The sequence below is a fragment of the Podarcis cretensis genome (genome assembly GCF_951804945.1).
Source record: "Podarcis cretensis genome assembly, chromosome: Z".
Taxonomy (NCBI): domain Eukaryota; kingdom Metazoa; phylum Chordata; class Lepidosauria; order Squamata; family Lacertidae; genus Podarcis; species Podarcis cretensis.
The window spans coordinates 3480900-3599075 of NC_137184.1; the positions used below are offsets into that span (position 1 = coordinate 3480900).

Below are 118176 nucleotides of genomic sequence, written 5' to 3' on the forward strand. Positions count from 1 at the left end.
AAAAGCACATCTGAGTAGCATTGTAGTAGGACATGGCTCAAGCATATCTGAGTCATAGGCTAACCAAACAAACAAACAAACCCAGGGTGAGACTCTGTACGGAATGCAGCCTCCAGTGACCTCTGTTTAGTTGTAGTTTAACTAGTTTTGGGAACTGTTAGGCTGCCTGGCATGCGTTCTGCCACAGGGCAGAAGGAATGATCAGACCTTCCTTCTGGAGAGTCATAATGGAAAGAAGAAAGTTCAAAGAAACATACAAGGTAAATTTGCCTTCGTCCTACCTAGGTGGAGGTCTGAACAATGTGAAATCTATTTTTCAAAAAGCTTAACCAATGTGAAATCTGCCCCTAGAGATTTAAAAAAAAAAAGATTGTGGTCATAATAAATAGTCTTCCTAATGCTTAGTCAGTATCTCCTTTCTTGCAATTTCAATCAGTTGGTTCGGGTCCCGTACTCTGGAGCAGCAAGAACAAGCTTGTTGTCGTCCATGTGACAGCTCTTCAGATATCTGGAGATGTTAGATATACAGTACTGTATCAGTGTAAACTACAGAACCGGCTACCTCAGAATGTGGAGTGGGCATTTCTCCACCGGAGAGTGAGATTTTTTGGGGGTACAGTATTATTATTATTATTTCATTTTATAATGTATATAAAACAGAGAAAACAATTATAACAACAGGCAAATATTAAAAGATGAAAAACAATCAAATAGGCATGTAGAGTGAGTTATTGCACACGAGTTTAAAAAACAAAGCCCAAGAGAAGACTATCAACTTGTATCAGGTCATGAAGTCAAGTTTCAGATTTGCCAGGCTTTTGTGATGAAGCGTGTATTGAAAGTGGTGGTTCCAGTGTATATGTCATAAAAGAATGCCAAATCATCTAAAATGTGTCTGGAACTTCTAGTCCTTGTAAAAATTTCAAATTATGTCTGATTTTCTCCATTATAGCTATTTTCCAGAGTGAGCAGTACTAAGCATCCGGTGTAAGATTTTGGGCTGCTTTCCACTGAGTTGCAACCACTCATCATGCTGCCAAGATCATATATAAGACCAATTCTTTTGACAATATATCATCAAAAATATCTGGCAACATTAATTTTGGGCAGCGAACAATGCTTTAATTTCTGTCGAAATTAAATCCCAAAAATCTCACACCAACCGACATTCCTGTAAATGATAATATGCACCAATATTATCACCCTCCAAGAATTAGGTGATATAAAACATTTCTGGCATTTGCAAAGGGCTATAATACCATTTGTGCAGTAATTTTAATGAGTCTTCTCTAAGGATTTTAAGGGTTGCGATTCCCAAATTTTATTTCAGTCCCTGGGAATAATTTGTATGCCAATATCCAGCTCCCATATCTTTTTAAGGAGTTCCATAATTATACTGAGAAATGTGATGTACAATTTCAAAACCGATCTCTTCTTCCCCCAACCCCCATCATGCTTAAATAAATTTTCAAATTGTGTTACGGGTCTCAGTGGACCTTGTGTTTCTATATGTTCTTTTAGAACGAAACCGTGAATTTGATTGAAACAAATCCAGTTTGTGTTAAATGCTTAGCTGTCAACGTTTCCCTTTTTTTTAAGGGAAATTCCCTTATTCCGAATAGGATTCCTCGCAAGAAAAGGGAACAGTTGACAGTACCTTTCACGGAGAAACAGCCCTGCGCCCGTGCGCGCACCTCTCTGCAACTTCTTACCTCTACCTGTGGTTTGATCTAAAGTGAGGGACGAGGGAGGGGGCGGGGCAAGAAAGGGAATCGCCCTTCCCAAAGATGGCCGGGTTGGTTCTACTGGTTGCTTCTGCGCAAAACGTTCTCTTACTACCACCCGCAAAGATGGCCGCTCCGGCTTCAGGGCCGCTTCCGCGCCTGCGCGCAGCCGGGACGGTTTCGCGGCGTGGTGCGGCCGCGGCTTACGATCGGCTTGGGGAAGTTGTGCTTTGGGGGGGAGGCGCCTGCGATGGGCTCGCGCCGGGTCCGCGCTCTGCACCTGGCCTTCCTCCAGCAGCGGGTGCTGGCTCCCCGTCTGGGCGCCCGGAGGTGGCTCAGCGCCCGCCCGGCCCACGCGCCCAGGATGGAGTACCAGGTGAGGCAGCGCCGGGGCGCCGGAGACCCCCTCGCAAGCCCGGCGGGGGTTGCGTCAGCCGGAGGGCAGGCAGGGATCCTCTTCCCACTCTCGCACCTGCTGCAACTATTGGTCGGTGGGCTGGTTCCGTGAAGGGGGAGTGCAAGCGACTCCCCCCCCCCCCAAAGCAACGGAAGCCTCGGCAGTAAAACACACACATGCAATTCCCCCCGACCCCGCTTTTGAAAGTTAAAGATATTAAACAAGCAAACAAGGAAAAACCAGTTTTAAAATTCGCACCAGCATTTCTAAGCGTCCGGGCAGCCACGAGTAAGCAGGAATGCTTTTTGCGCGCGCCAAAAAAGATTGCGGCGTGGACGCCTGCTTGAGCTGCTTCCCTGTTTTGCTTTGTTTCATATTTCATTTCATTTCATTGGTGTGCGCGTGGTTAGTGATTTCTAACGTTGGCACCGAATTTTAATTCGGTTTCTTTCCGTTGCATTAGCTTTCTGGGCTGCAGTCCTGTTTTGTTTTGTTTTATTGGTGTGTTCATGTGTAGGGGGGATTCTAGTGCTGGATATTAATTGGATTTCTTTACGTTAGTTTTATAGGCTGTCTCCCTACCTTTTATTTTTCAAGTTCAGCCCTGGCGACTTGCAGACGCAAGGAATGAATTGCATTCGAAGCCGAATGTATTGCACATTGCGGAGGGGACGGGGACCCGACTTTATACTGTACTTTCTTGCGCAGTAGATTCCGAGCCAGAAAGGGAAGGAACAAAACTATAGTGGCGAATCTACTACTACTACTACTACTACTACTACTACTATTATAATTTTGAAATAGGTAGTTGTATTAGTTTTTCCACAGATAAACAGTAACCGCAAACAAAAGAAAGCAAAATTGGAGTACATGTTTGTCAGTTAGAAGCAAATCACTTTTAAAACAAGGGAGGGAGATATAGCTAGGTGATCGGAAGACCTGGCTCTCTTGAGGCATGTGCTTCCACATGTTTTTAGACTCCAAATCCCATCATCCTTTGCTGCTGGCTTTTCTGGCAAGGCATGAAGGGAGTCCAGCAGCGCCTGGAGGGTTGCACGTTCCCTGCTCTTAAGACCTCAGCAACAGATGTCTGTGGTCCGTTTTTTTTAGGTGGCAATTCGAGGGGCTGAACTTGGGGAGGGGGCTTTTGTATGCAAAGTGGTGTGCTCTTTTGTTGATCTGGCTGGCCCCACAACCCAGCCTTCACTGACTGGTGCCCTCCAGATGTTTTGAACTGTTTCCATCAGCCCCTAGCAAGCACATTTTGGACTCAGGTGGCAGTAGTAGTGCTCTGAGGAAGCATTCCCTGTTCTCAGTGGTCGATTTTGTTGTGATTTTATGCTTCCCACACCACAATTGGCCCCACAGGGTTTTTTTTTTTGTAGCCACTTAACTTGTTTCAGGTTAACATTCAATGCCTTTTTGTGTGTGTGTCCGTCCATCCATTTTAAACGCTGTATCCCAAAAGGCAGCCAGTCTGGTGTCCTCAATATGTTGTTAAACCACATCTTCCATTCCTGACCTTTTCCCAAGCTGACTGGGGCAGATGGGAGCCGGAGTCCATCAATATCTTGAGAGCCACTGATTAGCCACCCGTGTGTCAGTTGAATTTTTCAGGCATTGTCCACAGGGCTGGGCAATATTTGGCTTTCAACATCGCAATAAATCACTACCTAAACATTGCGATATTCCAATGTATCACAATGTCTGAAACAAGGATGGAAAGCAAACATGGTAATGTCTTGACAACTGCTACTACTGCTACTAAAGCAGATACATTTTTACTAACCTTTAATCATAGTGAATACAAATAATCTGGGAAAATATTCCCGGGGGGGGGGGGGGATTTAAATTTGATGTATAAATAAAAATAAACTCATGATTTCATGCTTCAGCTAAACCATTAAAGATCTCTGGAGAATATATTAATGTTCTATGTAGTTTTAAGGGCATTAGATTTAGTAAAATAATGTTAATTACTTGCATATGATAAAAAAATTATTTTCAACTAATTTAAGAGTTATTTAAGTACAGTGGTACCTCAGGTTACATACGCTTCAGGTTACATACGCTTCAGGTTACAGACTCCACTAACCCAGAAATAGTGCTTCAGGTTAAGAACTTTGCTTCAGGATGAGAACAGAAATCGTGCTCTGGCGGTGCGGCGGCAGCGGGAGGCCCCATTAGCTAAAGTGGTGCTTCAGGTTAAGAACAGACCTCCAGAACGAATTAAGTACTTATCCCAAGGTACCACTGTAATTTACAGTAATTTACACATGCAGTACAGTAATTCACGCATGTAATTTACACATGCCCCCCCATGACACACTCCACACCTCACATATCCCCTCCCCTCCCCATCCCACCCCTACTTTTTCTTCCAAAATCACCACCACCACCTCATGAGCTGCTTCCTAAGCTTGGGAGGGTAGTTTTGGTGGAAGCGATTCTGCATCTTACTTAGGCAAACATTCGCCATGCAACCTGGTTTGTGAAGCAGGAGCTGGCAGCAGATCTGTGGTTTTTTATTTGTTTTTAAGCCTATCCGGCTTCTCCACTCCCTTCACAAAGTTGTCGGAGGCAGGGTGGGAAGGTGGAATGAGGATGAAAGGGATTTCCTAATCGATTTCATCAGAGCAGCTCAATGCGGACAATTTTTTGCCAAGGAGAGAGGCGTGTTAATAGGGAGAGGAAGCCAGCTCTGACAAGGCTGCCGCAGACGGGTGCATGCATTCTCACACACAGAGAGAGGAGGGAGGGAAAGAGGCTTAAACAACATAACCTACCAGCCTCGTGCTCCTAGCCTAGTTCTAAAACAAAAAAATTATGGTGTCTGCTCTAAGGATACTGTAGTTCCCAGTCATTCTGCCTTCATTTGTGAGTGCCTGCTCTTGTGGTTTGCTGCCCCCTGCAGGAGAGAGCTAAGCCAGCAAAGCTATACAATTTGTGGGAATTATGAGCATAGTGACAATCAGCTTCACGGTTTTCCCCACATGATTAGCAATATATCTCCAGGTAGAATGTTATGCAAAAGCTATCATGATGTGGACTTTTTTTTCTTAATTGGGTTTTATAAACAAGAATAATGTTATGCAAACAAGTATACCAAGTTTTCTCATGTCATTTGTATACAGTCATACCTCATGTTACGTTTGCTTCGTGATATGTTTTTTCAGGTTGCGTCCTGCGGCGACCCAGAAGTACCGGAAAGGGTTACTTCCGGGTTTCGCTGCTTGCGCATGCACAGGCGTGCAAAATGACGTCATGTGCAGAAGTGGCAAATTGCAACCTGCATGTGCACAGACGCACCACTGTAGGTTGCGTTCTATTCATGTTTCGAACGGGCCTCTTGAACGGATCCCGTTTGAAACCAGAGGTACCACTGTATCACAAAAATAGCATGATAAATGTGGAAAAGTATCTACAACATATGTTTCATTATTAGTGGTCCGTGTGCAGGTTCTTGGTTCATGAATTGGCTTAAACCAGTGGAGGCCAACCTTGGCCCTCCAGCTGTTTTGGGACTACAATTCCCATCATCCCTGACCACTGGTCCTGTTAGCTAGAGACGATGGGAGTTGTAGTCCCAAAACAGCTGGAGGGGCAAATTTGGCCATCACTGGTTTAAACAATTAAGAAAGAAAGAAAGAAAGAAAGAAAGAAAGAAAGAAAGAAAGAGGGGAGGGGGGAATGGTGAGTGGGGTGGGGTCCGGTGGTTATGCTTCTATTCTTCTACTTAGTGGCAGGGTCAGCATTACTTATATGGGCTCTCTTACTGTTCACTTGTTGTATTTCCGTGGTGGTGAGAGAGGGTGGACTTTAAATAATATATAGAAAAATTGTCCAGGCCTAATTGTCTTATCTCCCCACAGATAGAAACTACACATATCAGTAAGAGAGCATTGAGTAAAAATCTATACAGTGGTACCTCGGGTTACATACGCTTCAGGTTACATATGCTTCAGGTTACAGACTCTTCTAATCCAGAAATAGTGCTTCAGGTTAACAACTTTGCTTCAGGATGAGAACAGAATTCATGCTCCGGCGGCGTGGCGGCAGCAGGAGGCCCCATTAGCTAAAGTGGTGCTTCAGGTTAAGAACAGTTTCAGGTTAAGAACGGACCTCCGGAATGAATTATCGTATTTTTTGCTCTATAAGACTCACTTTTTCCCTCCTAAAAAGTAAGGGGAAATGTGTGTACGTCTTATGGAGCGAATGCAGGCTGCACAGCTATCCCAGAAGCCAGAACAGCAAGAGGGATTGCTGCTTTCACTGCACAGCGATCCCTCTTGCTGTTCTGGCGTCTGAGATAAAGAATATTTTTTCTCTTGTTTTCCTCCTCCAAAAACTAGGTGCGTCTTGTGGTCTGGTGCGTCTTATAGATCGAAAAATACGGTAAGTACTTAACCCGAGGTACCACTGTACTGATTTTTATTTTAATTTACTACATTTATATCCTACCTTTCCTGTCTGCTTCCGGGGAACTATTTTCTGCTTCTTTTTAACATTGAGTATTTTTCCAAATGTGCAGCCTTAAGCAGTATAGTCAGTGCATTGTCTCATGGCCCTGCATGTGAGTTGGGTGAGGTGGAGGAGAAGCGAGAAAGTGATGAATGTGGCCAGAACTAGAAGCAAGAGTGCTTTTAGCACATTGCCTGCTCCTGGCCTATTGCCGCCTGAGGCATCTTTATCAACTTGCCTTTACAAGCATGTCACTCCCTGCTGGGATATTCATGGTAACTACTCAATAGAAGTTATATTGGCCCTACTCAATAGATATGTCGAACTAGGGTATAGGGATGTGGGTGGCGCTATGGTCTAAACCACTGAGCCTCTTGGGCTTGCTGATTAGAAGGTCGGCGGTTCGAATCCCCGCGACGGGGTGAGCTGCTGTTGCTCTGTTCCAGCTCCTGCCAACCTAGCAGTCTTGAAAGCACACCAAAAAGTGCAAGTAGGTACTGCTCCGGCGGGAAGGTAAACAGTGTTTCCATGCGCTGTTCTGGTTTCAGTGTTCCGTTGTGCCAGAAGTGGCTTAGTCATGCTGGCCACATGGCCCAGAAAAACTGTCTGCAGACCAACGCCGGCTCCCTTGGCCTGTAAAGTGAGATGAGTGTCATTCGTGACTGGACTTAACTGTCAGGGGTCCGTTACCTTTACCTTTTTAACTAGGGTATATCAATTTCAGTGTGTCTGCTGTCAAGAAAACTTAGTTGAGTGAAATCTAATGTTTTTAATTGTTTTTAGAAGTCTTAAAAAAGTCTTTAAAATTATTAATGCTCTGGTTGCCACCTGGGGCTCCTTCAGAAGGAGCAGGATATAAATTGAATAAATAATAATAAATACATAATGTGTGCTTGGGGCCTGAGATCTTTGTACCCATTTTACATAGCTGGCTGCGGTGCCTGATAAATTTCAAGTTTCACATAATTGGTTTTTGTTTTTGTTTTGTAAAGGACATGGGTGGTGGAGGAACAGACTCTAAAAGAGCCATTATCAATCTGATACGATCTTGTGTACATTAAACATCGTCATATAAGCTAAGTAAGAAAGAATAAGGTAGACAGGTTGTTTAGTTTGATGGTTCATTTTTTGTTTCATCCTCACCTCTGCATCAGTGCAAATGTAAATCAGTGTGTGTTATTCCGTGGGGCCTCTTAAACTTGACGCAGCCTGGCCCTCAGCATGCCCTCATCTGGCCAAAGGACTGCCTGCCTGAGGTGAAACTCAAAACCCAACGTCCACTGTACTAAATCTAGCTGTTTCTTTATTAGGCCACGCCAGCTGATCATAACCTATAATTTGGAGGTGGGAGGAGAGATAAGAAGGAAAACAGGAGAACACTACACTAGTGACATGTTGTGAAGGAGTGGTTGGCTGCTGCTTGGTTGCGTAGGAGTACATAGCTTCCCTCAGAATTCAGGAAGTTTCCTTATCCTGAGTCGGACCACTGACAGTCTAGCCTAGTGGCTGGCAATAGCTCTCTGGAGTTTCAGGCAGGGACCCGCCGGGGCCTTCCGCCTGGAAGCAGATGCTCCACCACTGAGCTATGGCCCTTCACTTAAAGAGAAAATAAAATTCCAGCCCTCTTGCTTCTGTATGGGTTGAAGCTGCCATATGCTGAGCCAGGGCATTTGTTCCATCTAGCTCAGCATAGTCTACACCAGCCTTTCTCAAGCTGTGGGTCTCCAGATGTTGTTGAACTACAACTCCCATCACCCCTAGCTTGCAAGGCCAGAGCTCAGGGATGATGGGAGTTGTAGTCCAACAACATCTGGGGACCCACAGCTTGAGAAACGCTGGTCTACACCATGGGTAGGCAAACTAGGGCCCAGAGGCAGGATCCGGCCCAATCGCCTTCTAAATCCAGCCCACGGACAGTCCGGGAACTAGCGTGTTTTTACATGAGTAAAATGTGTCCTTTTATTTAAAATAAATGGGTTATTTGTGGGGCATAGGAGTTCGTTCATTCCCGTCCCCCCCCAATATAGTCTGGCCCCCCATAAGGTCTGAGGAACAGTGGACGGGCCCCCTGCTGAAAACGTTTGCTGACTCCTGGTCTACACGGACGAGCAGCAGCTCTCCAGAGCTTAAGGCAAGGGATTTCCACAGCCCTCATTCGAGAGTCCTTTAAATTGGACATGGGACCTTTTGCTTGCAATGCCTTTCTACGAGCGCACAGTCCGACCACCTTTGCGCGGGAATAGCCTGATCTTCACCTCGCCTCGTGAGCTCAGCGTGCGTATTGTAATCCTGCATCCCTGTGCCAGCAAGTACAGTATCTCACATACAAGGCAAATGAGGAAGTTGCTTATTATAGCAGTGGATAGCCCTGTTACCCACCAGCTTGTAGCAGAGATATGCAGCCTATTTTTGAACATGCTTCTATCCCTGTCCACTTAAATTGCTTTTCTGCAGAAAGCAGGTAAGGAGCTTGTTTCCCTCCAAGGTAAAAGGTAAAGGTAAAGGATGGTTAAGTCCAGTCAAAGGCGACTATGGGGTTGCGGCGCTCATCTGGCTTTCAGGATGAGGGAGCCAGCGTTTGTCCACAGACAGCTTTCCGGGTCATGTGGCCAGCATGACTAAACCACTTCTGGCGCAACGGAACACCGAAACCTGAGCAGGGGCACGGTTACCCCATTCAGGACCAGGGAGTCTTCCACACCAGCCCACCCTCTGTCCCCCCAAAACAGTACTTATGTCTTGTCAGGATTCAACCTCAATCTGTTAGCTGCCATAAATCCACCAACTGCCTCCAAACACTCACACAGGACCTTCAGCACCCTCACTGGTTCTGATTTAAAGGAGAGGTAGAGCTGGGTATCATCCGCATACTGATGAACACTCAGCCCAAATCCCCTGATGATCTCTCCCAGCTCCTTCATGTAGATGTTAAAAAGCATGGGGGAGAGGACGAAACCTTAGGCACCCCACACAAGTGAGAGCCCAGGGGTCTGAACACTTATCCCCCAACACCATGTTCTGGACACAGCCCAGGAGGAAGGAGCGGAACCACTGCAAAACACTGCTCCCTGCCCCTGTAGATGGTCTAGAAGGATGTTATGGTTGATGGTATCAAAACCCGCTGAGAGATCCAGCGGAATGAGGAAACAGCTTTCACCCTTGTCCCTAGCCCGCCGGAGATCATCGACTAGCGTGACCAGTCTTATCTGGATCAAGCTTCAGTTTGTTGGCTCTCTTCCAGTCCATTACCATTTAACTTTTAAGATGGCAAATTTAGGATGATCTTGGCATTCATGTGAGAGGAAGCAGTTCTCTGGGGAAACTGACCTCCCAGCTGTTGTCAGACTACAACTCCCAGCATCTTAGGAATGCTGGCAGGGGCTGATGGGAGTTTGAGTTGGGGCTGATTTTCTACCCCTGGTGTACATCATTTTGACAGAAAAGGAAGCTGTACTATGAACATTTTAAGTCATTTTCAGGCTTATTAAAAGGACAGAATGAATAGCTTGCTGAGCTTTCCTTCTGGTCCACCTGGGGCCAATTATTCAACACCACCTTCTTCATGGAGTTTGTTCACCATAATTTCTCAGTCCCACTACAAATCTCAGTATCAGGCAAGATAAGAACAGACCTCCAGAACAAATTAAGTACTTAACCCGAGGTACCACTGTATTACAATAAAAAGCATACAAAAATCTGCAAATCGTGCCCTGTAAAACAGAAGAAAAACTTGGGTAGCAAAACAGCTTGGACCTGTTTACTCATGAGATTTCCTTGCCCCACGTGTGCCCACTCGCTTTGTACAGTGGGATTGGTGCTGCTACAGGTGCCAAACAACACCCGTCTTTCAATCGCTTAGTGTGGCAATGCCAACACTATGGAACTCCTGGCCTATTGAATTCAAGCAGGAGCCTTCACTCTACTCTTTTTCGTGCTTGCCAAGCCTACCCGGATGCTTAGAAAGTAGAAGTAATTTTAATCTGTTTTAGTATTTTCACTTCTGTATACTTTTTAAGGTTTGGTTGTGTTTTTTTCTTGATTTTACTTTTTTTTTTGTAAATGACTTTGAGGGTTTTTTTTTTTTTTTGTACAATCAAGTGGTGTATAAATCTTATGAAATAAATATGTAATAAATTAAACACATCCTGCAAAAATCTTCATAACTCTTCCAAAGTGCCTTAGAGGGAAGATAAAAGTTTTGTCTTCGGTCAGGGTCTCCTCTCTGATGCTTCTCTTGATCATAGCTGTCAACATTTCCCTTTTTAAAGTGAAATTCCCTTATTCCGAATAGGATTCCTCGCAAGAAAAGGGGAAAGTTGACAGCTATGCTCTTGATTTCCTCTTCCCTCCTCCCAGTCATAAGATTACTTATCTGCCTTTTAAAATGTGTGCTCATTTTGAGCACACCAGCAGCTTTGCTAATAGCCACTGGGTTCGTATCTTTTTGCTGAGTCCCCAGCTCCTTTCTCTTTGACTGCTCTGTGGCCTGAGTTCATTGATGGCCATGTTGGCAATGTGCCAGCTTCCCTCACTGCCCGTACAGTTTGCTTGGTGGAGGCAGGAAGAGCCTGTGCTTTTTCTGTTTCTTGGCTTGTTTTTTTTAATGTGCTTTGAGTTAACTGGTACTTTACGCCCCTAGACATGTGATTGAGCTGTTGAGGGAGAGGCACATGTGTCATAAGCTACAGGAAGGTCATTATCTTGTTTGTTGGGGGGGGGTGTAAACACTGACCACGTGCATGGAACTACTGGTGCGTTCAGAGGAGCAAGGAAGGCAGATTCCTCTCTCAAGAGGGATAGGGTGCGGATTCTCCAGCGGACCTGCCGCCTGTGGCAGAATTCAGACATGAAAAGGCAGAGGACCAGCTGGAAAGCAGGCGTTAAGAAAAGAGGTTCCTGTGCTCCTGTCCCCTGCTTTCTTGCCGCCACTGGAGTGCGCAGTGGGAATCTGGAACCATGGACAGGGGCATCACAATTCGAGGTTAATTTTTGGAATGAATGGGGCAGAGAGGAGATTGTTAGCATTGACCTGGAGTGGTTGATTTCTTGTTTTCCATAACAGAAGGATGAAAAACAGGTCTTGCGTTCAGGCACCAGCCTGGTTGCAATAGCCAACAATGAATTGTGTGCAGGCGAGTGAGTGGGTTGGTGGAGGAAATATGGGGTGCTCTGATTCCCTTCCACGCCCAGCATAGAAAGCTGATGGGCTATAGCTCAGTGGGTAGAGCATGTGCTTTGCTTGTAGTAGGTTCCCAAGTCCAGTCCTTGGGATCATTAAGTAGGTCTGGGAACAACCTAGGGAGCATCTGCCGGGCAGTGTAGACAGCTCTGAGGTAGATGAACCCTGTGGTCTCTGTACAAGTCAGTTCCCTCTGTTCCCATGGAATAAGGAGTAGTGCTTCCCCTTCCTCCTCAGCCAGCCAGTCAACTGTCTTTGCAGGCTAGTAACTGCTGTGTGGTTATTTACAAGGCTGACCAAAAGGGGGGAAGCAATTAACCACTGCCTCATATGCCTTCTAGGATGCCATTCGGACTCTGAATACGCTCCAGACGAACGCCAGCTACCTGGAACAAGTGAAACGGGAGCGAGGAGACCCCCAGGCGCAGCTGGAAGCCATGAAAGGTTTTTTGGAACGAAGTGGATTGAAGGTGAGGAGGTTGGGAAGCTTTTGGGAGGCCCCTGGTCATGATGTGATGCAGTCTTGATTTTTCTGGGGTTACTGATGGGATGGGGGAGAGGGAGGGCTGTCTATTAGCAGCCATTGCTGCCTGCACTGATGAGGTGGGGCGGCGGGCGAGTACCTGAACAGCTAAACTGAAAGGTTCATTCACTTTTTCTCCGGCAGGTCGAAGACCTGGATCAACTGAACATCATTCACGTCACTGGGACGAAGGGCAAGGTGAAAGGGGTTGCAGGGGGGAAGCAATACCTGGAATAGCTCCAAAGGCCTTGACAGATGGGGGAAATGTGGGGCAGTTTGCTGTGGGGAATTGAGAGTGCTCAGTTCCAGAGTGTTTGAATGACGTATGGCTTGGCGATGCATCAGTATTGTCCAAAACCAGTCTGAAGTCCACCTCGTGGTAATGGTTTCGTAGTATTTGATGTGGTGATATATCGTGACTCACAATGCGTGCATGTGCTATTCAAAAATCACGATGTGGGAAAAACCGTGAGTTTGGTCATTGCTCCTCTCCTGATTCCTGCTGCCCCTCAACTCTCCTCTGTCTCCTGCAGCGAATCACAAGAGCAGGTGCTGAAGAAAGCAGCCTACCTGGGAACTTTCCTCATGAGCTTCTTGTTTTAAGTGCAGGCGCCAGGCTGGTAGGCGGTTGAGGGAGACGCAGTCCGAGCTAGCTCCAAGCTTCTTGCTGGGAGTCCCTTTTCCCTTCCTTCCTCTTTCTTTGGGCTATCTCTGCTTGCCCACAAGACCCTGACACCCGAGCCATACCGGGGTCCTCACAAGAGCAGGAAGCCCTTTCGGCCTCGCCTCCCCAGACCCCCTTCCAGTTGTTGCCCAGCCCTGCCATTTGAACTGCTGCTGCCCTCAGCTGGGGCTCTCTTGAAAGCTGCTGCTAGTCCCGTGGAAAAATAAACTGGGCTATTTACTTCTGAGTTAAAGAAAATAAAAATAAACCTTGCCCTCTTTTTAAGCTTCTTTAACAACAACAACAACTGTTGTTATTATTATTATAATAATATTTGTACCCCACTCATCTGAATGAGTTGCCTCAGCCCCTCTGGGTGGCTTCCAAGAAATATAAATGCATAATCAAACATTATAAAGCTTCCCTATACAGGACTGCCTTCAAATGTCTTGACATATGACAGGAGGGCATTCCTAGGGAGGTCGCCATTACCGAGAACGCCCTCTGCCTAGTTCCCTGTAACCTCACTTCTCACAGAGAAGGTTCTCAGAGCTATATCCAGTGTCCAGGCTAAACAACAGGGGTGGAAATGCTCCTTCAAGTTTACTGGGTTGAGGCCATTTAGGGCTTTACAGGTCAACACCAACACTTGTTGTGCTGAGATACGTACTGGGAGCCAGTGCAGATCATCTGGAACCCGTGTTATATGGTCCCAGCGGCCGCTCCCAGTCACCAGTGTAGCTGCCACATTCTGGATTAGTTATAGTTTCCAAGTCATCTTCAAAGTTAGCTTCACATAGAGCATGTTGTGGTAGTCCAAGTGGGAGATAACCAGAACATGTACCACTCTGGCAAGACAGTGCACAGGAAGATAGGGTTGCAGCTGGTGTACCAAATGGAACTTGTAGACAACTGCCCTGGATACAAAATTGACCTGCATCTTCATGGACAGTTGTGCATCTAAAAAGACCCTCAGATTGTGTACCTGGACCTTCAGAGGCACAGTTACCCCATTCAAGACCAGGGCATTTCCCACACTGGCCCTCCTCCGTCCCCCAATACTTCTGTCTTGTCGGGATTCCACCTCATTATATTGACTGCCATCCATCGCCCAATTGTCTACAGATACCCACACAGGATGTTCACTGCCTTCACTGGTTCTGATTTATATGAGAGGTAATAATAATAATAATAATAATTTTTATTTATACCCCGCCCTCCCCAGCCAAGGCCGGGCTCAGGGCGGCTAACAAGCAATAATAAAAACAAGTTGAATGAATACAACTTAAAAACAAGATTAAAATACAACAATTAAAATATTGAAACATTAAAATATTAAAATATTAAAATGCAGCATCATCACAGGAGGAGAAAGGAAAAAGAAAAAAGAAAGAGGGGGAGGGAATCAAATTGGCTCCAAGCCAAAGGCCAGGCGGAACAACTCTGTCTTACAGGCCCTGCGGAAAGAAATCAGATCCTGCAGGGCTCTGGTCTCATGAGGCAGATCGTTCCACCGGGCTGGAGCCAGTCTTGAAAAGCCCTGGCTCTGGTTGAAGCTAATCTAACTTTCTTAGGGCCCTGGACCACTAGGGTGTTGCTATTTATGGACCTTGAGGCTCTCCGTGGGGCATACCGGGAGAGGTGGTCCTGTAGGTACGAGGGTCCTAGGCCGTGAAGGGCTTTAAAGGTCAAAACCGGCACCTTAAATCTGACCCTGTGCTTCACCGGGAGCCAGTGCAGCTGGAAAAGCACTAGGTGAATATGCTTCCATGGCAGAGACCCTGTGAGGAGCCTCGCTGCTGCATTCTGCACCCGCTGGAGTTTCTGGGACAGCTTCAAGGGCAGCCCCACGTAGAAAGAATTACAGTAGTCAAGTCTGGAGGTGACCGTCGCATGGATCACTGTGGCCAGGTCGGGGCGGGAAAGGTAAGGGACCAACTGCTTGATGCGGCGAAGGTGGAAAAATGTCGCCTTGGCTGTTGCTGTAACTTGCGCCTCCATGGAAAGGGAGGCATCAAGGATTACACCCAAACTCTTAACGGAAGACAATGGTACTAATTGGGGCCCCGCAAGAGAAGGGAGTTGGTCCCTCATCCCCATGCCATCCCGACCCAGCCATAGGACCTATGTCTTCGAAGGATTTAGTTTCAATTGGCTGCCATGAAACCATCCAGCCACAGCTACCAAGCATCTGGTCAGTGTGTCCGCGGCTGAGTCGGTGTGGCCATCCATCAGCAGATAGAGCTGAGTGTCCTCAGCATATTGGTGACAGCCCAGCCCCAACCCCCAGATAATCTCTGTCCATGGCTTCATATAAATACTAAGAAGCATGCAGGAGAGGACAGAGCCCTGTGGCACCCCACAAGTGAATGCTCAGGAGTCCAAACATTGACCCCCAACACCACTTTATGGACACAACCCAAGAGGAAGGAGTAGAACCACTGCATAACAGTGCCCTCAGCTCCCAACCTGCCTAGATGGTCCAGAAGGATGCCATGGTCATTGGTATCAAAGCCGCTGAGAGATCCAGCGGAACGAGGAAACAGCTTTCACCCTTGTCCGTAGCCCGCCGGAGATCATCGACCAGCATGACCAAGACGGTTTCCATCCTGTGATGGGGCCTGAATCCCAAATGGAAGGGATCCAAATAGTCCACATCCTCCAGACATACCTGGAGTTGTTCAGGGACCACACAATCATCTTGCCCAGGAATGAAAGATGGGATTGGGCAATAATTGGCTACAAACCACCTGAAAGAGTCTCCTAGTACTGTTTTCTGCAGATGCAGTAGAGGTGGTGAAGAAGGTCCACTTGGTAGGCTAGATATTGAGCTCTAACCTATGTTTGGTCCGATTTGGAATGTGTTTTTCTTCACTGGCCCTCTAGCCATCTCAATGATTGTTTCATTGCCTTCAGCTCCAGGGGAAACCACAGGGCCCTTCCAGGCTCCATGCAGTCAGAGGACACTTCAGAGCCAGACAGTTTGCATTCCAGTGTGCCACCAGGGAATCAACTAAAAGGCAATCAGCATGGGATAATACATCCCCTACCACTCTCTGGGAGCCATTTGGGTCCATTAAGTAGCAGGGATGGACCATTTGAATTGGTCTCACCTCTCTGTGTAGGGGAAGGGTCGCGGAGAAGTCCAGTTGCACCAGGAAGTTCTCTGACCATGGCACTTCTTTTGTTCCACTGGAACTTAGTGTCAGATCACCCACATCCATAGAGGTAAACACCAGGTCTATGGCATGTCCGTGGCTATGGGTTGGAGCAAACCTTTTCAGGGACAGCCCCATGGAGGCCATGCTTTACACAAAGTCCTGAGAGTCCCCTTGTAAGGTTATGTCGGCATGATTGTTAAAATCCCCCAGGACAGGGGTCTGCAACCCGCGGCTCCGGAGCCGCATGTGGCTCTTTTACCCCTTTGCCGCGGCTCCGGGGCGGATACTAGCGAGGGGAGTAGGCACATTGTGCGCGCCGACACTCCCCACTGTGGCAGGCGCTGTACTGGCTGTGACGTCGCATGGGGGCAGTGCGTGCGTTAGTCACGCACCGTCCCGACGTCACCTTCCCGCCCGCCCGCCCGCTACATTGTAAGGGGCATGCATGCTGGTCACTGTTTTGAAGGGGAGTGAAGAACACACACAAACAAAAGGTAACTTGTTAATTTAACGTTTATTTCTATGAGGAGGAGTAATTCTGAGGGGTCAAACAAAGAAATAATAATAAAAAGTGACAAAAAAGTTATTTTTATAATGACGAGTTTTGCAGCTCCCAGTTTTTTTTTCGTCGGAAACGGGTCCAAGTGGCTCTTTTTGTCTTAAAGGTTGCAGACCCCTGCCCCAGGACAACCAAACTAGGCGTCTCCAGGGGAACATGTCTCATGACCCGAATCAGCTCTGGCAGGGAATCCTTGGTGCAGCAAGGAGATAGGTCCACAATAGGAATGCTGTACTGCTCCTATTGCCTAAGTTCTAGAACATGGACTCAGAAAACTGGGTCTCTCTCCCTAATAGGATACCTGATGATAACTAATAACTTCCTAAAAATCACTGCCACCCCCCTTCCCACTCACATGCCCTGGGTTGCTGTGCATAAGAGAAACCTGGTAGACAAGCAGGAGCAAGAACATCTGCTATGTCTAACCAAGTTTCTGTTATACGTGCCAGGTCAACTCCTCCATCCATGTTCAAATTATGGATGGCAGTGGTCTTATGAATCTTTGACCTGGCATTGCACAGCAGCACCTTAAGGTCATGTGGGACACCCTGGTTGATACCTGTATCCTTCTAGTCAGGACCAGACCTGGAGGCAATGGCTAAACCTGCCTCCTTGGTAATGACATGGAGCAACTCCTCCTCCTGCCCCAATCACTGAGATTGGTTATCCCAATGCATTCCTCCCCCCCCCCCCCCCCCGTGGAACCTTCCCCAGACATGTTGGCTAGGACCCACTCCTGGGACAGCCCTGTCCCTCTCCCCTTAAATAACTTTTATAATTTAACTAACATAAATAACTAAGCTAAAAATACAAATGCAAACTAACATGAGCATTTCACAATTACCCCCACCCCAAGAAATACACCCCCAATTAAAACTCTACATTAAAACAATTGAAACAATTAAAAACAGCTTAAAATATTTCACAGCCAATGGCTCCTTCCTCCCTTCTCCCCTTCTGTGTTTGTGTCTCCCTCGTGTCTATTAGGGAACATTTTCTCATCTTGCCTTTGATATCTATGCTACTAATTACTCCTACAGCTTTAATTTTTTTGAAAATGTGCTAATTTAAAAATTACCTGTATTATACAATAACAGCCATAGCAATATGTTAAAGGGAAGTTAAATTTTGTAAGTTTTAGACCCCTAAGTAGTAGCAGTTGCCAGGGGATTACCCGGTTTGCCTCTACAGAGTTCCATCCTTATTTCAGACATCGTTCTGTATCGGTATATCGCAATGTTTAGCTGTTGATATATCACGATCCTGAAACCAGACATCGCCCAGCCCTCATGCAGCCCTTTTCATTTCTGGCCTCGGTGTATGTCAGATGCTCATTTCAGTCTGTCAATCTCCACGCCGTTTCAAGTAGCAGAACTTTCTCTGTTATCTAGGAGAGTGCATACAAGCCCTGCTTTTCCTGTAGGTACTTAATGCTGTTTCCAGTCCACCATTCTGTTCTCATTTTTACATAGTGCTATGCTGTTTCAGCCACCCAAAAATCCTAACTGCACCTCTAGTGGTGGAGCCCCAGAATTGTACAAAAAGGTACAATGGAACTACTGCGCTTTATTGTGGGTCTTCAAAAGATGATTTCTGAGAAACAAAGTTGTCCTTCAGCTGTGGGTTTTTAGGGGCTTCTGTTTTGTTACCTCAGGAGAGCCATCCCTTATCTCACTTTAACCAACACATGTCTCTCATGTGGAAGGGGTTTGTGAAGACGGAACAATCCTTACTCCCTGGACAGAAGCAGCGGGAGGGGAGGGGGCTGCATGCATTTCACTCTGCTATTTTGCTGCAAGTGTATTGCATCTCCTAAAGCCGGACGGAGGGCTCTGGGACCCTGCAGCTTCCTTCCCAAAGCCAGGCACCTTGCTTAGCCGCAGTGCGGGATTTGGAGTACTGGATGTTTCTCTGCACAGGGTGCTGACGTAATGTGGTATGAAATCAAGATGGTCCAGTTGGGGGCGCCAAATATTGGCCTCCACAGGCGCCATTTTATGAAGATTACAAAGGCCCTTCCATTTTGTTTGGCCTTTGGAGGACAGTGCAAGGGCTCTGGGATGCTGTCAGAGCCCTGACACCACCTTCCCAAAGCCGGAAGTGGTGTTGAGGTGCTGCAAAATTGAGAAGATCCACTTGGGGGCCCCAAATATTGGCCTCCACAGGCGCCATTTTATGGAAGATTACAAAGGCCCTTCCATTTTGTTTGGCCTTGGGAGGACCGCGCAAGGGCTCTGGGATGCTGTCAGAGCCCTGGCACCACCTTCCCAAAGCCGGGGAATCAAATATTGGCCTCCACAGGACGCCATTTTATGGAAGATTACAAAGGCCCTTCCATTTTGTTTGGCCTTGGGAGGACCGCGCAAGGGCTCTGGGATGCTGTCAGAGCCCTGGCACCACCTTCCCAAAGCCGGGGAATCAAATATTGGCCTCCACAGGACGCCATTTTATGGAAGATTACAAAGGCCCTTCCATTTTGTTTGGCCTTGGGAGGACAGTGCAAGGGCTCTGGGATGCTGTCAGAGCCCTGACACCACCTTCCCAAAGCGGGGTGCCAAAGATTGGCCTCCACAGGACGCCATTTTATGGAAGATTACAAAGGCCCTTCCATTTTGTTTGGCCTTGGGAGGACGGCTCTAGGGCTCTGGGATGTTACCAGAGCCCTGGCACCGCCTCCCTCAAGCTGAAGGTGGTGCTGAGATGCCGCAAAATTGAGAAGATGCATAGCTGTGAGGATCCACTTGGAGGCGCCAAATATTGGTCTCACAGGGTCAATTTTATGGAAAATTACAAAATCCCTTTTGTCTGGTTTTGGGAAGGCGTCACAAGGGCTCTGGGATGCTGCCAGAGCCCTAAAGCCGCCTTCACAGAGCCAGGCAGATTCGGCACTTTGGAACTTTTCCTATACAGGGGCTGTACAGGAAAGCTTTTATGAAAGACTATTTTGTCTGTGTCTCCCTCGTGTCTATGCCCCCCCTCGGTATGTTTCCCATTTTCTTCCCCTTACGCTGAACTCTCCTCAGTTCTCCCCTAGCCCTTCTGCTTTCTCACACATTTGTTCCCGAACCCTATGCTGCTTTATGTGCTTCCCCCACTTCCCTTCTCTTCCCTCCCAGCCACCCCCACTAGCGATTACACAGGGTTGGGGGGGAGTGTTTTTTGTTTTTATTTTTCTTGTGTTTAGGTTGTTGGTTTCCTCTGAATAGCTTCCCTTCGTATTACAAAGCAAGCCTTTATTAAAAAGCAGGTTACCTCCTTGTTATAGAATTCCATTCTTATTTCAGACATCGTGATATGTTAGTATATAACGATGTTTAGCTGGTTATATATCGCAATGTTGAAAACCAAACATCGCCCAGCCTTAGTCTGAAGAGCTGACTCAGTCTGGCTTTTCTGTGTGATTGGGTAGCTAATGTGACACCACCGGACACTGCTAAAATACAACTCACCTCAGTCCCAACCAGCATGTCTAACCATCAACATATGGAAGACACCATGTTGACTATCTCTGATATACATGGACACAAAACATGCTCTTTTAATCCAGACACTGTTTTTTTAAGAAATGCCATTCTTAAGCAAAACATTCTAGTTTTTCCAGTTGTGTTTATGGTTTATGGTTAGGGTGCCAAAAGGGCAGGACATAATATTGTTGCTATGTATTGTATTTCTTGCCAGCCCTTCACCAGAATCACATTATTATTATTTTTTTATTATTATTATTTCCTGGGCTACCCATTGTTTGGTCCTGGGCAAAATCTTTATCTCTCTCAGTTCTCCAACTGTAAAATGGGAATAATATCCTTTTTCTTGTGAAGGAAGAACAAAAGGAAGAGTTCATGAATGGAAAAGCACCAGATATGTCCTAGAAAGGTGGGGTGGTTAGAAAACATCTAGATGGTGGTTGATTTGCAGGCTTTAACCTGGCCAGATGGTTCATAGTATTCTCACTCCCCCACCCTCCCACCCACAGTGTAAGTTAATGAGCAATTCTAAATGAACCCCCATTTGAATGAGCAGCTATGTATATGTATTACTTGGGCTCCTGTATCAAATCACCTGAGTTGTCTTGGGTAGCAATTTTGTCCAGATTCCCCTTGCCAGACAGATGTGTCCCTGCGCAGATTTCTTTTTTAACCAGCAGCGTGTGGGTAGAACTTGAGCCTGCCCTCCTACTAGAAGAAGGGACTCCCTCCCTTCTTGCCTTTGTCCACTAAGTAATTTCTTTCCCGCTTTTCCCCCACCTCAGGGCTCAGCATGTGCCTTCACAGAACGTATTCTTCGCAACTATGGCTTAAAGACTGGTTTCTACAGGTAGGTGCTGCTGAGTTGAGGGCTGGGTTGGCTAGGCCTCTCTTGGTTCACATTCCCACCATACATTAAAAGCACTACGATACCAGTTTTAAACAGCCATTGCTTCCACCCCACAAAAAAGAATGCAGGGGACTGTAATTTGTCAAGGGTGATGTGAATTGTTAGGAGGTCTCTATTCCCCCTCAAAGCTGCAATTCCAAGGATTCCTGGGAAGAGGGGTTGACCATTAAACCACTCTGGGAATCATAGTTTTGTTAATTCTGTCAATTCTGTGACCCAGGTCAATTTTGTGTCCAGGGCAGCTGTTTATCAGCTCCATCTGGTACGCAGGCTGAGACCCTACCTGCCCATGGACTGTTTCACCAGAGTGGTGCATGCTCTGGTTATCTCTCGCTTGGACTACTGCAATGCGCTCTATGTGGGGCTACCTTTGAAGGTGACCCGGAAACTACAACTAATCCAGAATGCGGCAGCTAGACTGGTGAATGGGAGCGGCCGCTGAGACCACATAACACCGGTCTTGAAAGAACTACAGTGGCTCCCAGTACATTTCCCAGCACAATTCAAAGTGTTGGTGCTGACCTTTAAAGCCCTAAACGGCCTCGGTCCAGTATACCTGAAGGCACGTCTCCACCTCCATCTTTCTGCCTGGACGCTGAGGTCCAGCGCCGAGGTCCTTCTGGCGGTTCCCTCGCTGCGACAAGCAAAGCTACAGGGAACCAGGCAGAGGGCCTTCTTGGTAGTGGCGCCCGCCCTGTGGAATGCCCTCCCACCAGATCTCAAAGAGAAAAAAATTACCAAACTTTTAGAAGACATCTAAAGGCAGCCCTGTTTAGGGAAGCTTTTAATGTTTAATAGGTTATTGTATTTTAGTGTTTTGTTGGAAGCCGCCCAGAGTGGCTGGGGGGACCCAGCCAGATGGGTGGGGTATAAATAATAAATTATTATTATTATAAGGGAGCAGGTGGGACAACATGTGTAGTGGCCATGCTGAGACTGGGATGAGATAGGACAGCGCCAAGCGGGGCGGAGGGGAGCTTTGGGGGTGGCAGCAGATACAGATGTGCATCCTTTCACACCCGTTACCAACTTGTTGCTGCTTTGCATCCTGGCGTGAGACAGCACTGCTGCAGCGACGAGGGTGCCCAAGTGCGTGCCTCAGCTGCCCTTCACCAGTATTTGTAGGAGAAACAATGCAGCAGGGCATTCAGTGATATCTGGGCTCTGCTTGGTGGATTCGCACAGAGTCTAGGGCTTAATCCTCTCTGTGTGTTTTTCTCCAAAGTTCTCCACATCTGGTTCAAGTACGCGAGAGGATCCGGATTAATGGGCAGCCCATCAGCAAGGAGCTGTTCAGCAAGTACTTCTGGCAGGTGTATAATCGGTTGGAGGAGAGCAAGGTGAGTGCAGCAGAACCTGTTCGCCACCAGTGTTGCAGTGTGAGGGGCTCCTTTCACTCTCCCTGATGGCCAGCAATGGCCTTTTCCCAGAATCTCCCATTCCATTACCAGACTGCCAAGTCGGTTGTCATTCTCTGGCTGCTGATCATGCATAATCTTTGTGGGCCTGTTTTGGGTTGGTTTCAAGAGAGTGTTGGGGGTTTCCTGTGGTACTGCTGCAGGTCTGCTGATCCACTTTGTCTTGTGCATGGATGGTGGTGTTTAGGCTACACTCATCAATGGCATGAACGCTAGAAATAGAAGGAATGATAAGGCAAAATGATTGTTTTCCATTAGTAGATTTTTGCCTAGAGTTGTGATTTTGTGGGTTCAGAGCTGTCACTTTTGCCATTTTGTATATATTTTTAAAATTATCTTGGTTTATTTAAAACATTTCTCAGCCATTCCTCTTTTTAAAAAATCAAATAAAAGTATTCAAAAGTTAGCAAAATGTTGCTATAAAGTATTTCTGGAACTGTGTTGCATAAAGTTTGAGTGAGAAAATAGTTCACATAATTCTGATGAGTGATTGTTTTTGCTGTAAGAGCATTTAAATAAAAAAGAAACTTTTGATTGTTGTGTGCTTTGATAGATTTGTGGTTGGTGGTTTTATATTGACATAACTGTATGAAAACAAAAGACTACTGTCTGGGAAATTTTTTTTAATTCTAGCTTTGCTGTTGGACTAAGCACAACAGTTTGAAAGTCTCCTGCACTATGGAGTCCAGAGTGCACATCTCAAGGAAACCCAGTTTGGCTGATTAATGGTGAACAAAGAGAGGCTTTGTTTTGGGGTATAGATTGCTCATTGGTGAATTGCAGTCCTCCTAACCCGCAGCTTGCTTTCTCCGAAGGTTTCTGAACACCCAGCCATGCCTGCGTACTTCCGTTTCCTCACCATCATGGCTTTCCATGTCTTCTTGCAGGAAAAGGTAATCCTTGCAGACTCATTCATTAACGTTGACCAGAGTGAGGCTAGGCTTAGACTTTGGGTCTAAGCCACATTGACACCATACATTTAAAGTACTATGACTCTGCTTTGAACAGCCATGGCTTCCCCCAAGGAATTATGGGAGCTGTAGTCCATTTAAGGTGAGAATTGTTAGGAGGCCTCTATTCCTCTCACAGAGCTGCAGTTGCCTGAGTGGTTTAAAAAATCAGTCCTTCTTCACAGGGAACTCTAGGAATTGTAGCTCCCATAATTCTTTGGTGGAAGCCATGTTTAAAGTAGTATCATAGTGCTTTAAATGCATGGTGTATGGATACATTCCAGTTATGGCATATCGGCCTTTAAGGTGCTGGGCCGGACATGGAGGAAGTGGTCGTGCTTTTGGTAGGCATGCAGAAGACGGCGGGTTAGTTTTCAGGTTGGGCTGAGAGAGAATCCTGCCAGAAATCATGGAGAACTTTGCTGCCACTCAGTGTAGAAAATACTGAAATAGGTGGGACCAATAGTCTGACTTGGTATAAGGCAGCTTCCTATGTTCCTAGGGAGCTTGGTGGCATTGCTCGCATGGCCCTTTAAAGAAGAGGAGATCAGACAGATTAGTGCAGGCTTCTTCAACCTTGGCCCCTCCAGATGTTTTGGCCTACAACTCCCATGATCCCTAGCTAGTAGGACCAGTGGTCAGGGATGATGGGAATTGTAGTCTCAAAACATCTGGAGGGCTGAGGTTGAGAAAGCCTGGATTAGTGGAAGATAGAAGCCTGTCAATGGCTCCTGGTCATGGTAAATGGAATTTACAGCAAAATATTGCCATTCCTCCCTGTTCCTCTCAGAAGAGTACTTCTGCTTAGGGCTTGCACAGCCTGGAACAGGAGCCTTGTTTTTATGTTTTGTCACCACAAAAGAGGGCATAGATGCATACATATTAGTACATGCAAATATTATATGAGTCAGTGCAATTTTAGAGATAATGGCTGTAATTTCAATGGAAAACTCACCTTAGTGTGGAAGACTGTGAATGTGTGATTGGTTGCCTACTCTGCTGTCCAGGTGCTAACTATAGATGAACAACTTCAAGGCCCCATCCTGTTCTACCTTTGTTATCAGATTTGACTGGACAACCTTCCAACAGACGACAGTTTCAAATAGAGGACTGTCCTCTGTAGAGAAGGACCTGTGGCCACCCTCCTTATAGTGTTGTTCAGGTCTATCCAGTTTTCTTTTTTTTAAAAAAAAAATATTTATTAAAGTTTTGAAAGTTACAGAAAGGAAAAAGAAAAAGAATTAAACATAACAAAACCATACAATACAATACAAAAACAAAAATATTACATATACATAACAAAAATAAAACAAAAGAAATTAAAAAAAGAAAAAAGAAACACAACCTATACTTTCAATGTTATTATCTTTCTTTTACTTGTTTCAGCGACCTCCTCACACCTCCCTTTTTTTGTATTCCACTTCGATTGTTTCAGCAAATCCTTTCCATCTTCCTCAAACTTCTGTCCTATCATTTAACTTAACAAATTCTAACATTATTTTTTCCTTTAATCCAATTACAATCTATTATACTTAATTCTTTATAACATTTCTGCTAAAGCCATGTAACTTCATTCCAACATCTTTCTAACATTCCTTAATTTTACAATATTTCTGTAGATAATCTTTAAATTTCTTCCAGTCTTCTTCCACTGACTCTTCTCCCTAGTCTCGGATTCTGCCAGTCATTTCCGTCAGTTCCATGTAGTCCATCACCTTCATCTGCCATTCTTCCCGGGTGGGTACAGGTCTATCCAGTTTTCAGAGCGAGAGAGGGATAAAGGATGCATCGCCCCTTGAGATTCCATGCTGCACTTTATGGTGCAGGGGTAACCAATATGTCACCCTCCAGAAGTTGCTGGAGACCGACTCTCACTAGTCCCGGAATGTGTCTTTAAGGCCAACCTTCCCCCAGCTTGGAGGATTTCCATAACTCTTGAACCCCCATCAGCTCCAGCCAGCATGACCCAGTGGTCAGAGACAATGGAAGCTGTAGCCCAACTTCCCCTGGAGTGTGCCTGCTCTGTGTACGTACTTTGCTGATACGCACCTTTCTTCTTCTCAGGTAGACCTAGCAGTCATGGAAGTTGGCATTGGTGGTGCATATGACTGCACCAATATTATCAGGTAGGGCATGTGTGTGTGGTTTGAAATGGCCGTCATCTTCTTGTTGGGAAATGCTTGGAATGTCATCTCATAAAAAAATAACATTAAGCAGTTTCTTGCTTCCCTAATGAGTGGGCATAGTTCACCAAACAATTTCCCACTGGTGTGCACGCTCCATTTCTTAATTTATATTATTACTATTATTTATTTCCTTTCCCACCTTTTCTCCATGGGGCTAATGATGAATGCACATGGCCCTCCCACTCCACATTATGTCCTTATAACAACCCGGTGAGGTGGGTTAAGCAGAGAGGCATCCTGCCTCAGGTCCACCCAACTGAGGTTCATGACTGAGTGGAGATACGGCCCCAGGTCTCTCAGTTTTCCCCGCACTGCATCACACTGGCTTTCAGCATATCAGCAAGTAGTTGTTATATATAATTGCTTACAGTCTTAAGGGACAAGGTACAAAAGGCAAAACAAATGTGAAGGAAGAGAAAGACAGGCAAGTTCAGTCACCAGAGTGTGACAAGATTACGTAACTTAAGATGGAGAATGACTGCTGATGCTGGCAGTTTTGGGAAGGGAGGAACCAAATTGGACAGTCGGTCCCATGCTAGCTGGTACACCTTTCTTCTGGTGCAACTGAGAGAAATGCAGGCAGTTCTAGAGCCGGGTCACCTGCCCCACATAGCACAATAGCACCAACTTGCAGGAATTGTGGGCTAGCTTGCAGCAGTCCTATTCTCATTGTATGGGCCTATCATTGTGCAAGCTACCTCAGCAAGGCATGGCGAGTAAAGGGGAGGTGGAGCACTGACCTCTGCGTTTGCTCGAAAGAGGTGTGTGTGTGTGCGCGCACTTGGACCCCATTGCCATTCACTGAGACTTGTGGTTTGCATACAGAAGAGTCCCCAAGCCCAAGGAGAGGGGATGCCTTTCTCACACCTTCTCTTCCTTGTAGGAAACCGGTTGTGTGTGGGGTTTCCTCTCTGGGTATCGACCACACCAGCATCTTGGGTGACACCATTGAGAAGATTGCCTGGCAGAAGGGAGGCATCTTCAAGGTAAGGCCTTAATGTCCTTAGGTGAGACGTCTTTATTACGCCAGGTGAAACATGGGCAGGAAATGGGAGGGGGGGAGGGGTCTGCTGCTGTGGGGTTGCTTTTATTTAGTGGGCCTATTTTTCCGTACAAGATTATTGGTTAGCTATTCCTTGTTTCAATGTTGGAGTGTTCTATTGGAATGAGAATTGAGTGGATGGAGGGATGTAGTGATTGTAAGGAGAGTGGTTGTATATGTGGGGTTGCGTGTTTATATTCATTTTGTGTAGTGTGAAAGGTTTTTTGTAATTTGGATTCATGCATATTTTGTAATTTTTTAAAAATTATAAACTGTACTTACGCTGCATTGTTTGCACATATGTCCATTTCCCTTTTTCTTATCCTTTGAATCCTATGGAAATATTGTGTTTTTAATATTCGGTTGGGAGCCGTCCAGAGTGGCTGGGGAAACTCAGCCAGATGGGCGGGGTAATAATAATAATAATAATAATAATAATAATAATAATAATGGTGATTTATTTATCGTCTGAGGGGACGCGGGTGGCGCTGTGGGTAAAACCTCAGTGCCTAGGACTTGCTGATCGTAAGGTCGGCGGTTCGAATCCCCGTGGTGGGGTGAGCTCCCGCCGTTCGGTCCCAGCTCCTGCCCACCTAGCAGTTCGAAAGCACCCCTAAGTGCAAGTAGATAAATAGGGACCGCTTACCTAGCGGGAAGGTAAACGGCGTTTCCGTGTGCGGCGCTGGTGCTGGCTCGCCAGTGCAGCTTCGTCACGTTGGCCATGTGACCTGGAAGTGTCCTCGGACAGCACCGGCTCCCGGCCTCTCGAGCGAGATGAGCGTGCAAACCATAGAGTTGGTCACAACTGGCCTGTACGGGCAGGGGTACCTTTACCTTTATCTATCGTCTGTCTTTTGCCATTTCATCTTTCTTTCTTTCTTTTTCGTTCTTTCTTTCTTTCTTTCTATCTTTCTTTCTTTCTTTCTTTCTTTCTTTCTTTCTTTCCACACACACACACACACACACACACACACACAAACTGATGTTTCACATTTGAACTTCCTAATTGTTTGAGGCCACTTTCACACCATTCACACCTCTTGAGTCTGAACCTTTGAATGCTTCCCTGGCCACTCACCTCCACTGAACCTGCTTTGCCCGCGGAGTGTTTTCCCCTGGCTGGAATATATCCCTAAGCTCTCATAATTCATTTTGCTTATGTGGATAGATGGAGGCTAGAGAGGGCTCTGCAAGTGTGTGCAGAAGCTAGCCTGTTGTGCACCCCTGGCATGTGGCCCTCGGGAGGGTTGTCCAGAAGGAAAGGTGGCCCTTGAGCTGAAAAATGTTTCCTATCCCTGATGTAACAGAACCTGGCTTCCCACACACCCCAGCAGCCCACACAGAATGTATGTCGGCACCTCCTGCTCAGCTTTGGCGCACTGTGCAACTTGGTGGAATATGGTCAGGCTGCATTTGGGAGCAGAAACTGTGTGTGTCCCCTTTTCTAGTGCTCTGAGGCTGCTCCTTTATTCTTTCTCGGCTTGCTTTTCAGCCTGGAGTGCCAGCCTTCACTGTTCCTCAGCCAGAGCGGCCCTTAGATGTCCTGAGAGAGAGAGCTGAGAAGAGTTTGGTAAGAAGTCCCACAAAACACACCCTTATGTCCTTAGCCTCCTTCTCAGAACATGAGTCCCTCCTGGGGTGTGAAAAGGGGGTAGGATATGGAAACCTAGTTCCATGAAGAAATGCCCAAGGGAGTGGACACCTTTAGCTTGGAGAAGAGAAAACAGAGGTAAACATGGAGGTGAGCCCTCTTCCTGCGCAGCTGCCTTCACCAGCCCTGGTGTCCTCCAGATGTTTTGGACCACATCCTGCACCAGCCCTAGCCAGCTTTAGCCCAAAACAACAAGGGCACCAGGTTAGTGATGGCAGCTGTACATGAAGGTCTGCCATGTTTGGAATAGGGAAAAGTCTTGTCTCTGGTATCACCCAGGGAAGGATAGGTAGATTTCAGGTGAACATCTAGAAGCTTAATGACAACAACACCAGTTCAGCAATGGGACAGTGCATGTTTGCAGCAGGGGCAAAGCGATGTTAGGGTTAAAAACCACTGGTTCATGTTGGGTGTTATCCACGTGGGCAGTCCAGTTTCCTACGTGACTGGTTGGGACGGCTGGCATGGAGTGGATAACCGAAGGGTAGAAGCCTTTGTCTTCTGCAGCACTGTTTAGGGAAGCTTTTAATGTTGAATAGACTATTGTATTTTAATATTCTGTTGGAAGCCGCCCAGAGTGGCTGGGAAGGCCCAGCCAGATGGGTGGGGTGTAAATAATAAATCATTATTATTATGCAGTGCCAGCTGTACCTGTGCCCTGACCTGGATGCCTTCGAAGAGGATGGGAAGCCTCTTCCACTGGGATTGGCAGGTGACCACCAGCGCTCCAACGCTGCCTTGGCCCTCCAGCTCTCTCACATGTGGCTTGGACAGCAGGGGTATCTGGGTGAGTGGAAGGAGTCATTTTTCACTTTTTGGGGTGGGGCGGGGCTGTGCCCCTCAGAACAACTTCCAATACATAACTGGAACGCTCAGGTATAAGATGGAGTAGCTGTGAGAATATGTCATGCTACAATGTTGGAAAAGTATACAACTCCACTGTCATGTCTGAATTGGCTCTGTACATAGCAGCAAAGCAAGGGTGGGAATCCACAGGCCTGGGAGCAGAATGTGGCCCTCCAGGCCTTCTGTCTGGCCCTCAGCACTCTTTCTGGGACACATCCCATCCCCAGCTACATGTCTTGCAAGCCCTACCTTGCAGCCTCTTTGAAAGATTACTCTTGCCATGCTGGAATGTGTTCTTGGACTCTGATAATGTCTCTCGCTTGCCTGCATGGAAAATAGAGTATTATTATTATTGTTATTATTATTATTATTATTATTATTATTATTATTATTATTTATACCCCAGCCACTCTGTGCAGCTTCCAACAAAATATTAAAATACAATCACCTAATAAACATTAAAACTTCCCTAAAGAGGGCTGCCTTCAGATGTCTTCTAAAGGTCTGATAGTTGTTTTTCTCTTTGACATCTGGTGAGAGGGCGTTCCACAGGGAAGGTGCCACTACCGAGAAGGCCCTCTGCCTGGTTCCCTGTAGCTTGGCTTCTCGCAGCGAGGGAACCGCCAGAAGGCCCTCGGCGCTGGACCTCAGTGTCCGGGCAGAACGATGAGGGTGGAGACGCTCCTTCAGGTATACTGGACCGAGGCCTGTGCTAAGTCTTTGTAGAAACCATCATGTTGTGTTGTTCTTGCTTGTAAAAGCAGTTGGTGGCTCTTGTTGCATTAGTCAATGGGCCAGAGAGTCCTTTACTTTGACTTGCTCCTACAGTGGTGAGGGTAGCTGATGGGTCTCAAGCCGTCAGTGAGTTAGGGACTTTTCTATCACCTGCATGCGAAGACAGGCCCTAGCAGATTGAGTGGATGGGTAGGTCCAATGGTCAAGAAGGCGGTTTCTGTACATGCTGTAGAGAGAAGTGAGATGGGGCTCATCAGCCTGGGAAGGTAGCCCATATAGGAAGAGGAAATCTCTGACCCTTGCGGGACAACTTCAGGAGAAGAAAAGGCTAAGGAGTAAACCCTACACAAATTCAGAGTAGAGTCCATAAGATGGTTGGATGGCACCTTGTACACCTCCTTTTGGCAACACTCTGCAGCCAAGTGGGGGCCATATGCTTTCCTTTCCTTTGGACCATATCAGCAAGGCCGAGGGGGGTTCTTGTCGTCTGGGCATCCCAGGACCTCCATACACACTGCCCAGGCTTGCTCCTACAGTCCCTGGGGGCAATTGGAGCTGAGTGTTTTTTTCAGACAGGGAGGGGGCAAGTGAGCTTCTCCTTTTGGAGTGGTGGCCATTGGTTGGTCTTATTCTTCCTGGGAGCGAAGGGCACGTAGCCTCCCAGTGACCCCTGGTTACTAGAGATTGCAAGTGGAGAAAGCTTTCTTGTGTTCTGGCTCCGCTCGTAGACTTCGCATTGAAGCATCTGGTTGGCCACTGGGAGAACTGGGTGCTGGAGTAGATGGGTCTGTGGCCTGATCCAGCAACCAGGCTCCTCAGCTGTCCTTAGACACCAGAGTGTATGCTTCTCTTCTGGCCACTGGAGGCTGGGCAAGCAGGGCCACGCCCCACAATCTTAGTCTGCTCTCGGCCAGCACCTATCTGCTTGCCTTCCTACTCTCATTGAGGCCAGGGGTTGGTGCTGACGGCAAGCCTCTTCCCCTTTAGTCTCAGTGTTGCACCTTGTAGAACGGAGCAGGAGGAGAATGGGGACAAACTAAGACTAGTTGGCTGTGGCGCCACCTGCTGTTTGTCTCCCTGCCTTCCACCCTACCAGCTCTAACAGACACCACCCATCACTGCTTCTGTTCTTCAGTGTCTGGGCATGCGGAAGATCACAGGCTCGATCCCTGTCATCTCCAGGTAAGGCTGGGAAATAATTCTCTGCTTGAAACCCTTGAGAGCCACTGTCAGTAAATGCTGACTACATACAGTGGTGCCCCGCAAGACGAATGCCTCCCAAGACGCAAAACCCGCTAGATGAAAGGGTTTTCCGTTTTTCGAGGCGCTTCGCAAGACGAATTTCCCTATGGGCTTGCTTCACAAGACGAAAACGTCTTGCGAGTCTTGCAAGTTTTTTCGTTTTTTTCCCCTTTTTCTAAGCCGCTAAGCTGCTAATAGCCGCTAAGCCGCTAATAGCGCTAATCCGCTAAGCCGCTAATAGGGATGCTTCACAAGACGGAAAAACCGCAAGACGAAAAGACTCGTGGAACAAATTATTTTTGTCTTGCGAGGCACCACTGTACAGGGCAGGATGGGCAAGCAGTATCACCCGAATAAGGCAGCCCCTTCCTTATGGTCCTCACTCAGTTATGTGTAAGTTTGACGTATTATCTTGACATTGTTGAGTTTTAATTTTGAAATAAAAATAATTTCACTTACAGCACAAAAAATAGGCTGTATGAAATAATACTTTAGAATTCAGTCTTTTAAAAGCCATGTGGAGGGGGCTGGGTCAAGGTCTTAAGCCCAGTTTGGTCCAGCAAGTAGAGACATCTGGCAATACATTAGCCTGCCTCCCCAGAGCACATGGTCTCACATTGGTTGGTTACTGGGACTGGCACCATCCACATTTGAGGATAGCTGGATGTGTAGGAAACTAACTTTCCTTGGGGCTATAGTTGGGAAGAGGGCGAACTGATACCGGTCCACTTTGCAAGGTTCTTATAAAGGTAATGTCTTTAATTTTAAAGATTTAGGTGCTACCTTTTCTGTTTTAATCACAAACGCTTTAAAGTGGCTAAGTTTGATATGATGGTGATGATGATGATGGTGATGATACTAATAACAATTATTATTATTTATTATTTATACCCCACCTATCTGGCTGGGTTTCCCCAGCCACTCTGGGCGGCTCCCAACAGAATATTAAAAGCATAATAAAATGTCAGGCATTAAAAACTAGAGCATGCACCACTCTGGCGAGACAGTCCACAGGCAGGCGGGGTCTCAGCCTGCATACCAGATGGAGCTGGTAGACAGCTGCCCTGGACACAGAATTGACCTGTGCTTCCATGGGCAGCTGTGAGTCCAAAATGACTCCTAGGCTGCACACCTGGTCCTTCAGGGGCACAGTTACCCCATTCAAGACCAGGGAGTCCTCCACACCCTCCTGCCCCTTGTCGCCCCAAAACAGTACTTCTGTCTTGTCTGGATTCAACCTCAATCAGCTGCCATCCATCCGCCTCCGGACACTCACACAGGACCTTCACCGCCTTCCCTGGTTCTGATTTAAAAGAGAGGTAGAGTGCGAAAGTCTGGAGTTTTTGTAGAGTTTTGTGCCTCTCAAAGACCTCCTCCTCCTCCTTGCTGATTTTTAAAAATATCTTTTTAACAGTGGCTTAAATGGGGCTCAGGATATAAACTCTCCTTTATTAATTTAGTGGTAGCCTCATCTGCCACCTTTGATTGCTGTTTTTGTTTTTCTCATTAGCGTGTTTGTGCTGAAGGCTTTGGGATATAAATAAACGAATTTTAAAAAATTAGGATTGCAGCAAACACTTAAGTGTTCACTAACAGAGAAGGGGGTGGCTTCTTCTGTGTCTGGACAGATATTGGTGAGCTGAAGGCCCCCTGGTTGAGCTCAGAGCTGCCGGCAAAGAGATCTCCACCATTGGCCCCTGTCTTCAAGCCAGGAGAAGCCATGCTGCAAGGTGAGTTTTTCCTTCTCTCTTAGCTCCTCCAATGCTCTAAAAAAAGGGGGTCACGGGCCTTTCTCTTGGCTGTTTTCCCACACACTGCTGTTGCCTTTGACTTTTGGCAAGCGGTAGTTTGACCCAGTGTGAACATTTTGCTTTCGCATAAAGTAAACAACAGCATAGACACATTTAGCCTCCTTGGCTTTCCTGTCAATTACCTCAAAGGAGGCAGCTCCCACGCAAATGGATGCGGAAGGCAAGGCGTGATACGAAAAGAATGAATTCAAAAATATTTAATTGCTCAAGGCAAGGTCTCAGCAAGAATTATGGCTTACCTTCCCACAGAACTTGAGGAAACCAACAAGCATGCCTTTGAGGTGGCGATTCCTATCTTGGTGTGTTCTGCTGCTGTTCCGTCAGTTCCCACATTAGACAAAGGAGAAGGAGTGCAGAGTACGTGCTTTTCCCAGTCTCCAGCATCCGCAGTTAGAGCCACGGTGGCGAACTTGCAGCCCCTCCGGATGTTGTTGGATTCCCAAGTCTCACCCGGCCCAACCAGCATGGCCAATGCTCAGGGATGATGGCTGTTGTAGTTCAACAACATCTGGAAGACCACAGGTTATCTACACACAGACACAGACACAGACACACATGTTTTAAAGGATTTTGTATTTTGTGTGTGACTGGCTGGTTGACTTTTAAAGCTCATTTTCTGGTCCTAATGTTATGAAGGAAAATGTGTAAGAAACAACCTCTACACTGCTTGATCCAGACTTTTGAACTCAAGGAATGGTGGCTGTAATATGCTAAAGCAGGTCTGGCTTCAGGCATGAGGGTGTACAGGGCAAAATTCCCTCTAGTGAACCCTTTGCTACTTTAGTGGGTTTTGCCCGGCTGACCAAGGAGGCAGTGCCCAAACGACTGGGTCCAGGAACCACTCTTGTAACTTTCCACAACGATCCTCATGCAGCCTTGCTCCAAAGCTTTGTGGGAAATTAAGGCAACAGCTACTGGACCCATACACTGCCCCCTCCAAAGAAGATGGTCACTGGGCAGGGATGAGCATCGGGCTCACTTTCAGCACCTGGGGCCCTGTCAGCTGCCACAGAGCGCTGTGTGCTGATGCCAGACCCGTGCTGAAATCAAAATCTGTGGCAGTGATTAAATCCACCATTCCACTTGCTGTATTCTGGGAACATCAAAAGCCAGTGAAACATTGTGCCTGCTTCCAGAAGTTGTCCTGGTTGGGGCCTTGCTGTGTCTCCCAAGAAAAGGGCAGTTCTACCACTATGGACCAGTTTCTAAGAATACTTTCTGCATGCATTGGGTTGTCCTACTTAGAGTAGACCCATTGAAACAGATGAGCATGACTAACTTGGTAACGTTACAGTGTTACCTCGGGTCACATACCCTTCAGGTTACATACACTTCAGGTTACAGACTCCGCTAAGCCAGAAATAGTACCTCGGGTTAAGAACTTTGCTTCAGGATGAGAACAGAAATTGTGCTCCAGCGTGCGGTGGCAGCAGGAGACCCTGTTAGCTAAAGTGGTGCTTCAGGTTAAGAACAGTTGCAGGTTAAAAACGGACCTCCGGAACAAATTAAGTACTTAACCCAAGGTACCACTGTAATTTCAGTGGGTCTACTCTGAGAAGAACTTAGCTGGGTTACAGCCCAGTAGACTTTTCTTCTCTCTCCATGCCAAGAAGATGGGCTTGGAAGGGGGTCATTTGAAGCACAGATCTGCTTTTGAAGACTCACTAGCTCAGGCATAGGCAAACTCCGTCCCTCCCGATGTTTGGGACAATTCCCATCATTCTTGACCACTGGTCCTGTTAGTGAGGGATGATGGGAATTGTAGTCCCAAACATCTGCAGGGCCGGAGTTTGTCCATGCCTGCACTAGCTACTAACTGCGCCTTCTCTTGGTTTGTCAAAAGGCTGGATTGTCCTGAAATTAGTAGGGTGCAAGAAGAATGAATTGCTAATAGAAAAGGACCTGTTAGCTGCGTAGTCTGCAGAAATTCACCTTATGATGCTATGGAAAAGAGCCTACATTGTGGTGGGCCTTAGCCCAGGGAACTGGTAGCTGGATTGTTATGTCCTCCAGCCCTCATGGACCAAGTCTGGCAAGTGAGCAGAGCCCAAATCAGATGATCTCTTCCCCTGCCTCTGAAGGTCTTGCTGTTCCATTTTCAAAGCACTGTTCTTTAAGTAATATTGTTATATTTATAGTATTGAAATGTATTTTTGTATTTTGTATGTTGCTTTGTTGTTACGATTTTTTTTTTGTAGTGTTTGTTTCTTTGTTGTAGGCCGCTGAGCATGATTTTTGTGTGTGGAAAAGTGGTATAGAAATAAAAGGAATGGGACTTCCGGGTTAGCGCCAACGTCTAATGGCGGATTCCCTCCGAGCTCCGGAGGGAATCGGCTCAGTAGGGATCGGGTTCTGCCGCGCCGGCGACGCGGGGACCCTTAGAAACCACAGGCGCAGAAGCCTGTGGACTTGGTGACTCGGCGGGCACCATTTGCGCCCCCCTGACCTGCGAAGGAGCCTTTTTAAAGGCTTCGGAACGGGGGACGGGGAGCGGCGCGGTGCTGAGAGTCCTCCGCTTCCCCTGCTGAGTGAAGCCGCATGCCATGGACGGAGAGCGCTGACTTTTTCCTGAGAACATTCGGACTAAAAAGCAACAACCCGTGAGTAATACAGAAATTGGACTTAAAAAGGAAATTTTTTCTTTGAATTTGGTACGACCGGGGAAGATACAAAAAGGAAGTCCGTCTCCCTGCCTTGTAGACAACTTAAAGCAAGGACCAAATAACTAAGGTCAAGAGAATATCTTTTATTGTAACTGAACAAAGTTATTAATTTCACGATTGGACAGTATAAGTAATTTTGCTGGAGGATAAGAGTGGATTTTGAGAGCTGTACAACCCCCCGGGCCCCGGGAGTGATCAGCGAGAGAGCCTGTTGGAAAGATATAGAAGACTTTGACAGCTGTCAAAATTAGCTGTCAAAGTTGGGGAATACAAAGTAACATTGTTTTTGCTGTCTTTGCCAGTTGGATTTGCTACATTTTGGTTTTAAACTGTCGAAAAATAAGCTATTTTGTTTTTGGGACTGGAACTAGAAGGATAGTAAAAATCCACAATCCCTCTAGAGGGGGTTTTGGGACACTGCAAGAATGGCTGGAAGTGGAAAAATATTCACTGAGTTGAACAAGACTTTTTATCTCCTGGGAAAGCTTTAAGAACAAAGTAATATTTTGGCTACAGGGGTCATGGAACTGAATGAAACAGTAAACAACGTTACTGAAAATGGAAGGGACTTGACCCAAGTCTTTGTCTTTGAACCAAAAGCCCCTGTAGCGGAAACAAAAGACTTTGCAGCTGAGCAGGGAAAGAAATTTGATAAATTTGAGAAAGTGGAACAAGTGGAAGAGAAACATGAGGATCTGGAGGGAAAGGAAGGAGGAGTTATAATGTTGCAGAAGGCTAAGGAAGGCCAGAGGCCCGACAGGAAGGTCATAAAGGAAAATAAGAATTGGATGATCAAGATTTGGCTTGAATTGGAGAATGAAGAATGGAGAGACCTATCTAGATGGAGACCTGAAGACTTATGGATTACAAATTCGATTAAGATGGAAGTTCGAGCGTTTGGGACATTTAAATTCATGATTTCTTTTAAACATGGAGGTCTGGCTGGAAGAAATATCAACTTTTTTGGGACTGCGCTCCTCCGAGATTTGGGGTCTAATATAAAGGACTATCCAAAGAACCGGCAAAGAGGAACTGAGAGAGATTTAAAAGCCTCCGATGCGAAATCGCCATGCTGATAGCAGATGGACTGATGGACATTGGTTTAGGGATCGAAACCGGGAAAGGGAGGGTGGGGTTTGATGAATCCAAAGGTTGTATAAATATTTTCTTTTTGATATTTCTTATTTTGTATTCTTGGTTTGGTATTAGTATAAAATTGGGAAATTCGTGGAAGGGAATTTGGGTCGACCTTGGAAAAAGGGTTTAAGTAGAAGGATTGAGGTAAATAAGCTAAAATCTGTTACTAAAAGGATTTAAATATAACAATGAAATAAGGTAAAAATTAGGGATAAGAACTTGTTGAACTTACATTTGGAATTGGAATACAAGAAGGGGAGGCAAGGGGAAGTCGTGGGAAATAAGGTATAAGAAAATAAGGACTGAAAGTATACTTGTTTTGTGTGTTTTTTCTGTCTTTTAGTTTATTTGTCTTATTTGAAACCTCAATAAATATTATGTTTAAAAAAAATAGAAATAAAAGGAATGAACGAATGACTGTCTTGCAGAGCACTTTGACTGGGACTTTGTGGACACTGCAGATCATCTGCTTAGGGGTTCCTGCAAAACTCCTTTCAGCTGAACCAGGTTTTTTACGTGCCCCTTGACACTTGATGTCAACTAAGCTCTTGGGCTCCATGATCACTGCAGATGGTGACAGCAGTCATGAAATTAAAAGACGCCTGCTCCTTGGGAGAAAAGCAATGACAAACCTAGACAGCATCTTAAAAAGCAGAGACATCACCTTGCCAACAAAGGTCCGTATAGTTAAAGCCATGGTCTTCCCAGTAGTGATGTATGGAAGTGAGAACTGGACCATAAAGAAGGCTGGTCACTGAAAAATTGATGCTTTTGAGTTATGGTGCTGGAGGAGACTCTTGAGAGTCCCATGGACTGCAAGAGGATCAAACATATCCATTCTGAAGGAAATCAGCCCTGAGTGCTCACTGGAAGGACAGATCGTGAAGCTGAGGCTCCAGTACTTTGCCCACCTCATGAGAAAAGAAGACTCCCTGGAGAAGACCCTGATGTTGGGAAAGATGGAGGGCACAAGGAGAAGGGGACGACAGAGGACGAGATGGTGGGATAGTGTTCTCGAAGCTACAAACATGAGTCTGACCAAACTGCGGGAGGCAGTGGAAGACAGGAGTGCCTGGCGTGCTCTGGTCCATGGGGTCACGAAGAGTCGGACACGACTAAACGACTAAACAACAAAGCTGTTGGGTGTAGAGGAACGGGGCATGGCTCAGCTGAAATGGACCAAACTGCTGTTGCCTTTGACTTTTGGCAAGCGGTAGTTTGACCCAGTGTGAACATTTTGCTTTCACATAAAGGAAACAACAGCGTAGACGCGTTTTAGCCTCCTTGGCTTTCCTGTCAATTACCTCAAAGGAGGCAGCTCCCACGCAAATGGATGCGGAAGGCAAAGCGTGATACGAAAAGAATGAATTCAAAAATATTTAATTGCTCAAGGCAAGGATGCAGCAAGAATTATGGCTTACCTTCCCACAAACTTGAGGAAACCAACAATGCATGCTTTTGAGGTCGCGATTCCTATCTTGGTGTGTTCTGCTGCTGTTCAGTCAGTTCCCACATTAGACAAAGGACGAAGAGGGCAGAGTACATGCTTTTCCCAGTCTCCAGCATCTGCAGTTAGAGCCACGGTGGTGAACTTGCAGCCCCTCCAGATGTTGCTGGATTCCCACTCTCACCCGGCCCAACCAGCATGGCCAATGCTCAGGGATGATGGCTGTGTAGTTCAACAACATCTGAAGGACCACAGGTTATCCACACACAGACACAGATGTTTTAAATGATTTTATGTGCCCCACACTTGATGTCAACTATTCTGTTGGGTGTAGGGGAACTGAGCGTGGCTCAGCTGACATGGACCAAATCAGGCTGAGGTGGCAAAGACTCCGCACCTTTGCTATGAAACAGCTTCCTCTCAGGAGCGCTCATGCGCCACAAACTTCGGTGATTCCAGCCTCTGTTGGAAACATATCTATTCACTAGTACATTCCCAGACTATTAATGCTCTGATTTTTAGCACCCTGATTTCTGTGATTGTTAATATTTTACTAATGTTTTATGGATGTGTAATTTATACATTTTTTTATTACTTAGTGTTTTGTTATTGAACTGGTAGCAAATGGCTTTGGGTACTCTCTGGAGTGAAAGGCTGGGTTTTTTACCGTAATTTATTTTTCTGTCTCATCATGTACTCCTTTCCTCGGGGGAAATGGGGAAGATGTGAACGTAGCATCAGATAAAAACAAAGGCCTGTGTAGGTCTTGTTGTACAGGGCATTGTTCCTGCTTAGCCACCACCTCCGTCTGTTTTGCTCTCCAGGGCTACAGGAAGCCGTGTGGCTTGGTCGGAACCAGGTGCTGCACCACGGTCCTGTGACGTGGTATATCGATGGGGCCCACACCACCAGCAGTATACAGGCCTGCGTCCGCTGGTTTCGCAAAGCTGCCCTGAATGAGGAGAAGCCTGCAGAGTAAGCGAGGGTTTGGGTGGGGTCTCTTTCCATTCTGAGCCTCAACTGCTTGGTTATATAATAATAATAATAATTATTATTATTATTATTATTATTATTATTATTATTATTTATTATTTAAATCCTGCCCATCTGGCTGAGTTTCCCCAGCCACTCTGGGAGGCTCCCTATCAAATGTTAAAAACAGTACAGCATTAAATATTAAAAACTTCCCTGAACAGGGCTGCCTTTTAAAGATAGGATAGCTGCTTATTTCCTTCACATCTGAAGGGAGGGTGCCACTACCGAGAAGGCCCTCTGTCTGGTTCCCTGTAACCTCACTTCTCACAATGAGGGAACCGCCAGAAGGCCCTCGGTGCTGGATATCAGTGTCCGGGCTGAACGATGGGGGTGGAGACGCTCCTTCAGGTATACAGGACCGAGGCAGCTTAGAATAGCCTTATCCTGAATAAATTTGTCTGCTCCTCTTTTAAACAAGTTGGTGGCCGTCCCTATACCTTGTGAGATCTTCTGGTCTTCTGTGTGTGTATGCATGTCTGTCTTCCACTGAGCTGGGGTGGTGGTGAATAGATAATGAGACCTGACTCTTTCCTTGCATTTGCAGCGGTTCTGAAGTCCGGGTGCTCCTCTTCAACGTGACAGGCGATCGTGATACTGCCGCTCTGCTTAAGCTGCTGCTGGTGAGTTTTCTTGTTTGCTTCCCTCCCCCTTAAAAAAAGTGAGGGGGGAAGTACCTTGCTCTGCTTTAACATGGCTTTCAGGACAACTATCAAACCATTACAAAAATAATAATAGTAATATTAAATAATTTGGAATAGAGTTTAGAAGCAGAGATCAGCAGCAGCCATTAAAGCAGCAGGGGAAAATGAAATTCATAAACTTATGTGCAGAATAAATGTAAGACCTCTGCTGACACTTTGAATGGCCTGGGAAATAATACAGTACGGTATATGCTTCCCTGGGGGCAAAAGGACATAAAGTGTGTGCCCCCAGCCACAGCTCCTTGAGGAAAACATTCCACAAATGGGGTTTCCTCAACCCGACCTACCGCTTTAGAGGCTCTGCTTTCCGGCCAATCAGTTAGATTTGAAAATGCCAATGCAGCCTTTGCCAAGCTGGTGCCCTTGAGATGTTTTGGGGCTGATAGGAGTTGTAAATTAAGACTGGTGAAGGCTGCACCAGAGACAGGGCCTTATAAGAGGTGTCCCCCTCATGTGTGGAACTTCCTCCTGAGGGTCATAGGGCTGGCCTCCATCATAACTGGCTTCCAAGTGTTTCAGCTGAAATGCTTCTATCATTATTTAAAGGTTAAGGACCCCTGACAGCTAAGTCCAGTCGCAGACGACTCTAGGGTTGCACGCTCATCTTGCTCTATAGACCGAGGGAGCCAGCATTTGTCCGCAGACAGTTTTTCCAGGTCATGTGGCTAGCATGACTAATCTGCTTCTGGTGAAACCAGAGCAGCGCACAGAAACGCCATTTGCCTTCCCACCGGAGCGGTACATATTGATCTACTTCCACTTGGACGTGCTTTCGAACTGCTAGGTTGGCATGAGCAGGGACCGAACAACGGGAGCTTACCCTGTCGTGGGGATTTGAACCGCCAACCTTCCAATTGGCAAGCCCAAAGCTCAGTGGTATACACCACAGCGCCACCCGCACCCCCCAATCATTATTTACACCCTTACATTTACAACCTTTCCTTCAGCTGGTGCAGGATTCAGCAGCCAGGTTGCTCACTTGGACAAGACGGTCTGAGCACATAGATCCTGGACAAACTGCACTGGCTGTTGATTAGTTTCCAGGCCCAGTTCAAAACTGCTGGTTTTTATATATAAAGTTGTATGCGGCTCAGGACCCTGATGCCTCAAAGACCACCTCTGTAGGCACATATGGAGGTCTGCTTGTAGGTTGGCAACATGAAAACAAGCCTTTTCAGTGGTGGCTCCCCATTTATGGAATGTTCTCCAATGGAGGCCTGCCTAGTGCCATTAGTACATATATTTAAGTGCCAGACAAAAACATGCATCTTTCATCAGGTCTATGGCTTTTTTGCACAGGTGGGGTCTTTTAAGGATTTTTTTAAATGCTGGTCTTAATGCATTTGGGTTTGGGTTTTTGCTTAAAATATGGTAAGTCACTTTGAGTTGCTGTGGCAAACAAGAAGAAAAGAGTGACTAACAAATTTAATAAATAAGTAAGAAAACTTTATTCCTGACATGCTGTGTTTCCACATGTAAAGGTTTGTTCGGGGTGGGGAACCTGTAGCCCTCCAGGTGTTGTTGGAATGCAGCTTCACCATCTCTGACCATTGGCCATGGTAGCAGGAGCTGCTGGGGGTTGGCATTCAGCAACACCTGGAGGGCCCCAGTTTCCCTATCCCTGCTTTGTATATACTGGGGTTCACTGAGACATAAGACATGCTGTGGTACAGTCTAAGCCAGACTCAACTTTTGCTTTCTCCCTCACAGGTGTGAATCAGTGCAGTGGCTGCTTTTATAATCTTTATTCCTCTTACATTTTCAGCCTTGCCAGTTTGACTATGCCGTTTTCTGCCCCAATTTCACCGAAGTATCCACCGTGGGAAATGCAGGTCAGTCACAGGGCAGGGTTGGTAAATCGCTAATGAAATATGGCCACATGGAGTTGGGCTAGATCAGTTGTGGGGACCTTTGGTCCCTACATAGCTGGGGGCTGGACTAGATGACCCTTGGCTCCCTTCCAACTCTATGATTCTAGATGTTGAGGTGCAGCTCCTCTCACCCCTGGCCAGGAGCTGATGGGAGTTGTACTCCAGCGACATCTGGAGGGCCAAAGGTAGACCTTCCTTGCTCTGAATTCTGGCTATAATTATAATCTCTCTCCCACTCCTATTTAAATAACTGCAAATGCCCCTCATTGGTTTTCATTAGCTTAAGCGTGCAGGGTTTTAATGCTGTATTGATTTGGGAATCATACAATATGACTTTTGCTTTAATTTACTTATTTTTTAGTTGTTGCTTTGTTAACAGTGGATTGTAATTGTTTTGCCGATGGCTTGTTTATTATGGTATATTATTTACACTGTATTTGTGATGTTCTATTACATTCTAGCATCTTGTTATTATTTATTGTTTGTAAGCCACTTCGGGATTATAGAAATATAATCAGTCTGTCTAGGAAATCTAGGATGGGAAAAGTGACCTGTCTGAGAGAGAAATGGGTTACCCTGTTTTCTGCAGGGGTGTTGCTAAGCAGTGGGTCCTATCCTTACTGATCCGCAGGGCAGTCGTGAGCCTTCGGCCTGTAGGCCAAATACTGCCCCTCAGCCCTCTGCATTTCGCCAGCCAGGCCACACCCACCTGCCTTAGACAGGCAGTGACATCCAGGTGTGGGGCAGGTAAAAGATGGGGCTGCGCTGAAAGGTTTCAGGTGCCACAGAGCAACTTGTGGAGTGCTGTACCTTTGGCCGTGCAGAGTGTGCTGTAGTGGCTAGAAATGCCAAAGGCTTTGAGACCAGGGTTCGAAACCCTACTCAGCCACGAAGCTCTTTAGGCCAGTTGCTATCTTTGAGCCTAACTTGCTGGCTGCTGAGAAGATAAAATTTAGGTGGGGGACCATCTGTGCTGCCCTAAACACACACACACACACACACACACACACACACACGAGCCTTTAGAGCTGGTCATTTGTCTGTCTAGCCCATACTCTGTTTGGCAGCAGCTCTCCAGGGTCTTGGACAGAGACAGCTACTTGAACCTTCCATGCCAGGGTTGGCTGAACTTGAGACCTTGTGGCATGCAGTGCACATGCTGTGCCACTGAGCTATGGCCCTTCCCCATAAATAAGAGCTCACCTCAGTTTCTGTTGGGGGGTGGGATCTCCAGGGCCAATGAAGCCCACCATGCCTCCTTGCTTGGCCTTTCCAAGGCTATTTCACCCAAGCCGTGCCCACCTGTCAAAGACCCTCACATCATATGGTGTCCAGTTCAGGAACAGGTGGAGGTGTAGCTTCCTACTGGAAGCAGGCGCAGCTGACCACTGGTGCTTGAAGAGCCCTGTGCAGGTGAAAGGTCACCAGGCCCTATTGCTAAGTCAGGTGATTGACAGGCAAGTGGTTTCGCCCACCAGTCAGTGCTGGCCCAGGTAGGGAAGGTGACGTGAGAATTTATTTAGTTATTTATTGCACCCCACCTTTTTCTCCAAGCAGCCGCAGGTGGCCTGCATGGTTACCCCCTTTCAATCTGAACAACAGCCCTGTGAGGTAGGTGAGGCTGATATGCAGTGACTGCCCCACAAGGTTGCGCACAGGGAGCTTCACGGCCTAGTAGGGATGTGAACTCTAGTCTCTCCCAGGTCCTAATCCAGTACTCTAATCACTATACAGTGGTACCTCGGGTTAAGAACTTAATTCATTCCGGAGGTCTGTTCTTAACCTGAAACTGTTCTTAACCTGAAGCACCACTTTAGCTAGTGGGGCCTCCTGCTGCCACTGCGCCGCCAGAGCACGATTTCTGTTCTCATCCTGAAGCAAAGTTCTTAACCCGAGGTACTACTTCTGGGTTAGCGGAGTCTGTAACTTGAAGCGTATGTAACCTGAAGCATCTGTAAACCAAGGTACTACTCTACTACTTTGGCCAACCATCCAAGGGAGGCTGCCCCGAAGCTGCGTTAGTGTGGGGCTGGGCGGGTGAGTGGGCCTGGCATCCCTGTGACTCCACCTCCTCTTCTTTCTATTCTTTTCAAAATGGTTGTTGTGTTTGGCCTTACAGATCAGCAGAACTTCAATGTCACCCTGGAGAATGTCCTGACCCGTTGCCTGCAGAACCAGAGCCACTGGAACCGCCTGATGGAGGCGAAAGAGGGCACGGACCCCTGGCTGTCTGCCTCGCCAGAAGTGGAAGGGCTGGCTGGGTGGCTGAAGCAGGCCCCCCTGCACGGCCCCCAGCTCTTCTTCCCACCCTCAGCACGCCCACTCAACGCCAACTCCTTGGTCTTCCCTTGCATTTCCAAGGCCTTGCAGTGGATCACCCAAGGCAGGGACCCTCACTTCCAGCCTCCAGCATCCCGGGGGCTCCACCCTCACCCCGCAGCCAGCAGCGGGGCTGTCTTGCTCAAGGAAGCGGCCACCATCCAGGTCCTGGTGACAGGGAGCTTGCACCTGGTGGGCGGTGTCTTAAAGCTGCTCAACCCATCACTTTCGGAGTAGAGGGTGCTGTTGGACACCCCTCTCTTGAGGCCTGGGTTTGCTGCCTACTTGAAATGCCATTGGGAAGCTGGATCATGCCTTCACACTGATTTCACTGCAGCATGCAGATGGCGGGCTGCCTCCTGAGTCCATGGAACCTCTAATTCCTCCTTAAATTTTTTTCCCTGAGGAACATGGCTCGACACCTGAACAGTATGGAATCCTCCTGGTCAGACATGCTATGCAAAGAAGATGCCTCCTCCAGCAACATTCTAGATGCCAGAATTCTCACCCCACCCCAGCACTGAAGTTCTACAGGTGGGGGAAATGGCCACCAGCCCACCACCCAGAGAAGGAGATTCCCACCACCCAGAGAAGGAGATTCCTCTTCTTTCTCCCCAATTTGGAAATCTTCCCCTCTTCCCTCACCCCCTGCTTGCTTCTTTGTGTGTGGCTGCTGCAGCAGAAGCCCCCATCCACTACAAAGCAGAGCTCACCCGCCTGCCCCCCAGCCACCATCCTGGGCCAAGCACAGTGTGAGTTCTCACTGGTTTGCTGGCTCTTTGTTGTCATCTCTACTGGTCTGACCAAGTCAAATGCATGGCTGGTAGCCTTTGACTGATGACTCTTGCAATGTGCCTTTAGAGAAGAATCTTACTGCTAGCCTCTTTCCTTCACCACCTCATCATCTCTCCTTCTGGAGTACTGGGTATCAACTCAGCATTTTGGTACGGTTTTGAAACACTGTGTTGGTTTTTTCGGTTTTAAACAATTCCTCTTGAGCGAGGAACTCCTGACCTTGCCTCTGACTTCTGAGAAAGCCATTCAGTGTCCCCCGGAGAGCAGGCTGTGAGGCCCAAGTGGTTGACTTGTATAGAGTTAGGTGCATCTGCACATCACACCCCCAAATCCTGGTCCATATGGGAGGCTACCCTGACCCATGCAGTTGATGTTGGCAGTTAAAGGGCTGGGGATCATGAGATGGCCAGAGATGGCTTCCCAGAGGGTGTGCTGGAGATACAAGTGCCTGTCTCTTTGGGTTGGAGTGGGAGGAGAGCAACCACTATGCTCCTGTGTGTGTGCTGCCCAGTCACAAAGTGCAGAGCAATGACTGCCTGATGACTTGACGGAGCAACCTTTTTCTTCATCATCTTTTTAAAATAACGCCTCTTGGAGAGCAGGGCTAAGTGTTTTATGCTGTCAACGCTGCAAGCCATTTACTGAGGCACAGCTGCAGTCTTTGTACTTTCTCTGATTGCACTGGAAAGGGAGCAGGGTGGGGGCCTTTTTGCTCTCCTGGTGCTGGTTGGATTCACAGCCTCCATCCTCTCCATCCTGCATGCCCAGTGGGTCAGGGATCCTGGCATTTGTAGTCTAGCAACATATGGAGGACCACTTTCCACCTGCCATCAAATTGCACACAGCGAACAAAAAAGAAAGGGCCCAGAATTTTTTTCTGGGGGGTGGGGCACTGGAATCTATTGTGTGCAAAGCAGTTTCAGGGAGGGGGGGTCACTGCTTCATGCAGACTTTGACTTCAAAAATAATACTATTTGAAAATCTTCGGGTTGTACCACCCTTGAATATTCAGTGACCTGCTTGCTGCCAAGTATCTCTTTGTCAGAAAGAAGTTTGCCACCTTCTCCCTGGTGTCTTAGCTTCTCTTGCATGGGAATGCTTTCGATGGAGGCCTTTCATCAAGCCCCTCCTGCATTCCCGAGTCTTATGATCTGGCTGCAGGTCCCGTCCCTTGCTGGATGGATGGCTATGCACATCTGTTTGGAATCTGCTTGATTTTGACATCTGCCTGCAGGGTGAGAATAAATATGTCGCTGGGGAACTCTTGGGGTGGTAGCAGAAGCAGAAGGGGGGAAAACACAAAGCAGACTTCTCAGTGTGGCAGTGGGGGCTCTTCCAAAATGGTTACCCTCTGCTTGTGATACGAAACAAACAAGTTATATTCAATATTAGTCCTACTTAAAGTAGACTTGTTGAAATTAATGGGCATAATTATATGAGAAATTAGTAATTAGTAAACCCCACCCCCTGAGAACTAGCAATAATCCTCCAGATTTTTGCTAGCGGATCCTTCTGGATAACATCTCCACCTTTTGATGTTAACATTCATGCCTTGCCTCTGTTTCCACATCCCTGCTCTGGTGGAGCCAAATATGCAGCAGAAAGCATCACCTGCTAGAGTTGCAGGAGCTGGGCATGAAATTTATTTATGCCGCTTTTGTCCATGGTACTGCACTTCAGAGTTCTTAGAGCAATTTCCCCTGGTGGTTCTTGTTGTCCGGGATCCACTCAGCCAATACAACGGGTCCAGTGCCATGAGCAGCAGGTTTTGGGCATCTGTCCCGAGCAGCGTGATCTGCCCACTGCTCACATCCTTTGTTACTTTATGACCAAGCAAGTCTCTTCCCTCCTTTTAGCTGTGTGCGTTCTAGAAAGACTCAAACTAGTTCTAACCGAAATTCAACCTTGTTCTGAATTCTTGCTGAAGGTGGTGGTCCAGTAATCTCTCGACCTTCATAGAGCACATTACAGATAGTGATCACCTGCTTTTTTAGTTATTGTACTGCTTCCCAATACAAACACAGAGAGCTTTCCACCCCTCTTCCCCAACCCCACCTAAAGGGGGAGGAAACTTAAATGGATAGTTCTTAAGAAACACTTTTCTTTTAAAACTGGATTTTTTTTTCCTGATTTCATTTTAAATCTTGTAACTGTTTTTCAAGATTCTTGACTTGTTTGTTCCTTTATAAAAACAAAAAAAACCTGACTTTGTGTGTGTGTCTTGGAATAACAAAAAATGTTGTTTCTGCCAGACATATGTTGAGTCAGGAACAGGTGCTTTGAATAAAGAACTGACATACTAGAACTCTGCAGTTTGTTTCTGTTTCTCTGCCCTTGGGAGTACCTTGAGATCTGACAGGACAACGGAACTAAAGAGAGTTTCTCAACTCATCAGGTCACCAAAACCCAAGTCCAGAGCGTGCCCTGTACCATGAGCAGGGCCAGAAATTACTTGGGGAAAGTCCCATGATTGTCATGGCAGACATGAAGTCCTGAGCCACTCCTGACAGGGGAGCCTCATATTGAAGCCCACCCCCCAGTATAACAAGCCAGAGGGGCTCCAGCACTAATTCCCAGGCCACCCTACCTAGCTCAGGAAAGGAAACTGTTGAACAGTGGGGTGGGTGCTACACTCAACAGGATCCCTATTCTGTCCTGGCTGCCCATCTTCAGATACATTCTTGAACCCAGCAGGCTGTGGCAGAGGACACCTGGTCAGGGGGATGTAATCACGATAGACGATTGCATCTCCACCTCTTTCCCCCCTCCAGATCTTGTCTTCTGCTGTACAAAGAACCCTGGTGGGCAAGGCTAAGAGAGACATTGATGCCCCTGCTCTGCTTCACGCAGCCAGGTCTCTGTAATACAAGCCAGGTCAGCATGTTCCTCCAGGACCAAGTCCTGGGTAGCTGTTGTTCTGCCATTCGCTGACTTGGCCATGAACAGCAGCATTTTCAACCCAGGGAGACTCTTGCCAAGACTATCCAGGCTATTTGGATATAGGGACAGGCAGCCAGCACCCAGTTGTGGTGCCCCCATAGATGATCATTCTCTCCCCCACCCCCATATATATCTCTGCCTACTACAACTCTGGTGGCTCTGAAGGTTGTGTACATGTTAGGTATGTTAAGGTGAGCATGTTTGATTGGCCCCAAGCCATTCACCTGGATGTTCCAAGCTCAAGTCCAAACAGCCTTCCTAGGGCTGTGCACTAGGTCTGGCCAAAGCCTGAATCCTGAACTGAACTGCACTGATTCCAGGGGAGGGGGTGGGATCCTGCCTTCACCTGAGTCCGGTGGAGAGAGCCCCATGTTGACCTATGCAGAGCAATCCAGGGCTGTTGGGAGACAAGATGTTGGGTGAGAAGAGCAATGGGCTGTTTGTAAAAGGGCTTTTGAACAGCCCTGCACTGAACTTTGGCTGCATTTGACTGTTCCCTAAAGGGAGACATACACAGTCAAACTGAGCAGGATTGAACCCTCCTGTCACCAGCTGGTGAGCAGAAGATTCAGTCTCTGGCTACAGGTGTCAGCTTCACCAGTATGTTCTCCCTAGGATGCCCTGAGAAAGCAGCGCTTAGCCAGCCTGAACCTTCCCACTCTCTGCTGTGCAGTTGGGGAAGGAGATGCAAGGAGACTCCGTTGCAAAGAGGTTTTGTGTTTAGAGTTTCACCCACTTTGCATGAGAAAAAACATAACCCATGAACTTATAACCAACCCACAAGATATGCAGCCATTAACTGCTCTGCTTCAGTTTATTAAAACTCAGCTCTGTTTCCTTCCACCACTTCCTGGACTGGAACAGCCAGTGGTTTTAAATGTACTTCAACTTGCAATGCTTAGAATGGTCACTAGGTGTTGCTGTGATTCTTCTAGTATGTATGAAAGCATGAGCCTACACTTAAAACACCTGAAGCACTGTGCAAATACATGTTCTCAATGACCACATCTGCATAATAACATCACCCCATTGCTTCCAGAGAGGGGGCCTGTCTTACATCTGGAAGGTCCCAGGTTCAGTCTGGAATTCCTGGTTGCAGGTGATTCTCTGCCTGAGACCCTGGAGATTGACTGCCAGTCAGAGGTAAAGATGTCTGAGAATAATTGAATCATAGAATTAGAGAGTTGGAAGGGATCTTGAGGGTCATCTAGCCCAACCCCCTGCAATACAGGAATCTTTTTGCCCAATGTGGGGCTTGAGCCTGTAACCATGAGATTAAGACTCTCAGGCTCTACAAACTGAGCTACAGAAGTAGACGTTCCCAATGTTTATTTACTTGTCCCATGTTCAGGGTGGAAATCAAGCTTTTTTCTTTCATTTAAAATATTTTTTTATTAGTTTTTACAAGAACAAATTTAAAATAATAAGGAAAACACTTTTAACATATCCATATATGAGATTCTATGAATCTCGTGACTTCCCCCCCCCCGTTCCCTGCATGAGTCCTTAAAATAATTTCCCTAAGACTACATATCATTACGTTCTCCACAGTTTTCATCTCTCTAAATTATCCATATATTTCGTTTCTTTAAAAGTTATTTTTAAAGTCCAGCTACAATGGTTTTGTTTACAATGGTCTCCTAAGTTACAAATTTTCCGCATCCTCTTTTAAAGTCATTATCTTCTTGATTCCTGAGACATAAATGGAGACACGTCCCCCCCATTTGCATTATATTTCCTTTGCATTGAGACCAGTGGTGTGGAATAGTGGAATGAATTGTGTAAAATTCTGCCTCAGTGGACAGTTTTTGTTAGAAGTGTGGCAGAATGGAAACGGCGCTGCATGAATGGACATGGGCCAGAATGGAAGTCAGGGCCTTGTTGCATCCCTAGTCAGATAAATGTTATTTATATTACTTATGCATGTCCCACTTTTCCTCCAAGGAGTTCAGGGTATCACACAAGGTTCTCCTCCCCATTTGATCCTCGTGGCATAATAAAGTACATTATTATGATTAAGTGGAGAGATTGTTTGTGAATGGCGGGGATCAAGGCCATCTAGTGAGCAATGAGATAGGAAACCTGGCCCAGGGGTGAAACTAGGCTTATTGCACCCAGGTGAAATACCCAGTTTGGCACACACACAGAGGCTGGGAGTCTCAATGGCACCCCTCTGGAGGCTTCTCCCGTAGCTATGGCTTTGCCTGGCCAGAGAATCCAGCTGTTTGATTACAATTTCCAGAACAGAATCCAGGCTCCTGGATCACCCTGGCTTAAGGGACACCCACTATGGAAGGCAGAAATGTTCCTATTCTTTTTTTGAACTTTTAATTAAACATTAATTTGCTGAATATCCTCACTAGGAACCCAACTTCCGATCTGGTTGGCTAGACATTTTCAATCAATACATCCCCTCCACAGACACCTCTGCAGTGATGCTGGCATTAAAATATCCTGTTCCTCTTCAGTAAAAGAGAAAAAGGGAGGCCAGATCGCGTCAAAGGTATCTTTTTGGAGATGCTCTTGATTACTCATCTATGGTATGTGAGGCATTTTGATAGAGCAGCGCTCCAGATATTAATAACCAAAACTTCTATTGGTATATTGGAGGTTTCCTTCTGTCGTTGGGCAACAACTAGTCTAGTTGCTGTGAACAGAAAGGAAATTAATTATTTAGCTTTAAGAGTAGAATTGGGGGTCAAGTCTAGTGATGATAAGGCAAGTGCCAAATTAGGAGGGATACACTGTTTTGTGATTTTGGAGGTCAGATAAAAAACTTTTTTGCAAAATGCGTGGACCACGGTACACTCCACCAAACATGAAAATAGGAACCTCATTCTCCAGAGTCTTTCCAACATAATGGTGAGCTTAAAGAATTTATCTTTGCAAGGCATGTGGTGGTCCCATGTCACCAAAAGATAATTTTAATGGAAATTTCCTAGAGGCGAGCTGTCTCACATGGAACAAGAAAACGCAGGCAACCCATTTTTAAAAGTATCATTGGTGGCGTTGGTGCACTTGGAACTCAGTATTGGCTCCATCACCACTGCTGCCTCTGCTAGATCAGCCCCTATTTAAACACACAAATCTAACCAATTTGTAGATCTTGAAACAAATGTTTTCTATAGAATTAGAGGTCTGTTTGTAAAAGGTAAAGCAATTTTAATAGAGGACCTGGGACTCAGCTACATTAGTCAAAATACAGCATTATAAATCCGTTATGACACTGTGACACCAGATGGCGTTGTAGGGCTGAAATCGCAACTCAATTATATTTTCAATTGTGAACTTTACAACTGTTTTTTGCAGAGCATTTTCAGAGAGTCTTTTATAGCTGTGTTGATCTAGCCATGGTGCCAAAAATGAAAGGCATAAAATAGTCCTGGTTCCAACTGGTTCCAACTATGCACTTTTGCAAAGTATCTGGAATGAAGGAGTGAGGGCTTGAGACTATTGACACCTTTTGACTTGCTATGTAATAGACCTAGCCATGACACAAAAGGGGCAGTCTCAATAATATATGCTATGATATTAGACAGCTTTTTAGGAAACACAAAAGATATTTGAATGAGAGGGAAACTCAGATAGGAACTGAAAGCGAAGTGAAGTGAAAAAGCATGGAAATCTATAGGGTGTTATCCATCTTTAGAAATGTTTCCATTTGAGGCTTAGGCAAATTAATGGCACAGGTGCTCCGCAGATAAAGATGATCTGTGACAACTCAAATTCAACATGTAATATATATTTATACAATCACTGAGCTTACAAGTTTGTTCTACACAGAAATATTTACAGACCAAAACACAGATAGACCCCTTCATTGGTGGAATAACTGGCCCTGATGCTGCCTGGGTTGCTGAGGAAGGGGCTTCCTCTGACCACCCTGCGGAAGGTCTCCCAATGTCTCTTGGGCTTTCCTTCTGTGCTCTAAGTAGCTCTCCTGGGTGTATGTGGCCCAGGAGGCATGCTAACAACAGAGCACACGCCTGCAGGGCAAATCTGACAGTTCTGTTTTCTCTCTGTGCTCCCCCTCCCCTAACCCCATTCTGAAGCTCAGTTATCCACATTTCAACATGTCTGCATTTTTTTTATATAAAAAAGGCCACGAAAACCCCATCAGCATTTTAGTGTGAATTTCTCCAAATATACACATTTTTGCAAAACATTTCCCCCTAACTGAATATACTTCTGTAGGTTATTTTCCCTAGTGATATATATGCTTTCTAGTGGACTTTCTACCCTAATGTGTGCCTCTTTCTACAAATTACTGGGCTTGAGGACTGCATTTGGGGAAATGTGAATTTGGGGAGGGGGATATCGAGGTCAGGTTCCACTGGCTGATAAATTCCCACAGCTGAGTGGCAGAGCAGCTGCTTTGCATGCAGAAAGACCCCGGCAACTCCAGGTAGGACTGGGGGAGATCCCTGCCTGAACCCCTGGAGAGCTGCTGCCTGTCATTTTAGACTGAGCTAGATTGTCCCTGGTCTGACCTGGTATACAGCAGCTTCCAATGTTCCTAGGACTGCAGCCTTGCAGCAACTGTTCATCCATAACTCTGCAGTTCAATTTGTGCAAAGCTCCTCCTACCCACAGCCTTCTTCCTGTGCTGGTGAAGCTAAACCTGTTTGATGTCCTCCCCACTCTGCACATCCCAACGACAGTTCTGCCTGTCAGTCTAAATGTACTGGGCTGCTTTTCTTCCAATTTCTGACCTGTATTGGGTCAAGCACTCAACTCAGCAAAATGTTACAGAAGTCTTTTCACAAATTGCCCCACATCTTAATATCATAAAACATATCCATAAGTGATTAGACACAGAATTATTTCCTTGTATACATGATTACAAAACATATTCTATGTATAATTATTGATATTTATATCTATATCTATATTTTGGAATAGAAAGGGTCCGGACTCCTTGCCCTTTGTTTTGGTAAAAGGCAGTGCTACCTCCCTCTCCCTTCTGGTCCAAACTTCTTCTCTCCACCTACTTCCTCATCAGAAGATGGTGGGACAAATTTACTGGCTCTACTTGTCCCTCAGAAGGTTCTTATACTGAGTCTTGTGGATGTGTCCCAGTTTTGCACTTGTATGCAATTTGAGATTATGGGCAGAGGTGGTAGCTTAAGCAACAATGGTAGCCCTCCCTGAAGCCTGTTCAGAAACTGGTTCCTGTCTTGCCTTTCCTTTTATTTTTGGAAGCTATTAAGAAGTGTCTCCACTGGACCCCAAGTTGACGATGGGCCAACAGCTTCCTTGCCCAAATTTATCAGCCCCTTAATCACAGGTATTGAGCAAACAACCAGCTTCTAAAACCAAAGGCATGCTACATTCTGTTTATTGATCAACTTGCTCATACTGTATGGTTCTGGGTAGACACTGGTTCTCCTGGGATAGGCTTGCAACCTTTGCAGCCAGAAGCTGGCTACTCTCGCGCCGCAGGAGGTACAGGCCAGATGTCTTTACTTGTGTGATTGCTCTGCTTCTCTTGGAGATCTTGATGGCTGTCCAAGGAGTTGGTTTAAAGTGCTGGCTGAAAATAGTCACCCCTGAGTATTAGGAGCTTTGGGATAGGGAGGGGGGAAACCATGAAACCTCTTTGCTTGTTTTCAGCTCTTTCCATAAAGGCTTTTCCTGTGCCTGACCCAGAGGAGTTCAACTTGTCCGCTGTTCTGACACTGCCCACAAGGAGGTGTCGAGAGTCAGTTGTGCCCAGTCCTTCGTTTGGGGGCCCGCTATGCCATGCTGCTGGTGGAACAGGGGGTGCTCTGAGTGCTGCCGATGCTGTGGTTGGTGCTGCTGCTCTCTGAGGCTGTGGGGTTTGCTGAGACTGGTTGCATCTTGGCCATCGGACCTGGAATTCAATCACCAAGTTGCGAAACATGTTAAGAGGGATGGGGTGTGAAAGGGATGCTCTACAGCTGGCCTGTCTAGGGGTTGACAAGGGAACAGAAAACACATGGTGGCACTTCCTTATTTAGACCAGCCATCACCCTCACAATGCAGAGATTAATCCCCCTTGTTGTCTAAGGCCTCCTTTTCCCAAGAAGGCAGGGAGATCTTGGCCCAGCTAATTGAAAAGGAAGACAAACATTTCATGATTTCTCTTGGCTCTTTTACAGAGATTAAGAAATTGTTCTGGGTTCCAACAAGATGTTACTGTACTTGGAGGAATGGTGGGAAAAGAGCGAAGGAATGTGAGAGAGCAAAGATAATAAAGGCCAGCTGTTATTTGACATGGCTCATTGGTAGAGCATGTTTCGATTACAGAAGGCCCCAGGTACATAGCTGTCAACGTTTCCCTTTTTTAAAGGGAAATTCCCTTATTCCGAATAGGATTCCTTGCAAGAAAAGGGAAAAGTTGACAGCTATGCCCAGGTATAATCCCTGGTATTTCCAAGGAGGGCTGGAAATGCCCCGTGTCAGAAACCTAGGACAGCTGCTGTGTAGCGAATCCTGAGCTAGATCAAACCAATGATTTAACTGTGCATAAGGCAGCTATATTTTTAATTAAACCAGACCTTTATTCTCAACAATGAGAACTGTAACCTTAATTTATTAAGGGAAGAGCTGTAGCTGAGTGGCAGAGAACCTGCTTTACAGGCAGAAAATCCCAGACTCAATCCCCTGGCATCTCCAGGTAAGGATGGGAATCTCCCCTGTCTAAAACCCTAGACAGCTGCTGCCTGTCAGTGCAGACAACACTGATCTAGATGCATCTATGGCCTGACTGAGCATATGGCTCTCACCCCCTAATTTCAAATCATGCATGTACATACAAATTGTCTTTCTATGCTTTTGGCCGCTTGCTTTTCACTTTAGGGAGCCTCCCGCCTCAATCAAACCCCAAATACGGACCAGAAAGACTGGAGTGGCTTAGAGGTACCTGTACTTACGAGTGTGAGAGTAGATGTACCACAGCGTTGCGGTGAGCATGACTCCGATTAAAAAGGCACCGAAAGTTATTCCCAGCACAGTTCCGATCCCCAGGCCTTGATTTGCACAGGAGGAAAGCAACAATTAGGGCTTTGCCATTGCATGCATGCAGCAGCCTTATTTATTCATTTATTTCATGAAATTTATATCACCACTTGGTCGCAAAAAAACCCCAAAGCGGTTCAGAAAAAGATAAAACCAGGAAATCAGGAAAAGTTTACGATACATTAAAACATAAAAAGAAGTTAAAATACTAAAACAGATTAAAACTCATGCCAGCATTTCTAAGCATCTGGGTAGCCTTGCCTAAAGAAAAATGTTTTTAGCAGGTGCCGAAAAGAGGACAATGAAAGCTCCTGCTTGATCTCAAGAGGCAGGGAGTTCCGTAGGTGTCAGGGGTTCAGGAGCAGAGGCACAGGGAAGAGGGGAGATGGAGAGCGAAGGGGAAGAATCTGAGGGGAGCGTAGGAGAAGAGGACAGTGGACCGAGGGATTCCATGAGCCTCTCCAGCGAATCGGAAGATTCACAGAAGGGGGCGCCAGTGGCCAGGGGTAGGGGGTTCCCAAGGGGAACGCCCCAGAAGCAAGGGGGCAGCAGGGACTCCCAAAGCAGTAGTTGGAAATCAGGACCAGCTTCCCCACCAGAGCAGAGTGGGGGGGAAGAGTCCCAAGGATCGGGGCCAGTGCATTCTCCACCAGGGAGAGAAGATAAGGCAGGGCTGACCACACCTCCATCGGAGAGTCAGACAACGGAGGGGAGGTCAGATCCGGCCAGTATCCCGGAAGAGGGAGGCAGTGACAGAAGTAGTGTAACGGTCAGGAGGAAGGTCACTGGGTTGGCGCGAGAGGCAAGTTCAAATGTACAGGAGCACGGGACAGCAGAGAATGAGGATTGGGAACCGGGTCCTAAAGCCCGCAGGAGGCAGGGGGAGGAGCTAAGCGACTCAGCGTCGGAAGAGTCCAGAAAGGGCAATGCCCCAGCGGGCAGGAGGACCCAGAGGAGGAGAGAGCAGCGGAAAAGGTGGAGCAGGGCTAGGATCTTAAACTGGTGTCAGAGGGGAGGAGACTCAGACGGTACTTTGCCGGTCTAGGCTTTAAGACGTAGAGCTGCGCGCTGCGGCTTTGAAATGGAAACTGAACCTCAGTAAAGACTTTTGTACATAACGACAGCCTAGCGTTGGTCCTCTGTGAGCTGGGACCTAGAGGCAGCTCTGACAGTAGGATATGTGCTACCACGCTACACAATTGAGTTCTTACAAATGCTGAAAGGATATTGTGTGGCACTTGTAGTGGTGCCAATTCCACTGATCGAAACAGTCAAGTGGGCCAGAGTGGGCTTAAGGGTAGCCTTGTTCTTCCTCACCACTGTGTGTTAATTAAAAATGTTCTCCCTCCCAGCCATTATTATCTGCTGAGCTTGAAACAACAGAACATTAAGTATTGACCAGAATATTATTTTTAAGGGGAAAAAATGTTTTAGTAATTCAACTATCCCACACAGTTGTGTTTTGCATTTCTTAATCTAGACTAATTCCACCCTGCCCTCCACTGATTCATTGTAGATTTTTATTGTCATTTCACCCATAATCATGTATTGTTCAATTTTGCTCACATTTGAGAACTTTGGCCCTAGGACATAACCAAATGCAAGGTGGCAAAACATTTTAAAAAGTTACAGGTGAGACTATTTCTAGGCTGTTGCCATCTTGTGAGTGGGACTGAATCACAAACCAACAAATCCAGATTGTGCAATTAGTCCTGGACTTTTTGCCCAAGGAAAGCAATAGAAACATGTGAGAAAACAATGGCTTGATAACTTCCCTGCAAACAGATGAGAATGTATGCTCAGCAAATTGTCGTTGTCCTTTAACTTCCTGCAAACTTCATGTAATCAAATCAGGATGTACGTTCATTAAATATGTTGGAAGCAACCTGAATTGCAGATTTGCATAAAGAATGGCATAGCAGTGAAACAAATTTGCAGGGAAGGACAATTAGAAAGTTCTAGCAAGTTAAGAACCTAAGAAGAGTTTGGCTGCTGGATCAGGTCAAAGGCCCACCTAATCCAGCATTGTGTTTCCACAGTGGCCAACCAAATGCCTCTTGTGTTTCGCAGCACTTGGTATTCAAAGGAACACTGCCTCCGACTTTGGAAATGGAACATTTGCAACCATGGCAAATAGCCACTGAGTTTGCCAAGGCAAAATGTGAAATTCTCTCTTCTGAACAACTAGCCAAGAGGCAGTAGCCTTGCCCTCTTTTGCATATGGCCACCCTGTGCTATGGTTTCCCTAGTAGTGATGTATGGAAGTGAGAGCTGGACCATAAAGAAGGCTAATCGCCGAAGAATGGATGCTTTTGAATTCTGGTGCTGGAGGAGACTCTTGAGAGTCCCATGGACTGCAAGAAGATCCAACCTATCCATTCTGAAGGAAATCAGCCCTGAGCACTCACTGAGGCTCCAATACTTTGGCCACCTCATGAGAAGAGAAGACTCCCTGGAAAAGACCCTGATGCTGGGAAAGATGGAGGGCACAAGGAGAAGGGGACAACAGAGGACGAGATGGCTGGACAGTGTTCTTGAAGCTACCAGCATGAGTTTGAACAAACTGCAGGAGGTAATGGAAGACAGGAGTACCTGGCATGCTCTGGTCCATGGGGTCACGTAGAGTCGGACACAACTAATCGACTAAACAACAACAATACCCTGTTTACTTTGCCATGAAATGGCCATCTCTGTAAATAACACTTCAGTAAAAGCAATATATTTCTATTTGCTGTGTGTGTGTGTGTGTGTGTGTGTGTGTGTGTGTGTGTGTAACTAGATGACTTGCTTCTTACAAATGATTTTCAAAGGAGATGTATTTTGCCTTAAAAAATCTCATCTAAAGAGCTAGTCATCATTTGTTTTCAGACTGCTTTGCCAGACCCCTTGGAAAGAGGTCTGGTAGGTGTTCAAGGTCCTGAAGAAATTATGACCTGGTTAAGCCAACGTTAAGCCATGGTTTATTTAGTGTGGTTTGATTTGAATCCATTCGAGTAGAGCAGACCAACCAAAGTTTGTTTCTTTGGAAACAAACCATGATGTGAAGCCATGGTATTATATGCATGGTATTATATCACTGCATAAATAGAATGACTGTTCTCTTCCTCTTCCCTACCCAATCTCCATCTACTTTAGTTGGATTTATCAGTGGCTTACGAACCATGGCTAGGGTTGCCATATGTCTGGAATACCCGGAATACTGCAGTCAGAAGCAGTGTCTGGGTGGAAATCGGCAAAATGTGTGGGGAAATCTGGACATTTGGAAACCTATGCTGACAGTGGTTTTTTTTTTGCGATTTCCCTTAGAAATAGTTCGAAAAAGGTGAATTTCTTTGGTGATTTTGCCAAAAAAGTTCAACAACGTTGTGCCCCGATTTTCACTTTTTGAAATATGGCAATGCTAACCTTGGCTTGCTGTTATGTCCAAACCAAAACCCTTGCTTAATCATGGTTGGACTACTTCATCCCAGATGCTTTCCAAGGCACAAATGCATGAAGCAAGAGTAGCTGGAAAACAAAGCAAGCTCATTTGTGAAACTATTGGTGCCTAGTCAAACAAACCATAGCTTAAAATTCATGTGTGAACGCTGCCTCCTCCACTGCCAGGCCAAGGCTCCTCTCCTGCCTCAAAAGCCAATCTGACACTCAAGGCTTCTAGATAAAGTTGTAAAAAAGCACATACACAAACAAAGCAAGAGACTCAGGGTCTAATGAAAGCATGGCAGACGTGTGTGATGTGCCGGGTGAGTCCCCACTGGGGCTGGGTTCGTGTCAAAAGCTTTTCCTTGCTTTGTTATTTTCCCGTCCTGAGGGAGACGTGCAAAACAGAGGCAGGAAGGAGAAGATTTAAGGTAGCAGGATGACCAGAATCCATCCATTTTTGGATGAGGCCAGTAATTCAATCAATTCTGCCTGACAAAGGACAGTAGGCAAGGAGAGACATACTTCACCCTGTCATGAAATCACTGGCAGAAATTACTTCCACAAGGCTGCAGTGGTGTCAGGGGCAGCAAGGCAGGAAAAGCAGGATGAGAGAGAGGCTGTCCTGAGAGAGTTTTGTGACAGAAACACTTGAGCATCTACATTCAAACTGAATACGCACAAGTTTTAACTGTCCAGCTACTTTGGAGAGCATAAATACATTGCCAGGGCTAGGGGGGCCCGGCAGTTTCAGACATGTTCCCTGAATGTTTAGCATATTTTCTTTCTTTGTTTTTTGGAAATCTGCAGCCTTTTCCCTTAGGGAGATATATGTAAAAACATACAGACAATATTCTGCTTGGTAACTTGGTAGAAATTAAACCTGTTTCCTGCCTTCTGCTGTTCTGGTCAAGGAATGCAAAAATTCTAGTTGATAGGGTTGCATCTACCTGGTTCCTTGAGATGACCTGTTTATCGATCATTCATCCTGATTTGCTTGAATAAAACTTATGAGGATGGTAGTCTCTACATGGTTTTTTACTAAACATTCATTTTGATTTGCTTGCATTGTATATATACATCTTCCTGTTAATCATTCATTCACCCTACGCTTATTAATTCATTTTCCCTTCACTTTTCTAACTGGAGAATATATGTGCTGTTGTTGTTTTTTAAAGTGCATTTGTTCTGCCAGGGTGACAGATCACTTTAAACCACTTTAATTGGACAAACCTAAATTTCTATATGCAGTTGAAACCCCCTCCCCCAAAAAAACACTTGCAGTCTGAAAGTGACCATCAAAATGAACCTAAGATATGCCACTTTCACACTATGCATTTAAATAATTACGTCTTTCCTCAAAGAATTCTGGAAGCTGTTGTTTGTTAAAGATCCGCTCCCAGAGCTACAATTCCCAGAGAATTCTAACTCTGTGGTGGGAATAGGAGTCTCCTAACAAATATCATCTTCCTTAACAAACTACACATCCCAGAATTATTTGGGTGAAGCTATAGGGCACGGGTGGCGCTGTGGTCTAAACCACAGAGCCTAGGGCTTGCTGATCAGAAGGTCAGCGGTTCGAATCCCCGCGACGGGGTGAGCTCCTGTTGCTCAGTCCCAGCTCCTGCCAACCTAGCAGTTCGAAAGCACGTCAAGTGCAAGTAGATAAATAGGTACCGCTCCAGCGGGAAGGTAAACGGTGTTTCCATGCGCTGCTCTGGTTCGCCAGAAGCGGCTTAAGTCATGCTGGCCACATGACCCGGAAGCTTTACGCTGGCTCCCTCGGCCAATAAAGCAAGATGAGCGCTGCAACCCCAGAGTCGGCCACGACTGGACCTAATGGTCAGGGGTCTCTCTACCTTTACCTATGACTTTTTAAAATGTTATGATGGTGTTATAAATGTGTGGTGTGAATGCTGCCTTAGACATGTCCATATAATGGATTATAGCCAAGCTTACTCCACTCTGATTCACTGAAGGCATTAGACCAAAGTTAGTCATGCCCTTTAATTTTTCAATGAATCTTCTCTTAGTATGCCTAATGTTGGATGCAAAGCCTTACTCTCCTGCCCTTAAGATGCAGTTTGCTATTGAAATATTACATGATACATACTAGTCTGTTTTAATCTAGATTTCCATCTCAACCTCAAGGTAGACTTAGGCTTCCCTACTACAACGTGGCATATAAATTACAGTGGTGCCTCGCAAGACGAAATTAATCTGTTCCGTGAGGCTCTTCGTATAACGGTTTTTTTGTCTTGCGAAGCAAGCCCACTGACAGCTTAGCGGATTAGCGCTATTAGTGGTTTAGCGGCTTTTAGCGGATCAGCTGATAAGTGGCTTATCAGTGGATCAGCTGATAAGCGGCTTATCAGCGGATCAGCTGATAAGCGGCTTAGGGCTTAGGAAAAGGGGGGGGGAGGGAAAAACCCCCGCAGGAACTCGCAAGACATTTTCGTCTTGCGAAGCAAGCCCATAGGGGTTTGCGAAGCGCCTCCAAAACGGAAAACCCTTTCGTCTAGAGGGTTTTCCGTCTTGCGAGGCGTTCGTCTTGCGGGGCACCACTGTAAGTTCCTAGGGCAGTACCAATTAGTCTGTGCTGCAAACACACTTGAAATAATAATAATAATAATAATAATAATAATAATAATAATAATAATTTGTTATTTGTACCCTGCCCATCTGGCTGGGTTTCCCCAGCCACTCTGGGCGGCTTCCAACAAAGATGCAAAGTACACTAAAATGTCACATATTAAAAACTTCCCTGAACAGGGCTGCCTTCAGATGTCTTCTGAATGTCAGGTGGTTGTTATGTGTGGATCATGTGCACCTCAGCATAGATACTGTAGAGCTAGTTTTGGGCCAGAAAGGGCAGCCCAAATGATCAAAGTGATGGAGACAACTCTCCTATGTGGTGAGGTTGTAACATTATTATTTTTGGTGGTGGGTGGTGGGTGGTTAGTTTAGAAGAAAGGTGAGTAAGGTGGGATGTGATAGAGGTATATAAAAATATGCATGGTGTACATAAGAAGCCTCCCACGAACCCACCCCATTCTATAACACCAGAACTGGGTAACATCCAATGAAGCCAAATTGCAGAAGATTCACAGCAGACAAAAGGAATTGAATTTGTTCCCACAAGAGGTAGTGACACCCACCCACGTGGACAGCTTTAAAGGAGACTAGACAAGCCCAGGGTGTAACTGAATGCCCCAAATGGCAAGCAGCGAGAGTGCTGTTGTGATCAGGTTCCATAGGGAGGCTTCCCAGAAGCACCTGGTCAGTCACTGGCTTGATCCAGTTGAGCTCTTGGTGTGTTAGTTGCTACTCTTGCTTGTGAAATCTTTCTTCTTCCCTCCTTGTCTCATGTGGGGGAAATGTCTGGACAATGAGAATGGAGGCAGCTCCCACTAATTTGGATCAGACGGCAGTGGGCTGGCCTCACTCTGTGCAAAGAGACTCCTTATCTCTTGCATACCCTTATAGCTACATCCAGTTCTTTCACCCTTCTCTGCCTACCATGTGTCTTCTTTATCTGAAATTGCACAGACTTCTGGATCAAAAACTGTGTATTTTGCATGTTGTGAGCAGGGAAGAGCCATCAAACTGTATCTTGAGGACAGGAAAGGGGGAGATAACATTCTTTGTCTTGTGCTGTCACTGGGATGCATCAAATAACTGATTCCCCAGTGCCATCAGCTGTGTGCATTCCTCTCCCTTATCATGTCCGTTTACGTTGGTTCCAACTCATATCCCAACTTCGCTTCCTCTTTCTGCGCCCCCTCTCCCCCTCCCCCCGCTGCCAGAATTTCACTTATACAAAGGTCATGGCACACACCTTCCGGAGCGTGCAGCCTAGTCGCCATCTGTGGCTCCTACCCAGCTGCTACCATGGAGACACAAGCACCACACGGCTGTAGCAGTGGCAGCAAGCCATAATTGTGCGAGGGGAGGCAGAGTGACAGGAAATGCCTCCTAAAGTGCGGGGGGGGGGGGGCATAGGGAGTGAAGGGAAATGCTACGAATGAGGGAAGATAGGCGGCCAGCTTCTCAGAGGGAAATGGCAGGGACTTTGGCCAACTCTGTGCTCAAACTGACATGGCAAGCCAGGAATCTCTAGGAAAAAATCCAGGCTATGTGAGTTGCATTCAGCCAAGTCCTGCCCAGAGCAGACCCATAGAAATTAAGGAGCCCAAGTTATTCATTTCAGCGGGTCTGCTCTGAGCAGGAGCTTTCTTTCTGCTTACAGGATGTTTCGCAGCATAGTTTTGTTGAGAAACAAACTCCACATGGTTCCCTTTGGTTTCTGAAAAAAATCAAGCATGCAGCACCTCAAAGCATTTATAGAGTAATTTCTATATAGGAAAAAATGTGTTCGTTGCTGGGAGGAGGCAGGAAATGGGCCTAGGGACTGTGCCTCTGAGAATGTGCAGAGTTAGGTTTCCCACCAACTAAAAGGTTGGCATTATGGGATATGTATTCCCAGTGTTGTTTTTTTCCTAAAAAATAAAATTGTTTAGGGGTACTCTCATTCCATCTGAGACTCAGGAGAAACCGTGACAGGAAATGAGGCTGCCAACTGGGGTAACAACGGAACTGACGATTCACCACGCTAGAGAAGAAACTATTAAAATGTTAGTTTCTTCTCCCGTTAGATTCACAAAATGTTTAGGGGTATGTGTACCCCTGCATCCCCCCGAAAAAGAAGCACTGTGTATTCCATTCCATGCAGTTGCCACCAATGAATCAAGTACTGAGTAATGGTGTGATGATCACATGCAAGATCCCTTAACAGCAGGGATGGGGGATCTGTGCCCCACTCCCAGTGTTGTTGACTACACCTTCTGTCAGCACCAGCTAGCACAGCCAAAGGTCAAGGACAATGGGAGTTGTAGTCCAACAACATCTGATGGGCTACAGGTTCCACATCCTTGTTGATGGACCCAAATGTTCTGTTAGACCAGGGGTAGCCAATGGGGTAACCTCCAGATGGTACTCCAGCTCCCATCAGCACCAGTCAGCGTGGCTGATGGTCAGGGATGATGAGAATTGCAGTCCAAAATTTCTGAAGGTCACCACGTTGACTATCCTTATGTTAGATGGTTAACAGGTACTTTATAATGAGCTGTGAATCCTGCGTGTGAAGCATGGAGAAAACACAAGGCACCATAAACAATGTAAACATTGTACTCATAACATGCACAACTGTAGCCTGATGGTCCTGATCTGAATCTATATAGCCTAGTTCCTTTTATATTAAATATAAGTGTCAATTAACTCACCGCGAGACAGAGAGGCAGGATTCTTGAGCATCACCTTCATGGAAGCATTATAGGAGCCATGCTAGAAGAGAAAAAGAATGGAAGTGGGGGAGAGCTTTAAAACGAGGCGAATATTTAGCTCATTTAACACACAGCTGTTCTGCTTTCCTTAGAGAACATTTCACGAGTAGGCCAAAGGGTTATCTCTAATTGCCTCTGTTAATCTAGCCAGTTCAATATACTCTAACAGTTTGTCTTGCCTTTCCCTTTTCGTTGGCACAATTTCTTTTTCCCAGTTTTTAGCAATTAGGATCCTTGCCGCTCCTGTGGCATAGAGGAATATTTTCTGATCTTTGTGGATATTTAAGTTATAATTAGAAAAATCTTAATAATTATTCATAAAGCAAACAGCTTATAAGAAGTAAATGAGGAGGCCAGATACATGATAAAGGAAGTCTTTTATTTGGTTGTTTGTATTGTTGTATGCTATGCTTATTGTATGTTATGTTCACATTTAATGAGGGCGGATTTCTGTATCGGGGGAGTGGGGGGGTTTATGTTATGTTGCAAATAAAATTTAATAAATGAATAAATAAATAATAAAAATATTCACCTGGTTCTCCCGATCTGCTTGGCAAAAGAGTGTGGCCGACAAAGTTGAACGTTGTTGTTCTTCAGCCTTGTAGATGAAACTAAAGCGATTGGTCTTTGTGTTGGGGGAATTCAAAATCTCCACAGAATAACTTTTTGGCATGCCACTGCGGATCAGCATCTGTGGGGCTGCTTGGTCAGGGATTTGCAGGTAACAGTCCTGGAGTCGAAGTGGAGAGTTCCCATCAGCTGTTTGGAACAACACCTATTGAGAAGCGAGGTGGAGAAAAGGCAGAATGTGTTCAAACCTGGCCCTTGAATTGAGAATCTGGAACTGGGATTTACATGACTCAGCTGCTTTATTCTTCGTTCCCATACCTTCATTGCAGGAGTTGGGCCATATAGCTCAGGACTATGTAATTCCCCCTCCCCCACAAGGGTTTTTGATGACCCTATAAAGCAGCTCAGCTTTTGACTGCAAGTTTTTTTTACAGCTTTTTGAAACTTTATAAAATGGACTTTACTGGAATTCTGAGGCCAAGGGAGGAAGAATATGCAGAAGCTGTAATTTAATGTCACAGTTATCTCAATCACATAGTCATCGTGGCCACCTTCAATAATACTTGGAGAGATCAATCCTATCCATGTCTACTCAGAAGAAAGCCCGAAAGTGTTCAGGGTTGCCTTTAAATATTAAATTTATCCCCCATCCCAATGTACAGGATCAGCAATACCTGGACGTAGGTGACTTTGTTAACTTCTACCACCGTGGTGGATGGTGAGCTGAAGTCAGGTGTCTGATAAAGATGGAGAAAGAGCTTCTCTGGGAGATCACATTGAAATGGCACCTATGAGAGAAGATAAAGGGGCAACAGGCAGGTCCCATATTAACACATCCATTTTCTCTAATATCAAACTTGGATATGGAAGCAAAATGAGGCCACCCCAAAACAAGGTTGTGCTTTCAACATACTTCAGGGCTTTCTAAGTATGCAGAATATCATACGTTGTAAATTTAAATTGTGAATGTTTGCCTGCAATTCTATTGTTTAAGTGCACTGGGTTATGTATTTTGACATTTTACTGACAATGGGAGGGTTTTTATTGGCAATTGCAAGCAACTTTGATGGGAATAGACTTTGGTAATATGGTGCCCTAAGCAAGGACAAAATTTGCCCCCCATGGCTTATTTTCATGCCCTCCTCCCTCTCGCCTTCTGTTCTGCACATGCTCTCAAGTGCATTGCATTATAGTGCTGGCAATTCAACCACCCATCTAACCGGGGCCTGACTTTGAGTAAGTACCACTGTATAAATAAATATAAATATATAGGGCCCACACTGTTCTAAATCTGGTGTTGACTTGTGGGGGGTGTTCCCCGTATGGTGGTGTATAAATTTTTAAGTAAACATTTTATGCTCCTCAAAATGGCCCATGAGCTTCCAGGACCCGCAAAATATTGGAGCCATAGAGATAAGAAACATGTCTATTTGTAAATAACCAAGAGATTTCAAAAACACCATATGCTTTTTCCTCACAGAGAAACAGACTCACAAGGAAAGGAAATATTTCAAAGGCTGTCTTTGGAGTATTCTTCTAGACTGGGAAAACGGCAGTACAAAACAACTGTTTACAACTAAGACGGCCATGAATAAATTGCAAGCTTAGAATTTAAAAAACAATTATCATTTTTGTAAGAACAGTTCCACTGCCTGGTTAATTGGGAACCTGCTGTTAATCAATCAAAAGGTTTTGACTTAATCTAACCAATTAATTGACTAAAAGTTGCAGCCTTACTGAAATAGAAAACAATAACAGCACAATACAAAAGATGATGGTTTTCAGCAGGAATGTATTTCTTACCATAATTTTATCTGGGTGCGAAGCCAGGGTCAGGACCAGCTGATGGGACAATGAAAAAGAAATTTTAAGTAAACTCTTAGTCCGTGGATGCAGATGTTGTTGGGTAGCTTTGCTTTAGAGCTCATGGCAAGGAGGGAGGGGTGCTGCAGACTGACTGCAGAGACCTTGCTTGAGTTCATTACTCAGCAATGAAGTTCAGTTGGTGACACAGGAACACAGGATGCTGTAACGCAGTGGTAGAACATCTGCTTTGTATAACTTGGACAGCTGTTGGCCCATCTAGCTCAGTATTATCCACACTGAATAGCAGCAGCTGTCCAAGTTATAGCCCTTCAACATTTTGTGGGCCATGAAACTGGGGAAGGTTGGGAGCTCTTTGTAGGGGATGGGCATGCAAAGTTCATAGGTACCGTATTTTTTGCTCTATAAGGCAGACCAGACCATAAGACGCACCTAGTTTTTGGAGGAGGGAAACAAGAAAAAAAATATTCTGAATCTCAGAAGCCAGAACAAGAGGGATCACTGCGCAGCGAAAGCAGCGATCCCTCTTGCTCTTCTGGCCTTTGGGATAGCTGCATAGCCTGCATTAACTCCATAAGACGCACACACATTTCCCCTTACTTTTTAGGAGGGAAAAAGTGAGTCTTATAGAGCAAAAAATACGGTACTTATCCCAACTCCTTGCTACTGCCATTTGCTGAAATAGGGGAGGAAGAGAAAAATGGAGTGAGTGCCTTACAGCAGGCAGCATTGTCAGACTCCAACTCATCAGCTCCAGCTGGCATGGCTGTAATCCAACATCAACACACTGACTACCCCTTGGTTAGAGTGCTGGTCTAGGGAGACCCCGGTTCAATTTCCCCCTTTATATATATTATTAGTCTCCATATAATCGAGAGACTTTACATCAGCCTTTCCTAACCTTGGGTCCCAAGATGCTGTTGGATAACAACTTCCATCAGCCCCAGCCAGTATTGCCCAATGTTCAGGGCTGATGGGAATTGTATTCCAACAACAACTGGAGACCCAACGCTGAGAAAGGCTACTTTAGACAAATGCATGATTAAGTTAAATAAATAGAATTTTAAAATGTAGCAGTGGTGCAAATCCACATGCTCACACAAGCATGTGTCTGAAAACCAACCATACACCTTGCTGGGGGAATCCCTCACTGTGTGACCTTGGGCTGGTCATTGTCTTTCAGCTTAATCTAACTCAAAGGGTAGTTGCTGGATAAAAGTGTATGTGTGCTGGGCAGTGTCCCATGAAATATTTGGAGGAAGGGCAGGATCAAAAAATGTGGCAAGCAAACTGAACAGGAAGATGGTACCCAAAGACCATTAGAGAATCCTGCAAGCTTCTGTGCTGACCTGATTTTTTGCATGAATGCCCCCTTCTAAGTTGGTAGAGCAATCTTCTATGATGCTTTTTAGGACAAAATGAGTCATGTTGTCAGTTGCTCTGCAGGCAGGGTCCTCCAAAGTCATCTCAGTGATGTCAAGTTTTGACATCTGTGGGGTTAAAAAAAACCAGCAAATGTTATTTTGGCTAAGTGCACCTACGTACCTCCCTCATACACAAATTTGTCAGTTTCGTTTTCTCCTTGTTTCTCATTTTTCCAAGTCTTAAATTGAATTCTATCTCTTTTTCTTATGCTTTTATTAGACATAAACATAAATACAAACTAAACAAACATGAAAGTACAGCAGTGACCCCGGGGAGGCAATACTAAATCTCATATGATATATTCAATTTTAATAAGATCGCAAAAACAAAACCATAAATGATGCATGAGAGGTGGGGAAAATAAAAAGTAAAAACAAAGTAACATTTGAAGTCAGAGCACAGATTTCCATAGATACTGCTGAAAATGAATTTGTTTGGACTAACGCATACTTTTTTGTGTATAATTTAGAAATAGCCAAAATAAATGTGATACCCAGTTTATAGATGTCTAAGGCTTTCAGAATGCATCCTCACTCAATGCAGTCAAAATCCTTATAAGTATCTAGGAAGAATATTACAAGTGGGCACCCTGCTTTCATAGCTGCAAAATAATATTAAAATGTCAGTATACAGGGTTGGAAATACGCCTTTTAGGAATAAATCCCATTTGATTGGAATGAATAATACTTGAAATCACCCCTCTCAACCAGGAGGCCAGGATATATGAAAAAAAAATTATTCTGGTTAATTTAGGGTAATGGTCCATAGGATCTTACTTCTTTGAAAAATTAAAATTAAATTAAGTTCTCCTTATTTATGCAGCAATCTGCAGTAAATCTACATGAAAACTCAGACTCAATTTTTTCCTAATAAAATTTCCACACAGTTTTTATTAATATAGCTGTTTCTGCAAGCATTATGTAAGAAACAACCTAATTCTAACCTAATTCTTATACTAACATGTGAGCCGAAACACAGCTATCCTTCAAAATTCACACTTCTCCAAATTTTATGATGTAGTTCTCCAACCAACCAGGGTGTACGAATATGTATATATTAGAGGAAAGTGCCCATAAAAATGCATATATCAGTGAAAACAATCTACAAAAATGCATTATATTAAGGGAAATTGCTTATAAGTTTTGGAAGGGCACAACATGAGCAGAAAATCTCCTCACCTCCAAGAGCGACTTGGGAAATGCTACCTCAATGGCATTCTCTGTGCACTTCAATGGACGGCAAAGTTGTATCAGCCCTTGAACCACCTCGGACGGTTCTGAAATCTTGCTGTGTGGTGCTGTCGTCACCTCAGTTTTCTTTCCTTCTAAATTAACAACAACAATCTTTATTACGGTCCGGAGACCCAACAAATCATTACAAAGCAATACACAATTCATACAGCCTACCTCCAGGTTAAACAAGCATTTTGTTCAGACTTAAAGATAGGGATCATTGGTTCTTGCAACCACCGATAAAAACTGCCACTGCTAACATTCTAGCATTTGTCCGGTCTTCCAATAGGAACCAGATATAGTGAGCCTCTGATTTTCCCGGGAAAGGTACCAGCAAGGGTAATATCAGTTCAGCCCTGGCTTGCTCATATTTTGCACAGAGCAACAAAATATGTTTTATGGAATCGATGTCTTGAGCACACGAGCAAAGTCTGTCCTGGTAGGGAACTCCTCTCAACCTGCCATCCAACACTGCAGAAGGAAAGACGTTTAGTCTGGCTTTGGTGAAAAGCCTTCGACAGTTTGGTACTGTCAGGTTTTTAATGTAAGATGTTAACTTAAAGATATGCCCATTCTAAATTAAGTGACAGTTATTTATTATATTTGGTCGTCACTTTTTACAAAACACCTCAAAGCAAGTTATAGAATATTTAAACTTGCAAAACACTGCATCAATAATTTAAAACCCAGAATGCCACAGAGTGCTATGGATATTGAAAGTGCTCTTCCATTAGCCACAATCTAAAGGGTCCCCACACCTGAACTAGGTGGATATATATATATATATATATATATATATATATATATATATATATATCCATCCATCACACCTTTCCTCCAAAAAATGTGGATTGGATTCCTCTGTTTCTGGGTCCTAATTCAAAGTGTTGGTTTTGACGTACAAAGCCCTAAACAGCTTAGAACCGCAATACATCTCTAACCACCTCTCTCCATATGAACCAACCCAGACTCTGCAGCAATTATCTGAGGCCGTTCTTTGTGTGTCTACTCCACAAGAGATCCAGAGGGTGGCAACATGAGAACAGGGCCTTCTCTGCAGTGGCTCCATATTTTTGGGATGCTCTCCCCAGGGGGGCTCGCCTGACACCTTCTCTACATATCTTTAGGAACCAGGCAAAAACATTCCTCTTCTCTCAGGCCACTGGCTAATTAAACAAACTGGGGGGGGGAGGTATTGATTTGTTTGATTTTTGTTCTTATTATGATACATATTTTGTGTTTTCATTTTGTATTTTTATCCTGTAAACCACCCTGTGTCTTTGGATGAAGGCCAGCATATAATTGTAATCAATCAATCTATAGTTCTATGTGAGGGGTGGCTTTTTTAAATGTGACCAAGGGAAAATGTTGAGCATGTCTAACTCAAGGACAGCCACCCTGTTGCCCTCCGTGTGTGCTTGGACTGCAACTCCCATCATCCCAGACCATTGGCCATAGTGACTTGGGCTGATGGGAGTTGTAGTCCAGCAATATCTGGAACACACCACATTGACACCCCTGGTCTAACTCCTGCGATTCTAATCACATGAGGTAGTGAATGCCTGGATAAGGCTTTTGTTTCACAGGATGCTGATTGTGTTGCTACTTTGAGCTTTAAGGAAAGGAGGGGGAGGCCATAGTTCAGTGAGAGCATGCAGAGGTCCCAGGTTCAATATTCAAACAGGGCTGCGGGGAAACCCTGTCCCAAACCTAGAACTGCCACTGACAGTGAGTGTAAACATTGACAGAGGTGGACCACTCTGTGTAAAGCAGCTTCCTATGTTCCTAAGGGACGCGGGTGGCGCTGTGGTCTAAACCACTGAGCCTTGGGCTTGCCAATCAGAAGGTTGGTGGTTCGAATCCCCATGATGGGGTGAGCTCCCGTTGCTCGGTCCCTGTTTCTGCCAACCTAGCAGTTCAAAAGATGCCAAAAAGTGCAAGTAGAAAAATAGGTACCACTCCAGTGGGAAGGTAAACAACGTTTCCATGCACTGCTCTGGTTTCACCAGAAGCGGCTTAGTCATGCTGGCCACATGACCTGGAAGAACTGTCTGCGGACAAATGCCGGCTCCCTTGGCCAATAAAGTGAGATGAGCGCTGTAACCCCAGAATCGTCTGAGACTGGACCTAATGGTCAGTGGTACTTTTACCTTTATCTTTATTTTCCTAAGGCGTGAGGATTTTTGAGGGAAGGCTTGTGAATCATAGAATCATAGAATTGTAGAGTTGGAAGGGGACCATGAGAGTCATCCAGTCCAACCCCCTGCAACACAGGTATTTTTTGTCCATTGTGGGGCTTGAACCCACAACCCTGAGATTAAGAGTCTCATGCTCTCTATTAATTCTAGAGATGAATAGTATCCTGTAGTAGGACCTGGAACCCTCAGAAAATGATCCTGCAAGGTTTTTACTGCACTGGCTCTGTTCCAGCCCAGTGCCACCAACATCCTTAGGTCTGATGTAGCCAACTTGAAACTGCGCAAACTCACCACCACAATCCCTGACCAGCTCAAGGGTGATGCTTTTGGCAGCTGGAATTTCTGTGTAAGAAGCGATGAAGGCGAAGTCCTTGTCACGGGCTTCTTTGATCAAGCCTTCTTTGCTGTCTGGGAGGACAGTACCGTTAATTGGTTCCTTGGTTATTTTCTTAATGGAGTATTTTCCTGACACCTACAGAAGAAAAAGAAATGAAGGTTTAGCAAGGACCCTCTTCAGCGTATGTTTCCATTCATGGTAGTACACACGGTTGCCCAACAGAAGTATTATCTCCAACTGTGTTCAACTCAGAGTAAACTTACTGAAAGGAACAGAGCTAAGTTAGCAATGCCCCTTTTCTTCTTCTGGTTATTTATTCTTTAGCAAAATTTTGAAAACTTAACATAATCAAAATCAAATGTGTAGTCACATACAGAACTGCACGGTGTTATCAGACTTCATGACATATTGTAAATCTCATTTAAAAAAAAATCTTCAAGGTAAGTTTAACAGATGGGGATATTGCAATACCAAGTTGTGACAAAATACTCCTTTTCCAGTGATATAGCCCAAATCATTATGTACGCTTCCTGTACTTTCCCGTTGTTGCTTGGCTTGTGGTTCTTACAATAAAGTTGTACCAGTTCACAGTGAAAGTGTGTTTCTTTCAACTTAATATGCAAGCTTTCGAGTGAGTCTTTAATTTGAGAGCAACTTGGGGAATCCCTTTGGCTGTTCCACTAACATGCCATCAGAAGCCTCACTACCACTAATGTAGGCCCTCTTAAGATTAAAGAAGAGTATGTCTTCATTTTCCTCTGTGAATGTATTCTGTGATGATAGCTGGGGAATTGTAACGGTTTTACCTATTATGTTGTTCCTCTCCTGAAAAACAGTGTCTAAGAATTTTGTTTCTTTAGCACATGACTACCAATGTGGCTGGCGCTGTGGTCCAAACCACAGAGCCTAGGGCTTGCAGATCAGAAGGTCGGCGGTTCGAATCCCTGCAACAGGGTGAGCTCCCGTTGCTTGGTCCCTGCTTCTGCCGACCTAGCAGTTTGAAAGCACGTCAAAGTGCAAGTAGATAAATAGGTGCTGCTCCGACGGGAAGGTAAACGGCGTTTCCGTGCACTGCTCTGATTCGCCAGAAGCAGCTTAGTCATGCTGGCCACATGACCCAGAAGCTGTACGCCGGCTCCCTTGGCCAATAAAGCGAGATGAGCGCCGCAACCCCAGAGTCGGCCACGACTGGACCCAATGGTCAGGGGTCCCTTTACTTTTTTACCAATGCCCATTATTTTTAATGGATCTACTCTTAGTAGGACTAGCATGGGCTACAACCACAGCAAGGCCTGTCTGTCCATGAGGCGACCACCTCAGGCAGCAGCTTCTCTCAGTGTTGACCTTCCTTTCTTCCTTCCTTCCACCCACCCTTGTTCCTGATATTGGTCTTCCTTGACCCCATTCTTCCCTGGTGGGGAGCAGAGATGCCATTTCAGGGTTTGCCTCAGGGGCTGAAAAGTGCTGGGCCAGCCCTAATCAGAGTTTGGTGTGACTGGCAGATGTTTCACCCTTGCACCACTCTGTCTGCCTCTGAATACAAGTTCCTGCAGGGAGCTTCAATAGCAGAGGCCTTCATGCCCTACTTGTGGACTCCCCATAGCCCTCTCATTGGCCACTGTGAGAAGCAGAATTGTCTTCTTATATGTAAGGCAGAGGTGGAAAATCTCAGGCCCAGAAGCTGAATGCCACCTTTCATGCCCTTTTTGTCTGCCCTTCTGGATCAACACATCTAGCTTTGTTTTTTGAATAATAGTAATCATGAAGTTCTAAGCCCATAATTTCAGCAGCCAGAGGGCATTTCTCTCCCACTCTTACCATGAATTTCACATATTCAGGCATCTGCTCAATGTTCCAAAACATCCTCTCATGGCTTTTAAGCACGAGTAGCGTGGTCAGCTCCTTAGCTGGTTTTTCATTACTGCATGTCACTTTGATGTTCAGATCCACAGCCTGTGTGCTGGAGAACAAACCCAAGGATAAATGATAAGGGCTCATTGTTGAGCAAGGTATTTCTTTTTAACAGCCCATGCAACACCTAGCAGATCCCACTTTGGTAGACCAGACTGGAATAGCATGCTAATCGCCAACATGACACCCGCCTTGCTAGTCAACCTGTGTTTGTCACCTGCATCGTGTAAGACATTAACATCAGAGGCAGGCTGGCTTTGGTCTTGTGTAGTCTGCTCTGTTGTTGTTTTCAACAAGACTTCTCATGGTCCACTGGTGTGTTTTAAATTTACAAAGGCAAAGCAATACTCATGATCTCTAATGGTTCGACAGGCATAGCTAATCTGTGTTCAGTGATCCTGAATATGCACCTTTTGGTTAAGACAGGACCATGATATGGCTTAGTCAAGGCCTCTTTACAAAAATTTCCACAACTGGTAGACTCCAGAAATTGTCCATTAGTGTCCCAGTTGACCATGGATTAGAATATGAATAGACTTTTCTTCTTCCCTACCTTTACTAATGCTACCTCGCTATTAAGCTGATCTGTCAGAATTGATTAAGGCCCACCTATAAGGCTGATTGCTCTTTCTTTCTTTTTCATTAAGGTTATCAACCTTACAGTATCTATTGAGGCAGATCTTCCTATGTATCACTATGAATTCTGATCTAAAAGGCTAAGTTTCCTTCCCTTTATAATTGTTAAGGTTAATTTATCTACTTCCTAATGTTGCAAAGTTAGGGAACCTCAGGCTTGGGCTGGCCAACCTTTTGATCATTATCAAGACTTATGTACTTCTATTAAGGTGGGCGTGTCCTTATTTTTTCTACTGAGTTGAATATAATATTCCCCATATCTATCGGCTTATCTGTTCCCTCCAATTTTTCAAGTCTGTGCCTCCTTGCCAATATATATTAACACCAATCTTTCCTCTTTACAGTTTCTTTCTTTTTGGGGAGAGCCAGGAAGCACCAAATGTTTATCGTGGTAAGTCTCTTAAATGGCTATACATTGTGGACCTGTACTATCAACTCAAGCCTTCTTTCTTACCCATTTTTGCAGCCTGATCATTGCCAAAAATGTCATAAGCCACACAAGAATATTGCAGGACAAAACTGGAGAAATGTGAACATTATTATTTGCATAATTTACTCGCAAGTCAGAAGTTAGATCCATGCAACCAAATTACCCAGAGTCTGGAGGACTCTGCTGGAGCCACATGATGTGGGCTTCTCTTCCAGGGTGTACAGTGGAATCCAGACAGCTCTTGGTATTGTCAGAGTTAAACTCAGCCTCTAGGTACGGCTCAGCATCAAAATAGCTCACAGGTACACATTCCTTGGAGGAGCTGGGCTCTGAAGGAGACAAAAGAACAATTGTGGGAAACTTGCTCAGGCAGAATGAGCAGGAGATTGCTGATGCTCAGTAAGAGAAAAACACATTCAATGATTTGACTGTTTATGTATCATCAAAAAAGAGGAAATCATTCACTAAGAAAAAGAGGATACAGGTCTGCATAAAATTTGGATGTGCTGATTTGAATGCACTGATGGAATTTTAGAAAAATCACTATAAGAAGAAGCACAATACATCTCACCGTGGTGGGAAAGACCGATCAGGTGACTAGTGTGCCTACTCATTTTTCTGTTCAGGTGTTCACTCTGGATAGGCAACTTCAGGACCACTCCTGCTTTCCCTTGGTCAGTGCTTCAAAGAGAAGAGCCCTTCAAATACAGGGCTGTCTTCTGAGAGATTGTGATTTGCAAAGTGGACGTAAAGCCACCCATATATGGCCCATTTTTCATTCATTCATTGTTTCTAGTCAAATCCAAATTCATGCAGATCTAATCAATTAATACATCAATTGAACTCAATTTAATTCATTAGTAAAAGGTAAAGGTAAAGGGACCCCTGACCATTAGGTCCAGTCGTGGACAACTCTGGGGTTGCGGCGCTCATCTCTCTCTATAGGCCAAGGGAGCCGGTGTTTGTCCGCAAACAGTTTTTCCGGGTATGTGGCCAGCATGACTAAGCTGCTTCTGGCGAAACCAGAGCAGTGCACAGAAATGCCGTTTACCTTCCCACCAGAGGGTACCTATTTATCTAATTGCACTTTGACGTGCTTTCGAACTGCTAGGTTGGCAGGAGCTGGGACAGAGAAATGGGAGCTCACCCACTTGCGGGGATTCGAACTGCCGACCTTCTGATCGGCAAGCCCTAGGCTCTGCGGTTTAACCCACAGCGCCACCTATGTCATTAGTAACTGCAAGCAAATGATTTGGATCAGGTGGGGTAAGGTCCCCTTAGCAAGTCATTGGGGCTCTATAGCATTCCTCACCAACCTGGTGTCTTCCAGATGTTTTGAACTATTATAACTCTCATCAGCCTCAGCCAGCAATTGATGGGAGTTGTAGTCCAACAACATGCGGAGGACCACAGGTTGGGGAAGGGTGCTCTATAGGGAGGACTCCTGCTACATATTGACTTAAGAAACACCATCTTAACAGAACTGACCTCTGTTGACTTGAAAGTTAATCTTCTGAGGTTCTTCCAATTCTACAAAGGTGCTGATACCCCCATAAGAAGTTGTGGTCCAATTTAGGATCTCCGCATTGGACGAAGGCAAATAGGTTTTGTTGATTTCTTTGTTGAACCCCATGACCGTGACTTTATTCACATCCTGGAAAAGAAATGTACAGCAGAATAAAATCAGGCAGAGTGTTCCCTGTGCTATTTTTATAGAAAAGAGATGCTGGAGCTCATCATGAACACCTCCCTCATTTTCTTATAATAGCAATGGAGACCTGAGAAGTGCTACAGCTGAGTTCCACTGAGTTCTGGCTGGAAAAGGGGGCACTAGTGTTTCCTCTTGGCAATGAGAGTTGCACTCTATAAATCATGTATTTCATGTCTGGATTCAAGCACAACATTGAGAGATAGTCCTTGGACAGCACTGGGTCTTGCAACTTTGGCCTCACTTTTCTATTATTAAAAGGGGAGTTCCAGGCGGCCAGGAGACAGGGAGCTGGATCAAGTGATATATTGTCCAGTTGCTCAGAGCAGTGGACAAATCAGTCATTTCTGGTTTCTTCTCCGTTTCTCATTTTTTCCAGCCTTCATTTTTGCAAGCTATACCCCCCCCAATATAATGCATTTTAAATGTTATTTTCATGATTAACTGTATTTTTGTGCACACTTCCCATTAATAAATTCATGTTTGTACTCATTTTTTGGTTGGAAAGTTGCATCACAAAATTTGCAAAGGGTGGGTTTTGATGGGTAGGTACACGTTGGTTTGCACACTGTTTTGTGAACTATCAATTTGTTAGTTTGCATTAAAACGCAAACCAAACAAAATTTCTCCCCCATCCCTAACTGCTCCACTTACACAGGGAGGAACAGGAGTGACAACCTATGGGTGCCTTCCTCCCAACCTCACCTGCAGCACCTACTTCGACATCATTGGATCTCCACGTGAGGACATCATGCTCAAATAAGGGTAGCAAATTTAATAATTTAACCGCACACATTTTGCAAGTGATTGTGCACTCTGAACCCACGCGCATTGCGCATGCGCCCTGTTTAAATATTCTTCACTTCCAGAAACACCAATTGTCTCTGTGTGGAGGTGTAATATTTAAATACAGCAGGGTTGGGCAACCCTTTTCAACCTGAGTGCTACATTCCCTTCTGGACAACCTCCTTGGACATGGGAGTGGTGGGGGGCACGTAAGAGCATGAGAAGAGCCTGCTGGATCAGGCCAGTAGCCCATGTAGTCCAGCACTCTGTTCTTACTGTGGTCAACCAAATGCCTGTGGGAAACCCAAAAGCAGGGTCTAAACACAAGGGCACTGTGGTTTGCAGCAACTGGGATACAGAAGCATTGCTACCACCAACTGTGGAGGCAGGGGATAGCCATTGTGGCTAGTAGCCACTGATAGCCTTTACGTGCATGAACTTGACTAATCCTCTTTTGAAGTCATCTGGTTTGGTGTTCATCAATGCTTCTGGTGGGAGGGAGTTCCATAGTCCTTTCTTTTATCTGTCCTGAATCTTCCAACATGCCTTCCTAGCTCAGGGACATCCCTGCTTTTTTATCAGTGAAAGATTGGAGGCTGTGATGTCATTACAGTGGGTGTTTGGTCACTGCTCCATGATGATACCTGTAACATTTATTTTATTTATTTTTATTTATTAAATTTCTATAAAGCCCTTCATCTGGGGATCACAGGGCAGTTTAAAATATGAAAACACAAAAATACATAAAATAATAACCCCAAAGTCCCACGGGCCTGTGAGAAGAGGAAATATTTTGCCTAGCACCTAAAGATATGCAATGGATGCACCAGGCGAAGCTCCCTGGGAAGAGTATCCCGCAATGGGGGGCCACCACAGAAAAGGCCTGTTCTCGTATTGCCAGCCTCTGCATGCCTTGTGAGGAAGGCACACAAAGAAAGGCTTCAGATGATAATCACTGGGTCTGGGTTGGCTCAAATCGGGAGAGGTGGTCTTTGAGGTACTGCAGTTCTAAGCTGTTTATGAGATGGCACTTACACTTTTGGGCATCCAAAAAGGAAACAGGAAATGATTTTTGGCACACCAATAACTGTGCAGTTACTTCTGTCAGCTACAATTTTCAGAATTTATTTTTACACTTTCTATCCCCATGTAGGTTACGGAAAAGGAATGACACAAAGGCTCTCTGTGACCCCCCAGTCACCTTCTCAGCACAGAGAGGAAAGAACAAGTCAGAGAGGTCAGGCAGAAGCTGACAGCTAATCTCCCCCCACGATCAAAGGAATTTTATAACCTATTGTTGTCTGCCTTGAAAGCTGAAAAGAGTCAGGCGTCAAACAATCAGTCCTGTGAGGTTGGCCAGGCTCAAAAGGAATTCTTTGAAAGGATAGCTGCACAACCAACATTAGAAAGAGCAACATATTTGGGAGTTTCCATTTTATTTTACTTTTAAATACCGTTTGTTAAGAATGATGAAAACATGGGATGGGGTTTGCATGGCTGACTTTGCCCTCCCTTGGCTGATATTAGTACAAATCAGACTCAGAGGTGTAGCACGGGGGGCGGGGGGGCGGGGGGGCTGTCACCCTGAGCAGAGTTTTTTGTGGGGTGCATTCCTCACAATGCCTAGCCAGCCCCCAGGTCTGCCAGGGTGTCGTCAGCTGTTGTGTTCTTCTCACACCAGGGCGCTGGTGCATTTTCACAGGGGTTTTTCCCCCCAGTTGCCAATTACTGCAGAATGTGGGATGGGGGTTACTGGATTTAAGATAGGAAAACTGAGAAACTGATCAAAACAATATAAAAAAATTCCTTCCAGTTGCACCTTAGAGACCAGCTAAGTTTGTCATTGGTATCTGAAGAAGTGTGCATGCACACGAAAGCTCATCCCAATAACAAGCTTAGTTGGTCTCTAAGGTGCAACTGGAAGGATTTTTTAAATTTTGTTTCAACTATGGCGGACCAACATGGCTACCTATCTGTAATGAGAAACTGATATGAACCAGATTGTGAGGATTTGCCTACCCTTACTTACTAAGACTTCTTAAAAAGAAAAACCAACGCAACTCTTCTCTATCTTTCAGGCTTTTCAAAAACCAGTATTTTGGAAGGGGTGGCTCAACAGGAAGCTAGTTTGGCATGGATTTGGGATTTTCCAGGGGATGGTGGCTCATCCCCCCACCCAATTTGTCACAGACTAAGGGTTCCCTTTTGCCAGCCAACAATGCAGGGACTAGAGAGAGTAAAGGTGACTAAGAGCTGCCTTGCACACCTCCATTTCCCTCCTGACCCCATACAGGGCACGGAATGGAACGTCCAAGAAGGCAATACAGTGGTGGTGGGGGGGTGGGGGTGGGCGGCCTGCCCTCCAGCTTGAACTAATGGAGCCACACTGCATCTGATTGTGCCTCTCGCGCCACTGCCCTCCCCCATCCCGCCTCCATTGTCAGCCCTTTTTTATTATTAGACACAAATAGGAAAAGGGTTTTATTTTGCTAACAAAGCTCACAGGCTCGGCTGAGCTGGCTGGAGCCAAGCACCATCCCTGACCCTATGCCAAACAGCCAGAGGAAATGGGAGATTTTCCCCAGGTTATCTGCGTCACAGAGCCTCCCGGCAGAGAGACTCATGGGCAGAGGAAACGGACCTGCGGGGGCCTTGCAAAGTCATGGGTTGTGACATGACAAAGGGGCACAAAATTTGGCATGGAGTGGAGAGGGAAAGGGAGAGGTTTCCCTCCCTCTCTCCTAAATACAGTACTGGAATCCTTCAAGGTCTTCCAATAATGCGAAAGTGTAGGATATCCAGGACATGTGCAAGCTAGTCCTTTTTCACACAGTGGCGGCAGACAGATAAGCTCTTGACATTTATTTGCTCCCCCAAGGTGTCTTTATGGCCACCAACTTGGACGGCTCTAAAAATAGGATTAGACAAATCCATGGAGGATAAGGTAATCAATGGTAACATTCACCCAGCCATGCCAGCATCTGGTACACAGTGTCTGATGCAGGAGCTAAGATGTAGCTGTTGTGCTTATGTCCTCCTTGGGACTTCCCACAGGGACCTGGCTGGCCACTATAGGAATGGAGTCCTCCACTAGATGGGCCTCTGGTCTGATCCAGCAGGGCTCTTCTTATGCTTCTGTGTGCTGAGACTGATCCTTGGTCTATTCCAGTAATCTAACTCCCTGGTACCAGCATGAAGCCCATGCTCTAGTCAACCTGCATCTAGCTGTTTGGTAACTAAGTCACTAAAAAGGTGCCTGTGGTAATGGGGTTAATGGCACATCCAGGATAGCTCTATGTGAGCCTGCATGGGCTTGTTGAGATGCCTGCATGCACTACTCTGCACCCCAATGGGAGGAGCTGGCTGGTGCATGATGTGCAATGGTGGACACTTTGAGCAGCCAGTGTTGAGCAGCCATCTTGATTCAGTGCCACTTACATTGCAGCCCCTTCCTGCTTGTATGCTTGCTTCCACACCCCTCTCCCAGAATACCTGAGCAGCCTGTGCAATTGTAAACCAATAATGACTCTTGCTTGCCTGGTATATGAGTGTGTATGTGTTTATATTTTATGGTACCCTGACAGGAGGTTCCTTCACCCACTCCTTTGGGTGAGCTAGGTTGGGGCTGTTGTGAATGGTGGGGTATACGGTAAATACAATCAAGCAATCTGTCAGTCAATAGTCCTGTGACCCTATGGACTGATATACCCAGGAGCAAGCATCGTGCTCTAGCTCAGCAATGGGGAACCAGTGGTCCGACAGATATTCTTGGATTCCCAACTCCCATCATCCCCGGCCAGCACAGCCAATAAGCAGGGATAGTGGGAGTTGTGGTCAAAGTGCTTTCCTTTATTGCTCCTCTGGTTAAGAACAAATGGAGAGCCCTGCTGGATCAGAACAAAGCCTGTCTGGTTCAGCATCTTCTCCTCTCAGTTGGCTAACTTGATGCCGCAGTGAGAATCCCACAAGCAAGACCTGAGCCATGATGACTATGCTTCCACTTGTAGGCAGAAATGCTTCTGAATATCAATTGTTGGAGACCACAGGCATCTGGCTAGTTGCTGAGAGAACAGGAAGCTGGACTAGATCGGGCATTGACCTTATCCTGCAGGTTAGCGTTTCGTTCTTATGTTCATCATGACTAGTAGCCATTGGTGGCCTTACCCTCAATGGATTCTTCTCACTAAGTTGGTGGCTATTGTCACATTGTGTGGGAGCAAATACCACAGCTTGACTACATTCCCCATGAAACATGCCTCCTTTCATATGTCTCAAATTTCCCAATATCCAGCTTCACTGGATGACACCATTCAGTTCCCATGTTATGAGTCCCCCAGTCCTGCTTCCCATTCCCCTTGAACTCCACTTTTGACAAGGATAATTTCTAAACTTGGAACTGGAATATGAAGTTTGCCACAGCTTTTGACTCCCCCAGTCCATTTTCTTCTTCTTCCTACTCCAGACTTTTCCAACCTGGTGGCTTCCAGATATTTTGGACTACAACCAATGGGATTGTAGTCTAAAACATCTGGAGGTCACTGAGTTGAAAAGGGCTGCCCTGGCTGCTCATGTGTCTGTTGAGGAAACACTGCCCCTATCAAAAAGAGTAGTGTTGACATGACCACACATTATATTGCGATTCTGTTTGGACTGTGTTTTTCCCAGTACACATAGGTGCTCCTGCTCATTGACAAAGCTTCATGTGACAGAACCATGTGCACAATCCCATTAATTTTGCTTTTTTCCAGCCTTTGCTGGTGCCCTCGAGATGTTTTGGTCTATGGCTCCCACCACTCCCAGCTACCTGGAGAGTAAAGCAGGGCCAGGAGGGTCTATGTCTCCCTGATGAGAGCAAAACTTGTGTAATATGCATTTTTGAAAAAGTTATCGTTACACCCACACTTAAAGGTTTCTGATGTACACTTAAAGCACCTGAAATGTAACTGCCCCGCCCCCTGCAAAATGCAGTGTGTTTCCTAGTCCCCTGCTGCCCTGCCCTGATTAACTCATGACCAAGGATCTTGTTTGCTGAGGGTCCTTTGCTAGTGTACAAATTTGACTGGTCTTCTTCACTTTCTGGAATCCACATACCTTCCCCTTCTCTCAACTGCTAAGATAGAGAAAGACACCACCCCAGGATTAATACCCTCCCTTCATCTTCTGTAGATTATCACTATCCTTAAAGAACTGGAATTTGGGAGATTTCTTCCAGGTGTGGAGAAGAAGACAGAAGGTCACAGACTCCTCTGGAGCCTGTCACAGCACATGAAGCCATTTACCCAGTTATTCCAGGTGGGTCAAGCTGCTGACTGCCAAGTCCCAGTCGAGAAGGAGGGAAAGATTGAAAGGGCACAGCAATGGAAGAACATCACCTCTCACTCTTCCCCTTCCCGCCTATCACCACACTTCTTATACATTAGGCCCAAAAGCCCTTCAGGTCTCTCTGCCTGACCTCCAGGTCTCTCCCCAGGCCACCCCACTCTCTGGCCTTGCTTCACCCCCTCCTTTCATGCTTGAAAATGGCTCCCCACCCTGATGTACATTATACAAGGTCTGCAGGATGTGGCTCAGCCCAGGTACTCACCGTGACAAAGGCAAGGCGGTGATCCCCTGTATTTACATTCAGAACGGTGTGCTTGTTGGAGTTCACCACAAAAACCACCTTCCGGCCTCCTTTTGCTGCTGACACATTGACGCTGAACTGGGTCAAGGACATCTGGCAGAGAAATGGAAAAGGGGATCATCAGTCAAGTGTTTCAGGACAGGTGAAGAGATTCCTGCCCAAGCGGTAGTCTTTAGCGTTGCAGGCACTGCACTGTGGAACCAGCAAAGGCTCGGCAGGATCCCTCCCTTCTGCCAGAGGTTTCTTGAAAACTTCTTTTATTAGACAAGCTTGTACAACATGATTTTTTTCTTATTTTTATCCATCAATATTTGCTGATGTTTCAATGATGTTTTCAAGGATCATTGATTGATTTTATCCTTTTATATGTTGTGCTCTGCATCCCTGTATAGTTATCAAAGTATGGGGTATAAATTTGTAAAATAAAATGTTAAGATGTGGGGTAGGTTTGGAGTGGCGAGAACCTCCAAGAGATATTGGACTGGGGAAAAGAGGCAGAGTGTGATGACAGGGAGAGCCAGTGTGGTGTAATGGCTAGAATGTTTGGGAGACCAGGGTTCAAATCCCCACTTGGCTAGGAAGCTCACTGGGTAACTGTGGGTCACTCAGTTTCTCATCTTAGCCTATCTCACAGTAAGGATGAACATACAAAAGGAGGAATGCAAATGAAATCAATAAAGAGCTTTGAGAGGCATTGCTTCTTTATTTCTGGTCATTACTGTCCTAACTCCAGAAGAGACCCCCTCTCTCTCCCAGCACATAGGGGTTGCCAGGTCAGGAGCATCCTAGACTCTGCAATTTCAGGGCCCAGACCTGAGACATGGGGGCAGGCCCAGTTGATATGGTGAGGTGGGGCCCTAGAGGTGGAGGTTAATTGGGAGAGGGGAGTGAAGGAGGGCAGACACTCCAACCCTACAAGATTGCCTATGCTATAATTTGTAGCCAGATCCTGCCAGTCGTCTTCGTCTCCTCCTCCTCACCATCACTCTCACACACCTGGAGATTCAGCCTTCCCCAAACCTGGACAGGTCCAGGCAAACCTGGAGACTTCAGGTCAGACCTGGAGGCCAGCGACCTCAGTGGCACATGTAGCCTTGGACTGATCTGCCCAACCGACCGCTACCAAAGCAGTTCTCTTCGAAATTTGTAGGAGGCTTGTGGGTGGCGGGAGCACAGGAAAAATCAAAACAAAAAACACGACCAGAGAGAGACCCAAGTGCTCTCTCTCTCTCAACACATTCAGCTCCATAGCAGTGGCATGAGCTAATGAATAAACACGGCTCTGTGGGGGCGGCCACAGGACCCCTCGAGTCTCCGCCGTCCTGCCTTGGCAGAGGCCCGCATCTATTTTTAGCCCCCTGCCCTTTTTCAGAAGCCATTGTTTTCTCTCCCCCCCAGAATGGCGGCAGGCTTTCTCCTGCCTGCTCGAGCACTGGGATCTGCTTATAGAAACCGGCTTCCAGTAATTCTTTTCGGGCTGGAGCCTGACCGCCCGCCCCGGCCTACCCTCCCCTGACGCTCGGTTGGGGCCGGGAGCCAGTTGTCTGGATGCCACAGTTGTGACATCAGGGGCCGGCTGCTACGCAACCACCCTCCCACCAACCCCTTGGTAAACACAGGAGGGGGATTTTTGCTCTCATCCTATTTACTGGCAGAATAGGGTGAATATCATTTCCTCCACATCTAGGCCTCAGCCACTTCCGGGCCTGTGCATCCACGTCGCCAGAGGCCGGTGGCCTGTTTAATTGCTGAGGGAAGAGAATGCAGGGAAATATGATATTGCGTTTATTTATTGTTGCATTTATGTCCCACATTTTTCTCTTAGGAGCGCAAAATGAGCGGCACATATGGTTCTTCTCCCCCTCCTCATTTAATGCCCACAATCAACTCTGTAGGGCTGGTTTAGGCTGAGAAAGATGAACTTTGTGACTTAGTGGCAGATTTGAACCTTGGTCTCTAGTCCGACACTCTTAGCTACTACGCCACACTGGATGAAAATGGGTGCACATGGTTTGCCTCAAGCCCCCTTCAGAAGTGACCTTCCATGCCTTCCTCCAGAATAGTAACACAAGCGGGGCCAGACACACCTCACGAGGAAAGGGTTCCACAAACAGGGAGCAACCACCAAGAAGGCCCTATCACAGGTCAGTGCCAACATGGGTGCTGCCTCTTCAGCACTGTAAATGAATGCAGTGGAAATTTCCAGGAAATCCAAAGCAGCCCATGCAGTTCTCCCTCGTGCATGGGCAGCAGTCACAGAGAAATTTTAACAAGGGAGACTTTTCTGCCTCTTAAATGGCTGCAAGTTAAAAGAAAAGTGCTGCCATCCATGAAACAGCAAGCAAACCAGCACATGTGATGCTGCTGAACTTGGTATGCACCTCATGCAACCTAGAGAAAGCATTTGCAGGAAAAGCACAGAGGACCTCAGGTTCTCACCAACCTGTTTCACTGCAGTTAATATAGGGGGTAAGTATCACACCCAGGCTTAAAACACAAAGCTTGAAGAGGAAACCAACAATCCTGTGTGCCCTTGCCTGTATCGAAGCAGATTTGTGTTTGTTTCTGTGTGATATGCAGTGAGGGAGCTCAGAGGCCCAGCTCTTCACTTTCTTCAAGTGGTACTGAAATCTCTGATGCTGACTACAAATATTGTAGCCGTCTTGTACAAAGTTTAGTTGCCACCCTAGCACTATAATAGCCCCTCAACCTCTTGTTTAGAGGCTTGGGGGGTGTTAATGAATCACACTTAGCATCCCACAAGAGAGACGGTGTGCTGTAGTGGTTAGGGTGCTCGACTAAGACCCAGGAGACCAGGATTCAAATCCTCTCTTGATCACAAAGCTCGCTGAGTGTCCTTCGGTCGGTCACTCATGTTCAGGCTATCCTACCTCACAAAGTTGTTGTGAGGATAAAATTGGGGGGGGGGCAGAATTATGTGTGCCACCTTGTGCTCCTTAGAGGAAAGGTAGAATATAAATGAATGAATGAATGAATGAATGAATATTAAACTGAAACAAAAAGTCCTCATAAAAATGTGAGCACTTTAGTGTGCCTTTCTCCCGATATGCATGTTGTTATATAAAACTCTTCCTGACATACCATTTTTGCAAGCAATTTCCTCTATTAACATCTATTTCCCTAGCAGTAATTGATGTCCAACCATCTTTTAAAGTCATCCGAATTGGAGGCCACCTTTATTTCTTGTGGGAGTGAATCCCCAAATTTCACTATGCACAGTGAGAATTTTTCTTCTTTGTTTTCAGTGCTGAATCTTCCAACATTCAGCTTCATTCAAGTTCTAGTATTCTGAGCGGGGGGGGGGGGGGATGTTTCTGTATTCACTTTCTCCACATCATGCACAATATTTTGAGGGAGGAGGGAAAGCCCCCTCCTGAGAGGATTTTAACTACCATCAGGACTCAAGACTCATTCACACCATGCATTTAAGGTGCTATGACAACACTACAGCTCCCAGAGTTCTTTGGGGGAAGCTAGCACAGTTTAAAGCAGGGGTCAGCAAAGTTTTTGGGACTTGGGCCAGTTCACGGGTCCTGTGGTGGGCTGGAGTTCACGTGTGCACGCACGCATGCGCAAACGCTATTTCCGGCGCGGAGGAGGCGTGCGCAGCTTACCATTGGCTGCAGGAGAGCTGACTGAGTGGGCAGCGGGGGTCCCTGAGCGGGCGGCGGGGGTCCATGGGCCAATTAAACAACCCGCATGGGCCTCTTGTGGTTCCCGCCCCCTGGTTTAAAGTGGCATCCCAGTGCTTTAAATGTATAGTGTGAGGCAGGAGCTGATCTCTCCTCCTGGGCTGAGCAATTGTCACCAGCTCTGCTCCTAAATTTGTTGTGGGTTTTTTTTGGGGGGGGGTAAGAGAGCTGCTATTTATCAAGGGCAAACACCACCACTGACATAGACTGCAACTCTAAGAACTGTAACCTAAATAACTTGTGCTCAAGCTTGCATTTCACTCTCTTTTTCCTTATTTGCCATGCTTTTTTTTTTTTTTGCTTTTTTTGCAGTTTCATTAGAACCAGATTTTTTGTCAGCTGCTGCAGGATGGGGTATAAATACTGTAAACAAGTAAGTCAGTAAATGTTCAGGGAGGCACTTGTCCATCCCTGCACCCCTCCACGCCCAGTGTGTTCTGGCACCACACAGTTTGCTTTTCAGTTGAAGGTTTTGAAGTCAAAGGGAATCCTGCCTGTTTCTGGATCTGTTCATTACAGATTTAAAAGGGGAACTGCCAGGGTTGGCCTGGGAAATCTGTGACCGCATCCCTTGTGTTTTCCGAAGCAGCTGTGGCCTGTTGGTGTGAAGGGCTCACACACACTCGCAATACTTCCCTTTCCTCCTCAGAAGCTGCCTGTCTGGCAATTGCTAAAGGCCTGAGCAGCTGCAAAGAGAAATTTACAAGATTCCGGCTCTCTGAAAAATCTGTAAATTTCATTTTAACCGCCAGCACAGGCCATTAACTGGAGATGGAGTAGGAGATCAGAAGGAAACCAGGAGGCAGAGGGTGATCTTGGGCAAGTCACTTTTTTCAACCTAACCTACCTAAACTGGGTCATTGTGAGGATCAACAAGCAAGTGGAATAACCACACATGCCACCTTGGAAGTAGGGTGTGATATACATGTAAACAGTGAATAAATATATCCAGTGTAAATTATAAGAACCTTGAAATTCCCCACCCACAATGAGCTGTTTTTTCGCAAACAGAGCAGGTCAACCCAAACTTCCCTACCAGAGTGAGATGCATTTATTTCTATAAATGATATAAATGCTTTCTAAATGTGCATCCATGCATATATACAACATAGGCACATTTTATGCAAAACCACATACTCTTGTCCTCTTTTTTTTTTGGAAGGGACTGGTGCTTGGAGTGGCTGTCCTGGGGGATCCTGTGTATAATGGTGACTAATTAGAGCTGTAACTTGTTTCCAGAAAACAGTGCAATCCTATACATGTCTACATGAAGTAAATCCCACTGAGCTTATTCCCACGTAAACTGGGATAGGATTTCAGCCAAGTTGTATGAATTTTTAGCTGGTTAGTCACTTAATTACACCAGCAATAAATCTGGAGGTTTGATAGACAGACAGACAGAATACAATTGCTTTTATACATTAAAATGTTTAAATTATTTTGTATACAAAATGGTTGTTAATTGTTTCTAGCATTTATGCTTTTGTTCTTAAATTGCTTCAAGATATTTTGTAAGAAGAATGTAAATAGGATGAAACAAAGAAAAATAAATAATTCTGATGCTGTGACCGGTTTCAAGCATGGCTTGCCATAGAAAAATAGCACGCAAACAAACAATTTCGATTGTGGTAATCTGTAACTCACAGGGTTGTGGTGACAGTAACACTGAAGATGGGAAAGATAACACCTCTCTCACCTGACCTCACTGCTATTATCAGTTTTCAAGAAGTTGAGAGATCTGGATGCAGATTACCGTAATAAAACTAACAGTGGTTGGGGAAACCCAGCCAGATGGACAGAGTATAAATAAAATTATAATTATAATTATAATTAATTCATTTGAAGCTTACTGAGGCAGCTTACATAAAAATTGCCACTGTAGTTCATGCACCGGTTACTTCAAGACTGGATTTCTGCACTGTGCTCTATGTGGGGCTTCCCTCACACTCGATCTGGAAGCTGCAATTAGTGCAGAATGTTGCAGCACAGTTGCTGACGGGAATGAGGCCTTGTCAGCATATAACAGCCGTGCTCAAAGGTCTGCACTGACAGCCAATTTGCTACCAGGTCAAGTTCAAAGTGCTACTAATAGTACATAAAGCCCTTAACAACTTGGAACCAGCTTATCTGAGAGATCGCCTTACCCCACATGTGCCCACTTGACCACTTTAATAAGCAGAATTGGCACTACTACAGGTGCCACATAATCCCACACCTCTAGAAGCAGGAACTCTCCCAAGAAAGAAGGGGGCATTTGTCTGCTGTATGAGCTGCTCACCTCTGAGATGCTGTACTTCAGGTTAAGAATATGGACTTCCATGTTGGTGTCTCTGGGCCCACGGCCCACGCAACCGCTCGTAACCCTGCTAGTTGTGTAGAGCATTTTGACCCGTTGGTCATTCCTGACTGGTTGAAGGGTGCAGCCTGGGTCATCCACTGGGCCTAGGTAGGGAAGAAAAAAGAACCAGGCTCAGTGTAATAAAGGGATCAGAAAGAAAACTGATTCAGCTAGCATTTTAATGAGAAATCACCTGTTTCACTTTACAGTGGTACCTCGGGTTACATACGCTTCAGGTTACATACGCTTCAGGTTACACACTCCGCTAACGCAGAAATAGTGCTGCGGGTTAAGAACTTTGCTTCAAGATAAGAACAGAAATCGGGCTCCGGTGGCGCAGCGGCAGCAGGAGGCCCCGTTAGCTAAAGTGGTGCTTCAGGTTAAGAACAGTTTCGGGTTAAGAACAGACCTCCGGAACGAATTAAGTACTTAACCCGAGGTACCACTGTACTTGAACCATTACATGAATGTAAACTGCTCCCTCTCAAAATTCACTTCTGCAAATTTTGCAGTTCTCCAACACTATACAACATATGTATATTAGGGGAAAGAGGATATAATGCATATATGTGTGAAGATGACATAAAGAAATTGGCTTATAAAAAGGGAAATAGCTTGCTAAGATGTGTTTATCAAGAGAAATTAACACAAGAATGCTGACATATTTATGAGGATTTATTTTATTGGTGTAGAAATGCAGAGACCTGAATCTAAACCAGAGAAAATAAGAAACTGAAACCTCATTAGTGTAATCTCAGGATAATCCAGTCCATGCTCATTGTGTTCCAGTTTGCCATGGTCTAGAGCACTTCCAGTCCATGTTTTACAGACAACTGGAGAACACAATAGACTAGACCTGGGGGGAAGTTTGAAGAATTTCTAATGGGCTTCATATGTGTTTTACACTTTGCTCTCAGTGAAGTGGTTTAGTCACCATCCTTCAAATGAAGACTACATTTTACAGTCAGTTGCTTGTATTTCCATCAGTGGAAGGAATGTTGATAATCATGCTCACCCTAGGCATTTAAGGTCCGAATATAGCACTGGAATAGCACAGGGAAGCAATAAATTGAACATTTCTTCTGAGCATGTGCAAAGTAAGGAGTTGTAACAACTAAGTGCATTTTCATCCATACAAAATGATTTTGTCATGTGAATGTCAACAATCCCCCTTCCACCATAGCTGTCAACCTTCCTTTTTTTTTGCAGGAAATTCCCTTAATCCAGCGCCATTTCCCGCTGCTTCCCGCTGCTATCCCTGATTGTTACGATATCCTGTAGACCGTCCCTGGGACAGGTGAGGCTGCTGATCCCTTATTTTCGAGGCTGCTGATCCCTTATTTTCAAATCTGAAAGTTGACAGCTATGATTTCCACAACCAGAATGCTATTCTGGGAGAAGGATTCTGTCCCAGTGGTAGTGCATCTACCTTGCTTGCAGAAAGCCCCAGGTTCAGCCCTAAGCATCTATCTCTAGGTAGGGTTGGGAGAGACCCCAGCCTGCAACCATGGAGAGCCGCTGCCAGTTAGTGTTCTCCAAATGGCCAATAGTGAGTGACAATGGGTGGTAGAGTCCGACAGCATTTGCAGAGAAGCACATTAGCTATCCCTTTTGTAAATACTGAGCTCACCTGAAGACCAATGCTTTATAATGCTCTTAAACAATTGTTGGTGGATTTGCTGCTTGATGGAGAAGTATTTATTTCCCAAATGCTCTACTTATATATTGGGTAATAAAGTAAATATTACAAAGTCACCATAAGTTCATGCTGTTCTGTCAGCTAAACATTGCAGCATGCCCCTGGGACTTTTCATTCCTGGGGGAAGCAAGGAATGTGGGGAAATAGCAACATCTGCCTTTCTATCTGTTGTTGCTGTTGTTGTTGTTTAGTCATTTAGTCGTGTCCGACCCTTCGTGACCGCATGGACCAGAGCACGCCAGGCACTCCTGTCTTCCACTGCCTTCCACAGTTTGGTCAAACTCATGCTGGTATTCTATCTTTTATTTCTATCCAAACAATAGCAGAGAGAAATTCACCTCAGGATCTCTCTGCTCGTCTCATAGAACACTGATTTGTAGTGGGCTGTATCCTTCTGCTTAAGTTTCTTTTTTTAAAATACAGTAAAAAATAGAAACTTCCCCTCAATTGTCACATGAGCTGAATGAAACCTAGCATGGGAGACTTCCTGTCCCAACTCACCCCTGCTTGAAATCACATGATGCCCCAGACAAACCATTGAAACAAGTGAGGAAGTTAACTTTCTCAAGGGAGGGCCCCATTCCACTAATTCTCAGACTGGGAAGGACTGGGGGAGGACTGTGGTGGGCTGAGAGGAGGAAATTGGAATGCTCCTATTTGAGTTAATTGAGTTATTCCTCAGAAAACAGTTCTCTGGGAGTTTATCAAGATAATGGCAACAGAAGGTCATGGCTTCTGTTCAGTAGCCAAATGTGCTGCTGGAAAAAGAACCTTTACATTTCAGTTCTTAACTAGCAACTTAAATAGCTGGATGACATAGCTCAGTCGGTAGAGCGTCAGACTCTTAATCTCAGGCTCCAGGGTTCCAGTCTCACATTGGACAAAAGATTCCTGAATTGTAGGGGGTTGGACTAGATGACTCTTATGGCCCCTTCCATCTCTACCATTCTATGATTCTATGCAGGGCTGCCATATTTCAATTGACTTGGACAAAGCACTGCCTTTGGAAGAATTTCCCCAGATGTCAATTCCACTTTTGAAATCCTGGTTATGGCAACCCTAACATAAGGTAAAAGTAAAGGGACCCCTGACTATTAGGTCCAGTCGTGGACGACTCTGGGGTTGCGGCGCTCATCTCGTTTTATTGGCTGAGGGAGCCGGCGTACAGCTTCTGGGTCATGCGGCCAACATGACTAAGCTACTTCTGGCAAACCAGAGCAGCGCATGGAAACGGCATTTACCTTCCTGCCAGAGTGGTACCTATTTATCTACTTGCACTTTGACGTGCTTTCGGCCTGCTAGGTTGGCAGGAGGAGGGACTGGGCAATGGGAGCTCATCCTGTCACGGGGATTCAAACCTCCAACCTTCATATCAGCAAGTCCTAGGCTCTGTGGTTTAACCCACAGCACCACCCACGCCCCATGGCCTAGGACCCTCGTACCTATGGGACCACCTCTCCCGGTATGCCGCACGGAGAGCCTCAAGGTCCATAAATAGCAACACCCTAGAAGTCCCGGGTCCTAAGGAAGCTAGATTAGCTTCAACACTGGCTCCAGCCTGATGGAACGCTCTGCCTCATGAGACCAGGGCCCTGCAGGATCTGATTTCTTTCCGCAGGGCCTGTAAGACAGAGTTGTTCCGCCTGGCCTTTGGCTTGGAGCCCATTTGCTACCCTCCCGCTCTTTCTTTTCCCTTTTTCCTTTCTCCTCCTGTGATGAGGCTGCATTTTAATATTTTAATGTTTCAATATTTTAATGTTGTATTTTAATCTTGTTTTTAAGTTATATTCATTCAACTTGTTTTTATTATTGCTTGTTAGCTTCCCTGAGCCCAGCCTTGGCTGGGGAGGGCGGGGTATAAATAAATAATAATAATAATAATAATAATAATAATAATTATTATTATTATTATCAATATCACTAACATAGATGGCTTTAAAAGAGGATTTAGACAAATTCATGGAGGAGAGGGCTATTGATGGCTACGTATGCTTTCCACCCACTGTCTTTTTTTTTTTTTAAATAATATTTATTCGGAGTTTAAAAGTTACAAAAAGAAAAAAGAACAATACAAAGTACAAAAAAAAAATACAACAGCAACAGAAAAAATAATATAAAAATACATTCACTTAAAAAAAAAGAACAGATTAAACCTTTACATAATTTTCTTCCATTACTTATTTCCTTGACCTCCTCACACCTCCCAATTTTCTATTCTAGTTCACATCGTTATTTCAGCAAATCATTCCAACCTTATTTTCATTTAAGTAATTTAATTTAATATATTATAATTTAACGTCCTCTCTTTCGTCAATTTCATCAACTCATTTTTACTTAATCCTTTATATCATTTCTACCAAAACCACCTAATTTTCTTTTCCCAACATCTTTCTAACAGTCCTTAATTTTACAATATTTTTGAAGATATACTTTAAATTTTTTCCAATCTTCTACCACCGACTCTTCTTCTTGGTCCCGGATTCTGCCAGTCATCTCAGCCAATTCCATATAGTCCATCAACCCACTGTCAGAGGTTTCTCACAGGCATCTGGTTGGCTATTGAGAGAACAGGATGCTGTACTAGATGGGTCATTGGCCCAATTCAACAGGCTCTTCTGATTTTCCCATAGAGAACAGTGTGGTGTAGTGGTTAGCATGTCACACTAGGAACTGGGAGACCAGGGTTTCAATCCTCACTCAGCCATGAAGCTCACCAGGTGACCTAGGGCCAGTCACCAAACTGTCAGCCTAAGCTACATCACAGGATCATTGTGAGGATGAAATGAAGAAGGGATGGGCCATGTGTTCTACCTTGAGCTCCTTAGAGGTAAGGTGGGATGTTGGCATTCCTCTATCTTAAGGAACAATGGAGTGCACCTCCAGGGGTGAAGTCAAACCACTGTGTTAGCAGCACCAAAGTGACCTCTCTGGGGCACAAGCCTGGGTAGTGTGTAGGGAGGTGCTGGGCAAGCATAAATAATAAGGCTCCCAGTGTGGTTCTCTGAAATTTACATCAAGATGCCAACTCCCTCTCTTCTTTCAAATCCTTTCCTCAAACTCACTTTCTGCAGAAGAGCCTGGCTGTTTGATCAGACCAAAGGCATCTCTAGTTCAGCATCCTCTTCTCACAGTGATCTATGAGATGCCTCTGGGAAGCTTGTCAGAGGGCACCAGCACAATGGCACTCTCACATTTGTGATGCCCATCTGCTGGGACTCAGAGGCACACCACCTCTGATATTGGTGGTAACACAGCCATCATGACTAGAAGCCATTGAGAGCCTTAACATCCGCAAATGTGTCATAATTCCCTAGTTGATTTGGCACAACCCTTCAGAACTCATCTCCTGCTAACAGGGGAGGGAAACAGTGGTCCTCCAGATGTTTGCTGGACTCCCATAATCATTGGTCATGCTAGTAAGGGCTGATGGGAGTTGGAGTCCAGCAATGTCTGGACAGCCACAGGTTCTCCACCCCTGGTCTATGCTGACAGGTTGTGGCTCTCCACGCTTTCAGACCAGAGTCTCTGATATCTCTATCTGAAGATGCGAGGGACTGAATCTTCTGCATGCAGAGCAGATTCTCTACCACTGGGCTACAGCCTTTCCCTTGAATAAATACCATGCTTTAATAAATTTATGCTGGCAGGGGCTGATGAGCCCCCACAACATCTGAGGGGCCACAGGTTACCAATCCCACCCATACTAATCTTAATTACAAGCAGCTGATCACATTGGAAGGGCATGAAGACTCTATCGATTATAGCTTGGAGTCTGGCAATTAGCAGAATGGCACGTTAATCCAAGAATGCATGTGGGCTAGAGCAGAAGAATGAAGAGAGAGGTTTTCAAGAGAGGTTTGGTTGTGCAAATAATCTCTCTCTCTTTTTTATTCTAACCTCCATCCCACTCCCTTGCGTTCAGTTCTGGGCTGTCCCACACTTGAAATGGGGGCCTGCCATCTTGTTATTATTCCCCAGTGCAATGTTTCGCCACAAGGAAAATAAAATAGTTTTCCACAGGCCGCTATCACAAAGGTCACAAGCGCTTCCAGTTAGACTACTCCAGGGGCTGGGAACCTTTTCCTCAACCTGAGGGCTGCATTCCAGTCTGGAAACCTTCTGAGGGCCATGTGCCAGGGTTGGGTGGGGCAAGAGGCAAAAACAGGTGGAGGAATGAATGCTTATTTTATCTTCGTCACAAAAGTTCCTGCACACACTCAGACACCCCTCTCTGTCCTCCATCCAGGCAAGCAAGCAAGCAAGCGGCATTACCAGATTTTGAGGGCAAAATTGCAAGCTGGCAAAAATGCTCAGGCATGAATGTATGCAGTTTTGTGCTTTTATATTCCAAACTGCCCTGGTATAGAAATATAATTAATAGTACAGTCATCCCTCAGGTTGAAGTAGCTTCGGGATAAGTATTTTCGGGTTGCGCACTGCGGCGACCCTAAAGTAACGGAGCGCATTACTTCCGGGTTTTGCCGCTCGCGCATGCGCAGATGGTCAAAATTATGTCATGCGCATGCGCAGAAGTGGCGAATCGCGACCCGTGCATGTGCAGACGCAGGTTGCGTTTGCTTCTGGATGCAAACGGGACTCCAGAATGGATCCTGTTTGCATCCAGAGGTACCACTGTATCAGTAATGAAGAAGAAGGAGGAGGAGGAGGAGGAGGAGGAGGAGGAGGAGGAGGAGGAGGAGAAGAAGAAGAAGGAGAAGAAGAAGGAGAAGAAGAAGAAGAAGAAGAAGAAGAAGAAGAAGAAGAAGAAGAAGAAGAAGAAGAAGAAGAGTACTACTACTAGTAGTAGTCCCCAATTCTGGACTATTGTGGCCTTCCCTAATATGGGGACAGATCTGCCTCTGGAAAACATGTGGGAATCTTAGCTGGCGCAATGGAGGTTCATCTAGGCCTGCCATAGGAGCCAACTCCCTAGGGGCCGAGGTCACTTCGGGGCCCCCAATAAAATATTTGAGGTGTCCCCCCAACGTTGATGGGCATTGCCATTCAAATGGTGTGTGCAAGCTGTATCTTGTGATCGATTATGCATATTTTATTCAAGTTGGCACCCATGAGCCCAGCTCAGAGCTCAGTGCAGACCTTGCAGCGCACGACTCTACAGCACCCTCCCTGGTAGCTGGCTGCCCAGCCTCTGCGAAGACATTTCACCAATAGTTCCTATTTAACAAGGCGTAAGTGAACAATTGGGACGCGGGTGGCACTGTGGGTTAAACCACAGAGCCTAGGACTTGCCGATCAGAAGGTCGGCGGTTCGAATCCCCGTGACGGGGTGAGCTCCTATTGCTCGGTCCCTGCTCCTGCCAACCTAGCAGTTCGAAAGCACGTCAAAGTGCAAGTAGATAAATAGGTACCACTCCAGCAGGAAGGTAAACGGCATTTCCGTGCGCTGTTCTGGTTCGCCAGAAGCGGCTTAGTCATGCTGGCCACATGACCCAGAAGCTGTACACCGGCTCCCTCGGCCAGTAAAGCGAGATGAGCGCCGCAGCCCCAGAGTCAGTCACGACTGGACCTAACAGTCAGGGGTCCCTTTACCTTTAAATGGACAATGCAGTAAACAGATATTTTCCATGCTGCACGGTTTAGATGCAGGCGCACCACTCACAATTCAGTGTGTTCTCACAGGGTGTCAAATCCCAGTTTCCTGACCCCACTTGATGGAGATGCATAATGTATACAAAATGCAGTGGGTGGGGGGCAAATGGCAATAAATGACACCTGACTCCTGAGAAGACAAATGCACACAGCGGGATGAAGGAGAAGCCAAGCCGGCACAGGACAGATTCCTGTGAGTCCCTTACTCTAAGGTCACGGCCCAGGCTGCTTCCATGACGCTGTGTCCTCTACCCCACCTATTGTCCCATATTTCCTCAGTGTACCAACCTAGGCCAACCCCACTGCCGGCAGCATCCAGAGGAAGACAAACAGTCGCTTATCTGGGCTCTACAGGCTGCGTCACCCTTCCCTTTTCTGGGTCCTGCACCGCACTGCCTGTCTAGGAAAATGCTGCCGGGACAAGGCCGCGAAGCCTCAAGGCTGAGCAGTGCGCCACGCAGACAAAAGCTTTATCTGTTTATGTTAATTCAGGGCCCGAGATCTCTGCTGGACCCACACACACAAAAGCAAAGAGATTAGATCGGCCCGGCGGCGACAAACAGGAGAGCGGCACCAACCACTCACGTCTGAAGATTAACCAAAGCCGTCTGCCTTTGGCGTAAAAAAAGTTCCCATACAGGAGATGTGGCCTATTCATGCCAATTTGGGAGGTACTAAAGCCTTGCATGGCTCAGCAAAACAGGCGAGCTGCGTGGGCCTTCGTCAGAGAAGGCTTTCTGGCAGTGGGTTCATAGAATCATAGAACTGGAGCGTTGGAAGGGACCCCGAGGGTCATCCAGTCCAACCCTTGCAGTGCAGGAATCTCAGCTAAAGCATCCATGGCAGATGACCATCCAACCTCTGCTTAAAAACCTCCAAGATAGGAGAGCCCACAACCCACCGAAGGAGACCATTCCACTGTGGAACAGCTCTTATTGTCAGAAAGTTTTTTCTGATGTTTAGTCGGAATCTCCTTTCTTATAATTTGAAGCCATTGGATCAAGTCCTATCCTCTAGAGCTGGGGTTGTCAACCTGGTCCCTATGGCCCACTAGTTGGCGTTTCAGGATTCTAGGTGGGCGGTAGGGGGTTCTACGGCACAAGCTGAATCCTCCTTCCATCAAGCACTGGTGGGAAGCAAGGAAATTTTACCATCAAGAAAGATGCATAAAAAGGTTGACTACTCCTGCTCTAAAGCAAGATAAAAACAAGCTTGCTCCATCTTCCTTGTGACCACGTGATATTTGAAGATGAAAAATCTCCTCTCAGTCTCCTCTTTTACAGGTTAAACATGCCCAGCTCCTTCACACGCTCCTCATATGGCTTGGTTTCCAGGCCCTTGATCATCTTGGTTGTCCTCCTCTGCACATGTTCCACCTTGTCAACATCCTTCTTAAATTGTGGTGTCCAGAACTGGACACAGTATTCAAGGTGTGGTCTGGCCAAGGCAGAATAGAGTAGTACAGTGGTACCTCGGGTTACATATGCTTCAGGTTACATACGCTTCAGGTTACAGTCTCCTCTAACCCAGAAATAGTACCTCAGGTTAAGAACTTTGCTTCAGGATGAGAACAGAAATCGTTCTCTGGCGGCGTGGTGGCAGCAGGAGGCACCATTAGCTAAAGTGGTGCTTCAGGTTAAGAACAGTTTCAGGTTAAGCACGGACCTCTGGAACGAATTAAGTACTTAACCCGAGGTACCACTGTAGTACTATTACTTCCCTTGATCTGGACACTATACTTCTATTGACGCACAGGGTCAGCTATTTTTTGCTGCTGCATCACACTGTTGACTCATGTTAAGCTTGTGGTCCACCAAGACCCCCAGATCCTTTTCACAGGTACTGTGAAAGTAGGCCAGGTGCCCTCCATCTTATTTTGTGCATCTGGTTCTTCCTGCCTAAGTGCAGAACCTTACATTTGTCCCCATTGAAACTCATTTTGTTAGTTCGGGCCCAGTTCTACAATCTGTTAAGGTCATTTTGAATTCTGATTCTGTCTTTGGCAGCATTGGCTACCCCTCACAGTTTGAGGTCATCTGCAAATTTGAGGAGCGTCCCCTCAATACCTGCTGCCTAACCCTCTGCTTTTATCCTGAGTGTGGTTTCTTCCCCCGCCTCCTTTAAAATTTATTTCCCAGGAGATCCACAAAAATACTTTATGGAAACCTGCATTCCCATATACACACCACAACGTATAATATTATGCATCTATAAAACACATTCTTGTAAGTGAGCCCCAAGTTAGTATAAACTTTTGGAACTAGCCTTGAGTGCGGTTTCTGAAGCATTGTTATTAAATGGTTAAATAAACACCTCCCAATTACATGCAGTTAAAAGCTCTGTCAAGTGCAAACTCATTTGCTGTTGACCAAGTTTGGTTTACTGTCCTAATGGTAAGGTAAAGGTAAAGGGACCCCTGACTGTTAGGTCCAATTGCGGATGACTCTGGAGTTGCGGCGCTCATCTTGTTTTATTGGCCGAGGGAGCCGGTGTACAGCTTCCGGGTCATGTGGCCAGCATGACTAAACCGCTTCTGGTGAACCAGAGCAGCGCACGGAGATGCCATTTACCTTCCCGCCAGAGCAGTACCTATTTATCTACTTGCACTTTGACGTGCTTTTGAACTGCTAGGTTGGCAGGAGCAGGGACTGAGCAATGGGAGGGGATTCGAACCGCCGACCTTCTGATCGGCAAGTCCTGAGCTCTGTGGTTTAACCCACAGTGCCACCTGTGTCCCTAATGGTAAGGGAGTTCAGATCTAAGGTCTCACAAGAGGACTTTGCAACACAATATCTGAGCATAGGCAACTTCATCATTGTGCTCAGTGAAAGCTAAAGGAGCCGTTGCCCAAATATGAATGTTTCTGTCCATTGTCTTGAGCTGATGGGAGTTGTACTCCAAAACTTCTGGAAGACACCAGGTTGGGGAAGGCTACATTAAAGAGTTTGATGTGAAGCAGGACCTGAGTGCAAGAGCACTCTCTGTGTGATTCCCAGAATCTGGCTGTCAGACAGAGGGCAGAGAGGGAAAAGTGAGTGTGTGTAGGAACCAATCTACTTCACAAAGGTAAAGTTCATGTTAGTTGCTTCATGCACTTTTATTTGTTTAAATTGTTTGCACTATGTGTTAAATGTAAGCCCCTGCCAATCATGGACATGTGGCCACTGGAAAGCAGCCCAGGAAGGAATGCACCCCCCTGGCTGAAAACTCCCTCACCCCTGCTCCAGCAATTGATGCAAACAACATCTAGTCGGGAATTTTCATTCCCAGTTTCCTTTTTAATGGTTTGGGGTTCAGTTCCCACCCGCCCCTTGCCATTTTCTGTGGTTGCTTAACCCAGTTCTGTGTGTGTGTGTGTGTGTGTGTGTGTGTGTGTGTGTGTTGGGGGGGTGTTATTCATAGGGAATAGGAATGGATGGGAAAAAGCTGTGCCTCTAACTTTTCACAGTCCAGATCCCTTCCCAGTTTATCTTTGCTCTTGCACTACTTGCCTGATTTTTTCACCGCCTCAACTTTCTAAACACTTCAAGAACGAATCCCTGCGGTTTCCCCTTTGCTCCACTTCCTCCATTCTTCCCCCTCCTCCTTCAGAAAGTGAAGAAAAATCTGCAACTTTGCAATTTCTCTCTCTCTCTTTTGCACCCTGGGTGCTTTCCCAGCCCCAAAACTTTAAACTATTTCCTGTGAGCAGAACCTCTTCTTCCCTTCCTCACCAGGCAGCATGTGTGCTGGTCAAACCACAGCTTGGTTTCCAGAGTGAAAGGTCAGATAGTTGAGGGCAGCACCACGCTGATTCTGGGGAGAATCACTATTCACTGAACAAGGCCTCATATGTGGGTTGGGCAAGAGTCCCAATTTTAATCTCTCCACTTCAGCCACCCACGTATAATATGGGGGTGATCACTGGCCTACCTTAATGGGCTGTTTTAGGATTACTTGATTTGCATTCACTCCAGTTGTCCCCGCGTACCAGAGTGGGAAACCTTTCTTAGCCCGAGGGCCACACACCTTCCTGGGGGGCCACACAGCGGTGTAGCGTGGGTTGTCAGCACCCGGGGCAAGGCAAGTAATTTGCGCCCCCTAACCCAGGGCAAGGCAAGTAATTTGCGCCCCTAACCCCAAACCTGCCGCCAGCTTCTTCTTGCTGCTGCCTGGGCTGGTCAGGTGTGGTTCTCTCCCGCGCTCAGCGCTGCGCTGGGTGGCTGCTGCACTGTCCCTCCCCCAGATAGTCCCTCCCTCGCTCTCTCTCCGCTCCGCACCGCACCGCACGCCTGGCACCCTCCCCCTCCACAGTGGGCGGCGACCCGGCAGCTCGGATCGGATTCGCACAGCCAGCACTGCAGTGAGAGAGAGTGAGTGAGTGAGCCAGGTAGGGGCAGAGAGCTGCGAGTGCGAGCGCACCCCCCCAAATGTTGCACCCGGTGCGGCTGGGCCCCCCTGCACCCCCATGCTACGCCACTGGGGCCACATACAAATACAGTGGTACCTCTGGTTACGTACTTAATTCGTTCTGGGGGTCTGTTCTTAACCTGAAACTGTTCTTAACCTGAAGCACCACTTTAGCTAATGGGGCCTCCCGCTGTCGCCACTCCACCGCTGCATGATTTCTGTTCTCAACCTGAAGCAAAGTTCTTAACCTGAGGTAATATTTCTGGGTTAGCGGAGTCTGTAACCTGAAGCGTATGTAACCTGAAGCGTCTGTAACCTGAGGTACCACTGTAGTGAGTGAGGCCTTGTTCAGTGAATAGCGATCCTCCCCAGAAAGTAATTTAAACACCCTGCTCGTACCCTCAACTATCTGACCTTTCACTCTTTGGAAACCAAGCTGTGGTTTCACCAGCACACATGCTGCTTATTGTTTTGGGAAGTGTGAATTTGCTAGACTTGGCTTTAAAAGTGAACTGGATTGACCTCCCAGAGGCGTAGCTTAATGGGGGCCGGGGGAGCTGTCACCCCAGGTACAGGGTTTTTTTTGGGGGGGGTGCAGGGTGTCATGAGCTGTTGTGTCCTTCGCAGCTGCCCTCCAGGTGGAGGATGCCTGAGATGAACACAACAGCTCACGGCGCCCTGCGAGTGCCGCTCAAAGCGACTCTGGGCTCACAGGGCACCGTGACTATGGCCCTCAAAGCCAGCTGGCCAGTGACTATGCCCCTCAAAGGTTACTCCAGCAGCATGCCCCACCCCTACGGTGTGCCCCGTGTGCCCTAGCACACACACACTCGCCCTGGGCACTGGCGGGGAACACTCTGTCACTGCCTTCTCCCCCATCCCAACTTGAGATTGAGTAGGGGTCCCCAAACCTTTTTCAAAGAGGGCCAGATTTGATGAAGTGAACATGTGTGAGGGCCGACCAAAGTTGCTGAGCTTTTTTTTTTTTTTAGGATTTTACCCCAGGACATATACTGCCACAGGGGCCGAATTCAATTGGCCAGTGGCCCGGATTAGGCCCCCGAAACGGATTTTTGGCATGCCTGGAATATGGGGAAATTGACAGCTCCTGCTGTCCCCTGGAAGGCAGAGTGAGGACTGGCTGGGGGCAGACTGAAGTTGGCAAGGCAGCAACTCATGTGCACATAGGGTTCAGCCTCCATGGGGTGGTTTTTTACTGGAGCTGATGGGAACATGCAAAGTGGTTTTATATTAAGCCAGACTATTTGTCTTCCTTGCTCAGTATTACAAAAGAATTTCAGAAATAGACTGGAAAGAGAAGTTGCTGAATTGCAACTTATTACCAGACATAAAACCATGGAGAGACCTGGCCTGAACAAAGACATTGGATTCTTATCTCATTATACATGACAAAGCCATTTTTCACCTTCTCACCCCTTGCTTTTTCCTGTAAGACCTATTGCAGTCGTTAAGAGTCGTCAACAGGCTCATCACAGCTATCTGCCAATCACCCAATCCCACCACCCTTCTGAGTAATACCCCTCCCCACCTTCTCACTATATAGAAGGGTCTGGTGACTTCTGTTTCAGTGTATCTGAAGAAGTGTGCATGCACACGAAAGCTCATACCAAGAACTAACTTAGTTGGTCTTTAAGGTGCTACTGGAAGGAATTTTTTTATTTTGTTTAGTCCTCAACAGGTTTACCACACCTATCAGCCAGTCACCATTCCCACCCTCTCACTATATACAGTGGTACCTCGGGTTAAGAACTTAATTAGTTCTGGAGGTCCGTTCCTACCCTGAAACTGCTCTTAACCTGAGGTACCACTTTAGCTAATGGGGCCTCCTGCTGCCGCCGCGCGATTTCTGTTCTCATCCTGAAGCAAAGTTCTTAACCTGAGGTACTATTTCTGGGTTAGCAAAGTCTGTAACCTGAAGCGTCTGTAACCCAAGGTACCACTGTATAAGGGTCTGGTGACTTCTGTTTCAGTGTATCTGAAGAAGTGTGCATGCACACGAAAGCTCATACCAATAACTAACTTTGTTGGTCTCTGAGGTGCTACTGGAAGGAATTTTTAAATTTTGTTTCGACTACTGCAGACCAACACGGCTACCTACCTGTAACTTGTTCAGTCTCATTGACTGTAACTGGAAGCTGTCTGCAATGGCTCTGGCAATCTTTTAAATGAGAGATGCACGGGATTGAGCCTGTGGCGGCCTGCATACCCAGAACATGGTCTTCCATAATGACATTTCCCTATACATTTGAGCCCAAAGCCCCTCTTCTCTAGATCTCCTGTCGAGGTTTCTGGAGCATGCAACAACAAGGGCAGCTGACATGCAATCACAGGTGCCAGGTTGCCCCCAAGATTGAAGGGGTCCGGTGTGCACATGTGATGTCACACACATGTCCAAACATTGCACAGGCTGGTGCACACTTCTGCAGGGCTTTGCCAGTCCCTGCAACATCAGGAGATGCTGTCCAGGCTGGTGCAATCTCACTCTGGTGCAGCCTTCTGCTAGCTGCAAGAAGGCCCAACAGGGCCTGGCAGGGCATGGAATACTGAGGGGGACCAGCCCTCTCCTTGAAAATTAGGGGGGCCTCACCCCCCCCCCTTCCCAGAGGGTGCCCCTGCATGCAACATTTCTGCTTGTTGCAGAGGAGCCCCAGCAGGAGGGGGGAAATGAACTGAACTGAAGACCTTATGATGCACTAGATGCATACCGGTAATTCTAATAATCTATGGACTCTGACTTTCATCATCTCTCACCATTTAATGGGATCTGACACCTGAAGCACCACATGTTCCCCATTCTTCTGGCAGAAAGTATTGATTAATTCCTATGTCCATGTGGATACAATAATAGTATGCAGCTCATAAGTATAGTTCTAATAGATCAAGCCAGTGGCCCATCTAATTCAACATCTTTTTCTCACAGTGTCTAGCAAGGTGCCGCACCGTAAGCAGGATCTGAGAGCAACAGCAGTTTTCCCCACAGCAAATAGTAATCATCATAGCTAGTAGCCATTGACAGCTGTACGCTCCAGGAAATGGTCTAATTTCTCAATTAGGCTGCTCTCATTTTAAAGTTTTAGGGTGCTTTCCAAGTGTGGCTATTTCTGTGCAGGAATCAATCAAATTTCAGCAAATTCAGTTTGTGAAATTATAGTTGTTTTGGGGGCCTTGCACAACAAGTTTGCTGCCCCCGAAAAGGTTAGACCAAAGTGATGGGGAAATGCACTTGAAAATATGTGGGATCTGTCAGGTTTGATTCTGTCAGTGTTTCATCTTTAAATTCAGTTCGCCACATTTCTCCAGTAATTTGCAATTTTTATAATAGCCTCATGAAAATTGGTCAGTATTTTAGTGCAGATTTCTTCTAATAAACATGTTAGTGTGCGGTTTTGACTGATGTACAATTTTTTGCAATTTCCCCTAATAAAATACATTTTTGTATGCTTTTAAAAAAACAAAAACCTTTTTATGCGCACTTCCCCCTAATTTATACATTTTTGTAAACATTGTTTGGTTGGAGCGCCGCATTGTAAAATTAAGATAATTGAGAATTTCCATTCTCATCTTCTTTCAGAAACTGCAAATTGGGTGGATTCACTTTTAAATGTGAACTGAATCAAATTTATCCCCACTCCTTAGTGTGGGGTAACACTACCTAAACTCCCCACAAACAAATCCGGATGAGTGTTCAATAAAAGGATGCTTGGGAGCAGCACCTATGTGGTTGTCAGAATCCACAAAAGATTAACCAAGGTTTGGTTCCCTTAGCAGTATTGAAATTTCTTGAGTTGGTATATTATGTATTAGCTTATTGACCTTTCTCTTTGCCAAATGATGCAGATAGCTCAGTCAGTAGAACATGAGACATTTAATCACAGGTCATGGGCTCAAGTCCCAAATGGGGCAAAAGGATTCCTGCATTACCGGGGTTGGACTAGATGACCAACGAAGAAGAGTCCACTCAGTGAATTTCATGACTGAGTGGGGATTTGAACTCTGGTCTCCCAGGCCCTAGTTCAACACTCCTGCCACTGTATCATATAGGAGATAGTGGGCTTTGAACCCAGAACCTCATGCATGAAAAGCAGGGGCTTATGCACTGAGCCGTGAGCCACAGAGTTTCCCATTTTGGTCCAAGCATCCAGCAATGCAATTCTTTGCAAGGACTGAAATAAGCGTCCACTCTCCGTGTGATTGACTTCCAAGCCATCACCTTTTAGGAGAGGGTTGCAAGTAACTGAGCAGGGTGGGAAACATCCCAAAACATATTTTTTATGGGGTCTGAGAATTTATAGAGGTAGCTGTCCCCTCCTCCATAGCCCTGTTTCTTAACTACCAATATCCTACTTGGCTCAGTTCAGAATTTTGGAATATAAAGCTCTAAACAACTTGGAACCAAGTCACCCTGTATATCCCTGCCTGGCAACTGTTTTCCTCTGATGGACCACTTCTGAGAGCATCACATGGCACACCATAGACGCACACTTAGCATGCACACTTGGCGTGCACTAGAGCCTGAGTTTTTAGTGTTGCAGCTCCAGCCCTCTAAATTACATTACCAACCGAAATTTGGCAAGCACCATGTGTCTTAGTATTTAGGCCACTACTGAAAACATTTTTATTTTAAAAGGATCTCTGTAAAATATGATCCAGTTTTTAAATGGAATATGAATTGTACAATTGCAGAGACAGTCTTTTATTTGACAGTTTTATTGCTTTTAGTTGACTGGGCCTGTAACCTTTCGGTTTTTTCTTATTGTATCCTGTTTTGATGACCTTTGGCTGTGAAGCAGATTATGAATTTGTAAACAATAAACAGAATAAACCATGCACCATGTACTGTCATGGAGACTTCTGAATGGGGCCAATTTCTACTGGCTCTCTGTATATCCACTAGCAATGAGAGATAAATTCAAATTTATTTGCATTTTCATGAGAAACTACCTAATATGCACTTCTCCATCCAACATGCAAACCGAAACACAGTTATCTTTAGAAATTCACACTTCTCTGAATTCTGTGATGCAACCAAACACCATGTGCCAAAAAGAATATATTAAGGAAAGTGTGCATGCATGAAAAGTGTAGAAAAAACATACAAAACATGCCTTTTAACAGGAGAAACTGCTAGCATTAAAGTATGTCAAAACGGTATACAAGAGAGAGTTTATTAGGAGAAATTCAGGTTAGAATTCTGGTGACCTTTTTAATTAAAACACAAAAACAAAACCAGAAATTACTACAGAAATATGGAGAACTAGATTTAAGATGGGAAGAATGCAAAACTAACAGACACCAAAATGGACAGATTTGTCCGTTTCTGACCGGCAGCCTCTTGCCCTTTGAGAGATAAGGCTGAAAGTTCTGGGCACTCGCCCCCTTCTCCTAAGCTCCTCCTGGGAAGATTCCCTTCTTCTTTATTTTTTTAACTTTAACCCAGACTTGGACCAAGCAGTCCTTCAGGTAGAGGGATGCCCTCTGTGGAATAGGTCATATGGCCATTCTACCCCCCCCATCCCACCCTGCTTTACAGTTATCCGGCTGATAACTAAGGGAAAGGGATGTAGTTCAATGGCACACAGGAGTGGAGCTGCTCATGTCCCCGGCATGAAACAAAACACTGAGCTAAGTCAACCTATGTTTCAACTCGGTATGAAGAAGCTTCCTACGTTCCCTCTGGAGTCCCCTCGTCCCCCAATCTCTCCCTAAATAATTATTTTCCCAGTTTTACGCAAACCAGCAAAGTTAAGGCAGCAACCCAAGAACCAGTTGGTTTATGAAGTTGCGGCAGCCGCTCTTCCCACCTGTCTCCCCCTCAGCACCGCCAAAGAGAGCCACTTACTCGCTCCTGCTGTCACAACGCTCCAGGTCAGAAGCAGGACCGCCAGACACCGTCCCGTCTCCATAGCGCCTGGACTCCTTGCTGCTTCTTCTCCTCTTCTCTCACTCCTCTTAGCCCGTGTCTAGGAACAGGGGTGATGGAGGGGAGCTCTCCGCAGGGCTGTGGTACTTGGTGACGGGACACGGGAGAAGCAGGCGGCTCAGCTCTGCCCTTCTCCAATCCAGCCTTGGTCCTGGTTTCCAGGGGGTTCGGCAGAGGCAGCAGGGAAACGGGTTGGAACCGAGATGGTTTTGTCGCAGAGACTCTCGCTGCGCCTCCTCGGAGCTCCCACTGCTTGAATGTTTGGAACTGGCTCGGCTCAGCCTTGATGACCAAGCGAGGCAGGAAATCGACTCCCTTTGGAGGGAGGCTTGCCAAGAACTCGTCTCTGCCAAAACAGCAAATAGGAAATGCTGCTGGCTCTCTCTCCCACCCACTCCCCCGCCTCCCTCTCTTTCTCTCTTTGAAGCTCTTCAAACGATGCGGGGGGTGGGGGGCGAAACACAACAGCTGATCGCTCACTGACAGAGGGAGACCCTCGGATGTGGTCTCTCTCTCTCCCCCCTTCCCGCAGAGAAGTAGCCCAGAGTCTTCACCTTTTGGACTGCCTGGGGATCAAGACTTGAGCTGGTTGTGGGGTGTGTGGGGGCCACATTCACACCAGACATTCACAGCTCTTGGTCATTGCCTGCCCTAAGGAGCGGTGGGAGCTGCAGTTTGTTGAGGGTGCTGAGAATTGTGAGGAGACCCCCCTCGTTGTTGTTGTTTAGTCGTTTGGTCATGTCCGACTCTTCGTGACCCCATGGACCAGAGCACGCCAGGCACTCCTGCCTTCCACTGCCTCCCGCAGTTTGGTCAAACTCATGCTGGTAGCTTCGAGAACACTGTCCAACCATCTCATCCTCTGTTGTCCCCTTCTCCTTGTGCCCTCCATCTTTCTCAACATCAGGGTCTTTTCCAGGGAGTCTTCTCTTCTCATGAGGTGGCCAGAGTATTGGAGCCTCAGCTTGAGGATCTGTCCTTCCTTTTTTTTTTTTTTTTAATAATTTTTATTAAAATTTCAACAAATTTTATAATAACACAGAAAACAAAACAACACAACAACAAACAATAAACAATAAAAAACAAAAATCAAACAAAATTAAAAGGTTCAATTCTTAATTTCATACAGCTTTCTTTCTGGACTTCCTCACATCTCCCTTTTCTGTTTTCAAATTTCCAATTTAGTTTCAGCAGATTTTTCCTCTATTTTAACCAATTTAGTGTGTCTTAATTTCTTTTAAGTTAACCATTCCTGCTGCTATCCACTCATCTTTTAATCTCCCATCCTTAGGTTAACTAAGCTATGATTCTTTTACTTATTACTAATGAAACATCTTTGCATATTCCTTTCAGCTTTGTCACTAATGCCACATTGTCTCAATATCCTGCATCACATTAACATTCATATAATTTACAATGTTTTTGCAGATAATCTTTGAATTTCTTCCATTCTTCTTCTATTTGTTCTTCTCCCGTATCTCGGATTCTGCCAGTCATTTCTGCTAGATCCATATAGTCCATCAATTGCATCTGCCATTCTTCCAGGGTGGGCAAATCTTGTGTCTTCCAATACTTTGCGATGAGTATTCTTGCTGCTGTTGTTGCGTACATAAAAAAGGTTCTATCCTTCTTTAGCACCTTCTGATCGACAATGCCCAAAAGGAAGGCCTCTGGTTTCTTCAAGAAGGTATACCTAAATACCTTTTTCAGCTCATTATAGATCATTTCCCAGAATGCCTTTACCCTTGGGCACGTCCACCAGAGGTGAAAGAATGTTCCCTCAGTTTCCTTACATTTCCAACATTTATTATCGGGCAAATGATATATCTTTGCAAGCTTGACTGGTGTCATGTACCACCTGTAAATCATTTTCATAATATTTTCTTTTAAGGCATTACATGCCGTAAATTTCATACCAGTGGTCCATAACCGTTCCCAGTCAGCAAACATAATGTTATAACCAATGTCTTGTGCCCACTTAATCATAGCTGATTTAACCATTTCATCCTGAGTATTCCATTTTAACAGCAAGTTGTACATTCTTGACAATGTCTTAGTTTTAGGTTCTAACAATTCCGTTTCTAGTTTCGATTTTTCCACCTGGAAACCTAATTTCTTGTCCATGTTAAAAACCTCTCTGTCCTTCCAGTGAGCACTCAGGGCTGATTTCCTTAAGAATGGAGAGGTTTGATCTTCTTGCAGTCCATGGGACAAATCCCAGAGTTCTCTGGAAAGAGAAATTGAGTGTTCAAACCACTCCCATAAGCCCTTGGGAGAGGCGGTGACTGTTAAGTGGTATCACAGCCCTTTAAATGTGTGGTGTGAATATGGCCTAAGCCTTGTGTGCAAAGTATCTGGAGCAAGGAATTAAATTAGGGTGAGAAGTCAGAAACAAGGAGACAGAAGCAGGCACATTGTTTCTCTGACCAGTGGGGTCTGACCCATTTGTGCAAACAGGGCACTGCCCTACCAGCCTCATTCTACCCTCCATGGGGGTGGCATTGCCTGTTGGCGCCTTCCTCCTTAGACCCAGGGTTGCCCCTTGTACAATTCAGCAGGGAGAAGGGTTAAGCAGACATCTCAAGCGTCCCGAATTATCTGGGACATCCCAAATTGGCAGAAGATGCCCCTGCTTCTTCTCCCAATCCCAAATGTCCCAATTTTGCTCCCCCCCCCCCCCGCTGGTTGCGCCAGAGTGAGGGAGCAAGATACAGGCATTTTTTTTTCATTCTACTGTGGCGCAAGTTCACAAAGAAGACCAAAAAACAGAAGAGAAACTTACCCTGACCTCGTCTTCCAGAAGTTCATCTGCAGTGCCAAGGAGCAGGAGGCAGAAGCAGATCCAGTCTATGCCACATCAGGGGACACATCACAGGCCAGTGCAACCTTCCCCAGGCCGCTTGGGCCTGAGCTGTGTCAGGAGATGCAGTGCAGGCTGGGCTGGACTTCTGGCAAGCTGCACTGGGCCATGCTGCTTCTCCCAATAGTGCGCAGGCCCAGCGCAACCTGCTGGAAGGTCAGTCCAACCTGCGCTGCTTCTCCCGAGGTGGTGGTGGAGGAGGACTACTGGAGAAAGGTAGGTGGGGTGGGGGAGGGTTGGTGACATGGAGGGGGCAGGGGGTGGTCTCAGCTAGGGTGCCCCAAATTACCCTCCCAAAATGTTGGGGGCTATGGATTAGGGAGAAAGTCATTTAAAGCTGAACCTATCAAATCCACACATTCTGAAACAAAACTGAACCACAAGGCAGCTGTCATTCAAAATCTGCACTTCCTCAAATTTTGCAATCCAGTTCTCCAGTCAGGTGATGTGTACAAGACTGCATACACTAGGGGGGAAGTGCACATAAAAATGCACAGGTTCTTGAAGGAAAGCACTTTGCAAAACTGTGCATATCAGACAAAATTGCATGCAGAAATTCAAACTAAAATGATAACAACTTTTCATGAGGATCTTTTTTTCCAAAAGAAACATATAGAAAATTGCTAGAGAAATGTGGAGAACCGAATTCGAGGTTGATAAAGATGAGAAAGGAGGGAACTTATATTGGCAAGTCCATTCATCCCTAACAGGGAGGAGGAGAAGGACAAAATTGGAATTAGTTGGCTCCTCCTGTCATTGGCTCTGGCTCTGCCTATCACTGGAACTGGATCGACTAGCCTATCCGACTTCCCCATGGACTCCTCTGTTTCTTCCTCTCTTTCTTAGGAAAAGGGACTGCGAGGTGGACACCAAGGTGGACATAAAGTATTCGGAAAACTTGTGGGAATGAGGGTGATTTTTTTTCACTGGAGATATGCTAGAAAGTCGGACTTGACCACTGGCAGCAGGGCTGATGGGTAAAGGTAAAGGTAAAGGGACCCCTGAGCATTAGGTTCAGTCATGACCGACTCTGGGGTTGCAGCGCTCATCTCGCTTTATTGGCCGAGGGAGCCGGCGTACAGCTTCTGGGTCATGTGGCCAGTATGACTAAGCCGCTTCTGGCGAACCAGAGCAGCGCACGGAAACGCCATTTACCTTCCCGCCAGAGTGGTACCTATTTATCTACTTGCACTTGGACGTGCTTTCGAACTGCTAGGTTGGCAGGAGCAGGAGTAGAGCAATGGGAGCTCACCCCGTCGCGGGGATTCGAACCGCCAACCTTCTGATCGGCAAGTCCTAGGCTCTATGGTTTAACCCACAGCACCATCTGCGTCTCTATGGGTCAAATAACACATGGAGGGACAATGCTTCTCCATCCCTCTTATAGGGTGAACAAATGCAAAGCAGAACAGCCTTCCCTCCCCCCCGCCCCCATTCTTATAGGAGAGTGAATTTCAGGACGTGCAGTTCTGCAAATTCCATTTTTGTGCAACTATTTAAGTTATTAACCAATTGGATGTACAACAACCAGAGCCTCTTTTGTATTGAAGCCTCTCTGTATGTTTTGTTTGAATTCCTGAACCCCTCTAGTTTATTATTTGTGTCTAAGTGCTTGATGCTTCTTGACTCCTTTCCTGTCTCTGGGGCTCCACAAATATTTCAGGAGCATCTGACAGGCCTGTAAACCTGTGTATTATTCACAATGGCCTTTTGCCTTTGATCCCGGGCCAGCCATTGATCTCAAGGGCCCCTGGCTTCTGCTGATGGACAGGGGTGCTGGTAGGTACTTGGAAGACTCAGGGCAGAACCCAGGAAACTTACTTACTTCTGGGCAAATTAAGCTGGGTGCGATGGTTGGGGTCTCACCACCCCTGAGCTTTCTAGCACACACAGCCACCTTGGACACAGTTCATGCATGTGAGGTAGGGGTTTCTTCTTCTGATGCAGAATGTTATCCTCATCAAAATGCCATCCCATTCTGTTCCACCCCCACCTGGGATGGGGAAGAAATTTGATTTGCTTCACAATTAAAGGCGAGCCTCCCTAATTCTCACTTTCTGAAACAATACATTAACTAGAACACAGCCCCCACCCCCTTGAGATTGGCACTGGTCTGAATTTCGCAGCGCAGTTCTCCAGCCAAATAACATGAAAAAAATTGCATGGTCATGTAGGTCCCATTTCACAAGTGTTCACTGTGCAAAAAATGCACTCATCCAAACATGAGAAATTATATTCAAACTGTATCTCACCCTATTCAGGCTTCAAGACGCCCCTGACATAGAGCTTGTGGTGGAAAGAGATGTCCATTACATTTTCAGTCTCTCACTATTTTTCATTCTTCCAGGCCCTGTGATTTTTTTCTAAAGACCGCAATATATATATATATATGAGACATTTATTTAATCATTTGCAGTTGTAATTCAATATGCATTTTTGTGCACATTCCCCTTTCCTGAGTCTCTAAAATACCTAGCAATGTCCCTGCCCATCAAGGGAAACTAGGGGCCTGTGGGGTCAAAACCTGGCCCAGGATTATCGAATCATAGAATTGTTGAGTTTGACGGGACCACGAGTGTCATCTAGTCCAGGGGTAGGCAACCTAGAGCCCATGGGCCACAAGTGGCCCACAGGGGTCATTTAACCGGCCCATGAGCCACCCCCAAACTGAGAAAACTCGCTCGGCAAGTCCCCACAAGCTGAGCTAAACCGGTGTGGCACAGGGTCTCGCTTCTGCGGTGACAGAAATCGTGTCTGCGCATACTCAGATGCTGAAAATCACGTCTGTGCAGATGCCAAAAATCATGTCTGTGCAGATGACGGAAATCATGTCTGCGCAGACACAGACAGCAGACGTTGTGTCTGTGCAGACCCCGGAAATTGCGGGTGCGAGCGCGGTCTGGCCCACGGAGGGATCTTTGCTGGAGTGAACCAGCCCAGGGGAAGTAAACCTTGATTTAGTCCAACCCCCTGCAAAGCAGGAACCTTTTCTGCACAGAGATTTGGAAGCAAATCCCCCACCACTACAGTATCTGGCCACAGTGATGCATGCCTTAGTTACATCTGGGTTACACTACTGCAATGTGCTCCATGTAGGGCTGCTTTTGAAAACCGTTTGGAAACTGCAGCTGGTCCATAACATTGCAGCCAGACTGCTGACTGGGGCAGCTTACAAGGAGGATGTGATTCACCTGCTAAAACAACTTCACTGGCTACCAGTCCGTTTCCAGGCACAATTCAAAGTGCTGGGGTTGGGCCCAGACTCTCTGAAAAATCCTATCTCCCTATATTAACCTGCCCAGGTTAGGCTCTTCAGATGAGCACCTTCTCTCAGGCCCATCCCATCAGCATAAGAGGTATGGTTAGTGGTTGGTGGCCAATGGCCAGGGATGATGGGAGTTGGAGTCCAGCAACATCTGGAGTGCCATAGGTTCCTAACATCCTCTCTTGTGGCATAAGCTCATCAGATGCATAGTTCGAAACCAAACCACATTTATTGGAAACAGCAAACAGCATTCAGAGGTCTCTGTTGCTTCTGACACGACCATTGTGGCTAGAAAAGCAGGGGAGGGAAAATATTGTGGAGGCGAGTAAAAACAGCCACTTAAAAATGCACTTGCCAGAACCAGCTCTTCACTTCTTTCCCCATCTCCCGTTGAGCTTGCTAACTTCGTGCTAAGAATTTCCTGGATACCCTGTTTTTGTTTTTCTTGGAGAGGTAAAAAACAGCCTCTCTAGGTGCTTGGAAGTTCCTGGACTCCCTTGATGGCAATCATGTTTTCAGGCACTGGTTCCTTGAGCACCTTCTCTTTCCTCCTTGGCTCAGCCAGCTGGCAAGAGAGGGGGAAGGATATGCTGAAGAGGTCACTGAAGGGTGCAATCTGGCTGGAGGTGTTGGTGAGAGGAGCAAACCATTCCATTTAAACCAGTGCTTACCAATCTTTTTTTGGCCATGCCCCACCTAAGCATCTCTAAAATCCTGGTGCACACCCCACCCTGGAGCGCTACTCTCCCTGAATGCACCCAGTGAATTTTCTGTTTAGATAAACTCTCTATTGCCACCAGCTGACCACCGTGTACATTCTTATTTTAATTTTTAAAATGTGTATGTCACAATATATATTTATATGCTGTATATGAGGCCCCTAGAACCATAAGAAATGCAAATTCACTGTTAATAACTCATTCTCGAATTGCCCCTTGTGGGAACCACAGGTTTAAGCCCTGGTGTCAGTCGTGAAATTACATTACCCCACTTCCTCCCGAACCTCAGGGCATGGTCTGCAACCACCATCTCACTTTCCTCCCTCTCCTCAGGTCAGAACATTGGGGGAAACTGCTATATTTATTAATCTGTTCACTGCTTAGCAGGTTTACTTACAACTAAGTGGCACAATTTTTCTTTTGTTAAACGTATTGGCTGGGAGCCCCAGAAGACCTGCTCCCTCCCCCTTGCTGGCCTTTCCCACCTGGCCTGGGAGGGTGAGACCCTGACTGACTCCAGCTGCAAAAGTTGAGGCTGACTCTAAGACTGGGGTATTTTTTAGGGGGGTTTATTGCTGCAGAAAGTGAGGAGGAATTAAAGAACCTTTTAATGAGGGTGAAAGAGGAGAGCGCAAAATATGGTCTGAAGCTCAACATCAAAAAAACGAAGATCATGGCCACTGGTCCCATCACCTCCTGGCAAATAGAAGGGGAAGAAATGGAGGCAGTGAGAGATTTTACTTTCTTGGGCTCCATGATCACTGCAGATGGTGAGAGCAGCCACGAAATTAAAAGACGCCTGCTTCTTGGGAGAAGGGCAATGGCAAGCCTAGACAGCATCTTGAGAAGTAGAGATGTCACCTTGCCAACAAAGGTCCGTATAGTTAAAGCTATGGTTTTCCCAGTAGTGATGTATGGAAGTGAGAGCTGGACCATAAAGAAGGCTGATCGCCGAAGAATTGGTGCTTTTGAATTATGGTTTGGAGGAGACTCTTGAGAGTCCCATGGACTGCAAGAAGATCAAACCTATCCATTCTTAAGGAAATTAGCCCTGAGTGCTCACTGGAAGGACAGATCGTGAAGCTGAGGCTCCAGTACTTTGGCCATCTCATGAGAAGAGAAGACTCCCTGGAGAAGACCCTGATGTTGGGAAAGATGGAGGGCACAAGAAGAAGGGGACGACAGAGGATGAGATGGTTGGATAGTGTTTTTGAGGTTACCAGCATGAGTTTGACCAAACTGCGGGAGGCAGTGGAGGACAGAGGTGCCTGGCGTGCTCTGGTCTATGGGGTCACGAAGAGTCGGACACGACTAAACGACTAAACAACAACAACAAAATTGCTGCTGTTGATAATATTATTATTGTATCATTGTTTTAAGATCTAATGATTTATGTGGAAATCGATCAATTTGGTTGTGTTTTTTTAATGTGCTTTTTATTATTTATTACTACTTTTGTTATGTTGCAGTTCTTTCATATTTTTTAATTAAAAGTTGATTGGCATAAACGCAAACAGAATACCATAAAAATGATGGGTATGGTAAATAAAAATAAACGTGAAAGTAGAAAAATAAAACACAGATACAGAGGAGGGATCAAAAACCAAGAAACTACTGAAAATACAGCACCACATTCAGTTATTAATTAAAAGTTGATTGGCATAAACACAAACAGAATACCATAAAAATGATGGGTATGGTAAATAAAAATAAATGTGAAAGTAGAAAAATAAAACACAGATACAGAGGAGGGATCAAAAACCAAGAAACTACTGAAAATACAGCGCCACATTCAGTTGTCGCATATGAGAAGAAAAAGGGGGGTCGATTCAGTTCTCTTTTTTTCATATTGTAAGCCACCCTGAGCATAGTTTTAACCATGGAAAGATAGCTTGCAAATAAAATGATGATGATGATGAAATAAATTAAATGCACCAAGAATTTATAACCTTCCCTTCCAAAGCAAATGCCAATTGCATGGAGCTGGACTAGATCCCTTTCGGCTCTACAATTCTATTACAGTGGTACCTCGGGTTACAGAAGCTTCAGGTTACAGACTCCGCTAACCCAGAAATAGTACCTCGGGTTCAGAACTTTGCTTCAGGATGAGAACAGAAATTGCGCAATGACGGTGTGGCGGCAGCAGGAGGCCCCATTAGCTAAAGTGGTACCTCAGATTAAGAACGGTTTCAGGTTAAGAACGGACCTCCAGAATGAATTAAGTTCTTAACCCGAGGTAATACTGTATTCTGGGCTTAGACTCAGAAGAGGCTTGGGTAGAGTCACTATTCCAGCTTCCTGGCAGGTGGGTCCCAGAAAGGAGAAGGGAAAGGAGGTCAGCATGGTGCAAACACACAAATCCAGTGTACATACTGGTGCATTTGTTCCAGGTGCCCTACTCGCCACCATACTACATGCTCTCTCCCTTCCAGGAATCAGCAGTGATCTACCTTCTGGGAAGCTGGCATCGCACGTCTACTGTGTGGCGGGGCCTCTTTTGCTCCCAACCAATTTATAATTTTACTATGAAAAAGTAAATATAACCCAAAGCACTCTATTATGAGCTGGTTTTTAAAAGCCTTATTTCATAGGCACGTCAGCAAAACTGACCCACCAACTGCAGGTTGTCAGTGGGGAAGCAGATTTTGTGGATGTCTGGTGGGGTTTTTTGTAGCTTATTTTAACAACACTGTCACAAGAATGGCAAATTCCATCTACATATGATTTCATCCAGCACTGTTTTTGATCATGTGAGTTTTTGATCCATTGTTTATGTCTTGTCTTGGAATGCTACTGTCAGAGCTGCCCCTAGGTCCCAGCTCACAGAGGACCAACGCCAGGCTGTCGTTATGTACAAAAGTCTTTATTGAGGTTCAGTTTCCATTTCAAAGCCGCAGCGCGCAGCTCTACATCTTAAACCCTAGACCGGCGAAGTCCCGTCTGAATCTCCTCCCCTCTGACACCAGTTTAAGATCCTAGCCCTGCTCCACCTTTTCCGCTGCTTTCTCCTCCTCTGGGTCCTCCTGCCCGCTGGGGCATCCCCCTTTCTGGACTCTTCTGACGCTGAGTCGCTTAGCTCCTCCCCCTGTCTCCGGCGGGCTTTAGGACCCGGTTCCCGATCCTCATTCTCTGCTGTCCCGCGCTCCTGTACATTTGAACTTGCCTCTCGCGCCAACCCAGTGACCTTCCTCCTGACTGTTACACTACTTCTGTCACTGCTTCCCTCTTCCGGGATACTGGCCGGATTTGACCTCCCCTCCGTTGTCTGACTCTCCGATGGAGGTGTGGTAAGCCCTGCCTTATCTTCTCTCCCTGGTGGGGAATCCACTGGCCCCGATACCTGGGACTCTTCCCCCCCACTCTGCTCTGGTGGGGAAGCTGGTCCTGATTTCCAACTGCTGCTCTGGGAGTCCCTGCTGCCCCCTTGCTCCTGGGGTGTTCCCCTTGGGAACCCCCTTCCCCTGGCCACTGGCGCCCCCTTCTGTGAATCTTCCGATTCGCTGGAGAGGCTCATGGAATCCCTTGGGCCACTGTCATCTTCTCCTACGCTGCCCTCGGATTCTTCCCCTTCGCTCTCCATCTCCCCTCTTCCCTGTGCTTCTGCTCCTGAACCCCTGACATCCACAGTACCACTTTTTTGAACAATTCTCCCTATAATCTCCTTACCTTATATGTGACCATGCTAAATTGTTTTCCTTCCTTTCTTTGAAATGTTGGGGTGCTTCATTAGTCTTGTTTATTATACACTTAATAAAAAGCAGTACATTAAAGCTTTCATTTGAGGCACAGCAGAATCCCTGCTCATGTCCCTGGCCTCTGCGCACATCAGTGGAAAGTGCGCTAGTCTGATCTGTCCCGTTCCGCCCCACCCTGTTCTGCCCCACCCCCTTTCAGCACCAAAAATGGTGTGTGTGTCAGCAGGCACATGTGTGCTGATTGTGTGCAAATGGGGAATTGTCTGTATATCCTGTGGATGTGAGCTTAACCTGTCACATAAAAGATTTTCCAAAATTGTTTTGACACCATGTGGAAGCCTACATACAAAACTTAGCATATGTACACGTATTTGCCTAAGAAGACAATACTTTGGGTTTGGTAATTGTTTTCAATAAATAAACTTGCAATAAACAAACATAAAAGAAGCAGGCAATGTGGGGGCTCAATGCACCACTCCAGTGGAGTTCGTTTTGTAATCAGGGGGCCACAACTGAAAAGGCTCTGCCTCTTGTCCCTGCCAACCAAACTCCCCCAGGGCAGCTCACGTTGCAGCACTTGCGGCTTCAGAAGTTCAGGAACAAAGTAGTACATTTGGGGGCTTCTTTTCTTCCTGATTTTGCAGGCACACTGGGCCACTAAAACATGCCTGACTGGATTGTTGGGGGCTCCAACGTATGTGCTGTGCTTGTTGTAGGGGCCTTCTGTTGTTCATCTGCACCAGGTGGCAAAGAGATGGGGAAAGACTGGCAACTGTAGGTGCAATGGTGTTCTTGAGGCCTTCCCTGGGTACCCACAAACCCTCTGAGCCCCTCACTCGTTTGCTCCTTGGTCATGAGGGTGTTTTACCCATTTCCTCCCTCTAAAAGTACATAAAGTGAAAAGAGCCGGATCCTTTGGGAAAGCGAAGTGTGCCTATTTATCTGTTTCTCTCTCTCCATCAGGGTGGAGTGGGGGTGCTGATCTAGGGGAGAGGCTATAGAAGTCACCAGAGGGTGCTTGCTACTATCACTCCCCAAAATCAAAATGTGCCCACTGGCCTAATAAGAGTGACGGTGATCCCTGCGCGAGGAAACCCCACGAACCACCACCTTCTTCCAAGCCTGCTCCTTTGGCTCTTCTCTGATGGCTGTCCCAAGGAGATGTGTTTCCTGCGCCTGTTGAAATGTGGGGTGAGGAATGTGTGTGTGGAGGGAGAGGGCTGTCATATCCTTCCCCCTCCCAACATTCCAGGCACGCGCCATCTCCCACTGAGGCTTCACCGGCTGGAGGGGGGAGGCTCTCTTTCCTTGCTACAGACGCACAGCCTGTTCCTGTTTATCACCTCAGGCTCCTCGACCTCATTTGATGACTTCGACATCTGAGCATGTTTTTACAGTCAGCTTCCTTCCCCGTCCGGCGTCTCTCTAACTCCAACTACAATACAGTGTGCAATCTTCATTATACAACCACCGACCTCCATGGTAACTCCAGTTTCTCCTCAAAGCCCTACAGCTCCCAGCCACACATTGCCATCCTTTTCTTCAGCAGCCTGCATTCAATGAGGAGGTCGGTTCTTCTCGCACTCGGGACCTGCTTTGAGCAACCTTCCTGGGAGGTTCAGAAAAGTATCCTCTGCTGGATCTAGTTGGCTAATGGCCACAATGAGGCCAGCCCGGCCCAGCAAATTTGGTG

At 46.0% G+C, this 118176-nt stretch overlaps 2 protein-coding genes across 3 annotated transcripts; one reads left to right on the forward strand and one right to left on the reverse strand.

Annotated features, from left to right (window-relative positions):
- The first annotated feature begins 1835 nt into the window (after nucleotides 1-1835).
- On the forward strand, nucleotides 1836-47196 carry FPGS (folylpolyglutamate synthase). Its single transcript, XM_079962085.1, is given in 16 exon segments — nucleotides 1836-1955; nucleotides 1957-2100; nucleotides 12103-12231; nucleotides 12429-12482; nucleotides 20918-20982; nucleotides 22268-22382; nucleotides 23276-23353; nucleotides 25475-25536; nucleotides 26480-26582; nucleotides 28131-28208; nucleotides 28929-29076; nucleotides 32741-32842; nucleotides 38995-39145; nucleotides 39750-39825; nucleotides 41672-41738; nucleotides 43897-47196. Coding segments are annotated over 16 exon segments (1914 nt in total). The 5' UTR covers nucleotides 1836-1850; the 3' UTR covers nucleotides 44334-47196.
- A 4361-nt stretch (nucleotides 47197-51557) lies between these two features.
- On the reverse strand, nucleotides 51558-106223 carry ENG (endoglin). Of its 2 annotated transcripts, none has more exons than XM_079962076.1 (15): nucleotides 105864-106223; nucleotides 88246-88409; nucleotides 82216-82347; nucleotides 75626-75791; nucleotides 74301-74466; nucleotides 72979-73120; nucleotides 71115-71295; nucleotides 68572-68714; nucleotides 67318-67458; nucleotides 65948-65986; nucleotides 64819-64932; nucleotides 64107-64349; nucleotides 63515-63575; nucleotides 54728-54823; nucleotides 51558-53685 (listed from the first exon to the last, which is right to left on the reverse strand). In XM_079962076.1, exons 1-15 carry the CDS (start codon nucleotides 105925-105927, stop codon nucleotides 53567-53569), a joined length of 1971 nt encoding a protein of 656 aa, XP_079818202.1. In that variant the 5' UTR covers nucleotides 105928-106223; the 3' UTR covers nucleotides 51558-53566. The 2 variants fall into 2 exon arrangements, with proteins under 2 accessions (XP_079818202.1, XP_079818201.1); XM_079962075.1 differs by having other exon boundaries at nucleotides 68572-68717; nucleotides 105864-106222.
- Between the last annotated feature and the right edge of the window lie 11953 nt (nucleotides 106224-118176).

Excerpts from the sequence above, each read along its gene's own strand:
- ENG (XM_079962075.1), bottom strand. The coding sequence starts at position 105,927 with ATGGAGACGGGACGGTGTCTGGCGGTCCTGCTTCTGACCTGGAGCGTT. Across the intron at positions 65,987-67,317 it reads GCATTCATGCAAAAAATCAG|CTGGTCCTGACCCTGGCTTC; the intron begins GTCAGCACAGAA and ends TTGTCCCATCAG. Across the intron at positions 63,576-64,106 it reads AAGCAGATCGGGAGAACCAG|CATGGCTCCTATAATGCTTC; the intron begins GTGAATATTTTT and ends TTTCTCTTCTAG.